The 112,339-nt window shown below is 47.8% G+C and overlaps 3 protein-coding genes and 1 long non-coding RNA gene across 11 annotated transcripts; all 4 read right to left on the reverse strand.

Moving 5' to 3' along the window:
* Positions 1 to 7,489: 7,489 nt before the first annotated feature.
* Positions 7,490 to 10,819, reverse strand: LOC137562415 (protein kinase C theta type-like). Its single transcript, XM_068273757.1, has 4 exons — positions 10,769 to 10,819; positions 10,473 to 10,664; positions 8,449 to 8,577; positions 7,490 to 7,637 (listed from the first exon to the last, which is right to left on the reverse strand). Exons 1-4 carry the CDS (start codon positions 10,817 to 10,819, stop codon positions 7,539 to 7,541), a joined length of 471 nt encoding a protein of 156 aa, XP_068129858.1. The 3' UTR covers positions 7,490 to 7,538.
* On the reverse strand, positions 10,576 to 22,885 carry LOC137564322 (putative protein kinase C delta type homolog). 3 transcript variants are annotated; one of them, XM_068278067.1, is made up of 8 exons: positions 22,456 to 22,883; positions 19,880 to 20,038; positions 17,344 to 17,435; positions 15,220 to 15,282; positions 14,572 to 14,710; positions 14,367 to 14,382; positions 12,374 to 12,444; positions 10,576 to 10,664 (listed from the first exon to the last, which is right to left on the reverse strand). In XM_068278067.1, exons 1-7 carry the CDS (start codon positions 22,651 to 22,653, stop codon positions 12,374 to 12,376), a joined length of 738 nt encoding a protein of 245 aa, XP_068134168.1. In that variant the 5' UTR covers positions 22,654 to 22,883; the 3' UTR covers positions 10,576 to 10,664. The 3 variants fall into 3 exon arrangements, 1 of the variants encoding a protein (XP_068134168.1); XR_011030575.1 differs by having other exon boundaries at positions 10,638 to 10,664; positions 12,374 to 12,612; positions 22,456 to 22,885; XR_011030576.1 differs by lacking the exons at positions 10,576 to 10,664; positions 12,374 to 12,444; positions 14,367 to 14,382 and adding an exon at positions 14,853 to 15,137 and having other exon boundaries at positions 14,622 to 14,710; positions 22,456 to 22,885.
* Positions 22,886 to 33,970: 11,085 nt separating this feature from the next.
* Positions 33,971 to 39,634, reverse strand: LOC137564323 (uncharacterized). Its single transcript, XR_011030577.1, has 2 exons — positions 39,131 to 39,634; positions 33,971 to 38,652 (listed from the first exon to the last, which is right to left on the reverse strand). It is a non-coding gene; the product is annotated as an uncharacterized lncRNA (long non-coding RNA).
* A 1,074-nt stretch (positions 39,635 to 40,708) lies between these two features.
* CD74 (CD74 molecule) lies at positions 40,709 to 101,646 on the reverse strand. 6 transcript variants are annotated; one of them, XM_068278069.1, is made up of 15 exons: positions 101,431 to 101,645; positions 85,882 to 86,063; positions 84,657 to 84,739; positions 83,093 to 83,155; positions 78,321 to 78,416; positions 77,384 to 77,477; positions 75,212 to 75,346; positions 68,324 to 68,512; positions 64,180 to 64,215; positions 62,936 to 62,962; positions 61,252 to 61,278; positions 59,158 to 59,184; positions 58,019 to 58,045; positions 55,279 to 55,314; positions 40,709 to 41,002 (listed from the first exon to the last, which is right to left on the reverse strand). In XM_068278069.1, the coding sequence occupies exons 1-15, from the start codon at positions 101,496 to 101,498 to the stop codon at positions 40,986 to 40,988; spliced, it is 1,107 nt and encodes a 368-aa protein (XP_068134170.1). In that variant the 5' UTR covers positions 101,499 to 101,645; the 3' UTR covers positions 40,709 to 40,985. The 6 variants fall into 6 exon arrangements, with proteins under 6 accessions (XP_068134170.1, XP_068134173.1, XP_068134172.1 ...); XM_068278072.1 differs by lacking the exon at positions 55,279 to 55,314 and having other exon boundaries at positions 101,431 to 101,646; XM_068278071.1 differs by lacking the exon at positions 58,019 to 58,045.
* Positions 101,647 to 112,339: the final 10,693 nt, after the last annotated feature.

The raw sequence follows: 112,339 nt of genomic DNA on the forward strand, positions 1-112,339 counted from the left end.
TTGTCCGGATCATGAACGATTCGGATCTTTGATCCGAATCTATTTTGTGAGTCGAATCATCAAAATGAGTGATTCGGATCACAAAAGGGGCGGGGCCAGGAGCAACACACCCCCTCTCAGCGGGCAGCTGGGTCCTGGAAGCAGAGCTGAGATGGATCGCTCTGTTGGAGGGGAGCAGTGGCGGATCTAGAGGGGTGCAGGCATGGCTGGTGCCCTGGGCGCCCATGCTGCATGGGCGCCATGCCTGCCCCAATGCTACCTCGCCACTGCCGTCTGCCTCCTCTCCCGGTGGCGCCCCTGCACCCGCCGCCTGTCCCCGATTATCTTGTAATAGTAACATACTTCAGATCGCGGCAACTGCTGTGTACAGTCCGCACACGCTACTATCCGCACTGAACTTTGGCCAAATGCGGAAGTGACGTCATTGACCTATGACGTCATTTCCGCATTTTGAATACATTGAGCACCGGGTAGCGTGCGCGGGCTGTAAACTCTGCAGTTTCCGCGATCTGAAGTATGTTACTATTACATGATGATCGGGGACAGCCTGGCGGCGAGGACGGCACCAAGAGGCAGCATTGACGTGGTCGCCCGCTGTGATCTGAGGAGGTCTATTTACATAACATGAGAAGAGGCTCCGGGACAGGCTACGGGGGCGGCACCAGGAGGAGAACAACTAGCACTACCTGGCATGGATCGGTCGCCGCGATCTGAGGTCTGTAAAAGCACCCATCCATCAGCATGCATCCTTTCCCTGCACCCAGCCACCCTCATGCACCCTGTCCCTGCACCCATCCACCCTCATGCACCCTGTCCCTGCACCCATCCACCCTCATGCACCCTGTCCCTGCACCCAGCCACCCTCATGCACCCTGTCCCTGCACCCATCCACCCTCATGCACCCTGTCCCTGCACCCATCCACCCTCATGCACCCTGTCCCTGCACCCAGCCACCCTCATGCACCCTGTCCCTGCACCCAGCCACCCTCATGCACCCTGTCCCTGCACCCAGCCACCCTCATGCACCCTGTCCCTGCACCCAGCCACCCTCATGCACCCTGTCCCTGCACCCAGCCACCCTCATGCACCCTGTCCCTGCACCCAGCCACCCTCATGCACCCTGTCCCTGCACCCAGCCACCCTCATGCACCCTGTCCCTGCACCCAGCCACCCTCATGCACCCTATCCCTGCACCCAGCCACCCTCATGCACCCTGTCCCTGCACCCAGCCACCCTCATGCATCCTGTCCCTGCACCCAGCCACCCTCATGCACCCTGTCCCTGCACCCATCCACCAGCATGCACTCTGTCCCTGCACCCAGCCACCCTCATGTACCCTGTCCCTGCACCCAGCCACCCTCATGCACCCTGTCCCTGCACCCATCCACCAGCATGCACCCTGTCCCTGCACCCATCCACCCTCATGCACCCTGCCCTTGCACCCATCCACCAGCATGCACCCTGTCCCTGCACCCAGCCACCCTCATGCACCCTGTCCCTGCACCCATCCACCCTCATGCACCCTGTCCCTGCACCCATCCACCCTCATGCACCCTGTTCCTTCCCCCCAGCCACCCTCATGCACCCTGTCCCTGCACCCATCCACCCTCATGCACCCTGTCCCTGCACCCATCCACCCTCATGCACCCTGTCCCTGCACCCATCCACCCTCATGCACCCTGTCCCTGCACCCAGCCACTCTCATGCACCCTGTCCCTGCACCCAGCCACTCTCATGCACCCTGTCCCTGCACCCAGCCACCAGCCTGCTCCCTGTCCCTGCACCCAGCCTGCTTCCTGTCCCTGCACCCAGCCACCAGCCTGCTTCCTGTCCCTGCACCCAGCTACCAGCCTGTACACTGCCCTATAACCAGCACCCTTCCCCAGCCACCAGCCTCCACACTACCCTAACCAGCACCCTGACCCAATCTACCTACACCCTGCTCCAAACAGCACCTTGTTGCAATCTGCCACATCCTGCACCCTGCTGCAATCTTCCCCAATTAGCACCCCGCTGCAATATACCCCAACCAGCAATCTGCAGCCTGCCCTAACCTTCACCTACCCTATGTTGCAGCCTGCCCTTACTTGTACCTTGCTTCACCCTGCTGCAATCTGCATCAACCTGCACCCTGCCCCTGGCCTGCACCCAGCAAGCAATTGCGGGACCGCTATGACTACCAAATATCTAGGGGCACATTTTGCTACCTAATACTGATATCTGTGGGCACATAGCTACCTAATTCTTTTATTTGGTGAACATGGCTGTTTATGTATCCAGGATGAACTTGGCTACTAATTGTTGGCTACTAATCGTGAGGCATCTGTCTGCTTAATCTGTTTATTGTGAGGCACCTGGCTACTTATTTTATCTGGTTGACTGTTACAACTTTATTTTTATTGGTCAGCATGTGACTACTTGATGAAGTGTGTGTGTGTGTGTGTGTGTGTGTGTGTGTGTGTGTGTGTGTGTGTGTGTGTGTGTGTGTGTGTGTGTGTGTGTGTGTGTGTGTGTGTGTGTGTGTGTGTGTGTGTGTGTGTGTGTGTGTGTGTGTGTGTGTGTGTGTGTGTGTGTGTGTGTGTGTGTGTGTGTGTGTGTGTGTGTGTGTGTGTGTGTGTGTGTGTGTGTGTCACAATTTCAGTGTGTGTGTGTGTGTTGGGGGGGCGCAATTTCAGTATTTGCCATAGGCGCCATGTTACCCAGATACGCCTCTGGAGGGGAGGCAGCCTTGGAGGGAGACAGGTAGATGAGACAAGGGACATGGTGGGTGCCATTGCCAGATATGTGTAGAGCACACATACTGGCTATAAAGTGCTGCTCATTATAGGCTGTCTGTTCCGTAGTTGTCCACAGTGAACACATGGGAAGCTTTTGGCTCAGCACAGCTCAGTAACTTTGCAGGCACTGTGATTGCTGTGCAATATGATCCTCCTGCACTCGCTCTAAACAGCTGCACTTCACTTCTGGGAATGCTTTCTTTCACTGTGCGATTTTTGCATTAAAAGTGTACAGATGAACATACAGGTGAAATACATGTAAAGTATAGGATTGCAGCATGTGGGTATTGTGTGCAAGCAAACATTTCTGCTCTCTGCTCGTCCCTCCTCCCTTCTCTGTCCACTCCCTGCCCACTGTCCACCATCTCCCCTTCTCTGTGTGTGTCCACCCCCCCTCCCCTTCTCCTGTCCTGCTATTCATTTCACCCCGAATGCTTCGGTAGTAAAATGATCCGAGATTCGGATCAAAGATCCGGATCTTTTCAATGATCCGATTCGAATCATCCGGATCATTGAAAAGATCCGAACTTCCCATCTCTACTGCTCTACTGGGGGGGGGGGTTCCCTTCATACCCTGTGGTGCGGAAGCGGAGATATTTAGCACGTTTTATGTGGCTGCACAATTTAATGGAAGGCAGGCTCCTACTGCGCATGCGGGACTGCCCATTCTGCGGGGCTGCCCAATCTGTCACTACACCGGTACCGCTGTGAATTGCACGGTTTGGCAACCCTGATATAATGTACTGGGCTGGCCTTTTTGACACCCCCCTCGACATGTGTCACCCGGTGCGCCACGGCCCCTAGCGCCCAATTAACGGTACACTGCCGTCCTGGCGTTTTTACAGAGGGGTGGGGGGTCCAGGAGTGGGTGCTAACTGCTTGGCTACCAAGTGTCTGCTGACTGTGAGGTAAGCAGGGCTGTGGAGTCGAGGTGTCGGAGCTGGAGTAATTTTGGGTACCTGGAGTCGGAGTCAGTGGTTTCATAAACTGAGCTCTGAAGGTAAGGGGTCAAAGTTTAGCTCAAGGATGATGTACAGGGGATGAACAGAATCCACCATGTATTCGCCTGAGGGGGCGAATGCGATCTTTGCAGCGAATTATTCACCTGGCGAATACTTCGGCCCATCTCTAGCCATGAATGCATTCATTTTTCTCATCCAATCTGGACTGGCAATAATCCAGGGGCACCAACCGTCCCGGATTCGTCGGGACGGTCACGGGTTGGGGGAGGGGTCCCGCTATCCCGGGATACCCCCCCCCCTTGTGTCCCGGCAGGCAGCAGCGGTGAAAAAAGGATTCCATAACCAGTGGACCCCCTCCCATGTTCCCGCTGGCCACCCATTGAGGCATCACAACTCCCAGCATGCAGGACCGGTTCAAGTAACAATTGGGCCCCAGGGCAAAATTAGCCTGGGGGCCCCCCAACAGACACCCCCGACCAAAAAGCGCCATTAGAGGCCCTTTGTTGCAGCCAAATTTTCCTCCTGGGCCCCTGAGCTGGCTGCTGACCCTCCCCCAATCACCTCCCAACTTAACAGACTCTGCAGAGTCCCTGGGGAGCCACAGTTAAGATGGGGGAAGGACACCTTGGGGGCCCCTACAGGCTCTGGGGCCCTAGGGCAACTGCCTATTTTTTTCTATGGTAGCTCTGGCCCTGTATGCATGCCTTCATAAAAGCATCACAATGCCCAGCATGGCACCACAGCACCAGCAGACCCCTGATTGATGCACCACAGCTCCCAGCATGCCCCCACCACAGCTAACTCTGCCTGGGTCACCCCAGAATAGATTTGGGGCATGTGCCACTGATCTTTGGGGCTAGCAGTGCTCCTGATCGCTCACAATTGTCTTACTTTTGGGGGGACAGTCCCTTTTTATAGTGTACCTGAAGAGGGAAAAGTGCCCAATATGGGTACTTACCTTAGTAGAGGGAAGGCTCTGGTTAATCCGGAAGCTTCTCCCATTCTCCACCTCGGTATTCCAGCTCTGGAACCCCCGAGGCTCACACCTGCGCAGTGGCGTGGAGCTGAATGTTTTCGCTAACCATGAGTGGCAGCTCCATGCTACAGTGCAGGTGTGAGCCATCCTAAACCATGCAGCCAAACTCACAAGCGTCGTGGGGGGGGGGGGGGGTGGGGAGTGCAACCCGCACCAGGAGGGGTGAACCCGGCCGCCCTGAGCGCTGAGGGAGCAAGGCGCTATAATGAAGAGGGGAGTCAGCCACGGGGAGGGCAGCCCAACCTCTCCCTTCCTTCTCCCTGAGTCCCCGGGCCGCCTTCAGTGCTCCCCCTCCGACTGCAGAGTTAGCGCAGGAAAGCGCTGTAAATAGTCAGAACTCACCTCCCTGGTTCCAATCGCCGTTCACTCGCCGCTGGTCTCCTCCTCTGCATAGACACTGCTAAACAGGAAGCAGCGTGTGTATAAGCATCTATGCAAGAGGAGGAGGAGACCGGTGGCAATTGGAACCAGGGAGGTGAGTTACTATTCACAGCGCTTCCTTGTGCTAACTCTGCAGTCGGAGGGGGGAGCACAGAGGGTGGCCCAGGGAGAGGAAGGGAGGGAGAGGTTGGGCTGCCCTCCCCGCAGCGGACTCCCCCCTCCATTATGGGGAGGAGGGCACCTACCTACGCTATACTGGGGGGCAGCTACCTATCTAACCTATACTGGGGGGCAGCTACCTAATCTAACCTATACTGGGGGCAGTTACCTATCTAACCTATAATGGGGGCACCTACCTAATCTAACCTATACTGGGGGGCAGCTACCTATCTAACCTTTACGGGGTGCACCTACCTAATCTAACCTGTACTGGGGGGCAGCTACCTATCTAACCTTTACGGGGTGCACCTACCTAATCTAACCTGTACTGGGGGGCAGCTACCTATCTAACCTATACTGGGGGGCAGCTACCAAACTAACCTATACTGGGGGGGGGGGGCAGATACCTATCTAACCTTTATGGGGGGCACCTACCTAATCTAACCTATACTGGGGGGCACCTACCTAATCTAACCTATACTGGGGGGGCAGCTACCTATCTAACCTATACTCGGGGGCACCTACCTAATCTAACCTATACTGGGGGGCACCTACCTAATCTAACCTATACTGGAGCCACCTACCTAATCTAACCTATACTGGGGGACAGCTACCTATCTAACCTATACTGGGGGGCAGCTACCAAACTAACCTATACTGGGGGGGGCAGATACCTATCTAACCTTTACGGGGGGCACCTACCTAATCTAACCTATACTGGGGGGCACCTACCTAATCTGACCTATACTGGGGGGGCAGCTACCTATGTAGTCTATACTGGGGCACCTACCTATCTAACCTATACTGGGGGCACCTACTTATCTAACCTTTATTGGGGGCACCTACCTGCCTAGCTAGCCTATACTGGTGGCAACTATACTGGCTACCTATATTGGAGGCACCTACCTATCTAAACTATGCTGGTTACCTATATTAGCCCACTGCCTTACTTTTACACAGTTACATTACAGTTAGCCCTGCTCATGTGATGTCATGGCCACTCCCATTTGTTTGCCGCTTCACTTTTTTGGGGGCGGGGAAGGGTGTCGGTAAATTATACGCCACTGGCCGCACTCATACACGTATGGGAGTGTGGTGGTGATCTTCAGGGGGGTCCTAGCGCTGGAATGGTGAGGTAGAGGGAGACATGGGAAGCTTCTGGAGGATCTAGAGGCTTCCCTCTCCTGATTTAAAGGTCAACTGTAACAAGAGGGATATGGAGGCTGCCATATAACAAGTGCTCTGGTTTTTTAAGGGGAAAAACCTTGGATTTGAAGTGGTTAAAAGGAAATAAATATGGCAGCCTCCATAACCATCTCGTTACAGTAAACCTGATATGAAAGGGGGGGGGGGGAATTTATACATACCTGGGGCTTCTTCCAGCCCCCTCCAGGCTCACTGCACCCTCACTGTCCTCCTCCACCTCCTGGTTCATTTGAAATTTCCCACGGAAAGTCCTCCGGTCCGTGGCATACTGTGTATGCGGCCATATAATAATATACGCGTCACAGCGGCGGAGGATATGGCCGGCAGTGATCAAAGCGTCGGGTTTCGTCCAACGCTTTGATCTAAAGAAGCTGACGCTGTGCTGGAATCTGGGAACAGCGCCCCTAGTGGCAGCCATGTTTTCCTGTGTGGAATTATGCCCGCTATTGGGCATGAACAGGAAAATGCCAATGTCTTCACTAGGGCCGCCCCCACTCTCTGGAACTCCCTCCCACCAGCCATCAGACTCGCCCCCACCTTTAATCTCTTTAATCAGACTCTCCAGACTCACCTTTTCATGCTCGCATACCCCCTGCAACAGCACCATAATACATTCTGTTAGACACCCTCTCAACAGATGCACCTATTGTCTCCACCCACACCCTTTAGATTGTAAGCCTCTGGCAGGGCCCTCCTCCCTAGTGTTTCCAGCTTGATTATGCAATCTTACTGTCAATCACCCCTCTTGTGGACTAGAACAGTCTCTATTTTGACCTATGACACTGCACTGTTATCAAATCATTTGCATGATCTTGTTTTGTTGTGAGTTTCCTGTATGTCCTACCTTGTATGTTAACCCATTTATCTATTGTGCAGCGCTGCGTAATATGTTGGCGCTTTATAAATACAATAAATAATAATAATGTCAGACATAGACAAAGGACTGGAATTAAACATATTCCATGTTTTATTAATAAAGTGATAATGAATGGAGAGGCGTAACGGTGACTTGCCCTCCTACTTGGCCCAGCTTGGAGACTTGAAGGAGAAGCCCAGCATGGGATTGGTGGCTGCTCCACCCTCCAGGGCAGGCAGGCTCTCCTGAACAGGAACTTCCTGCAAAAAGGAAACACACTGTTATTCTGGCTGCAAAATGCATCATAGCTTCTTATAAGGCGACACAGAAGAGGATTGTCAGTCTCTCTCTGGAGCAGATAGCAGAGCTCATTAGATCTATGTACTGTCTGACTGATATTTCTGTCTCTGTTTCTACACCTGTTTGGGCTCAAAACACAAATTAACCAAATTACTATAAAGCACTTATACATCAACGAAACATTGAGCGACAGCTTCAGGTAAGGTTTTACTGCGAGAAAGTTCAAAGGGTCATTAGTTCTGCTCTGTTCTATAGTTTAAAATACTGAGTGTTTCAACTAGAGGACAAAATACTTGAAGGTTACAATGTGCTCTGTAAATTGATGATCATTGAGACATGGAGGGGGTTGCATATTGTGATGTTATACCATGCCGAATATGCATTCAACATCAATCAGAGAGACAGACCAGAGGGGTATGTAGGAGCATGACCAAAACGTAACCTCCAGAATGCAGATATGGTCCATTGTATAAGGTCTTGTGCTAAGATATTGCCAAGTATTGGGGTAATGTGATGTATACCGTCTGTAGGATATCTGCCGCCAAAGAGCATTTATTATGTGTATTTAACTATGAGGAGACATCTGCTACCACAAGCGCCTCTAAACCTAAGTTCACAGATGTTGCCCATCTTATCCTAATTGCAGTGTGGGTAGTGCCGGCAATATTTGGCCACCTCTTTAGCAGCATCCGCCTACTGTGCCTAATGGAAGATCCAACCCTGGCAGTAACAGACAACAACACTTCTAGATTATGTATCAATTTACAGTACCGGGAATGTGCGGATTGGCGGTTGCACCCTCCGAGCCTCCAGCTCTGTCCAGTCAATGGTGCTGAAGAAGGGGTGCTGGCGGATGTCCCCTCTCTCTCCAAGGCGACGGGCCGGGTCCTTCCTGAGGAGCTGTAAATACAAATGATAAAAGTTAGTTTACAGCTTGGCTTCTACAAAGCAAATGGAACAGCTGAATTCAAAATAAGATGCAGGAAAATTCCTTTTTTTTGCTAAAAAAAAACAAACAAAAAACCTCATATATTGCATAGATGAATGGCAAACTATATTTCAGCTGAATTACTGTGTTTTCATGTACATGTGTTTTCATAAACACCTTTGACGGATGTCGCCAGTTGGGGATCAGGGCCTGAACGCTTTGGGTGACATTGCTGGGCTGCACACATGTGTTAGCTGGGTAGCTGATGACACGCTGTGGTCAGCTGCTATGCGGGGGAGGGTAATGAGTGGCGCCATGCATGACATCATGCTGGGCTTGAGTAAATCCGCCCGGCAGGCTTCCATAGAGGCAAAGGGGGCAATTGTCCCAGAGCCTGTAGGGGCCCACAAGGTGTCTCCCCCCCAACTTAACTCTGCTCCTCTGGCGACCTGCAATGGAACCAAAGTAATGACAGAGGGGTAACCCCCACAGGGACAGGTGAGATGCTACACTGCCAAAGACATTGCAGGGGCCCCAGGGAGCAGAGTTTAGTTGGCAGGGTGGCAGAGGGATGATAGCTGTCTCAGGGGCCCTGGGGTGAAATTTGGCTGCAACAAAGAACCCCTAACGCCACCTTTTGGTTGGGGGGGGGGGGGTCTGTTGGGTCCCCCAGGTTAATTTTGCCCAGGGGCCCCATTGTTACTAAAACATTGCCGTGCCGCCCGGTGGATCGCTGGTGGGTTGGGGGTCTCCGGCTGCTGTACACCCACCTGATTGTCATCTGAGACGGTGGTTATCTGCTGCCTCAGCCGATTAATGTCAGGCGTGTGCCCGAGGCTTAACAGACACTGCCAGATGGAGGTGTCACACTATGTCTATAGATTGCACAATTGGGGGAAAGAGGTGCCCTGGTTGGATAAAAGCGTCTAAAAAGGGCTTAAAAACGACAAAGGATATTAGGTAACTTACCTAATATACGAAATCTCTGTAATATATACAAAAGATTTTTTATTTAGCACAGGCAACGCGGGTCTATCCCCGCTTCTTCAGGCCAATAGCAGTGCCAAATGAAAAAGTTCATAAGACATAGGAGTTTTTCATTTGGTACTGCTATTGTCCTGAGGAAGCGGGCATAGACCCTCGAAACGTGTTGCCTGTGCTAAATAAAAAAAATCTTTTGTATATATTACAGAGATTTCGTCATTGAGGGCGCCTCTTTCCCCAATTGTCCATTGTATACCCCTGTACTCTTATCGTCCGAGGGGAGGTGACAGACCACCGGTGGCCCACACCCCAGTTGACATCTGTCCCCGTTTTTTCCGTAAGAGACCGCCATCTAGGTCCTGGTTAGGACCACCCCGAGTGGAGTCGGGTTCATTGTCTCCACCTGCTTTCTGTGTTCGGTTGCCCCATGCAACCCTCCTTTGTGGGTAGTTTTCCGATTTACTTTTTTCATCATCTGATGCACTAAACATATCACACTACTGGGCTCCCCTTCTTTTGTCTCCTGTGTTTTTCCTGCAGGGTGCTGAGACACCAGGACCACAGTTTCTTTTCATGTCAATAGATTACTCCAGGTGTTGAAGATGATTAAAAAGCCTCCTGCTCTGTGCAGCTAACTACCCCTGCAGCAAGGTGGGAATTGGCATGTACCCCAAACAGTAGACACAGTAATGTGGTCTAGGCCGGAAAGAGGAGCTGTCAGTTTTGGAAATTCTCTGGAGGCTGCAGATTGAACGGAGCGATCAATTTTAATAACAGTGTGAAGAAAATTTAGATTCTCTCTTTTTCCATTTTTTTCTATTACCGTCCAGTGACTAGGAAAACAGATGTTTGTAGGTGGCTGTAATAAACTTCATTCACTCACCTTCTTGAGGAAGTTCTTAGTCACAACCTCAATCCAGATCGGGAACTTCGGGCGCTCCCGGGTGACGGATCGGATGAACGTCTCCTCATTGCTGCCATCATAAAAGGGAAGTTCTCCAGTCAGCATTTCTGCCACGGTGATGCCGAGGGACCACCAATCCACGGACGTTCCATAAGGCTGGCCCAGGAAAATCTACAAGAGATGACATAAATAGGGTATCAGTGTCACTTGGAGGTAAAGAGAGATACGTTCACACTGGGGCCATTTCAGTGCTTTGCGTCAGACGATATAATCACATTTCTGACGCGATGCAGCTGTGGTGATAGTGTGATGGAATCCGCTGGCATAATGCGATGTATGCATCAGGAGCGTAACTAGACATCACTGGGCCCCCTGCGAAACTTTGGATGCCCCCCCCCCCCCCCACACACACACACACACCTCCCTCGCTTTCTGCACAGGAAATCTGAGGACCAATGTGTTTTCCCCATGCAGATAAAAACACTTAGACTTAAAGGAAATGTCAGGCAATCTATGCTTCCCCCAGATGTACTTACCCGGGGCTTCCTCCAGCCCCTTGCAGCCCACAAGTCCCTCGTTGCAGCTCTGCTCCCAGTATACAGTATACATACACACACAGCTGTATTATTTTACTACATGAGAGCACATGCTATATGGAGGAACAATAAAGACATGCTGAACATAAGATATAGTATTCACTGTAACTTTGGCAAAACATTCAGCATGTCACTGATTGATACTGTTATTATGGGATCTTGGACTCAGTATGAGACAAGCTCTCAATGAGGCAGTGACAGTCAGACATCAATCTAACCCACTCTGCTGTGTTGTAAAAGTAATCAGACACCATAAGGTCATTAGCCCCATGTGTGTGATAAGAATCTAGGAATCTTTTTGGAGTTATTGCTGATAAGGGACAGTCTACAACTTTTCTTCACCCTGTGACTCCTTTGTTTGTAAGGTTGTACATGAAGTCATCAGAACTTAGCAGCAGTGCGAGACAGATGTTTTTTACGAACCCTAGGGAGCAGGGACAGTGTACAAATTCCAAAGTGTTTATGATTCCTTATCTGTGTGGTGTACACATGCAGTCAATATAACAATGGTGCGAGAGCAGAATACGTCCCCCCCCCCCCCCCCCCCCATGCCCTTAGTTGTCAGCCTCTCAAACTTTTCCCCCCACGGGTCCCCTGTGGCTTCTGGGCCCCCCTGCGGAGGCAACCCTTGCAGGGTGTATTGTTACGCCCCTGGTATGCATAACATGCCCGTGCTGCAGTAGGTGCTGAATGCTTCGCTATATGTGTCACACCGCACGCATAATGCGCAATGTTACTTTTCCTCTCCTGCTTTTACGGAGGGATGCAACACCCCAATGTGAACTTAGCGGGAATGTTATAAACAAAATCCTTGGTTATTTTTAATTTATTCGGCCTGCATAGAGATTAAATGCACAGGTATTAGTCCATACAAATAAATAAATGAGTGAGGGCTCATTTCCATTTGTGCCGCCGAGCCTCTCCGAGACGCACGCCGGTACTTATACTGCTGCCAGTACGCATCTAAATCCCTCTAGCCATGGCATCCACATAGAGATGGATTAAGGTGTAATGGGGCCCTATGCAAGGTAATAGATTTGGGGCCCCCTGTGGTTCCTTTGGTAGACTGAAGTGGAAAGAGGTCAGAGAAGGTGGCAGGTGGGCCTCTTGACACCCAGTAGGCCCTAGGCACCTGCCTAAGTTGCCTGGTGGCTGATCCTGCTCTGCATGCACAGCTATGTGGATTTCCCCACATGTAAAAGCCAAAGCACCCTAATAATTACACAAGGGGGAATCGCTCCGAATCACTCCTAGTGGAAATGAGCCCTTACGCTAAAAACTCACCTAACGAAGCATCAGTGACCCCTCACAGCGACGCCTCCCGATGAGCGAGGTTCTCCGAGCAATCATCCTACCTGTGGGAACACCAGACGTCACATGACGGGCATGAGCGAGAAGTCAGACAATCACGGTACTCTGCGCAGGAGTCGTCGGGGATCTTAGAGATCTGATCCATCCTGACGGTTGTTATCGCCGCGCATCCCCAAACGTCGTTCCTGTGATCTCGCGTCTGTACCCCTGTCCTGAGATCGCAGCAACAATCGCTCGTCACTCACAATAGCACCGATTGTCAGAAATATTGCGGTAACAATCACATAGTGGGTACGGCCTTTACAGTGTGTGACTGTGATAGGAGGTTTCCTTGCTTCACCTTCATTCTGCACTTACCTTCCAACAGCAATTTCCCAGCTTCCTCTCTGCCTTCTACGGCATTTCTGCAGTGATCTCTCTCTTCCAGCTCTTTCTCTCCTCCTCCCCCTGTTCTCTTCCCCACACAGTCTGCGGTTCTTCATCTCTCCCTCTATAATGGTGGGGCAGCTATTAAGGAGCTATGTGGCCCCCTGCAAGTTTTACCTTGGGCCTCCTCAAGCACTTTATACATAATAATTCATTTGGAGCACCAAACCCTGCCAAGGCCAGCAGTGCAAACAGCGGAGGGGAACAGTTTGATGTCTATCTTCTCCATCCCCCTCTCACCACCCTCTCTGTATCCCCTTCTATCCTCTCCATCCCCCACTCACCACCCTCTCTGTATCCCCTTCTATCCTCTCCATTCCCCACTCACCACCCTCTCTGTATCCCCTTCTATCCTCTCCATCCCCCACTCACCACCCTCTCTGTATCCCCTTCTATTCTCTCCATCCCCCACTCACCACCCTCTCTGTATCCCCTTCTATCTTCCCCATCCCCCACTCACCACCCTCTCTGTATCCCCTTCTATCTCCTCCGTCCCCCACTCACCACCCTCTCTGTATCCCCTTCTATCTTTTCCATCCCCCACTCACAAGACAAGACAAATAACATTTATATCACGCTTTTCTCCTGCCCGACTCAAAGCGCCAGAGCTGCAGCCACTGGGACGCGTTCTATAGGCAGTAGCAGTGTTAGGGAGACTTGCCAAAGGTCTCCTACTGAATAGGTGCTGGCTTACTGAACAGGCAGAGCCGAGATTCAAACCCAGGTCTCCTGTGTCAGAGGCAGAGCCCTTAACCATTACACCACCCTCTCTGTATCCCCTTCTATCTTCTCCATCTCCCACTCACCACCATCTCTGTATCCCCTTCTATCCTCTCCATCCCCCACTCACCACCCTCTCTGTATCCCCTTCTATCCTCTCCATCCCCCACTCACCACCATCTCTGTATCCCCTTCTATCCTCTCCATCCACCACTCACCACCATCTCTGTATCCCCTTCTATCTTCTCCATCTCCCACTCACCACCCCCTCTGTATCCCCTTCTATCCTCTCCATCCCCCACTCACCACCCACTCTGTATCCCCTTCTATCTCCTCCATCCCCCACTCACCACCCTCTCTGTATCCCCTTCTATCCTCTCCATCCCCCACTCACCACCCTCTCTGTATCCCTTTCTATCTTCTCCATCCCCCACTCACCACCCTCTCTGTATCCCCTTCTATCTTCTCCATCCCCCACTCACCACCCTCTCTGTATCCCCTTCCATCCCCTCCATCCCCCACTCACCACCCTCTCTGTATCCCCTTCTATCTTCTCCATCCCCCACTCACCACCCTCTCTGTATCCCCTTCTATCCTCTCCATCCCCCACTCACCAAACAACAAACCAGTTTAGGGCACTACACACATACGATGTCTACCCACAGATCACTTAAATGGTAAACAATCATATATTACTGATCAAACAGGTAAACACCAGAATCCATCTATACATTACAGTCATGTTGCATAAAGCACCTCAGACTGATAGGTCACCATCTTACCACCCTCCGACACACCCCCAACCACCGATGGTACATACCTACGCCCATCAGAATCTGAAAAGAGAAAGATGGAGAGAGAACATATCATTAAGCACCATTACAGAAAACATTTGTGGCTGAACCTATCATTCAGTCCCTTTGGGATCGCTGTATCAAGCTCTCTCATGCATCTACCCTATCTCTGTAACATCATCCTGTCCCTATCTACACCTTGGCTTAGTGGTGGGACAACAAAGCTCTTACCTCAGGGGCCATGTAGTCTGGTGTTCCACAACGTCCAGATATTGTTCGTCCTCCGGTCAGCTGGTCCTGCGCGAGGCCAAGATCGATAATCTTCACGTGGCCATCCGCATCCAGCATGATGTTGTCCGGCTTCAGATCCCTGAGGGTAAAGATTGAGATTTGTGAGTACATTTGAAGGAAACTGAGAAAAATATGGACAAAACCATTGCTGACTCGTTCTGAAAATGCTTCTTTCCTGGGGGCTACAATAACTTTTGCACAGAACACAGAACGATCCATACCACGTGAGCACGGTCACCAGCGGGGCTCAGGCAGGCACAGTACTCCAGGGTCTGCGCAGAACGCTCCACACCACGTGAGCGCGGTCCACAGCGGCGCTCAGGCAGGCACAGTACTCCAGGGTCTGCGCAGAACGCTCCACACCACGTGAGCGCGGTCACCAGCGGGTCTCAGGCAGGCACAGTAAAGGCTGATCTGGCCAACAGAGGGGATCCCGGGACCCCGGAGCTGCGGTGAAGGGCACAGGACGGCTGCTAGAGGCTGGAGGAAGTCCTGGGGAAGTAGATCTTTTTTTTTAAATCCTCGGACATTTCCTTTAAAACTGGGTCTACAATCAGCTTAGAGAACAGATATAATTTAGTTACTCACCGATGGGCAATGCCTCGTTCATGAAGGAATTGGATGCCACAGACAAGCTCTGCCGTGTAGAACCTGAAAAAAGAGACAATGCTGTGTGTTAATGTCAGTTATTCATTTATTGTATGAATACTATTTACAGAATAAAGATTATTTGCACATCTGTTCATATGGAAACCCAACAGCCAGCAAGTAACAAATGACAACAGGGGCTTGGGGAGCAAACCACACACGGCCCCTCACACAGCCCAGCAGCCCCGCTCATCCCCGGACCTGCTCAGTAACTGGGATGATAAGCACTGCCATGGCTTTAGTGTTGCTTGGCAACACATCTGCTGGGCCATTGCTATGTTACTGTTAGAAGTGGTGACACCATCAGGGGCGCCTCTCCCAGGAATGGATTAAGATGACAGGAGGCCCTAGGCAAGATAGCAGTTTTTGATGGTCATCTGTTTTTTCGGTAAGATTTGTTGGTGGCTAACAACCACCATGCCCCTAGACTCTCTTCAGGCCCTAGGCAACTTCCTATAATTGCCTTGTGGATGATCCGGCTCTGGCCTTGCCTATGCCTTCTATGTGGAGCCAAAAATGGAGGACAGACTATGGAGTGGAGAATGCTAGGTGTGACCAGGGTGGAGAAGGGTTTTAAAGAGACTCCGTAACAAAAATTGCATCCTGTTTTTTATCATCCTACAAGTTCCAAAAGCTATTCTAATGTGTTCTGGCTTACTGCAGCACGTTCTACTATCACCATCTCTGTAATAAATCAACTTATCTCTCTCTTGTCAGACTTGTCAGCCTGTGTCTGGAAGGCTGCCAAGTTCTTCAGTGTTGTGGTTCTGTGATGCATCTCCCCCCTCAAGGCCCCTCTCTGCACACTGCCTGTGTATTATTTAGATAAGGGCAGCTTCTCTCTTATCTTTTACAAGCTGGATAAATCCTCCTCTGAGCTGGCTGGGCTTTCACATACTGAGGAATTACATACAGGCAGAGCTGTCTGCACTCTGCAGGAAGAAACAGCCTGACACTTCAGTGGAAGATAGCTGCAGGGGGAAAGAAACACACAAATGATCTCTTGAGATTCAAAAGGAAGGGTGTATACAGCCTGCTTGTGTATGAATGTATTTTCTATGTGTGGACATACTGTACATCAACCTACTTCCTGTTTTGGTGGCCATTTTGTTTGTTTATAAACAAACTTTTAAAAACTGTTTTTAACCACTTTTAATGCGGCGAGGAGCGTCGAAATTGTGACAGAGGGTAATAGGAGATGTCCCCTAACACACTGGTATGTTTACTTTTGTGCGATTTTAACAATACAGATTCTCTAGTTTTAATGGGTAGCAACTGATAAAGGCAGCAGGATCTGATAAGAGGAAAGACTGTGGAATGCCAACCTGAACAAGTAATAAAGGCTGGTTGGGTCCACTTGGGGGGGAGGGGGGAAGGGCTTTGACGGACACTCAGAGGTCATGGTCTGCCGCCTGAGCAAATGAGCAAGCAATCCGTATGCGATACTTAAAGTGAACCTCCGGACTAAATCTACTCAACAGAACTGAAAAGGCTTGCTGTTTCTTTAACAGTTTCACAGCATCAGAACTTTGTTTTTCTTACCAAAGAATCATTTTTAGCTGCATTTTTAGCTAAGCTCCACCCATCAAAGAAAACTGCCGGAGCTTTTTTTCCCTGAGGCTGTGCAAAGCATGATGAGATTTCCTATGTTGTTATTCACGTTGCCTAGCAACTGGGAGGGGTGATCAGCACACAGGACAGTTGGAACTGTGTCTCATGTTCCCTGTCACCTCCTTTCAACCAAAAAGATGGCTGCCATCATGAAATCAAACATTTGCCTGTTCCTTTAAAACAGGGTGGGTAAGAGATTATATTACCTATCTATTTTAATTAACATAACTAATGTAACTTAATGACAGTATGTTTGTTTAGGCTGAAGTTCCTCTTTAAGGGGATCACTCTGTGACATCTCTGCCTTGGGTGCTGGGGGGAGGGGGGCTTGCCCTGTTTGGAAACACCCATTACCCCCACACTCCACCCCTTGGATCAGCCAATATGGACAGATCCTTGCTTGAGCTTTCTACCCGCCCATCATCAGCAGAATGATTTTCTGTATATACTTACTCAACGAGATGATCCGGCAGACATTCACGCTGCTCTATCAAGGATCCCAGGCTTCCTCCAGGCAGGTGTTCCATGACGAAATAGGCGTGGCTCTGTTTGAAACAAATAAAGACAATAATCACAAAAAATGCACAATACTGTATTTTATTTTCCCCTCAGACTCCCTTTAAACACTAACAAATGTATGTAGTGTAATTCTGAGCAATACAATATGCAGGTATGTTGTGTTATGTAGAAGGTGTGTTCTGTGTACATGATACAATGAATATAATGAATATAATTGTGGCCACATATGGAGGGAGTATTCTGAGTTACACAACAATTAAACATGAGTGCCCAGACTGCCCAGTTCTAATAAACTACAGGAGCCCCGCCCCCAACTCCTCGGCGCTCAGTCCCATGCTGTAATTAATCATGGGAGCTGAGCTTGACGAGGAGGCACGTCTTATTTTCATTTGCCTGCCCCACTGCGCGCTGATTGGTGGAGGTGCACAGTGGGGCTGGAGCGGAGGCAGGAAGCCTCTGTCAGTGCGAGGGGGGCCATGGGCAGCATGCACTGGCATCTAGGCGGGCCCCGGTAATTGTCCCCCTCTCCCTCTGCCGCTACTCAGACCGCATGTCATATCAACCCGCTGCGCCGCTATGACAGGACAGCGGGTCACCAATCAGGGAGTATACAGGAAGACTGGCTGTATGCGCACTGATAGGCGACCCGCTGTCCCGCTGACACAGGGGACAACTATTCTAGCTATACTGGGAAACTATACTAGCCATACTGACTACGGAATCTATACTGGGGCCAGCTATACTATCTATACTGGGGGCAACTATACTCGCTATATTGAATGGAGCAAACTAAACAATCTATACTGTAGGGCAACTATACTAGCTATGCTATAGTGGTTTCAGAAGCAAGGGGGTGAAGAGGGGAGTGGAGTTCACAGGCTGAGGGGTGGAGATACAGAGCAGCTTTGCCTGCGTGTGTGTGTGATGACAAGCAAAACATGGTCGCACTCATTGTATCACAGGAAGAAATAATAATTTACTGTTGAAGCTGTTTGCAGCTGGATTTACTGTTGAAAACATCTAAACTTTAGATAAGATATATAGACAAGTTTCATGCTTTAGTTATTTTTTCATCTCGGATCCGTTTTAAGGGCTCTGCCTCTAACACAGACAACCTGGGTTCAAATCTCAGCTCTTCCTGTTCAGCAAGCCACCACTTATTCAGTAAGGAGTCCTTGGACAAAACTCCCTAACACTGCTACTGCCTATAGAGCGGGTCCTAATGGCTGCAGCTCTGGCGCCTTGAGGAGGAGAAAAGAGCAATATAAATGTTGTTTATCTTGTCTAGTCAGCAAAATATGGTAAAGTTGGCATGTGCATGGCAATTTTACCAGTAATCCTGACAATATAGTAGCATGCATTAAGCAATTTGTGTGACCCGTTACCTAGGTAACACGCACGTTACCGTTACCACATGCAACGTAGCATAGGAATTTGGAAACGGCCATATTTTATTTTTTGTTTAGAAAATGCCAGTTCCCTGGCTGACATACTAATCTTTTAGCTTCAGGAGTGCCCGAGGCACACCTGGAACTAGCATGCAGCCAGTGTGGGCAGGAAGCTGGATCTGAATACTCTCTTGGTGAGGGATTCCCAATGTTAGGATGAGTCAGCAATGATGACTCCTCCCCCACATTCCTCTCATTTCATGCTGTGTGGAAAGATGATGCCTGAGGAGAATGTAAATGAATAGCTTTGGATGGTTCTACATTCATTGGGGTCCCTTAGTAAAAATTAACAAGCCACAACCCCTGAACCAGCTCCCCCATATAGCAGTATTAGGTGTCAAGTGCCCCCCTAAGATAGCAGTATTAGGTGACCCCTCCCCCCCCCAAAGCAGCTGCCCCTACCCCAAGATAGCAGCATTAGGGGGCCCTGTTGTTTCCCACCCCCCGGCAGCAGCACTAGGTGGTATTTGTTCCAATCTTACCCAAATACAGCATTAAATGCCCCCCAGATAGCAGCATTAGGTGGCATTATTCTTACAACCCCCTTCCCCCCAACAGGTGACATTAATGGGTAGTATTTGTTGTCCCCCTAGTGCCCTATCCAGATAGTAGTAGGTTGTCCACCTAGGGCCTTGTTTCTCTGCAGAATAGTCCCAGCGGAGTGACCTATCCTGGCCAGCGGGTGTGTTTTGTCATCAGTGTCCTCCTGTGTCCATCCCCACTCTCCTCATTCCCTGCTGGCATGCGCCAACTCAAGTAACTTACCAATGTACATGAGGAGAGATACAGAGACAGAAAAGGGGGGATGCTAAAAGAAGGAGGAGGAGCATGTCGGCTGAACAGGTGAGTACTCTGAAGTAAAACGGGGCCCAGACACCCACTATTAACTTGGGGGAGACCTGGGAGAGACCATCTCCCTGCTCTGAGGCCCTGTGCAACTGTTCAGTTTGTCCCTACTGTAGAACCAACCCTGTACACAGTCTAGGGCATGTGACTGATTGGGGCAGGCAGGCTATACATACCTCAGACTGCAGTCCAGCATAGGCATGACAGATGAATGGAGACCCTCTGACTTGCTGGAGGATTCTGCTCTCCCGCAGAAGGCTGGTGGTAACCTCCTTTTTGGGGATGCACTTGATAGCCACAGTCTGGTTTTCTCCAGGGAGGGAAGCCAGGACAACCTGTGAGGGACACAGAGAGATTAACATCATTTCATAATCTAATCACATATATGTACAGTGCTGGGAAAGGTTATTACATCAGCAGTGGCTGAATATGTGGCGCGGATGTGATGTCACACATTTGGTGGGCGGGGCGAGTTGTGAGACCAAAGCTATCGGCCGTTGCACGGCTGAGTTGATCCCCCTAGTTAGTCGCTTGCCGGGTAGCGGTTGGGGCTGCTGTACACAGTGGTCGGTATTGGCAGACATTAATCTAGCGTGTGTGTACGAGCATTAGGAGTAAGGGCTGAAATCAGAGGTATAACTATAAACTATCAGGCCCCATAACAAACGTCATCTGTTAATGATTCAGTCCTGATAGTGCAATCTTACTTCATCTATGTAGTACAAAGGTAATGTGAGTCAATGTGCTTTAAACATGAACTTCAGGTAGCCCCTCATATTATGCAGATGTGATAAAATTGTATAATTGAGATTGTCTGGTAATGGGCACCTCTAGGCACAGTAGCAGCCATCTCTCTCACACACATGAAGTGATGTGATTGGATGCAGCAATACAGTCACATACTACATATGCTGCATAAACCACATAACATGATAAGTCCCTCCCACAGATGCAGAGGCTGCAGGGAGGCTGTGCTGGACGTCATGTCTCCCAAATACGCTATTAGGAAATGCAATACATCTGCCGCAAGGCGTTCTGGCCAGCAAGACTGTTTCCAGGCATAGGAATCCCTGTGCTGGTTTGCCCGCCGCTGATGGTCACCTGGCTTTTTTGGGTATATTTGGTGGAGGGTAGCATCCACCGGGCCCCCTAGACTCTCTCCAGGCCCTAGGCAACTGCCTAAGATTGCCTTGTGGATGATCCGGCGCTGCCTTTAAATGCAGAGAAGAATTGCAAAACACCCAAAACACTTGGTGCTCCTACACTGTATAAATGTAGTCAGGGGATCATTTTCAACAAGGTTGCAATCAAGGATGAGCCAGCACAGTTTTGTGAGAAGTAAAGCTGTACCCGCATGTGTGTAAGCGGGCGGTGGGGGCAGAGAGGGTTACCCTACCTGGCTGTCACACTGCCTCTAGCTGCTGCGCCACACGCTGTGAAGGGGGAAGTGTAGGGAGGGTGGAGTGCAGCATGTGGTGCTGCAGCTAGAGGCAGTGAGGTATGTAAGGTAACTCTCTCTGTCCTGGTGTTGTGTCTGATTATGCTGCCTTTGGATTTGCGCTGCCCCGCATGCGCATTAGGAGACTGTGCGGCCACAGTTCCTACTTAATTATGCTGCTGATGGTAAAATACTAAATATCTGTGCTTCCACACATTCTACACTCCCCAAATTTTCAGGGTAGGGAGAGGACCCCCCGGACTACTTCTATGCCAAATTGCAGCCCCCCGAGACCCACTGGTTCCCGAGATAGGTTTCTCTACTCTATCTCCTGAACCAGCGGGGCTTGGGAGCTGCAATTTGGCATAGATGTCGTTCGGGGAATCCTCTCCCTACCCTGAAAATTTGGTTAGCGTATGATGTGTGGAAGCGGAGATATTTATTATTTTACCATCAGCAGTATAATTAACTTCACACTGAGCATGCGTGCTACTCAGTGTGGAGGGGAGCTTCCGGGCAGCGCAATCAGACATTACACCAGCACCGCCCCCCTCCCCCGCCGCTCTCACCTCACTTCTCTCACAACTGTGCCTGCACTTCCCTAGCTGCAATCTGTATGGGGGTTTCCTGTAGTGCTTTTGTAATGGCATAATTATTGCTGGCTCAGGTGACCCTAATGGGTTTAAGTAAAGTCTGTATGCAGGAATATCTCCTGCATATCAAACAACAGAGTGCCCACTTTCTGGGTTCCTCTTTGCAGAGGCACGAGACATACACATGTCAATGCCAGGGCCTGTCACTTGGTTGTACTGCTGTGTGGCATGAGGACAGGGGGAGTGGCTACACTCTCCATAGCCAGGAATCACATGTCCCCATGGCAACTGATGCTTGGCGCTAGTTTAACAGCCTACAGGTTTACTAAAAATCCTACACACCTATAATAATCCTTGATTAACATTCATTGATTCCACCATTCTGGAGGAATCCATGGATACTGGGTTAGGCCCCTTTTGGATAGTGTATTCCAGACAGCATAGCACCTCCACTACCAAGGACCAACATCTAAAGGGCGACCCAGATCTGAAGCCGACTACTGCAGTGCAATGTATGGCCTTGTCTTCCCCTGAAAACCCACAGGAGTCACTGCCTGAATCCCCAGGAGCAAGGTAAAGCGTATCATATCACTGGCTGGGGATGCTGGCCTACATTTCCTTGCCCATCAGTATATACCAATGCCCTTACCACCATATACATCACATGTATATCTCCCTGTTATCATCTCCCCATCATGCTCTGTAGAGAAAGGGTGCTTACCTTCCCAAATGCTCCCTGTCCAAGAATAGAAAGGACTCTGAAGTCACCGATGGAGATAGCAGGTCTCTTGATGGACCGTTCTCCACTCTCCAGGTCCTCACTGCTCTGAGCCTTTTCAGGCTCCCTCTTCCTCTTGTGGGTGATGGTTTTCCCCACATGTGGACCTGACTGGCCACGAGGAAGCTTAGAGAAACTCATTGCTGTTATTTGAGTCTCTTCAAAAGAAATTGCTTTGAAAATAATCCAAAAAACTGCTGAGAGTTAATCGCTGAGATGTGATCAGATCACCGTCTCAAACAAGATGGCCGACGCCGTCATGGCAACCTACTTGTGACAGTTATGACAGTTAAGATGAGTCACAGTCATACAAACTGGAAGCAAATCAATATAATTACACTGGATCTTAAAAATTAATAGTAAATGGCTACCAGTTTGTATGATTGGGCCCTAATTGGCTTTTTTATGTATTTTTATAATTTATATTTTTTAGAATAAAGCTGGATTACAACAAAATATCTCATGTTTGCTTGCATGAGCTCACTGGCTCCAGCCTGCTGATCACCTGACATCTAACTGCTAAACAGCCACCAGCACAACTGCCATCTTCATGTTTGCTATTTACCTGCATCAGTGTTTTACTACAGCTAACATCTGGAAATATGCCTGAAGAAGGGGACTAGATCCCAGAAAGCTTGCATTATTTCACTTTATCAGTTAGCCATACATACAAACTGGTAGCAAATCAATATAACTACACTGGTTCTTAAAAATGGATGTTAATTGGCTACCAGTTTGTATGATTGGGCCCTGATTTGGCTTTTTTATGTATTTTTATAATTTATATGTTTAGAATAAAGCTGGATTACAACAAAATATATGAGATTCAAGCCTGTTTTTTTTTTCTTCAGCTTAACTTTAACCATCAGCTTTTTAGAAGAGTTATTTGGATAAATATAGGGGTTCGTCCATAAAACATACCTAATTAATTACCTATTTTTACTTATTTTTCACCTTTTTTTATAATCTGACAGATCTGACAGTGTTTTGGACTAGTCCATCTCCTCATAGGCGATTCTCAGCATTTCCTTTAATTCTTTAGAAAAGCACTCCATAGAAAGGATCTATACAAAGATGTCGACCGGCCTCCCTACTCACTTGCACACTGTTTTGGCAGTTGAACTGAGCAACTGACGTCCAGAATGTGCTTTTGGATATAAAAATAAAAATCGAGAATCCCCTATAAGAAGATGGACTAGTCCAAGACCTGTGAGATTTTTACAGCCTATTATGAATGACAGAGAGGTAGGAAAGAAAGACATTAAGGGCCCAGTCACACTAAGGGCTTGATTCACGAAACCGTGATAACTGCTATTACGGGCGTGCTAGCGTTTTGCGAGCTTCATAACGCGCATAACGTTTTGCACACGCTAATGCGAATTTTTGTGCGCAAAGCATGAAGAAAATTCACGGTTTGCCTGTAAAAATTCGCATTAGCACGGGCAAAATGTTACGCGCGTTATAACGCACGCAAAACGCTAGCACGGCCGTGATGAATCAAGCCCTAGAATCGCCTTTCTGAGCGTTTTGCGATTGATTAGCGTTTTTAAAATTGCTCCCATTCACTTTCATTAAAATCGCAGTAAAAATCGTTGAAAAATCGCCGCGATTTTCACGTACGTGATCACGAGATCACAAAATCTCTGCGATTTTTCTGCAATTTTAACCACGATTTGAATGAAAGTGAATGGGAGCGATTTTAAAAAACGCGAATCAATCGCAAAACGCTCAGAAAAGCGCTTCTAGTGTGAATGGGTCCTAACAGTACATTTTACTCCGCAACAAATGTACATTTTATACATACGTAAGTACAGGTTTGGGGGGGTTTTGTTTTTTGTTAGCAATTTTCTTGCTTGTTGGGTTTCAAAACCAAATATATACCCATTGGGCACAGTCCAGTCACATTCCAGAGGTACTATGGAAAGAATTTGTATTTTGATAACCCTGCTAACATGTATATAAGAGGAAAGACATCAGTTTTTACAGCAGTTTTCTGTGTGATGCAAATGTGTTTTTTTAATCAAATTTCTACTTGCAATTAATATACAAAGTCAGCGCAGGTTTTTATGCGTTTTGATGCGATTGCGATTTTGCTGAGGCTTTCTTTTCCTGGTTTCCTTATTGCTTACCTAAAAAATGCAAGGAAAATTGCATGCATTGCGTTTTTTTCAGCGCCGTGCTTAAAAAGCGCAGTAGTCAGGCCTCTGGCACAATACATGCAATTCCGATTTTTTATCTGATCCGATTTCTTAATCCGATTAAAAAAAACGTACTGCATGCTGCTACGTTTTTTAATCGGAATCAAAATCGGACGTATAAAAAAATCGGAATTGCTTGTAGTGTGCAAGAGGCCTCACTGTGATTTATGTGTCTTTCTAAAAACGCATTGCACCACTGTGTACACGTCATCACAATTTCATAGTTTTTCAAAAGGCCTTGCGATTAAAAAAACACAGCGCAAGTCAGCCAGTGTGTACAGATCCAAAAGTGAAATGAGCAGAAGTGTAGTGTGCAGTTGCGGGTCCAGAGATTGTGGTAACAGCGGGGGGGGGGGGGGAGGGGGGGGGGGGAGGCGGCTCCTGTGGCCTCATTTGTACGATGGTCACCATCTTCCTCCACTCAAGCCGCAGTTTAATTCTCCTGGCTTCAACGCGTGCACAAAGCATGTTGGGAGATTTAGTCCATGGCATGTAAGTATTTGCATCCATGGACTACATCTCCCAGCATGCCTTAGGAGAATGAAACTGCAGGATGAGCAGAGGAGATGGTGACCATTATGCAGATGACTCTGCCTGGGGGACATCCAGGGCACCCCAGAATAGATCCGGGGAACATGCCACTGATCTTTGGGGCTAGCGACACCCCTGGAGTAGGTTATACAATTCAGTTATATTAGAGCTAGGTCACACTATATCATCACGTTTCCTGACAGTGACATATAATGTGAGATAGACCAAACACATGATATAGAGTGAGCTAAGCGGTTACTGTTGAGGGGGAAGAGGTCCACTTACCCCAGACTTTGCTACATTTTCCAGGACAACCTCTATGTGTATACACTGTAACAGGGAAGCCTTTTTTACTAGGCTTATCAATAAAATGCCTTTTACACCACCGGGAAGCAAGAAAATACTCAGAATGAGGGCTTGTTCACACTATGACCATTTTCAATTTTTTTATAAGCGCTGGCGATTTTAAAGATCGCTCTAAAAGCATTTGCGCAATGATTTCCTATGAGACTGTGAGCGTTTTGGCTAAATGGAGGGTATAGGGAAAGCACTTGAAGAAGCTCTTTGTATAGCGATTTCCTGAGCGCTTTTATGAATAAATACATTTTATTTATTAGTTTCCGGGTCAAAGCATTCACCTCCTGACGTCAGAAAGTGTCTAAATCACTCAGCAAAAGTGCTTAGAAAAGAGCTTACAAAAGCGCTTTTCTAAGCTCACAGCGCAGGGAAAAGCACTTTGAAAAGCGCTCTATAAATCGCTCAGCGCTTGCGATTTATAATGTGAACAAGGCCTAATTCTGACAGTTACTTTTTCACGAGCTTTTGGTAGTTTTTCAATTGCAGGGTGCTGAGAAATTATTTTAGAGTCTGTTTCCACTGCTGCGGAAATCGGGCCGATTTCCGCAGCAGAGTTTCCCCACAAGCAAATCGTGCGTGAAAACTTGCCATAGGGGATAATGCTGCCGCCGTCCGAATCGTTTACCTTAGCGATTCAACCGACATTGCAGCATTTTTCCGTGCGGTCTGCAGCGAATCTCATAGCCGTGCATGGCATGGCTTCTGGGATTCATCTGCGTACTCCCAGACCAGGAAGTGACACCGCGCGTCTTGCAGGCGGCTAGTGGAAATTGGCCCTTAAAGAGAACATGAAATATTATTTCCTAGGAGAAAAATTAAGAGGTAAAGTGAATTGGATCTGGCCAGTGGCATAGCAATAGGGGGTGCAGAGGTAGCAACCATATCGGGGCCAGAGGGGCCCACCCCTCAAACACAGTATTAGTTCTCTATTGGTCCTGTGCTGATAATATTCACTACTATAGTTTATTTGAATAGTAGTGATCATTAACACACAGTTTCCCATCCCCTTCTTGCACCTCTGACACTGTGGTTGTCCTTGATTGCTTTTGGTGTGATGTATAAACTGTTATCTAGAGAGCATGCTTGGGGGGCCCCAATGCTAAACTCGCACTGGGGCCCCCGGCTTCTTAGCTACGCCACTGGATCTCGCCCAAGGAGAGATAAAGAATGAGTTAGGGCTTGTTCACATGAGCGCTTTGACCGATTTTAAAAGGCGCTTTAAAAGCTCTTGTGCAATGAAAGCCAATGTGACTGTTCTGACATGAGCGATGAGCTTTCTTTCCAATCGCAAACGCGGGCCCTGCACCATTTCCTGAGCGTTTGCGCTTCAATGGAAGGTATAGGAAAATCTCTGAGTGCTTTAAAAAGTGCTTCGATAAGCGATTTTGTGAGCACATTTCGCTACAAAGTACATTCAATTAGGTCTGATCCTAATTTCAATAGAAGTTTGCTGTCGTCATCCGAAATTACCAACGATGCAGATTGTTGCACCATACATTACTGGCAGATTCATTCTAAGGGCTGGTGCGCACCAAGAGCGGTTCTGAGGTTTTTTTTTAAATGCTTTCGAGTGGAAAACCGCTTGGCTAATGTTAGACAATAGGCTGATGCACACCAGAGTGGGTCGTTTTTCCCCCCAAACGTAAACTCGGGTCCTGTAGCATTTTTGAGATTTCAGAGGCGTTTCTGCCTCAATGTAAAAGTATAGGAAAGTGGAAAACTGCTCTGAAAAACGCTGGATCAGAGCGGTTTTCCAACTGTTTTTGTTACAGAAGCTGTTCAGCTACAGCTTTACTGTAACAAAATATAAATCTGCTACACAAAAACGCTCCAAAAACCGCTAGGCATGTTTAGAACATCTCTCGAAACATGCCTAGAATCGCTCTGAAAAACAGCTTAAAAAACCGCTAGCGTTTGTGGATCCGCTAGCGTTTTTTGGTGTGCACCAGCCCAGAGTTATTGAATATGCTGGGAAAAAATCAATGTTTTTTAAAGCCTGATTTAACCACTTCAGCCTTCAGCCGTTTTCACTTTACGCATCCGAGCAATTTTCACCTCCCATTCATTAGCCTATAACTTTATCACTACTGATCACAATGAACTGGTCTATATCTTGTTTTTTCCACCACCAATTAGGCTTTCTTTGGGTGGTACATTTTGCTAAGAGCTACTTTACTGTAAATGCATTTTAACAGGAAGAATAAGAAAAAAACAGAAAAAAATCATTATTTCTCAGTTTTCAGCCATTATAGTCTTAAAATAATACATGCCTCCATAATTAAAACTCACGTATTGTATTTGCCCATATGTCCCAGTTATTACACCGTTAAAATTATGTCCCTATCACAATGTATGGCGACAATATTTTATTTGGAAATCAAGGTGCATTTATTCCGTTTTGCATGTATCACTATTTACAAGTTTAAAATAAAAAAAAATATAGAAATATTGCATCTTTACATTGATATTTAAAAAGTTTAGACCCTTAGGTAAATATTTACGTGTTTGTTTGTTTTTTTATTGTAATGTTTTTTTTTTATAATAAACATTTTATTTGGGTATTTTTGGGAGGGTGGGATGTGAACAGCAGTTTTATATTGTAAATGTGTGTTGAGTTTAATTTTTTTTACTTTTAGTTGTAGTTTTACTTTTTGGCCATAAGATGGCGGCCATGAGTTTGTTTACATAACGTCACTCTAAGCGTAACATACGCTTAGAGGGACGCATGGGGGACGCAACAGCCAGAAAAAGCGAAGCTTCTGAGAGAAGCTGTCGCTTTTTCTGCGGGGGAGAGGAATCAGTGATCGGGCACCATAGCCCGATTCACTGATTGCCTAGCTAACGAACCGCGGGCCGGGAGCACGCAGTTGATCGGCTGCGGGGGCGCGCGGACGCGCACATGGCCTCCTGGGCCTAGCTAGTACGTCCAGGAGGCCAAAGTAGTTAAGCTGGCCACTAACAATCCAATCTTTTTCACCCCACCAGACCCCTCTTCCATGTGTAACATCCATGTACTATAGCCCCTCCCATTCCATGTGCTGCCCCCTCTTCCATGTGTAACATCCATGTACAGCAGCCCCCTCTTCCACGCGTATCATCCATGTACAGCAGCCCCTCCCATTCCATGTGCAGCCCCCTCTTCCACGCATATCATCCATGTACAGCAGCCCCCTCCCATTCCATGTGCAGCCCCCTCTTTCATGTGTATCATCTAGGTACAGCAGCCCCTCCCATTTCATGTGCAGCCCCCTCTTCCATGTGTATCATCCATGTACAGCAGCCCCCTCCCATTCCATGTGCAGCCCCCTCTTCCATGTGTATCATCCATGTACTATAGCCCCTCCCATTCCATGTGCTGCCCCCTCTTCCATGCATATCATCCATGTACAGCAGCCCCTCCAATTTCATGTGCAGCCCCCTCTTCCATGTGTAACATCCATGTACTATAGCCCCTCCCATTCCATGTGCTGCCCCCTCTTCCATGTGTAACATCCATGTACTATAGCCCCTCCCATTCCATGTGCTGCCCCCTCTTCCATGCGTATCATCCATGTACAGCAGCCCCTCCAATTTCATGTGCAGCCCCCTCTTCCATGTGTAACATCCATGTACTATAGCCCTTCCCATTCCATGTGCTGCCCCCTCTTCCATGTGTAACATCCATGTACAGCAGCCCCTCCCATTCCATGTGCAGCCCCCTCTTCCATGTGTAACATCCATGTACTATAGCCCCTCCCATTCCATGTGCTGCCCCCTCTTCCATGTGTAACATCCATGTACTATAGCCCCTCCCATTCCATGTGCTGCCCCCTCTTCCATGCGTATCACCCATGTACAGCAGCCCCTCCAATTTCATGTGCAGCCCCCTCTTCCATGTGTAACATCCATGTACTATAGCCTCTCCCATTCCATGTGCAGCCCCCTCTTCCATGTGTATCATCCATGTACAGCAGCCCCTCCCATTCCATGTGCAGCCTCCTCTTCCATGCGGATCATCCATGTACAGCAGCCCCCTCCCATTCCATGTGCAGCCCCCTCTTCCATGTACAGCAGCCCCCCTCATTCATGTACAGCTCCCTTGGGCATCAGTTTCCTCTTCCCATGTGTTGCTCTCCATTTTGAAGCCTCCTCTTTCATATGTAACAACCCCTCTTTCTTGTTCAGGCCCGGGCCTTTGTAGCCTTTCCTAGCGCAATGCAATGATATTCCTATGGGGCTATCACATTGATCGCAGTGTGGTGGGTTTCGTCGGGGGTAATGGCATACCCCCCAACAGTCCCGAATTCTGCGGGACTGTCCCGAATTCTGCGGGACTGTCCCGATTTTGGGGGGCTCTCCCGCAATCCTGATATGGCCCCCTTGTGTCCCGGCCGGCAATGGGCAGAGAGAGGGGGGGGGAAAGATTGAGGCGCCAGCCGGCAATATAAGATGCAGAATGCCGGTAATCACAATGTATATTCATCCGTACCTCTCTTCCGCCCTCCCTCCGAATGTGCCCCTGTATCCCCCTGTTTGCAGAGTATAAAGTGCGCATCTTACCGTCCATCCTCACCGGCATCTGGTTCTTCATTCTGCTTCCTGTGACATCACAGGAAGCAGGAATCAATGAAGAGTCAGATGACGGTATGGACTGTAAGATGGAATGGACGGTAAGGATGGACGGTAAGATGAAAGCCGCTCCGCTGCGCACTTTATACTCTGCAAACCGGAGGACACAGGAGCACATTCGGAGGGAGGGCGGGAGGGAGGTACGGATGAATATACATTGTGATTACCGGCATTCTGCATCTTATATTGCCGGCTGGCGCCTCGATCATTTTTTATTTTTTTTTATTTCTTTAAACAATCTTTATTCTTTATGGAATGCGGGACTAGGGGTGTATTGGGGGTGTGGTTAGGGGTGTGACCTTAATGTCCCGGTTTCCCTTTCCAAAATGTTGGGAGGTATGGGTAATGGGCAGCATGCAGTGCATCTACAGGGCAACGTGCACATTTACAGAGACAGTGAGGCATGCTTTCATTGTACTGGATGCCTCACTCTATGGTCGCACCTCTACCAGGCAATGCAACTTTTGTGCTGTTATTTTATCACAACGTAACTGATACAATGTGAAAGGAGCCTCAGCAAAATGTAATGTTCAGCCTCCACCAAACACTAAACAATATTAACATTTAAAGGAAACCTTAAGTGACATGTGACATTATGAGATAGACATGTATGTAGAGTGCATAGCACACAAATAAATGTGCTGTGATGCTTTTCTTCTTTCTGCCTGAAAGGGTTAATATTCTACTATACAACTGACAGTTTTCTCTAGATGGACCCAGTCAGACTATTAAAGGGACACTTAAGTGTGCTAAATAAAATGAGTTTTACTCACCTGGGGCTTCTACCTGCCCCCTGCAGCTGTCCGGTGCCCACGCAGTCTCGCTCGTATCCCCCTGTCCCCCGCAGGCAGCTACTTTTACATTCGGCGACAGGCCCGACAGGCGTCTGATACTTTGCGTTCCTGGCCACAATAGCACCCTCTGTACTGCTATTGCAGCCAGGAACACGGAGTATCAGACGCATTGCCAGGCCTGTCGGTCCTGTTGCCGAAAGTCAAAGTAGCTGGTGGCAGGGGACAGGAGGATCTGAGCGAGACTGAGAGGGCCAGGGCCGGATTTACCATAAGGCACTGTAGGCACGTGCCTACAGGCGGGTGATGATGTAAAGTCGTCTCACTCCCCTCCTTCCCTATGCAGAGTCCTGATGAGAGTGTAAATGAGAGGTTACTCACCCTGCTCTCGGAATTCCACTGACAAGCTCCCCCTTCAGTCAGGGGCACCTCCAGCTACTTAGTATTGAGGGTACTTCTGGCTACCTATGCTGGGCAGGGGAAGTAAGGGAGAAGGGACAGCTGGGCCAGCCAGCACACCTGTGGTGCAGTTCAGCAGCAGTTTGCAGGATCATCGAGAGAGAAGTCTAAGGTGCCAGGACATCTGTGCCTATAGGCTCCTGTGAGGTAAATCCGGGCCTAGCGAGGGCACAGGATGTCTGCAGGGGGCTGGTAGAAGCCCCAGGTGAGTAAAACGCATTTTATTTAGCACACTTATGTGTCCCTTTAAGGAATTACAGCCATATAATACTTTGCTCTAGGAAGCCCAGTTCTCTGCCAGATGGAAAAAGGTCAATAGTTCATATATTTGAGCAGCGGCGTGGCTAGAGACTATGGAACTCCATAGCAAAATTTCATGGGGCCTTTAATTCTAGGCACTGTTGTCTGCAATGCCACCTGCCTCTACCCTACGGATGTGAGTTAACTGGGCAGTTTACATTCCCATGCAATGAAAACTGTGTCTAGTCCATGGGCACGAAGACAAAGTCAGAGGGTACAGAAAAAAGGAATCGTGAACACATCACGTAACACCTGGGCCCCCTCATCTCCAGGGCCCCATCGCAGTTGCTATGGTTATTGCTACACCCCTGTATTTGAGCACTCTGAGACACAGACAGACTGTTTCATTCAGCTGAGACAAAACAATAAATCTGTTTTGTTTTTTTGTTTTTTATTTTTAATCATAACATAAAACTGTGAGATATCTAAAAGTAATTTTTAGGAGTAGGAGGATAGATACATTCAGGCCCGGATCTACATCACAGGAGCCTATAAGCACAGATGTTATGGTGCCCTAGACTTCACCCCCCCCATGAACCTACAACCCGACGTTCCTGCCGTCGATTTGCATGTTAAGCATGCCAAATCAACGGCAGGAACGCTCAAAACCCAAATCGAGCATGTCGGAAATAATCGAATCGATCCCGATCGACCTGTGGATCGAGCGGGAAATCACAACGTGTGTACCCAGCATAACACTTTTAGCCATAGACCCTGAACAAGCATGCAGCAGACCAGGTGTTTGACGTTTTATTGTCAGATCTGGCCAGATTAGCTGCAAGCTTGTTTCTGCTGTGATTCAGACACTACCGCAGCCAAAAAGACTCGGAGGACTGCCAGGCAACTGGCATTGTTTAAATGGAAATAAATATGCAGCCTCCGTACACTTCTCGCTTCAGGTTCCCTTTAAAGGACTTACGATGCGAGATATGAAAAAAAGGTTAGGTACCTCTTTAACACTGCAGTTGTCCTGGTAGATGGCCCGCACCCTCCGTTCCACTTTACATAGCTTTATTATGCTGTGCCAGCCTCCGGAGCAGACCCCGACCCTGCCCAGGGTCGCCCTATCTGATCGCCGCTTTAAATCTAGCGCTAGGAGAGTGCAGGGAGGCTGTGAGCAATGACCCGGGGAAGACGGGGTTCTAGACCTGCGCAGCCACTTTGAATATAGCACCTGCGCAGTTAGTGCGGCTGTGCAGGTCTAGAGCACCGTCTTCCCCGCGTCATCGCTCCCAGCCTCCCTGCTCTCTCCTAGACATCATGTGAGCGCTGAATTTAAAGTGGCAATCATTATCTATTTCAGATAGGGAGACCCTGGGCAGGGTCGGGGTCTGCTCCGGAGCCTGGCACAGCATAATAAAGTGAAACGGAGGGTCCGGGCCGTCTACCATGACAACTGCAGTGTTAAAGAGGTACCTAACTTTTTTTTTTCCATATCTCGCATCGTAAGTCCTTTAAGTATCACTTTAAGGCCGTTTTTAATTGTATGTGTTGTGTGTCTATACTCTGTCTATGCCATGTGTACCACAAATAATTCCGACTACGGCTCTTGCTGTACTTGGCGAAATAAAACTGATTCTGATTTCACACTAACTGGCGTTAGGGTTGTGTTGCGATGCCAGGGTTGCATCGCACTGCAACACCAAAAACCAGCCTTCGGGGATTACGCAGTAATCACCATCCACCTGCTGGCCAGGCAGGACATTTCTGGGGACAGGCAAGGGGAGAGGAACTGAGAGAGAGGAGAGGAGCTCTTTGATTACATTGACAAGTGACTGAGCGTAAACACTATTTGTATACATACATACTTCCCAACTTTTTGAGCTGAGAAAGAGGGACACTTAAGCCACGCCTCTGCCACGCCCCTGATCATGACCCCATCACACCCCCTAGTCATGCATACCATAAAGATTTCATAAGAAAAATATGTTGTTTTATAATTCAAATCACACTGGTCCTTTCTGTCCCGGTTCATTTTCCTTCATATTAACAATTTAAAATTAGTAATATATCAATTTAAAGGATGGGAATAAAGTTTAGAGTCAATCAAACACATTTTTAGTAGATAAATATACATATTTACCTAAAAAGAGGGATAAAGGCCTGAAAGAGGGACAAATGTGGAGGAAAGGGGGACAGGGCTCCCAAAGAGGGATTCCTAATCCAAGTAACTCTAGAACTATATTTTCATAAACTGCACACTGCACACCACGGTGATTGGCTGTGACCTCTTTAATACACACATTCTTACAATGTCAGTATGCAGATTGATTTGAATCACATTAAACTGTCATTATACATATTTGGATTTTATGTAAAACTTATTTGTAAAAATCTGCTGGAAAGTAAATTAACAAAGCGGCTTTATTAAGCTGAACGCCGGCCGCAGAATGAAACTTACACCAAATTTAAGCGAGAGAGAGAGAATAAAACACTTTAACGTTGCTATGGAAACGTAGTACATTAAACTTAAACAAAACTATAAAAAGTACACACGTTTTCTTCAAAATATGTTACTACAGTATATTCTCAGATTTAAAAAAAAAGGAATTATCTGCATAATACCCAAATAACTCAGTGAACTGGTACATTTTTGTTCTGATGTCATTAGCATTTGTAAAGGAGATTTTATTAAAGCAAAACCTGTCGGATGCCCCCAAAAAGTTAGAAACCTACTTAAGTTGAGGACAAGGGGCTTTGGCTTACTGCGCATGTGTTGTACTCGTGCATGCGCAGTACAGACACACCCATACATGGAGAGGAAAGCAGTCATGAGAACATATCCACCAAGCTTTTGTTAGATATAAACAGGGGTGTATACAATTGAGATAAATAAGACAAAAAGTTCAGATAAAAAGAAGGGGATGAGGTGGCTTACCTCAATAACAGCACTCGTAAGACAATTACATTTATTTAGCACAGGCAATGCGTTTCGTGTGTCTGATCTCACTTCCTCAGGTCAATCAAAGTGCCAATAGGCAGGCCCAGATTTACCTCACAGGAACCTATAAGCACAGATGTCCTGCCACCTTAGACTATGCCCAGAGGCGTAGCTATTGCTTTCAGCGCCCGGGGACAAAGACTATTAATGCGCCCTCTAAGGGGAGAAATATGCGTGCCCCACCAAAAAAGGGGCGTGACCATGCAACAGAATGTGGGTGTGGTAATGGGTGGAGCGAAATATACATGACCTTAGCAGTGGTGTAAAAGGTCTGCCAGGGAAGTTTAAGCTCTGCCATAATGTTTCCACCCAAAATACATGTAATCTGACAGCATTTCACCAAAAATACATGTAATTAGGCAGAGGTTCCTCCAGAATACAGATAATATGACAATGGTTCCCCCAAAATAGACGTAATCTGGCAGCAGTGGTTACCCCAACATACATATAATCTGGCAGCTGTTCCCCAAAATAGATACCCCTAGTATAGGTAACCAGGTCTATAGGTGTCCCCAGTGGCAGTAAACCAGGCCTATAGGTGTCCCCAGAATAGGTAACCAGGTGTATATGTTCCCCCAGTATATGTAGCCAGGTGTATATGTCCCCTGTATATGTAGCCAGTGGTATATGTAGCCAGGGGTATATGTGCCCAGTATATGTAGCCAGTGGTATATGTGCCCAGTATATGTAGCCAGGGGTATTGTAATCCCCAAAATAGGTAGCCAGGGGTATATTAATCACCAGAATAGGTAGCCAGGTGTGTCCCCCAGTGGGAGCCCAGAGAAGAGGGAGAGCAGTGGGGAAGAGCGGACGCCCCCCCCCCCCCTTTACCTCACCTTGGGTTTCCCCCTCTTTCTTGGTCCACCCTCCAAATATGAGCGGCGTGCGACAGAACACTTACTCTATCCCCGGAGGAGTAGACCGATCTGTGTTCTGCTACTCTGATCTAGACTAGACCAGAGTAGTGGAGCACAGAACTTTTTATGCGCCGTGTATAGGGTAAGTGTTCTGTCACCCGCCCCTCATATCTGGAGAGGGGAGCGAGAGAGAGGGGGAGCCCCAAGGTTAGTGAAGGGGGGATGTCTGCCCTTCCCCACCGCTGTGCCCACTGCTCTCCCTCTTCTCTGCACTTCCGCTATAATTAAATAAAGATATATAAAAAAAAACGTCAGGTCACAGCTGGGTGCCCCTAGGGACCCAGTGCCCGGGGGCACATGACCTACCCTGCCCACCCCTAGCTACGCCCCTGACTATGCCCTCCATGAACCTACAAACCCCCTCTGAACCAAAGCACAAGTGTGTTGGCTGGCCCAGCGGTTGCTTCTCCCTAACTTCCCTTGCCCGTCATAGGTAGCTAAAGAAGCCCCGTAGTATTAGGTAGCCAGAAGTACCCTCAATATTAAGTACCTAGAGGTGCCCTGAAGTTTTAGGTAGCTAGAAGAACCTCAGTACTAAATAGCTAGATGTGCCCCTGACTGAAGGGAGATCTTGTCAGTGGAATGCTGAGAGCAGGGTGAGTAACCTCTCATTTACACTCTCATAACTCTGCATAGGGAAGAGGGAGGGAAGCACTCTGGGAGGGAAGTGAGCCGTCATTCCATCATCAGACGCCTGTAGGCATCTGCCTACAGTGCCTTATGGTAAAACCGGCCCTGCCAATAGGAATAGTAGCCAGAAATATGTTCAGAGGGAGCCTGCGCAGCAAAGGTGGGGTCATGGATGGATAAGTAAGCCTCTAGACCATCCAAAGACTTCCCTCTACTTAGCTTAAGTATTTCACTTATAGAGGGGGCATGTTACAGGTTTGCTTTAAGGGACAAGTGAACCGAGAGGGATATGAAGGCTGCCATATTTATTTCCTATTAAATAATACCAGTTGCCTGGCTGTCCTGCTTATCCTCTGCCTCTAATACTTTGAGCCACAGCCCCTGAACAAGCATGAAGCAGATCAGGTGTTTCTGACATTTTTGTCAGATCTTACAAGTTTAGCCACATGCTTGTTTCTGGTGTAATTCAAACACTAATGCAGCCAAGTAGATCGACAAGGCTTCCAGGCAACTGGTATTGTTTAGTACCAGCAATATGGCAGCCTCCATATTCTTCTCACTTCAGTTGTCCAGTCAAAGGTCTGTGTACACTAACTCTTATAGATGTTTTAATTATATACCACTTACAGTATGTGTGCAGAATATGCTTTAGTTTATTTTATAACCAGAAAAATATGGTTACCGTATATACTAACACACTAAGAGATGACCTCTTATTCAGTAGTCCCAGTAAAGCATGCAGACAGCAAGAGATTTAACTTTCTAGAGGAGACATCCAATCAGGGGCAGGGAAGTTTGAAAACATGACTTCTCCACACCTGACTGGATCTTTGTAATGAAAAATCATAGATCACCTCCTGAGCTGAATCTGTGACTGAGATCTGCTACTCCAGCAATTGTAGACCTTTTCAATTCACTAAAAAACCGAATTGCGCTTAAAGTGTACCAGAGCTGAATAAATATAAAAGTCTTATAGATACCTGGGGCCTCCTCCAGCCCCACCTGCAAGAATCGCTCCCACGTTGCCATCCTCAGTCTTCTCCGGTACCAAGTCCTGTAACTTCCTCCAGTCACGGCCAGTCTGCACAAGAGAAGTGTTCCCTCTACATATATCTCCGGCGGAGACTGGCTGCGACTGGCTGAAGTTACGGGACCCGATACCGGAGAGGGAGAAGACTGGCGGCGGCAGTGTGGGAGCGATCTGTGCAGATGGGGCTGGAGGAAGCCCCCGCCCAGGTATGTGGAATTCGCAGGCAGGGACCAGCTTTGCGGGGGTCGCTGTTGCTGACCGGAGGGTCTCAGAACCACGGCGTGGGCACAGGATGATTCCGGGGGCTGCAAGAAGCCCCAGGTAAGTTAAACTGATTTTTTTTTTATTTGGCTTTAGATTTTTTTTTTTATTTAAGTAACTGTATTGATAAAAGATATTGTGGCTGTTTGTGCAGTACCAGTCACCGATATTTAATTAGTGGAGAACGTATCATTATACTCCTATTATACCAACAGTGTAATCTGGAAACACAAAACCTATAAATAAAATGTATTAAAAAGAACTATAGTCAAAGACAAAATTTAAGACAGACAGGTGATTTAAATGTGTCATGTTCTTCCGAGGTGAGCTTTTTTTCTCCTAAAATACCTCTTCTTAAAGCAGAAAAGAGTTGTGCTATATATATATATATATATATATATATATATATATATATATATATATTATGTGTATGTGTGTATTTGTAACATATTTGAATTGAACAAGACCATTTTAGCTTAGTACTCCTGTGCCTTGGTCCACGCAATGCAATTTTTCCATCTGATTCATTGGAGATTTCCCATTGTTTGATATTTTCCAACTTGTCCAATGTGCTACCGATCAAGAAAATGATCGGTTTTGTGTCTTATCTCGAATTCGATCCCTTTCTCAATCGGAAGCAGATTGGACTTGTTGGAAATTGTCGAATGACGGGAAATTTCTCATCGATCTGATGAAAAAATTGTATGGTGTGTACCCAGCCTTTGTATTTCAATAGGACTCACCCTTCAGGTTCCTTTTTGACAGACTTTTCTCATCAAATCGAGCCACTTTTTGCAGTTCTAATTTCTTTGTGCTGCTTCACGATCTTTGAGGGGTTTGGGCAATTCAATATGTACTTCTGTGGGCTCAACATATAGTATTGTACAGCCGAATTCAGATCTAAAGCCGGTCATACACTATACAACTTTGTTTTCAATCAATACTGTGCTCGACATTGCAATCAACATCACCAAGAATAAACATTTCGGTTCTGTATTTCGATGTCGATCATAATGTTGATCACAAACACAAAAATCCACTACAGTTTTTCTACAGTTAGAGGTTTTTGTCTAATCGTCTAATTGGGGGGAAAAAAATTGTACAGTGTATGGCTTCCCTAAGGCTGGTTTCACAGTGGGACGTTACAGGCGCACGTTAGAGCAGCCTGTAACGCAGCCCACCGCACAGTAATGAAAAATCAATGGGGCTGTTCACAGTGCCCACGTTGCGTTACATTGTAACGCTGCGTCACAAGGCAACGTACTGCATGCAGTACTTTAGACTGCTTGCACATGCTCAGTAATGTTGGGGAGGAGCGGAGAGCGGCCAGGCACATGGCTAATTAATATGCACTGCACGTTATGACGTGCAGTGTTTACTTCCTGGAGCAGCCGCTCTGTGCGGCGATTGGCCGGCGGGACCACGTGATGCCGCATGCGCACAAGAGTGCGCATCACGGCATCACTGACGCCAGAGTGAGCTGCACAACGCGGCTCACTCTGACGTCCAGATCCAGCACCACCAGGCGTTGAGTTAGGGGGACGTTATGCGACCTTAACGCCCCCTCTAACGCAACGTCCTGGTGTGAAATTAGCCTAAAGGACCACTATTGCGAAAATCGCTAAACTTTAAATACATATAAAAACATACAAATAAGAAGTACTTTTCTTCCAGAGTAAAATGAGCCATAAATTACTTTTCTCGTATGTTGCTGTCACTTGCAGTAGGTAATAAAAGTCTGACACAACCGACAGGTTTTGGACTAGCCCATCTCCTCATGGGGTATTCTCAGGGGTTTTGTTTATTTTTAAAAGCACTTAGTGAATAGCAGTTGCTCCGTCCAACTGCCAAAAAAACTGTGTAGCGAGCAGGGAGGCTGGCCAGCATCATTGTTTTGTTTTTTGTTTTTTAACAGTTAAAATGTATTGATTTTATCAAAAGCATCATTGTTTAAATCCTTTTTGGGGCATATCTTTATAAAGAATACAAGCCTTGCTGAGAATCCCCAATGAAGAGATGGACTATTCCAAAACTTATAAGAAACACTGTAGGAGGCGCCCTCGTATCTTATAATAATTTATAATCAATAGTTTGGTAAGCGTAGTGTGTCTTACCTGTTACGAAGGCACGTACACACGTAAGTCATAAAATTGGATTTAATTGTGCGTGTACGTGCCTTCGTAACAGGTAAGACACACTACGCTTACCAAACTATTGATTATAAATTATTATAAGATACGAGGGCGCCTCCTACAGTGTTTCTTATACTAAATACCTCACTACGTGGGGGCTTACTTACTGTAATTTATTATAGTAGTATTTTTTGGGAGCAGCGACCAGACAAGGCCGAGTGGAGACGGTACTTCTCCACATGTTCGAATAGTGGTTGCCTTAATAGCAACCCAGAATTGTGAGTATAATTGTTATTATTTGTGACCAATTATCTCACATAACGATAATACACGATATTGGGCTCCCGGTGTCCCTGTGCTTTTTACCTCTTATAGCCCTACTATTCCAAAACTTGTTGGTTCTGTCAGGTTTATTCTATCTACATTAAGTGACAGCAACATAGGAGAAAAGTAATTTATGCCTCATTTTACTCTGGAATACATGTATGTGTTTACATGTGTTTTAAATGTAAAAATGTTTTGAGATAGTGGTCCTTTTAAATAAAATGAAAAACAGATACTTACCTAAGGAGAGAGAAGGCTCAGGGTCCCAATTAGCCTTCCTGTTCTCCTCCCGGTGTCCGCGTTCCCCCGCAGGCTCCCTGGTTAGCAGACCATGACCAAGAGGGTCGTGGCTGCTCTCTTCCGTGTTGGGGAGACTCCGGCAACCTTCAGAAGCACTCAGGCCCTCTCTCACACGTGTGCGCAGTACAGAGCTGACGGTCTTTGGAAGCCCAAATGCTTCCGAAGATTGCCAAAGTCTCCCCCGGTGGGAGATACAAACGGAGGAGCCTGCAGGAGACGAAGGACACTCAGTGGGAGGAGAACAGCAAGACTCATTAGGACCCAGAGCCTTCCCTCTCCTTAGGTAAGTATCTGTTTTTAATTTTATTTTAGGCTTCAGTTCAGAATCACTTTAAGGGTAGCAGACAAACCATCACTTTCATTATTCACCAAGCATTGTATGTAATAGGTGGCTACAACAACCACACAACAGCATCATCAGATTTAAGACTTTATGGCTTTATTTTAAACAATAAGCCAAAAACATGATGGGGTATTATTGTTTTTTTTAGACCTTTAAAGTCAGACCTAGAGAAGAGAGTAGATGCCTTATTTTGTGCTTTGCCTGCAGTTCTCTTTACACTCACGTGGCTGCATATAGAAAGTGTATAAAACAAACAAATCAATCTATAAAAGATGCTGAGATCCGGCATACTGCGGAAGCTTGCTAGCATGGAAAATTGTGACATTTGGCTCTTCTGGCCATTGATCCGCTTCATTGCCATTCTGCTCCTGACAAAAAAAATAAAAGAAAATTATTGTGAGTGAAGCATGGAACAATAACTGCATTTTTTTTAGAGATATAAGCAAAAGTGAGCTGGTCTAGGTACAGGTGTTTGTGGTATAGGAGGCACAAGAAAGGGCGGGGTGGTGGATTAACGGGAACTTAAAGTGAAACTCCGACCAAGAATTGAATTTTATCCCAATCAGTAGCTGATACTTTTACATGATAAATCTATTCCTTTTCACAAACAGACCATCAGGGGGAGCTGTATGACTGATATTGTGGTGAAACCCCTCCCACAAGAAACTCTTGAGTACCTACTCATGGCAGTTTCCTGTATCGGAACCTTGCTGCATTGTGGGAAATAGCTGTTTACAGCTGTTTCCAACTGCCAAAAAAGCATGCAGCAGCTACATCACCTGCCAACAGTAAAAATGTCACCATGTAATAAATGTCAGACTGTAAATCAGGGATTTAAAAGGTTTTACAATGGGCAAACACTGACTAAATCATTTATACATAATTATTGTAAAAATGAAGCACTTTTTTTATTACATTATTTTCACTGGAGTTCCTCCTTAATGCTCGTATACACGTAATAACCATGACTCGATCTCTCAGGTGACAGTTTGGGGCCAAGGCTAAAGCTAGGCTGCTTGCCTAAAAACTTTGTGGGGCCCCATGCAAAAAAACCTGCCCACCATCATGTGGCCTGCCTGTTTCCTCAGGACCTCCCTTAATGTACATTGCCATAGCTCCACTCTCTCCTCACTCTGCTGCAAGGGAATGTGCACCTGCGCTCCTCTGTATAGCCCGGATGTGACGTGACATGCAGGAATGCATGTCTACCGATTTATTTCTTTATCTGACTGTGAAATAAACACAAACGCTAAACTCAGGACATAATCAATTGTATGTACAGTAGCAAAGATGATATGTAGAACTGTCCAGGTGTCTCATATTATTAATTCAATTAGAAGAGTTACGTTACCCCCTTAAAGAAACTCTGTAACATCAAAAACGTCCCCTGGGGGGTACTCACCTCGGGTGGGGGAAGCCTCAGGATCCTAATGAGGCTTCCCACGCCGTCCTCTGTCCCACGGAGGTCTCGCTGCAGCCCTCCGAACAGCCGGCGACAGGCCCGACTGTTCAATTCAATATTTACCTTTGCAGGCTCCAGCGGGGGCGCTGTGGCTGCTTTCGCTCCGAAGGAGGCGGAAATACCCGATCTCAGTCGGGTCCGCTCTACTGCGCAGGCGCCGGAGATTTGCGCCTGCGCAGTAGAGCGGACCCGACGGCGATCAGCTATTTCCGCCTCCTTCGGAGCCGACAGCCGCCAGAGCGCCTGCGCAGGAGCCAGGAAGGTAAATATTACGTCACCGCTGTACGGAGGGCTACAGCGAGACCCCCGAGGGACGGCAGACGGCGTGGGAAGCCTCATTAGGATCCTGAGGCTTCCCCCATCCGAGGTGAGTACCCCCCAGGGGACGTTTTGTCGTTACAGATTCTCTTTAAGTACCAGCGGTCTCTGCCCCCTTAAGGACCAGATACCGCTGGTACAGAAACGACGGATTCCCGACGATCGCCGCACATACCCGCCTGCAACCGCCATCACGTCGGGAACCTGGGCCACCCACTCTGCTGTCTCTAAGACGGCAGAGTTCCTGTGAGCGGGTCAGGAGCCGCTTTCATTGGCTCCTGACCCTGTCTTTCAATGTAAGCCAATGGGAGTTGCTTACATTGAAAGACAAGGCCAGGAACCAATGAAATCATATCCTGACCCACTCACAGGGCTCTGCCGTCATAGAGACAGGCAGAGCAAGTGAGCTGCAGCGGGAGACGGCGGGGAGATCGTTGGGAGCGACAAAAACGGCAGATGCACGCAGAGGCGGTGAATTGAAATCTACGCCCTGGCAGCCAGATAGCCATCAAAACAGGGCGTAGATTTCACCTACTTCGGTCCCTAAGTAGTTAAAAGTTGACACAGAAGTGCGTACATCACATCAGCCATATTTGTGGCTAAAACCTTGTTCATTCAGCTCCTAACAAATAGAAATAACTAGCTTTGGAAATTGAGAGCTCTTTCTTGCTATCAACATTTTTCACTTAGGGAGATAAAAGTGTTTTGTTTCTGTTTACTTTTCAGGAGAGCCTGAGCTGAATTATGCTTGTTTGGACTGCCTCATTTGCTTAGACAACGACAATAAGGCCCCGTTCACACTTACGATCGCAAAACGCTAGCGGGTATCGCTAGCGTTTTGCGCTGGCCTTTTTACGTGATAATCGTGCATTTTTTTACTGGATTTTTTTGCAATTTTTCAGCGATCATGATTTGCGATTACATTGCGATCCCTCTAAAAGCGCCAAAAATGCTGCATGTGGTGCGTTTGCCTTTAGCGCTAATTGCGAATCACTGGTGATCGCAGCAGTGAGATCACTGCCATATAGTTTCATTGCACTAGCGCTTTAAAAAGCGCTAGTGGTTGTTGGGGGTTAACGGTACACGTCCGCTAATCACCCCAGTGTGAATGGGCCCTTACGATGCAAAAAAATTAGAAAGTGACTTTAGATAAGTTTTTAGAATGTGGCCAGGTTGCCCTGATGACGCTGCGTATGCAGCAAAACTAGTTGGAGTTTCCCCTGCCTGCCGCCCGGTCCAATCTTGGTACGCTGCCTCATGGAACCTTTACCTCCCCTGTGTGACCACCCGGGAGTGCTTCAGACTGGCACAGCACACTGCTGGACTATTATAATCGAATTGGATGAAAATTGGTGCTGCTAAGTGCATGCCTGACCAACAAAGCGACCAATTTCGGGACAGAAACGCGGTTGATCACGCATGCTAGAAAATTTTGGGCCGAAGTTGGTTGGTCGGGTGCACGGCGGTGCGGCGGCCGAATTGCGAACGAGCGACGAGACAAGGAAACCCCCGCCGCTGCCGCCGCAATGTATAAATGTACAGTATGTGCATTTATACATTACCTGTCCGGTGTCATCCTCCACGCGGTTTCCGTCCATCTCGCCGGGTTCCGCATACACGCTGGCAGCGCATAGTGTCTGACGTCAGACGCTATGCGCCGCTAGCGTGTATGCGGCTGTTACCCGGCGAGATGGACGGACACCGTCCGGAAGCTGCTACAGGACAGGTAATGTCAGAGCCGGGACAAGGTCCTCCAGCACCCAAGGCTGAGACACCAAAGTGCGCCCCTCCATCCATCCTACCCCAGCCGTCACACACTGATTGCTATTAGATTAAGGGGCACCCCAGAGCCCCCAATCTCCCCCCCCCCCCCCCCACACACACACACACCTTAATCTCTAGTTATCTGGCTTGCAGTCACCTCCATGTATCACCTTTTCTTATTTTTCTCTGCTTCAAACCCAATAGGGGAATGATAGCTGAGTGAATTGTGCGCCCCCTCATACACTGCGCCCTGAGGCTGGAGCCTCTCTTGCCTCTGCCTCGGCCCGGCCCTGGGTAATGTATAAATGCACTACACAACATACATTTATACATTTTGAGGGCAGCGGTGGGGCGGACGTGGTGGCTCAGCCGATTCCCTGATGATTTCATGCTGAAATCGGACGGGAATCGGCCTGTAGTGTATGGGCAGATTCGATTAGAGACAAATTTACCTATAATCAGATTTCAATTAGAGATAAATTTGTCTCTTGGTTGAATCTGCCCATAATAGTTCTAATGTATGGGCACCTTAAGGAGACTCTATGCACAAACACGGAATGTCAGTATTTGGAGACTTGCTTATCATCTGAAGTGTGGCTGTGAGTGACTGGGCCTCTTATTTACAATGTGGACATTATTCTTTATAACAGAACTTTGAGAGGACATACCATTGATTCACGGCTGCGATGGGGCCTTGTGGACTTTTAAACTCTGTGCATAGTCTTGGCAGGAGCTTCATACAAATCGTGTGATAACAAGTTTCACTGTTTCAAAGCAATTTTCATCTAACATCCGTGGCTAATGGACATCTCCCTCATATGGTCATAGGCAAATCTGTTGTGGATTTGTTGCATGGTGGTTTCAACTACTCAGCAATGGAACTCTCATACCCCGTTTTTTTATAACAAATCAGCTACTATATGTGCAGCTAAATAAAGCATGTTGTGCACGTAACGTAACTAGCATTACCTAGGTTAACATGCTAGGGTACAGCAGAGCCGGGACAAGGTCCTCCAGCACCCAAGGCTGAGACACCAAAGTGCTCCCCTCCACCCCTTCCACCCCAGCTGTCACACACTGATTGCTATAATACTAAGAGGCGCCACAGGGCTCACAACACCTTAATATCTAGTTTTCTGACTTGTAGTCACTGCCATGTATCCCCTTTTCTTATTTCTTTCTGCTTCAAACACAATTAGGAATGACAGCTGAATGAATTCTGTGCCCCCTCCTACACTGCGCCCTGAGGCTGGAGCCTCTCCAGCCTATGCCTCGGCCCGGCCCTGGGGTACAGTACTAGTAACGCAACGAGGGGATAACCACAGAATGGAGGAGCCGAGGCCCCGGGGCTCATGGGGCAGGAGAAAGAAGGGCCTGGATAGGCGAGAGCAGGAGCTGAGGAAGGCCTCCCATGATAGGAATAGACCTTCTGTCAGGAAAGGAAGGGGTTAATTTCTGGGTGGGCTTGGCCAGGCGACCTGAGTCAGAGGGAAGGCGGGTCGGACAGCAGTGGCTGAGGACAGGAAGGGTGTCAGCGGAAGGGGAGGAGCCAGAACGAGAGGAGATCACAGGAGAAAGTTCGTTCCCTGTGTGTTCTCCTGCTTTCACCAACGCAATGGAGGAGTTGGACAGCCTGATGGCAATGCTGCGGAGCGAGGCAGCGGCAAGGGGGCCTGAATGGGTGGCCCAGCAGATTGCGGAGAGGACGGAGGGCGCGGCCGGCGAACAAGCCGGGCAGGTCAGCGCGCGCATCTCCAGGCCGCCGGAGCGGCTGAGTCCCAGCTCTTCCCACGCAGGTCAGAGGAGAGGAGGTAGCCCGGGACAAGCTACTACAGCCCCCCCCCCCCCCCAGCAAGGAAGAATAGTGCGGCTGGGAGCAAAGGGGCTGGGAGTAAACGACCACAAGGAGACCAGGAGGTGGCGGGCCCAAGCGGCATGGGGCCTAGTGGCGGCAAACAGCGCAGAGGTAATCCCAAGCAGAGCAGAGCGGCACTTTCAAACAGAGGCGTAGCTAGGGTTTTCAGCGCCCGGGGACAAAGACTATTAATGCGCCCCCTAAGGTGAAGGGTCGTGACCAAATGTGGGCGTGGTTATGGGTACTCCACATTTGGTCACGCCCCTTCAAATGTACATGGAGGTTAGCAGGCTCACGCTCACCCACCCTCCCTCAGTATGTACCTTCCAGCATGTTCCAAGACAAATTCAGCAATCATGAGCCCCCCACCCCCATCAAGACAAATTCCGCAATCATGAGCAAACATGAGGCCTCCAACAAGACAAATTTAGCAATCCTGAGGCCCCCAACAAGACAAATTCAGCAATCATGAGGCCCCTAACAAGACAAATTCAGCAATCATGAGGCCCCTAACAAGACAAATTCAGCAATCTTGAGGCCCCCAACAAATCATGAGGCCCCCAACAAGACAAATTCAGTAACCATGAGGCCCCCAACAAGACAAATTCAGCAGTCATGAGGCACATAAATAGACAGCATTTCACATAAATAGGCAGAATGTCCCCTTAATATGGTAGACACCTCTCACCTGGCAGCAGTTCCCCAAAATACACTCAATCTGACAGCAATGCTTGCCCAAAAATAGGTAGCCCCAGGTCTATAGGTGTCCCCAGAATAGGTGGCCAGCAGTATAGATGTCCCCAGAACAGGTAGCCAGGGGTAGAGATGTCCACAGAACAGGTAGCCAGGGGTATATGTGCCCAGTATATGTAGGCAGGGGTATGTGTCCCCAGTATATGTAGCCAGAGGTATATGTGCCCAGTATATGTAGCCAGGGGTATAAATGCCCAGTATATGTAGCCAGGGGTATATGTACCCAGTATATGTAGTTAGGGGTATATGTGCCCAGTATATGTAGGCAGGGGTATATGTGCCCAGAGTAGGTAGCCAGGGGTATATGTGCCCAGAGTAGGTAGCCAGGGGTATATGTGCCCAGAGTAGGTAGCCAGGGGTATATGTGCCCAGAGTAGGTAGCCAGGGGTATATGTGCCCAGAGTAGGTAGCCAGGGGTATATGCCCAGTATATGTAGGCAGGGGTATATGTGCCAAGAGTAGGTAGCCAGGGGTATATGTGCCCAGAGTAGGTAGCCAGGGGTATATGTGCCCAGAGTAGGTAGCCAGGGGTATATGTGCCCAGAGTAGGTAGCCAGGGGTATGTGCCCAGTATATGTAGGCAGGGGTATATGTGCCCAGAGTAGGTAGCCAGGGGTATATGTGCCCAGAGTAGGTAGCCAGGGGTATATGCCCAGTATATGTAGGCAGGGGTATATGTGCCCAGAGTAGGTAGCCAGGGGTATATGTGCCCAGAGTAGGTAGCCAGGGGTATATGCCCAGTATATGTAGGAAGGGGTATATATGCCCAGAGTAGGTAGCCAGGGGTATATGTGCCCAGAGTAGGTAGCCAGGGGTATATGTGCCCAGAGTAGGTAGCCAGGGGTATATGTGCCCAGAGTAGGTAGCCAGGGGTATATGCCCAGTATATGTAGGCAGGGGTATATGTACCCAGAGTAGGTAGCCAGGGGTATATGTGCCCAGAGTAGGTAGCCAGGGGTATATGCCCAGTATATGTAGGCAGGGGTATATGTGCCCAGAGTAGGTAGCCAGGGGTATATGTGCCCAGAGTAGGTAGCCAGGGATATATGTCCAGTATATGTAGCCAGGGGTATATGTGCCCAGAGTAGGTAGCCAGATCAGGTGTCCCCCTCCCCAGCAGGAGGGGAGCAGCGCAGAGAAGAGCTGCTCTCCCTTCCTCGCTGTCCCCTCCAATGTCCGGGTGGCTGGCAGCGGCGGGCGGAACTTACCTCCGTCTCGTCGCAGCACCGGATGGATCTGCCGCTACTCTGGTCTGGTCCAGACCAGAGCAGCGGCTGTGCACTCGAACTTCCGCCCGGCACTGGAGCGAGACGGAGGTGAGTTCCGCCCGCCGCTGCCAGGCCAGCCACCCGGACATTGGAGGGGACAGCGAGGGAGAGAGAGAGCACCTAAGGTGAGGGAAGGAGGGGGGATATGGCCCCCCTTCCCCACCGTCCGCACAGCTCTCCCTCTTCTCTGCGCTGCTCCCCTCCCCTCCGCCGCAAAAAAAAAAAAAAAACCCGCAGCTCAGCCAGGCTGAGGGCGCCCTCGGGGACCAGGCGCCCCGGGGCACTTGTCCTACCCCGACCCCCCCTAGCTCCGCGCCTGCTTTCAAACAGGCGAAGTGGTCAGAAGGATACTAGGGGAAACAAGGCGGCAGAGGGGAGGCGGCAGCGTGAGGCGGATGCCCCTACACCCAGGCAGTCCAAGCGATCAAAGAAGGACTCCAATCCGGGGTCTGGGAAGAAGGTGACAGCTGCTAAGGGGAAGCAAGCTTGCAGACCAAGGTCCAGTAGCTCTGATAGCAGCATACGGAGTGCGGCTGCCGCGCATGGCAGGTCATCTTCTCCCTCACCACCTCGTCAAGAAACAGCATCGGGTAGCAGAGGACGGTCTGGGCGCAATGGATCACTTCGTGGTCAGTCGGCTCGAGACGGGGACTGCCAATCTGAGGGGTCTGGTGTGAGGCAACTGGAAAGTGAAAGGCGCAGGAGTAACAACAGGACTGCTTCCCCTGCAGTCGCTGCTTCCGGGAGATCGGATGGAAATGGTGGCCGGTTCGAGGCGGCAAGGCCAAGAGGGTCGGCTGATCGGGACCCACGTCCGGTGCAGCCAGGTGAGAGCAACCTTGTTGGAAATGTTGTAAACGATGATAACAGGGGTGACGTGCTAGTGAGGGGGGGGGGGGGGGGGAGAGTGCTAGTGGGGCAAGTAGCAGTGGGGGGGTCACTGTCGGTAGCACAGTCAGCAGGTACTGCGAGTTAAGGGGACAGCTCGTCATCGGCACTATCCCTCATTAATACCTTGCTTGTAGGCATCAGAGATGCTTTACAGGGGCCTAGTCGGACCCAGGTGGCTCCTGAGCAGTCACCTGTGGCAGCATGGATTCCCTCGGCTGTGGGAGGGTCCACAGCATTAGTGCCAGCTGGTGGGTTTACGCAGCCTGGGGGGAGTGTGGTTACCAGCGCGTTGGTCACTGCCCCGGTGCAGAATGCCCCAAAGGATAAGGAAATGGATACGGTGTGGCTGGCAGACACAGCAAAAGGAGAGCTTTATCTTTGCTTTTCTGGACCATTGGGTTTGCATTTGAAACAGGAAGTTCGGGAAAAAATTTGGAAGGGTGAGTATATCGAGATCTTCTCGTTACTGCAACTGGGTAAGTTTAACTTGGATCGGGGTCAAGCCCGACGAGAGTAAAAAAGAGGAGGAGGAACGTAGGAGGTACCGACTCATTCCCCGGACGTTCCAAAACTGGTCACAGGCTTTTTCCATATATGCCAGTGTACTGGGGGAGAAGCAACCCGAGTGTTGCTCGTCCCTATTTTGCTACCAGGAATGTATAGCGGAGGCCCACAGGTTATACGGAGGTTCAGCATGGCTGCGCTATGATGAACATTTTAGGCAGTGTAAAGCGATTCGCCCAACGATCAGGTGGGATCAGAAAGACATAGGCATGTGGATGCAGTTCATGATCCCCGGGATCAAGAGCAATCAGCCCTTTCAGGGAGCTGCCGGCGGCTCAGGGTCAGCTGGGCAGCCGGCTAATAAGACGCCAGGAGTGTGCTGGAAGTTTAATGAGGGGGCATGCAGATTCGGAAGTTCGTGCAGGTTCAAGCATGAATGCTCATCCTGTGGTGGGAGCCATGTCCTTACCAGGTGCTATAAGCAAAACAAAGGTCGTTCTGCAGATGCTGCAAACAAAAGGGAGGACTCCAGTGATGGTGGAAAGGATAGAGCGATATCTAAGTAGGTATCCGGATGCGGCAGATGCGGATTTTCTGCGTAAGGGTTTTGCTCAGGGTTTTCATATTCCTAGTTCCGGTGTTCCAGGATCTCATCCGCCATATCGCAATTTAAAGTCTGTTATGTTACGCCCAGAGGTTGTTTCTGCCAAATTACAGAAGGAAGTGGATTTGGGCCGCATGGCAGGCCCTTTTTCAGAATCCCCGATCACAGACTTGGTGGTATCTCCACTAGGTTTAGTCCCGAAAAAGGACCCAGGATCGTACAGGCTGATTCATCATCTTTCTCATCCGAGAGGTTTTTCGGTCAATGACGGTATAGATCCCGAGGCTTCATCGGTTGTTTATACGTCATTTGACTCAGCAGTTCGGCTGGTCAAAAGTACAGGTAAAGGGGCTTTGCTGGCTAAAACTGATGTGGAAGCAGCCTTTCGGTTGCTTCCGGTGCATCCAGATAGTTTTCGCTTGCTGGGCTGCTTTTGGGAGTCACACCTGTATGTAGATTGCTGCCTCCTGATGGGGTGCTCCATATCCTGTTCTTACTTCGAGCGCTTTAGTTCGTTCGTAGAATGGGTGGTCAAAGAGGTGTCAGGGTTAAAGTCAGTCATTCATTATTTGGATGACTTTCTTTTTATCGGGGGGCAGGATCTAGCTGAATGCGCTTACCTGCTGGCCTCCATGCGCCAGGTGTGTGCGCAGTTTGGCATACCCTTAGCAGAAGAAAAGACCGAAGGCCCACAGACGACAATCAAGTTTTTGGGGATTGTCATCGACTCGGTCGCCATGGAGTGCAGGCTGCCTAGTGATAAGGTGGATGACTTGCGTCTCACTATTACCAGGACGCTCGGTTCAAAAAAGATCACCTTGCGAGAGCTTCAGTCGCTTCTCGGTAAGCTGAACTTTGCGTGCAGAATTATGCCCATGGGGGCGTATTTTCTGCCGACGTTTAGCAAGGGCTACAGCAGGCGTTGCGTCCCCGCACCATAGGATCCGGTTGGTGGCAGAGCACAAGGAGGACTTGCGTATGTGGTTGGTATTCCTGGCTGACTTTAATGGCCGTTCTATGTGGATGGAGGAAGCTCTCGCAAACCATGACTTGGAGTTATTTACGGACGCCGCAGGATCTCTGGGCTTCGGTGCGTTCTTCTCGAGTAAGTGGTGCGCCGAGGCCTGGCCTGAAACATGGGAACAGTTAGGCTTGACGAAAAATTTGGTACTGTTAGAATTATTCCCTATCTTGGTGGCGGTTGAGCTGTGGGGACCTTTGTTGAGGAATAGGAGAATACGATTTAATTGCGACAATATGGGTGTGGTGCAGGCAATCAATAGTTTGACGGCATCATCACCTCCGGTGGTGAGAGTACTACGTCAGTTGGTGTTAAGATGTTTGAGATTCAACATGTTGATGTTTGCAGTCCATTTGCCTGGAGTAGAGAATGAAGTAGCTGACGCTCTTTCTCGATTCCAATGGCAGAGATTTTGGACCCTCGTCCCGGGAGCAGAACGGCAGGGGGCTTCCTGCCCTCCGGCCTTATGGAAGATACCCGTGGGACAATAGGAGTTTGGATTTCTCAATCATTGTCAGCATCAACCTGGGCAGCGTATTCAGCGGTTTGGACGCAATGGGAGGAGTCGAGGCGACAAGTTGGAGGTTGCCAAGCAGATGAAGAAAGGTTGTTTTTGTTGCTGAAATTCATGGCGGAAAAAGGGGTTGCGGGGATTACCCCTGGGGTAATAGCAAAAAATTTGGCTGCATTATCGTTTTATTTCAAAGTTCAGAGTTTAACGGATGTTACTAAAGATTTCAGAGTTCACATGGCATTGAGAGGTTTGAGGAGACAAGTAGTAGCCCCCAAGGATGCTAGGCGCCCAGTTACATTTGGCCTGTTGATTTCAATTTTGGGGAAGCTGGGAGAGATATGTAGTTCCCCATACGAGGTTTTGTTATTTAGTGCTGCTTTCGTATTGGCATTTTTCGGGGCTTTCAGGGTGAGTGAATTAGTGAGCCCCAATAAAAAAGGGGTGGGTGGCTTCATGGAAGGGAATGTGGCATGGTCAGAGACAGGAGTGGAGGTGCAGTTGCGTAGATCAAAGACAGATCAGTTAGGCGGGGGCCGGAAGATCACGTTGTTTCCCGTGGAAGGATCAGTGGGTTGTCCAGTGGCGGTGGTGGGTCAGTTTTTGAGGGTGCGCCCCCGGACGGGTGGTTCATGGCTGTGTCACGCAGATGGGGTGCTATTGACAAAATACCAGTTTGTGGCGGTGTTTAGGAAAACATTGAGCAGCTTGGGCCTTGTTGCGGCTGAGTTTGCACCACACTCATTTAGGATAGGAGCGGCCACAGAGGCGGCCAGATGGGGACTTCGAGATGATCAGATTAAGAGCATAGGCAGATGGGAATCAGCTAGATTCCAGTTGTACGTCAGGCCACAGTTGGTATGAAGGGTCAGCGTAGGGGAGGTAAACTAGTGTTAGGTATTTTGTTAGTTGTTCAGTTTTTGTTTATTTCAGATAACCCAGCTCCTCCAATCTTGGTTTGGATATTCGGCCACTAATATGTCGCATGGGGTGCAACTTAGAGCCGCTGTGCAGCCGGACGGCCGGCAGTTGGGTATCCCGAGAGCGACTGCAACTGTCCGGTGGATCGGAATTCCGGGCATGCAATGGGCCAAGGTATTGCCAGAACTGCAGAGATTCGTGGCCCTGGACAGGGCCCCTGAGGTACTGGTTCTCCATGTCGGTGGGAATGATCTGGCCTCAAGGACCACGAGGCAAATTATACAAGATATAAAATGTGATTTCATGAGGATGCGGTCGACTTTCCCACGAACAATTATAGTGTGGTCCGAGATTATTGGCAGAAGCCACTGGAGGTTGGCTCAGTCCGTTGACAAAATGAATCGAGCTCGCAAGAAGCTGAACAGGTAGGTGTCCCGGTTTGTGGTTAGGAATGGGGGGGTGGCAGTGAGACACGAAGATTTAGAGGAGGATTTAGATTTGTTTCTGAGGCGTGATGGAGTACACCTCAACGCCATAGGTACAGATCTGTGGTCCCTGGCTTTAGAGGGTAGTATTCAGCGGGGGCTCCGTTTGTGGGCTGCACAAGGGTGAGGTTTCTCCCTTGTTTGTGGTGGCGGGGCAGGGAGCCCGGAGGACGGTGGTTAATTATTGGAGGAATTCACGCGGGTGAATTTCTCAGGGTATCCGTCATCTGAAAGAGGTTATTAAGGGCATGCAGCTGTCCCTGAGCCGGAGTTTGCGGCTGGGGGCCGGTTATATATATAGTTGCATTACCTACGTTTGTTAGCTTCCGGGGTTCCTTGTCCTGCAAGGTTTATACTTCTTAGGTTTATTAAGAATTGTTTTATATTAAAATATTGCTCAATAAATTGGGCTGCATTGGCCTATTTTCTCCACGTCAATGGTAGTCCTTTGTATTTTTGTGAGAAAGTTTGGTGAGTGGGTAAAGGTTTGGGGACAGGTAATGGCAGGGGCGTAGCAATAGGGGGTGCAGAGGTAGCGACCGCATCGGGGCCCTTGGGCCAGAGGGGCCCTGAAGGGTCCACCCTCTATCACAGTATTACCTCTCTATTGGTCCTGTGCTGGTAATAATCACTTCTATAGATGCTTTGAATAGTAGTAATCCTTAACACACTGTTCCCCAACCCCTTCTTGCACCTCTGACACTGGGGCTGTCCTTGGCAGGTTTTGGTGCGCCGTATCAATTGTTATGTATAGAGTGCTTGGGGGGGCCCCCATGTAAAACTTGCACCGGGGCCCACAGCTCTTTAGCTACGCCACTGGGTAATGGGATATTCCCAGATCAAGCCCAAGGTAAGTATAAATAAGGGGTAATACACGTGTTACTAGTACTATATCGTGTGTTACCCTACCATGTTAACCTAGGTAACACTAGTTGCGTTATATGCACAACACGATCTATGTAGCTGCCATTAGTACAAGGTAAGTACAGGAAAGGTATTTGCAATAATACACAATTAGTGCAGTATTGCTTCTTTATCAATAAATAGCCCCAGAAATTTTAAATGAAAGCTGCTATTCAAATACAGTATATGGGGAGTGTCAGTTACTGCACAAGCGCTTGCCACACCCACTTAACCCAGGCCACAATTTGCACCCATTTTTTTTTCAAGACAGTTACGGTAGTGGGTAGAAATATCCTCCTAGTCTTTTATTGGGCAGCTAGATCATGTGATGTTTAAAGGAAACCTGGGACGTCGGATTAAAAAGATTTGTTACTTACCCAGGGCTTCCTCCAGCCCCATGAGCACGGATGCGTCCCACGCCGTCCTCCTGAGTGCCTCCGTTCAGCTGCAATCACTCCCGGTAATCGGGCTCAGTTGTGCCAGTAGTCGGCTCTTTTGCGCATGCACAGAGGGGCCACGCATGCACAGAAGAGCCGACTGGCGCGACTGAGCCAGATTACCGGGAGTGATTGCGGCTGAACGGGCGCACTCGGGAGGACAGCGTGGGACGCATTCCTGCTCATGGGGCTGGAGGAAGCCCTGGGTAAGTAACAAATCTTTTTAATCCGACGTCTCTGGTATACTTTAAAACAGCATGTGGACAGTGGAACTCTCTGGGCCTGATTCACAAAGCGGTGCTAACAGTTAGCACGCTGGTGAAAAGCCCTTTATCATGCCTAAACTCAGTTTAGGCATGATAAGTTTAGGTGTGGTAAGTTTAGGAGTGATAAGTTTAGGCATGATACGTTTAAGCACCAACTGGGTTAGCACCGCAGTGCACAGCTGATCAAAAGTTTTGCGCTAGCAAAGTCTGGTGCACTTCGCATAGAGTTTAATGGCGCTGATTTGCGTGCGGGACTTTGCGTGCGATCTAAACTTATCTAAACTTATCATGCCTAAACTTATCATGCCTAAACTTATCACGCCTAAACTTATCACGCCTAAACTGGCTTTTCACCAGCGTGGTGCAATGGTTATCACGCCTAAAGTCTCTAACTGGGTTAGCACCGCTTTGTGAATCAAGCCCTCTGTCTGCCTGGAGGCCAGCAGGTAGCAAGTTGAAGCACTAAGAAGGGAAATATAAACTGTGGTGTTTTATGTAACATCTCATCTCTCATCATATAAGGGGGCACTTAAAGTGTCAGTTCTCTGCCACCCAGTAAATATGCCTCTGCGTGTACAAAAAAAAGAGACACTGATACTTTATGCAGAATTGCACCCATCAAGAAAACATTAGAAAGCTGTCTTCAGTATTAAATATATTTTATATTGCTGTGAAGCTTACCCATCATATCTTGATCGTTCTCCGAATCTGGATATCCTGAGAAACAAAAATATCAGTCTTTAATATGTGTGGCATTTCCAGCAATGCAGGGAATACAACACTGGTAATGATCCAGCCACACACTCACTGTCTGTTCACTACTGCTCTCTCCCACCATCACTCTCTGGCTACCAACTGCCTGTTCACTACTGCTCTTTCCCACCACCTCTCTCTGGCTGCCCACTGTCTATTCACTACTGCTCTCTCCCACCACCCCTCTCTGGCTGCCCACTGTTCACTTCTGCTCTCTCCCACCACCTCTCTCTGGCTGCCCACTGTCTGTTCACTACAGCTCTCTCCCACCACCTCTCTCTGGCTGCACACTGTCTATTCACTACTGCTCTCTCCCACCACCCCTCTCCGGCTGCCCACTGTCTGTTCACTACTGCTCTCCCCCACCATCACTCTCTGGCTGCCCACTGTCTATTCACTACTGCTCTCTCCCACCACCTCTCTCTGGCTGCCCACTGTCTATTCACTACTGCTCTTTCCCACCACCTCTCTCTGGCTGCCCACTGTCTATTCACTACTGCTCTCTCCCACCACCCCTCTCTGGCTGCCCACTGTTCACTTCTGCTCTCTCCCACCACCTCTCTCTGGCTGCCCACTGTCTGTTCACTACAGCTCTCTCCCACCACCTCTCTCTGGCTGCACACTGTCTATTCACTACTGCTCTCTCCCACCACCCCTCTCCGGCTGCCCACTGTCTGTTCACTACTGCTCTCCCCCACCATCACTCTCTGGCTGCCCACTGTCTATTCACTACAGCTCTCTCCCACCACCTCTCTCTGGCTGCCCACTGTCTATTCACTACTGCTCTCTCCCACCACCTCTCTCCGGCTGCCCACTGTCTGTTCACTACTGCTCTCTCCCACCATCACTCTCTGGCTGCCCACTGTCTGTTCACTACTGCTCTCTCCCACCACCTCTCTCTGGCTGCCCACTGTCTGTTTACCACTGCTCTTTCCCACCACCTCTCTCTGGCTGCCCACTGTCTATTCACTACTGCTCTCTCCCACCATCACTCTCTGGCTACCAACTGCCTGTTCACTACTGCTCTCTCCCACCACCTCTCTCTGGCTGCCCACTGTCTGTTCACTACTGCTCTCTCCCACCACCTCTCTCTAGCTGCCCACTGTCTGTTCACTACTGCTCTCTCCCACCACCTCTCTCTGGCTGCCCACTGTCTGTTTACCACTGCTCTTTCCCACCACCTCTCTCTGGCTGCCCACTGTCTATTCACTACTGCTCTCTCCCACCATCACTCTCTGGCTGCCCACTGTCTGTTCACTACTGCTCTCTCCCACCACCTCTCTCTGGCTGCCCACTGTCTGTTTACCACTGCTCTTTCCCACCACCTCTCTCTGGCTGCCCACTGTCTGTTTACTGCAGCTCTCTCCCACCACCTCTCTCTGGCTGCCCACTGTCTATTCACTACTCCTCTCTCCCACCACCTCTCTCTAGCTGCCCACTGTCTGTTCACTACAGCTCTCTCCCACCACCTCTCTCTGGCTGCCCACTGTCTATTCACTACTGCTCTCTCCCACCACCTCTCTCTGGCTGCCCACTGTCTGTTCACTACTGCTCTCTCCCACCACCTCTCTCTGGCTGCTCACTGTCTATTCACTACTGCTCTCTCCCACCACCTCTCTCTAGCTGCCCACTGTCTGTTCACTACAGCTCTCTCCCACCACCTCTCTCTGGCTGCCCACTGTCTATTCACTACTGCTCTCTCCCACCACCTCTCTCTGGCTGCCCACTGTCTGTTCACTACAGCTCTCTCCCACCACCTCTCTCTGGCTGCCCACTGTCTGTTCACTACTGCTCTCTCCCACCCCCTCTCTGGATGTTCATGTTCCACTGTCTGTTTACTACTGCTCTCTCCCACCACCCCTCTCTGAATGTTTCACTGTCTGTTCACTACTGCTCTCTCCCACCACTACCCTCTGGATGTTCCACTGTCTGCTCACTACTGCTCTCTTCCACCGCCCCTCTCTGGACGTTCCACTGTCTATTCACTACTACTCTCTCCCACCACCTCTCTCTGGATGTTCCACTGTCTGCTCACTACTGCTCTTTCCCACCACCCCTCTCTGGACGTTCCACTGTCTATTCACTACTACTCTCTCCCACCATCTCTCTCGGGATGTTCCACTGTCTGTTCACTACTGTTCGCTCCTTTGTCTCAGCCATGACTGTCAACCACAAACCAACTGCAGAGAGCTGCAGTTTTTTACCTGTTGAGTTGATTACAATGGCTGTTCCCAATTAATCAGGGTATTTAGGATGCTTTAGAACAGCTTGGACTATTTGGAATGGTATAGAACTTTGGATTTTCCCACAGACTGTGACAGTTTTTGAAGGTTATGAATAATTTTGGACTGGACACTTTTTTCTCCAATGTAAATAAAAGCTGAGATTTTTTTCCCACAATAATGCCTCTTGTACATTGTCTTATTATCTTTTCGGAGACACCTATGTCATTTCCTGTCAAAAAATTACTTGCTGGTTGAATAAAAGTAACTTTAAGTCAAAATGTGCCAGGGATATGAGTAATTATTGGCAGCACTGTATATATAGATACCTCTGCATGTACAAAAAAAAAGGAAACTGATACTTTATGCAAAAATTGCACCCATCCAGAAAACGTTGGAACGCTGTCTACAGTACTAAATATTCTTTATATTGCTGTGAAGCTTACCAATCATATCTTGGGGGTTCTTTGAAACTGTAAATTATGAGGAAAAAATATATCAGTCTGGCATTTCCAACAATGCAAATAATACAACACTGGTAATGATCCAGCCACACACTCACTGGCTGTTCACTACTGCGCTCTCCCACCACCTCTCTCTGGATGTTCTACTGTCTGTTCACTACTGCTCTCTCTAACCACCCCTATCTGGCTGCCCACTGTCTGTTCACTACTGCTCTCTCTCACCACCCCTATCTGGCTGCCCACTGTCTGCTCACTACTGCTCTCTCTCACCACCCCTATCTGAATGTTCCAATGTCTGTTCACTACTCCTCTCTCCCACCACCTCTCTCTGGCTGTCAACTGTCTGTTCACTACTGCTCTCTCCCACCACCCCTCTCTGGCTGCCCACTGTCTGTTCACTACTGCTCTCTCCCACCACCCCTCTCTGGCTGCCCACTGTCTGTTCACTACTGCTCTCTCCCACCACCTCTCTCTGGCTGCCCACTTTCTGTTCACTACTACTCTCTCCCACCACCCCTCTCTGAATGTTTCAATGTTTGTTCACTACTGCTCTCCCCCACCACTACCCTCGGGATGTGCCACTGTCTGTTCACTACTGTTCGCTTCATTATCTTAGCCATGACTGTCCACAAACCAACTGCAGAGAGCTGCAGTTTTTTACCTGTTGAGTTGATTAAAACAGCTGTTCCCAATTAATCAAGGTATTTAGGATGCTTTAGAACAGCTTGGACTATTTGGAATGGTATAGAACTTTGGATTTTCCCACAGACTGTGACAGTTTTTGAAGGTTATGAATAATTTTGGACTGGACACTTTTTTCTCCAATGTAAATAAAAGCTGAGATTTTGTTCCCACAATAATGCCTCTTGTACATCGTCTTATCTTTTGGGAGACACCTAAGTCATTTCCTGTCAAAAAATTACTTGCTGGTTGAATAAAAGTAACTAAGTCAAAATGTGCCAGGGATATGAGTAATTATGGGCAGCACTGTATATATAGATACCTCTGCATGTACAAAAATAAAAGGAAACGGATACTTTATGCAAAAATTGCACCCATCCAGAAAACTTTGGAACGCTGTCTACAGTACTAAATATTCTTTATATTGCTGTGAAGCTTACCAATCATATCTTGCGGGTTCTCCCAAACTGTAAATTATGAGGAAAAAAATATATCAGTCTGGCATTTCCAACAATGCAAATAATACAACACTGGTAATGATCCAGCCACACACTCACTGGCTGTTCACTACTGCGCTCTCCCAACACCTCTCTCTGGATGTTCTACTGTCTGGTCACTACTGCTCTCTCCCACCACCTCTCTCTGGCTGCCCACTGTCTGTTCACTACTGGACAAACTACAGCCTATATAAGGCTGATGTGAGCATGGGAATGCTGAAACGGAATGGGAAGGGTTAATTGAGTTGTGGTACTGGCAGTCTTTTTTGTGTGTTACAGATGCTGAGTGGAGATCAGCTTACCTCATCAAGGTTGCTGTCGTGGAGCAGAAGAGAGCTGTGAGCCAATCAGCTGCAGCTTGAAGAGGATTGGGTGTAGCTTTTCCCTCCAGCGTGTAGGAACCAATCAGGGTGATTGACAGCTGTCTACAAAACTGTTCCTGTCACAGGGGCTGTCACACTTGAGAATCGAACTGAGCAGCTGCCCGCCCGCCCACCCCCTTTTATTTCTTTATGTTGCTGTCGCGGGCCTTGGTGAAACAAGGGGGGGAGGTTCTGGACTTTTGAAAGGACAATGGTGGTAGGGATTGTGTCGGGTCCCCAGACCAGCAATCCCCCTTTGTTTGTCTCGGTTGGTTATGTTAAGGTTGTAACAAACAAAAGAAAAATAAAGTTGGTTGGTTTGAATAAGTTATAAGTGGAAATAATAAATAAAATAAAAAGGTAAACAATGGTTATCCCTCCCCCTTAATCAATAAAGAGGCCGCGGCCTGTTAACCGCCTGTTGGTGTCTGAGTTATTTCTTTTAAGGTTTAAATAATATTGGTGATCCTGTAATGTAATGAGTGTTGAATGCAGTCCCATGCTCTCTCCCACCACCCCTCTCTGGCTGCCCACTGTCTGTTCACTACTGCTCTCTCCCACCACCCCTCTCTGGCTGCCCACTGTCTGTTCACTACTGCTCTCTCCCACCACCCCTCTCTGGCTGCCCACTGTCTGTTCACTACTGCTCTCTCCCACCACCCCTCTCTGGCTGCCCACTGTCTGTTCACTACTGCTCTCTCCCACCACCCCTCTCTGGCTGCCCACTGTCTGTTCACTACTGCTCTCTCCCACCACCCCTCTCTGGCTGCCCACTGTCTGTTCACTACTGCTCTCTCCCACCACCCCTCTCTGGCTGCCCACTGTCTGTTCACTACTGCTCTCTCCCACCACCCCTCTCTGGCTGCCCACTGTCTGTTCACTACTGCTCTTTCCCACCACCCCTCTCTGGCTGCCCACTGTCTGTTCACTACTGCTCTCTCCCACCACCCCTATCTGGCTGCCCACTGTCTGTTCACTACTGCTCTCTCCCACCACCCCTCTCTGGCTGTCCACTGTCTGTTCACTACTGCTCTCTCCCACCACCCCTATCTGGCTGCCCACTGTCTGTTCACTACTGCTCTCTCCCACCACCCCTATCTGGCTGCCCACTGTCTGTTCACTACTGCTCTCTCCCACCACCCCTATCTGGCTGCCCACTGTCTGTTCACTACTGCTCTCTCCCACCACCCCTATCTGGCTGCCCACTGTCTGTTCACTACTGCTCTCTCCCACCACCCCTATCTGGCTGCCCACTGTCTGTTCACTACCGCTCTCTCCCACCACCCCTCTCTGGCTGCCCACTGTCTGTTCACTACTGCTCTCTCCCACCACCCCTATCTGAATGTTCCACTGTCTGTTCACTACCGCTCTCTCCCACCACCCCTCAACTGTCCCTCTTTGAGAGCCATGTTCCGCTGTCCCTCTTTCCTCCTCATGTGTCCCTCTTTCAGGACTCATATACAGAACTATGTAATATATGTATTTTTCTACTGAAAATGTGTTTAATTGACTCTAAACTATATTCTTATCATTTAATATACCTATATACTGTATATGCCTCTGCATGTACAAAAAAAAAAGGAAACTGATACTTTATGCAAAATTGTACCCATGAAGAGAACATTGGAACGCTGTCTACTGTACTAAATATTCTTTATATTGCTGTGAAGCTTACCCATCGCATCTGGATCCTTCGCAGCACCTGGAATTTATGAGGAAAAAATATATCAGTCTTTAATAGGTGTGGCATTTTCAGTAATGCAAAAAATACAACACTGCTAATGATCCAGCCACTACTGCTCTCTTCCACCACCCCTGTCTGGATGTTCCACAGTCTGTTCACTACTGCTCTCTCCCACCACCTCTCTTTGGATGTTCCACTGTCTGTTCACTACTGCTTTCTCCCACCACCCCTCTCTAGCTGCCCACTGTCTGTTCACTACTGCTCTCTCCCACCACCCCTCTCTGAATGTTCCACTGTCTGTTCACTACTGCTTTCTCCCACCACCCCTCTCTAGCTGCCCACTGTCTGTTCACTACTGCTCTCTCCCACCACCCCTCTCTGAATGTTCCACTCAGTGACAGGGCCGGGCCGAGGCATAGGCTGGAGAGGCTCCAGCCTCAGGGCGCAGTGTAGGAGGGGGCGCACAATTCATTCAGCTGTCATTCCTAATTGTGTTTGAAGCAGAAAGAAATAAGAAAAGGGGATACATGGCAGTGACTGCAAGCCATATAACTAGATATTAAGGTGTTGGGGAGGTTGTGGGCCCTGTGGCACCTCTTAGTCTAATAGCAATCAGTGAGTGACAGCTGGGGTGGCAGGGATGAAGGGGCGCACTTTGGTGTCTCAGCCTTGGGTGCTGGAGGACCTTGTCCCGCCTCAGCTCAGTGATGCTCAAATCCGAACTTTGAGTGAATCCAGATAGTTGTTATCCAGATATCACCCAGTAAACCTGTGCAGTGTGGGTGGGGGGGTCAATCTTACCTGTCTGACGTCTTCTTCGTCCGTCCCTCGGCGTCTCCCACGATGCGCTCTACACGCGTCACGGGAGTACATACACTTCCTCCTTCAACCCGGAAGGAGGAAGTGTTTGTAATCACGTGACCGCCGCTTGGACCGCATCGTGAGAGGCGCCGAGGGACGGACCGAAGAAGACATCAGACAGGTAAGCTTGGCCCCCTCCTCCCCCCCGTCCACACCGCACAGGTATCTGGGTGAAATCCGGATAGAACTTTCCGGATTCACCCAAAGTTCGGATTTGAGCATCACTGGTTCCACTGTCTGTTCACTACTGCTCTCTTCCACCACCCCTCTCTGGATGTCCCACGGTCTGTTCACTACTGCTCTCTCCCACCACCCCTCTCTGCTACCAACTGTCTGTTCACTACTGCTCTCTCCCACCACCCCTCTCTGGATGCCCACTGTCTGTTCACTAGTATCACTACTGCTCTCTTCTACCACCCTTCTCTGGCTGCCCACTGTCTGTTCACTACCGTTCTCTCCCACCACCCTTCTCTGGCTGCCCACTGTCTGTTCACTATCGTTCTCTCCCACCAATACCCTCTGGATGTTCCACTGTCTCTCCATAGCTCCCAACTGTCCATCTTTTGGAGTGACAGCCCCTCTTTGAAAGCCATGTTCCACTGTGCCTCTTTCCTCCTCATTTGTCCCTCTTTATACACATATACACATCTATGTAATATATTTATTTTTCTACTGAAAAAATGTATCTAATTGACTCTAAAGTATATTTACAAAAAAAAGGAAGCTGATACTTTATGCAAAATTGCACCCATCAAGAAAACGTTGCAACGCTATCTACAGTACTAAATATTCTTTATATTGCTGTAAAGCTCACCCCTCTTATCATACGGGTTCTCCAAATCTGTAAATTATGAGGAAAAATTATATCAGTCTGTCATTTCCAGCAATGCAAAAAATACAACACTGGTAATGATCCAGCCACACATTTACTGTCTGTTCACTACTACTCTCTCCCACCACCACTCTCTGAATGTTCCACTGTCTGCTGACTACTGCTCTCTCTCACCACCTCTCTGGATGTTCCACTCAGGGTCGGATTTACCATAAGGCACATGCCTACAGGCGCCTCATGATAGAAAGGTGTCTCATTCACCTTCCCGAGCGCCTCCATTACTCCTACCCTACGCAGAGTCCTGATGAGAGTGTAAATGAGAGGTTACTCCTCCTGCTCTCAGCATTCCACTGACGAGATCTCCCTTCAGTCAGGGGCACCTCTAGCTACTGTATTCTGAGGTTCTTCTAGCAAACTAATACTTGGGGCCACCTCTAGCTACTTAGTATTACGTAGCCAGAAGTACCCTCGATATTAAGGGGCACTTGTAGCTCACTACGGTATGATGGGCAAGGGAGAGGGGACAGCTGGGACAGCCAGCACACGTGCGATGCAGTTTGGTGGTGGTTTGTAGGTTCATGGAGGGCAAAGTCTAAGATGCTAGGAGATATGTGCCTACAGGCTCCTTTGATGTAAATCTGGGCCTTATTCCACTGTCTGTTCACTACTGCTCTCTCCCACCACCTCTCTCTGAATATTCCATTGTTTGATCACTACTGCTCTTTTCCACCACCCCTCTCTGCATGTTCCACTGTCTGTTCACTACTGCTCTCTCCCACCACCTCTCTCTGAATATTCCATTGTTTAAACACTACTGCTCTTTTCCACCACCCCTCTCTGCATGTTCCAGTGTCTGTTCACTACTGCTCTCTCCCACCACCTCTCTTTGGCTGCCAACTGTCTGTTCACTACTGCTTTCTCCTACCACCCCTCTCTGCATGTTCCACTGTGTGTTCACTACTGCTCTCTCCCACCACTACCTTCAGGATGTTCCACTGTCTGTTCACTACTGCTCTCTCCAACCCCCTCTCTGGCTGCCATCTACTTTTATTTGTAAAATAAAACGTTTATATTGTTCACCGTATAGGGTGGCAATTCTTCACCACCCTATCAATATGCCTCTAAGTGTAAAGAAAAACGAAGCGGTAGCAATAGTGCACCCAACAAGAAAACTTTGATACGCTATCTACAGCATTAAATGTTCAGTATATTGCTGTGGAGCTTACCCAACGTATCTAGTGGAGTGAATGGAACCTGGAAGTCTGAAAAAAAGATATCCTATTAGTCTCTTTAAAAGTTTTAGTTTTAAAAAAGTTTTTAAAAAAACACAGCACTGTCTCTGTGGATGAATCAGCCTATCCGCATAAGAAACACAAATGGGGCTTTTCCACTAGAAAATGTGATTGCATGCAAAATCACCCTGCGATCGCACTTCTTTCTATGTCCACTACCCACGATTGCACCGATATCCATCGGGTATGAGCGCAAAGGCAAGAGTGGAAAAAAACTGCGATTTACATCTTAATTGCGGTAGTGGTGCAATTGGCAAAACTGGTGCAATCCGATTTTTGGATCAGATGATGCCTAGTGGAAAAGGGCCCATACTATGACTGAGAAGGGATACAGTGTATGTATCTCTCCTTATCTGACTTCTCATCTGTTTATCTCCTGAATTAGTGCACATTATCTCACGACTTAGCTCTCTTAATAGCTGTGGTGACATAAGCCCCATACACACACTCAACTGTGGTCTTTTAGGCTCTCACAACATTTCTTGTGAAACACCTAGTTCACCTATGTTGAATTGACTTCTTATCAGTCTCATCAGCTGCTTGAACAATAGCAAGAGATTTTTTGTAGGTGTTTCACAAGAAATGTTGTGAGAGCCTAAAAGACCGCTGTTGAGTGTGTGTATGGGGCTATAGCTAATGATAAAAACTTTTTAAATCATTCCCATTACTTAAAAAGCCCCATACATAATTGGGTGGTGGTGGTGGTGGTGGTGGTGGTGGTGTGTGGGGGTGTCTGTTGCCCAGCCGGGATCGGTATGCGATCCGTGTGCAGAGTTGGTTCTAGACTTTTTGCCCCCTGAAGCAATACATTGTGAGGACGCCGATGTGCGTATGCAAAAAACAAATAAGTTGTCAGGATCCGTTGATCAGTTGTCTAAAATCTTTTTTTATTAATAACTTAATAAACGTAATAGCGTTCCTGACGCTATCTGAGGAAAGAGCTATGTTCTGAAACGCCGTGCATCATGGCGACCCGGCACACACTTTTCATGCCTGTTGGATTTTAAAAGTTATTAATGAAAGAAGATTTTAGACGATGCAGATCCTGACAACTTATTTGGACATTATCCCTGTGCACTCCAGGTGGCGATCCCAGCACTTCAACATCCATTGGTACTGTCACGATTCCAAATTGACATGTATGCAAAAAACAGACCGATAAGGAGAGACACATCAGGCTGTGCATTGCAGGCACTGGCACTGGCAAGACATCATCTCCTCCCTGCTGACCTGCAGAATCCTGGTTCTGATCTGATCCCCTTCAAAAATGTTCAGCAAATGACCGGTGCACAAGTCCCTAAAAAAGGCTTAGTTCACCCCAGGTAAACTGGAGGAAGGCTGGTTGACACAAATTCAAATTGGCCTATATTCAAATACAACCGCCACTCAAAGAATTATATACCAAAAATACTTTATTTGTAGAAAAATACACAGCAACCATCCAATAAAACCCCCAATCCCCTAAAACCAAAGACATGGGCATGAACTATAGGAGTACTCCCGGCGCTCACACTCATACTCACTCAACATACACACCAAATCTGGATTGGGCGATCCCTAAATTGTGCGTGTGTGTGATGCCCATAGGCAGCTGCTTTGTTTGTGCAACTCCTGTTGTTCAAAACAGTCTGGGAAACATGCAAATGAATGCTTTTATAAAGTTCCTCAGTTCTGATGGTTACAGCTGACTGCTGCCTCACAGTATCCAGCTATGGCAATTCCATGTTAAAGGAATACTGTAGGGGGGTTCGGGCGAAAATGAGTTGAACTTACCCGGGGCTTCTAATGGTCCCCGCAGACATCCTGTGCCCGCGCAGCCACTCCCCAATGCTCCGGTTCACTTCTGGAATTTCAGACTTTAAAGTCTGAAAACGACTGTGCCTGCTTTGCCGTGTCCTCGCTCCCACTGATGTCACCAGGAGTGTACTATGCAGGCCCAGTATGGTCTCTGCCTGTGCAGTACGCTCCTGGTGACATCAGTGGTAGCAAGGACACGGCAACTCAGGCGCAGTGGTGTCAGACTTTAAAGTCTGAAATTCTAAAAGTGAACTGGAGGCGGGGCCGGAGCATCGGTGAGTGGCTGTGCAGGCACAAGACGTCTGCGGGGGACCATTAGAAGCCCCGGGTAACTTCAACTCATTTTCCCCTGACCCCCCTACAGTATTCCTTTAAGGCTTAACAGTGATGCTTAATCCAACACCTTTACTGGAGCCAGTTTCAACAAAGGGGTTACCTTCTTTCAGTAGTGCCGACTGATTCGATTAACAGCCAGGGAGTGACTTTTCTTGCTGGCTGCACCGATCGTTCCACCTCTGACCAGAAACCCAGTGGCGTCCTGCTGGTTACAGGTACCTGTATCAAACGGTCTCACCCTATGCTTGGTACAAGCTGAGCAGGAGCGTGTGCCATGCGCATTACACTGGGCTAGACCTCCAGCCACAAGTCTTTCGGATCCGCCCACATACACATTACGCCTACAATGACGTAGGCATCATCAGTGTGTCACGCGGCATCATCGGGACGGGCCTCTCCGACTTTCAAGCCGGCCTCCAAGCCTCACTTCGGGTTCTCCCAGGCAGATTGCGTTCCAATACTTCCAGATTAACCCTTCATTGGGCTCTATTCACAATCATTTTTTGCATGCGGAAATGCACTTGCGGTAAATTCTCAACTGAAACGAGACCATCTTGACATTCACAAAATTGCACGCATGAACATTTACCGCATACGTAAAATTTTAATTAGCCGCAAATGCGGTAAAAGTCAGCAAAAGTCGGTAGTTCCCGCAAAAAAATCAAAATTCACTGGCTGGAGGTCTAGCCCGGTGTAATGCGCACGGCACACGCTCCTGCTCGGATTGTACCAAGCATATGGTGAGACCGTTTGATACAGGTACCTGTAACCCGCGGGATGCCGCGGGGTTCCTGATCAGAGGTGGAACGATCGGTGCAGCAAGAAAAGTCACTCCCTGGCTGTTAATCGAATCGATCGGCACTACTGGAAGAAGGTAACCTCTTTCTTGAAACTGGCTCCAGTAAAGGTGTTGGATTAAGCATCACTGTTAAGCCTTAACATGGAATTGCCATAGCTGGATACTGTGAGGCAGCAGTCAGCTGTAACCATCGGAACGGAGGAACTTTATAAAAGCATTCATTTGCATGTTTCCCAGACTGTTTTGAATCGCAACAGGAGTTGTACAAACAAAGCAGCTGCCTATGGGCATCACACACACGCACAATTTAGGGATCGGCCGATCCAGATTTGGTGTGTATGTGGAGTGAGTGTGAGCGCCGGGAGTACTTCTATGGTTCATGCCCACGTCTTTGGTTTTAGGGGATTGGGGGTTTTCTGGGATGGTTGCTGTGTATTTTTCTACAAATAAAGTATTTTTGGTATATACTTCTTTAAGTGGCGGTTGTATTTGAATATAGTCTGATCAGATCCCCAGGGGTACCGGCTGCAACAGCGCCACATCACTCACCCGCTCTCAGCAGATTAGCGATGGAATCACGAGTCACACATGAAGTCCTGCTACCTGACTACAGCAGGTCACATGAGGCACTGCTGTAGCCATGGATACAGGACCCTGCACGGGCAGATGGAGATCCTATCGCTGGAACGCTGAGAGCAGGTGAGTGAAGCGAAACTGCGGATCTAGGGAAGGTGAGACGGGGAACGCGAGGAGGAGGACATTTGAGGAAGGGAGCCGCTTGTTGTCGCCTTGAAGCACGTGATTACTGCTGCTTTATGGAAGAACCCCTCCCCGCCCGAGCAACAGAGTAGTGCACATGCTGTACAGACGTGTCATCAGCCTCCAGGCTAGGGAAAATGGGTGACTCACAACAGAGAGGAAAGAGCAATCCAGTGGTGCTCAGGCATCAGGGATGCCACATGCTGGATTTTTTGCAGACGTCAGGTGCCCGCTGTAACTATGCTGGTTTTGACTCACGATTCGAGGCCAAGGATGTCTTTATCGACTGCCACAGCGAAGGCCAAATCATTGCGTTTCAGTTTGCCCAAATAAACATTTTGAATTTCTGTACATACCACTATGTGGGGGAATATTTGGGACACTTACCGCTGCAGTCGATCTTTGCTTTGGACCTGGTGTCTGGAACCTCGGTGCCGTTGTTGTAGACACACCAACAAAATCCGGTGCTTCTCCAGCATTGCTTGGGCTGGTACTGGCCTCTCTCATCACACTGTGGCACGAATTTACCAGGCATCGCTCTGCCGGCCTTCAACTGGCAGTCTGAAACGGGGGCACCTGTCACGTATAACCGTATGCATGTGAGTCTACTTTACACCAGACAGGAAACAATCAGGGCTGAAAGCATATGCTGAAGTTAGAATCTACCCCTAAAGGTAGCCATACATCAGGCGATGATGGGCAGATTCGACCAAGAAACAAATCTCTCTCTGAACGAATCTGATTCAAAAGAGATCTGTCAGCTGCCCATACACTGCTGGCCGATTCCAGATCAATTGCAGCGTGAAATCTCTCGGGAATTGGCCGAGCCTGCCGCATCGCCGCTTTTCCCCTAATGTATAACTGCGTGTGCATTTACACATTACCTGTCCTGTGTAGTGGTGCCCGTCTGTCTTCTGCCGCTCTTCCATAGCTGCATACACGCTGCCGGCGTGTGTGTGACCACCTCACACGTGCTATGCGGCAGCAGCATGTATGGGGTGAACTGAAGAGCAGCGGATTCAGAAGACGGACCGCGACAGGACAGGTAATGAGTAAATTCACACACATTTATACATTAGGGGAACAGCGACAGGTGGTTTCGTTACGTTCCTTGCTTGACCTGATATCGCTCATCGATACCGCTGCCCACCCGATCGACCAGAATGACCTGACATCCTGCAGCATGTCCAACCGATATACGCAACCAATTGCGGCCCAAAATTGGTCACATTGTCGGTCGTGCAGGCGGTTTTCATTCACTTCCGATTATATTAATCGAATCAGATGGTCCATCGGCTGCCAAGTCTCCTGATGTCACACACTGCAATAGAAAGATATAGAGATTTATCACCATGTAGGATTGATCAATGAGATGCAAATATTTCCAAGTTTATGCAAATGTATGTAGATTTTTATGTAAATATACGCAGCTCGAAAATGGACCAAACAAATTAAACCTGGGTGGGATTTGATTGGTCCATTTTCAAGCTGCATATATTTGCATAAACATTTACATAAATCTGCAACAACTTGGAAATATTGCATCTCATTGGTCATCCCTGGTCGCTGGACTGTGGCGCAGGCCAGAAACTGATAAGACCACTGCCCTGTCTTCTTGAAAAAGAACACCCTTGGAGAACACAAGTCATCCAGCAAACCTGGACTGGATTTGTTGTAAAAAATGCCTGCTATTAGGTGGCAGGAGTGTACAGCTCTTGGCTGGGTCATATCAGACCATAGCAAGATTGCTATAAAGGTAGTGAATTAGTGGTTGTGTTACTTTAGGGCCCATTTCCACTAGCTGAGATCCACTCCTAAAAGCATACTGCAGCCGGTTTGCCAATTGCAAGAGCACAGCAATACAGCGTTACAGTGCTGTGTGTGAAACTCCGCCCCCTCCATTGGCAAGACCGCAGAGAGAGAGAGCGAGTGTGGGTGTGGTCAATAAAAATAAAAAAGTTCCTGTTCAGGATTGTGGACCACTTACATTCTCCAGCCCTACCAAATCAGGCATACATATGAAATCGCCACCGGAAGACTTGGGCACAGGATACAACCGATATACGGTTTACCCTGCTGCTGCACAAGTCCTGGCGGTGTTAATTACTATTCCCCCCCCCCCCCCCAGGTCCATGTGGATGGTGGGGAATTATGTAATTCGGCTTCCAGCTATTGCTGGCGGCGGAATTACAGTGTTTTAAAAGTAACTTCAGCTCTGTCTTCTGACGTCGCTGAAGTTACGAAGAGTGCGCCGCTATAGGCGTAATTCCTATTACGGTCTATGGTGGCGCCGGCTGCACCCAAATCACCTGCACTACTATTACAGCTCTCACCAAATCAGCCCCAGGCCTACCTCCTGGTAGATCAGAGAGTTACATTACATACAGTGCCGTAGCAAAGGAGCAGTGGGCCCCGATGCAAGTTTTACATTGGGGCCCCCCATGTACTCTAAACATAACAAATTATATGATGCACCAAAACCTGCCAATGGCAACTACAGTGTCAGAGGTGCAAGAAGGGGATGGGGAGCAGTTTGTTAATGATTACCACTATTCAAAGTATCTGTAGAAGTGATTTTTTTCCAGCACAGGACCAACAGAAAGCTAACACTGCAGTTGAGGGACCCGATGCGGTCGCAACCTCTGCACCCCCTATTGCTACGCCCCTGATTACATAGCTTTGTAGCAAAGTGGTGCTAAATGTTATCTCGCATGCAGGTTATGAGGCCAGTAAAAAGAGGGTCTGTTAAAGTGAGTCTGAAGCAAATAATAATAAAAAAAAAAAACATACTCACTTAAGGAGAGTGAAAGCTATGCGACCTGTAGAGCCTTCCTGTTCCTCTCACGGTTCGCTCCTACCAACGCTGGCTGCCCCATTCCAATTCCCCACCGCAGGAAGACTTTGTGAGCTCGAGTGCTCCCGAAGACAGGAGGCTCCATACTGCACATGTGCGAGTGCATGCGTAGTATGGAATGGCACTCACGTTCCCAAAGACTCCTGAAGACTCCCGCAGTAGCAATGAGCAGTCATCGACCCATCAGTCAGAGACTGTTAATGGAAGAGCCAGCGCTGGAACAGGAAGGCTCTATAGGACCCAGAGGTGAGTATCTGTTTGTTTTTTTATTTAGCTTCAAACTCCCTTTAAGAGGAATGCTGCTTGGCTCCGCCTCATCACACTGTTCAGATTGTAGAGGGGAGGGGCACAGACCATGCATTCTGGGAAGGTTGCTGACTGCAGCTATGAAAGTCTGTGCTACAGGAAGTGACTGGTTGAAATATTTTTGATGAGGAACTTTAAAATAGATTAATTTTAGATAAATGGCATTGGTCCAACGCCTTGTACACAAGTAAAAGGCAGGCCCAATCCCCTGGGGCAACATTGTAAGGCCAATGCTGCACAGATGCATCGCTAGGCTGTAGGCTAGCGGAATGTTCTGTTGCTTTGCGGGGGAAGTGGGAGGGGGGGGGGGTTGACAGAGCTATACAAGGCATTTGATGCTCTGGAGGAGTTTTCAATTTTCATTACAGAGCAGTGAAAACTAAACACCATGGGGACCCAGCTAAAATATTCATATGCACCTCCCATGGTGACCCCTCCAGAGAGGAAGCTCATCAACTAGGGGTCATATATCAAGTGCAGCCACCTTAACTTACACCACTCCCATCACAAATATAGCTACACCTCCATAACAAGTGCAGCCACCATGGCTTTGTTCCTCTTGTCATTAACAAGTGCTGCCGCCAACCCCTACCACTCCCCATAATAAATGCATCCACCATAGGATATCCCCCCATCACCCATCGCCATGCAGAGAAGCACAGTGTTGGTGCCAGAGGACTTTTTAACTTACTCCAGCGCACAGCATGGTGAGTCCTCTTCAGAGCAGCAACCCGCTGTCACTCTCCAGAGGTGAGTGGCAGTGATAGCTGGATGGAATAGGAGGAATGACCAGACTCTGTACTCGCTACTCTGCATGGAGAAAGGGAAGAGGTAGTGGTTACTTGGAGAGTGCTGGAGGAGCAGTGGCGTTCCTACCACAGAGCGCAGGGGGGCGTGGTGCACAGCTAGGGGGGTTTCGCCACGACCGCCCACAGCAGCAGAGCAGGAGGGGGAAGCAGCGCTAGAAGGAGGGGCAGTGGGGCAGCGGCAGGGAGGGGGGCCAGAACCCCCCTCCCTCACCTGGGACCCCTCCTTCTGCCTCTCTCCCCCTCCATAGATTACCAGCAAGTTCAGGCTCGGCGGGAGGCATGCAGAGAATCACTCAAGCGCTGGAGCACAGCGTCATGTCGTCACAGGTTTCCGTCTTCAATGCCGCCCACTGTGCTTCCTGATTAGCGGAAGCACAGTGGGCGTCATTGAAGGGGGCAACTGTACTAGCTATACTGGGAGCAACTAAACTAAGTTTACTGGGTGCAACTATACTAGCTATACTGGGGGCAACTATACTAGCTACACTGGGGGCAACTATACTAGCTATACTGGGGCAGTGGCGGCGCCAGGGGGGTGCTTTTGGGTGCTGAAGCACCCCCTAAAATTCTCAAAGCACCCCCCAGCGTGAACTGACTTTCGGCATCTAATAGACACCGTGTCAGTTCACTGACAGCAGCAGTCCGCAGCTCCGACAGCGGCAGAGCAGGGCTACAGTAAAAAGGTGTCTAAAGCCCTGCTCTAGAAACTTTGAGTCTGCAGTGCAGGGCTTCAGGCGCCATTTTCCCGTAGCCCTGCTCTCAGCGCGGGAGTTTCAGTTGCTGGCTGGCTGCAGAGGATCATGGGAGCTGCGCGCCGGATAGAGGCCGAGACAGGAGGTCTGCTGCTGCTTCAGGTGAGTATTTTTTTATTTATTTATATTAGCAGGTGTATCGACTGTTCTGGCCAGGTCTGCTACATGATTGAAGTGTTTTCTGGCCAGGTTGGAACACATGATTGCATGTATTTTCTGGTCAAATCTTCCACATGATTGAATGTATTTTCTGGTCAGGTGTGCCACATGATTGCATGTATTTTCTGGTCAAATCTTCCACATGATTGCATGTATTTTCTGGTCAAATCTTCCACATGATTGCATGTATTTTCTGGTCAAATCTTCCACATGATTGCATGTATTTTCTGGTCAAATCTTCCACATGATCGCATGTATTTTCTGGGCAAATCTTCCACATGATCGCATGTATTTTCTGGGCAAATCTGCCGATATGATCGCATGTATTTTCTGAGCAAATCTGCCGACATGATTGCATTTATTTTCTGGGCAAATCTGCCGACATGATTGCATGTATTTTCTGGGCAAATCTGCCGACATGATTGCATGTATTTTCTGGGCAAATCTGCCGATATGATTGCATGTATTTTCTGGGCAAATCTGCCGACATGATTGCATGTATTTTCTGGGCAAATCTGCCGACATAATTGCATGTATTTTCTGGGCAAATCTGCTGACATGATTGCATGTATTTTCTGGGCAAATCTGCCGACATGATTGCATGTATTTTCTGGGCAAATCTGCCGACATGATTGCATGTATTTTCTGGGCAAATCTGCTGACATGATTGAACTATTTTCTGGTCAAGTCTGCCACGTGATTGCACGTATTTTCTAGTCAAATCTGCCGACATGATTGAATGTGTTTTTTGGTCAAATCTGCCGACATGATTGAACATGTTTTCTAGTCAAATCTGCCGACATGATTGAACGTAATTTCTGGGCAAATCTGCTCACATTATGTGTATTTTCTTGAGAAAACCTGTACAATTATGTGAATTTTCTGGGGAAAGGGTCACCAAAACTTGGGCCCACTGTCTTCTCACCCAAGGTGAGAATAATATTGAGGCTGCCATATTTATCTCCTTTTAAGCAATACCAGTTACATGGCTGGCGCGTTGGTCCTCTGCCTCTAATTCTTTCAACCATAGACCCTGAACAAACATGCAGCAGGTCAGGGGTTTCTGACAATATTGTCAGAACTGAAGATTAGCTGCATGCTTGTTTCTGGTGTAATTCAGTTCACTACTGCAGCCAAATAGATCAGCAGGGCTGCCTATTGTTTAAATGGAAATAAATATGGCAGCCTCCATATCACTCTCATCCTGGGTTCACTTTAAATTACAGTTAGCTCTGCTGTCATCCGGTGATGGCCACGCCCATGACCGCGCCGCCGGTTATAGCCGCACCCATTTTTGTTAGCTACCTATACTGAGGCCAACTTTAGGGGGGGGGGGGGAGCCTACACCTGGCCTACACAGTCGCTTTTTTTTATGGCGGGGGGGTGTCTTATAATGCGTACATCAAAAAAGGGTGTAGGGAAAAAAGGGCGCGTGGTGTAAACGATAAACAGTATTATCGTTTATTGAAATATTGTGTAGAATTTCGTTTAGAAATAGTGTTTTAAGAATTTATAAATCACTAAATAATGTGTATGAGATCGGCAATTCTTAAAACGTTAATCTTCCGTATTTGTAAACTGAAACTTATATTTAAGTTTGTTAAAACCCTCCCTGTACCTATCCCTAACCCCTAGACCCCCTGTTGGTGCCTAAACCTAAGACCCCCCTGTTGGTGCCTAAACCTAAGACCCCCCCTGGTGGTGCCTAACCCTAAGACCCCCCTGTTGGTGCCTAAACCTAAGACCCCCCTGTTGGTGCCTAAACCTAAGACCCCCCTGTTGGTGCCTAAACCTAAGACCCCCTATGGATAATAATGTTTTACAGACATTAATAAATAAAAAATGTAAATAAAAAAATGTAATTAATTTTTTTGGGTGAATAATAATGTTTTAGAAATGTTTTAGAAATAGTGATTTAGTATCTTTATAAACGTTATTCGTCACGGGCTCATTTTGTAAAGTTAAATCATCACAAACATAGTTATAAATCCTTAAAAATCTCCGGGCGCCGTTTGTTAAAACGTTAATAATCTCCGGCGCCTTTTTTTCCCTGTTCGGCGCCCGGTAAACAATATTTATAATGGGAGTGAATGGGGCGCCCTTTTTGTCCACTTGTCTCATGCGCCCAAATCTCCTGCTTCCCTTATAATACCCAGCACCGGGTGTCAAATGCCCTAGGTACGCCACTGTAGAGGAGGTCCCTGTACTGAACCGGAGGGAGGAGCTAAGAAGATTCAGAGGTTGCTCCCCAGCAGCCACTGTTACAGAGGGAAACTGCAGCAATATAGACAAGAATGACAGGTGTGGTACAATACTTAAATCTGATCCCTTCTGCGGCAGCCAGAGGGCGCCTTTCCCATCGGTACCCTGTGTATAGGATGAAGAATATATTCACCACTTGGGCTTTCATCAATGAAACTGGGCTCTGAGTCTGAGAAGGGACTGGGAGAAGCATAAACCAAGTGTCCACTAGGGCCGCGCTCTGCTGGAAGGAGTTCCAATTTCCTCCATGGCAGTAATTTTCTAATGCCTGAGGAAGAGATTGTAGAGAACATGAAATGTGCTGGACAGAAGCGGCATGCACAGGCTATGCGTTCAGGCTCAGCAGCGGAACAGACAAACGCTTCAGCGCCAAAGCAGCAGCTACGTGGTTTATGCCATTTCATTTCATATAACTAGTGTGCAGCAAATGCCACGACATATATGTTCTCCTGGCAGATCTTCTCTGGGATCCATCATTTTATATAGCAATGATACTGTATCTTCCACAGTACTTTACAGAGTACATAGTCATGTCACTGACTGTCCTCAGAGGAGCTCAGAGTCTAATCCTATAATCCTACCACAATCATAGTCTAATGTCCTACCATATTATTATTATGTATTTATACAGAAATGACATCTTTACAGAGTGCATAGTCATGTCACTGACTGTCCTCAGAGGAGCTCACAATCTAATCCCACCATAGTCACAGTCTAATGTCCTACCATATTATTATTATGTATTCATATAGCACTGACATCATCCACAGTGCTTGACAGAGTACATAGTCACATAGTCATGTCATTGACTGTCCTCAGAGGCGCTCACAATTTAATCACCTAATCCATACCATAGTCATAGTATAATGTCCTACCATATTATTATTATTATGTATTATATAGCACTGACATCTTCTGCAGCACTTTACAGAATACAAAGTCATGTCACTCACTGACTGTCCTCAGAGGAATCTCTACCATAGTCATATATCCACCGTAGTCTAGACTAGTATTAGGGGGAACCCAATTAACATATCTATATGTTTTTGTTTTGTTTTTTCTATTAGCCACACTTGTATGGAAGTTGGTAGAGATACTATACTGGCCACATTAGTTTGGAGGTGGTGGCTATACTGGCCTAACTTGCTATGGGTGGTGGAGGGGGGGAAGAGTGATGTTTATACAGTCCACACTAGTAATGGTTAAAGGGGTGCTATGTTGGGGGGAGTTATGTTAGTCAAACTTAGTATTGGGGGGAAGGGAATGGTGCCAGCGCTGTTCAAGAGGAGAAGAGAACGGAAGCTGTGGGGATTTGCCGTGCAAACGGGATAGCAGCATGCATCTTGTTGCCATAGGCAACAACTCCATAATCCTTTCCTATAGCTCACTACTCATCTAATAAAGGTTTTTATCCACTTATAGATTACCACTTGCAATAATGAATATTGATTGTGCTTGTTTTTCTGTTGTTTACATTCACTCTTCAGCCGGATAGGTCTGCTTAATTCCAGAAAATACATTTTCACATTCGCCATGGTGACAGTTAGGCCCCGTTTACACTTAATCAGTTGCTCTCAGTTATCACTGAAAGGTCAACTGATTTTCAAAGTAAGTCCCATGTTTTCCTATGGCACCTTTCACACTTAAAGGGAACCTTAACTGAACGGGGGTAAAGAGTTTCACTTACCTGGGGCTATTACCAGCCCCCTGCAGCAGTCCTGTGCCCTCCGCGCCGCTCTGGAATCCTCTGGTCCCACGCTGTCACTTAGTTTCGTTTTTGACGACTCACCAGTCGCCGGCCGCCATGCGTATTATTGGACGCATTCACCAATGCAATTAGCGCTATTGCGGACCGCAACGTGTACAAAAATACGCGTTGCCGCATATCTACGTGTGCGGAATGCGGCAACGCGTATTTTTGTACGCGTTGCGGTCCGCAATAGCGCTAATTGCATTGGTGAATGCGTCCAATAATACGCATGGCGGCCGGCGACTGGTGAGTCGTCAAAAACGAAACTAAGTGACAGCGGGGGACCAGAGGATTCCAGAGCGGCGCCGAGGGCACAGGACTGCTGCAGGGGGCTGGTAATAGCCCCAGGTAAGTGAAACTCTTAACCCCCCGTTCAGTTAAGGTTCCCTTTAACACGTTTTAACTGAAATCTTTTTCACAATGCATTGCTATGGAGAAGGAAAAAAAACGCGTACCAACTGATTAAGGGTAAACGGGGCCTAACTATAAAACGAACAAGCAGCACACAGCAAGCGGTGGCATCAGCTCTGGTTTGTCTGGATGCCTGCACTGTACCTGTTGGTTTCGGGGTCGCTGGGGTTGAGTCGCTGGTTTCGGTGGTCTGCACCAAATGGAACAGGTACCACTGCTGCAGCCATGCATCAAAAGCCTGGGAAATAAAAAAACAAGGAGCACAAGTTACTCTAAAATGACATAAAATAACTTAACGAATGCTCTAATGACTTTTCTCTCTAGTAATAATACTAATATAATAGGACCCTAGACTATGATTATGATAGGATTATTAGGATTAGGATTGTGAGCCGCTCTGAGGACAGTCAGTGACATGACTATTCGCTCTGTAAAGTGCAGCAGAAGATGTCAGTGCTTTATAAATACATAATAATATGACAGGGTATGACATAAGACTACGACTGCGGTAGGGATTAGATTGTGAGCTCCTCTGAGTACAGTCCGAGACATGACTATGTACTCTGTGAAGTGCTGCAGAAGATATCAGTGTTATATTAATACTAAATATATAAAAATATGACCAGGGAAGCATATTGAATGCTCCTGATACAGGTGAGATTTTGGTATAGTTGCACCGGTTTTCATATGTATGGGCAGCACGGTGGCGTAGTGGTTAGCGCTCTCGCCTTGCAACGCCGGGTCCCCGGTTCGAATCCCAGCCAGGTAAACAACTGCAAGGAGTTTTGTATGTCCCCCCCCCCCCCCCCGTGTGGGTTTCTTCTGGATAATCCAGTTTCCTCCCACATCCCAAAAGCATACAGATAAGTTAATAGGCTTCCCCCTAAATTGGCCCTAGACTACGGTACATACAAAGACATATGACAATGGTAGGGATTAGATTGTGAGCCCCTCTGAGGGACAGTTAGGTGACAATATACTCTGTAATGCGCTGCGTAAGATGTCGGCGCTATATTAATACTAAATAATAATAATGCGCTGTTAGAAGTTACATATGAATCAATCAACCATGGATACTGACCATCCATTCCTGATCGTTCAGGGTCTTCTTCAGCTTCCGCAGGTTCTCCAAGGCTGTGGCATTGAATGATGGGTATTTCCTCAGAGGATTGGTTCTCTACAGTTAAGAAGATACAAACAGAAGCTAAAAAAAAAAACCATAATACAACAAATACAATCGTGTGGTTGGAGGGAAGTTTGAAAATAAAACATGAACACTTGTAATAGGAACATATTTTCTTATTTGAATGTTTAAAGTACACCAGTACTATCTGAAAAACTGTTTCCGAGGGGTTTTCCAAAGACCATAGGAAGTGACAAGGACCTGATTAATTGTATCCCATACGTGGAAGTGGTGATTGCACCAGATAATAGCCTGTATTATATGGATGGTGGGAGGCCGGTCTACACTTCAATGCCATAAATTCCTAAAGTCTTCTGGGAAGAGCAGGGCCGGCGCTACCATAGAGGCAAAGGGGACAATTGCCCCAGGGCCCCAAAGCCTATTGAGGCTCCCAAGGTGTCCACAAACTTAACTCTGTTCCCCTGCCACATCTTTGAAAGAGAATCTCACCTGTCTCAGTGGGCACCACAGAGGAGCATCGGAACAGGTGAGTTGCTACTGTCAAAGACATTGCAGGGGCCCTGGGGAGAACAATTAAGTTGGGGGGTGAGTGGGGAGGGGGCGCAGCTGGCTCAGGGACCCGTGGGGAAATATGGCTGCAACAAAGGGTCTCTAATGCTGCTCTATAGTCGAGGTAAGGGGGTGTCTGTCAGGGGTTCATTTTGCCTTGGGGCCCCATTGTTACTAGAACTGGCCCTGGGGAAGAGAATGAAGAACAAAAATCCACTAGCGTCAGGCTAGTTGCAGGTTAGCCATGTTAGCCCACAGAGTAACCAAGCAGCTCGGGGTGACCCAAAACCACTAGGAGAGTATAGGGGACTAAAAGAGACCAAAAAGCAGCCCTCCTACTGAAAAGCAAACCTTAGGTTGATTTGCCTTCTTAAAACAGAAGGAATTTACAATAATTCAGCTTTAAGTGAACATCTGTGGCTACCCACAATGCACCGCTGCAAAGTATCAGTACGAAATAGTATAAGATAGGTAAATGGTATAAGATAAAAAATAGAGAGAAAACAATGACAACCTTGCACTTTTGATTTTCTCTTGCAAGCCTGAACTGAACATTAAAAGTCAGCATAAACATACACAGGTCATACTTACCTCCTGTGTACTTCTCAACCTCTTTCTCCTCTCCTGCATCCTGTTTGTCCACTGTGATCAATGGAATTCTCCATCCTCCATTATTAAAAATAGCGATTACCTTGTAACAGCTTCCGGGTCACCACACTGTTAAACTGTAATATTGCCCACTTGTTCCATAGGGAAACATGGACATTACCTTGCACATCAGTTGTCCTTCCAGTTCTACCTGACAGCAACTGATATGTAACTGACAGCAACTGATATATTTCAGTTCTGACAAACTGGAAGGAATAGTTAGTTGAAAATGGTGACCTTCTGAGAGGAGCCGAGGGCGAGCTAAGGATATAATATTCATTTGCAGGCACATCATGTGTTTATTTTAAATAACTTTACTTGGTTCAGGTTCACTTTAAGGACCTCCCCTATCATGATTAACCACCCTGGCGTTCTATTAAGATCGCCAGGGCGGCTGCGGGAGGGTTTTTTTTAAATTAAAAAAAAACTATTTCATGCAGCCAACTGAAAGTTGGCTGCATGAAAGCCCACTAGAGGGCGCTCCGGAGGCGTTCTTCCGATCGCCTCCGGCGCCCAGAATAAACAAGGAAGGCCGCAATGAGCGGCCTTCCTTGTTTTGTTTAGATCGTCGCCATAGCGACGAGCGGAGTGACGTCATGGACGTCAGCCGACGTCCTGACGTCAGCCGCCTCCGATCCAGCCCTTAGCGCTGGCCGGAACTTTTTGTTCCGGCTACGCTGGGCTCAGGCGGCTGGGGGGACCCTCTTTCGCCGCTGCTCGCGGCGAATCGCCGCAGAGCGGCGGCGATCGGGCAGCACACGCGGCTGGCAAAGTGCCGGCTGCGTGTGCTGCTCTTTATTTGAACAAAATCGGCCCAGCAGGGCCTGAGCGCAGGGCCGGCCTTAGGTTTCACAGCGCCCTGAGCGAACCAGATTTTGGTGCCCCCCCCCCCCCCATTCATCCTCTTCGCGTGTGAGCGCACCACACACATACACTAATGGGGGGGGGGGGGGGCTTAGTAGTGTGTAGGTAGATAGGTAGGTGCCCCCAGTACAGGTTAGATAGGTAGGTACCTGCAACATAGGTTAGATAGGTAGCTGCCCCAGTATAGATTAGATAGGTAGATGCCCCCAGTATAGATTAGATAGGTAGCTGCCCCCAGTATAGGTTAGATAGGTAGGTGCCCCCAGTATAGGTTAGATAAGTAGCTGCCCCCCAGTATAGATTAGATAGGTAGGTGCCCCCCGTATAGATTAGATAGGTAACTGCCCCCCAGTGTAGATTAGATAGGTAGCTGCCCCCCAGTATAGGTTAGATAGGTAGCTGCCCCCCAGTATAGGTAGGTGCCCCCAGTATTGGCTATATAGGTAGCCGCCCCCAGTATAGGTTAGATAGGTAGCTGCCCCCCAGTATAGGTTAGATAGGTAGCTGCCCCCCAGTATAGGTAAGTGCCCGTAGTATTGGCTATATAGGTAGCCACCCCCAGTATAGGTTAGATAGGTAGCTGCCCCCCAGTATAGGTTAGATAGGTAGGTGCCCTCCAGTATAGGTTAGATAGGTAGCTGCCCCCAGTATATATTAGATAGCTGCCCCCAGTATAGGTTAGATAGGTAGCTGCCCCCAGTATAGGTTAGATAGGTAGGTGCCCCCCAGTATAGGTTAGATAGGTAGCTGCCCCCAGTATAGGTTAGATAGGTAGCTGCCCCCCAGGTTAGGTTAGGTAGGTAGGTGCCCCCCAGTATAGGTAGGTGCCCCCAGTATTGGCTATATAGGTAGCCGCCCCCAGTATAGGTTAGATAGGTAGCTGCCCCCCAGCGTAGGTTAGATTAGGTAGGTGCCCCCCAGTATAGGTTAGATAGGTAGCTGCCCCCAGTATAGGTTAGATAGGTAGCTGCCCCCAGTATAAGGTAGGTAGGTGCCCCCCCGCATAGTGGAGGGGGGAGCCGCGGGGAGGGCAGCCCGACCTCTCCCTCCCTTCCTCTCCGGGCCACCCTCTGTGCTCAGTGCTCCCCCCTCCGATGCAGACTGCAGCAGAAAGAACTCACCTCCCTGGTTCCGATCGCCGGCGCCTCTCACTTGCCGCTGGTCTACTCTCTTCTACATAGTTTACCGATACACACTAAACTTCCTGTTAAGCAGGAAGTTTAGTGTGCATCAGTAACTAATGTAGAAGATACCAGCGGCAAGTGAGAGGCGCCGGCGATCGGAACCAGGGAGGTGAGTTCTTTCTGCTGCAGTCTGCATCGGAGGGGGGAGCACTGAGCACAGAGGGTGGCCCGGAGAGGAAGGGAGGGAGAGGTCGGGCTGCCCTCCCCGCGGCTCCCCCCTCCATCACGGCGCACGCACATCACCCCCAGCAGCGGCACCAGGGGGCGGAGAGGGAGTACCCAGCCGGGGCCGCAAAAACACGCAGCCAGGGGAGAGGAGCGCCCCCTGGAAGCCGGCGCCCTGAGCGATCGCACCGGTCGCTCAGGTCAAAGGCCGGCCCTGCCTGAGCGGCAGCCATCGGCGGTGATGGACGAGCTGAGCTCGTCCATACCGCTAAGATGGTTAAGATGTACTCAGTTTTGACACGCTAAGAAGATGTACCAAATGTAAAATTCAGATTCCACGCATGGTCTTAGTAGCTACGCAAAAGAGAGTGTAGGCTTATGTTTTCTAACTGACATGTATTAGGATTAGATAGAGACACTATTTACCATATTTTTCAGACCACAAGACGCACCTAGGTTTAGAGGACAAAAAAACAGGGAAAAAATATATGCTAAACCTGGTGCATCCATGGTGAAGGGGCATCTTGTGGATTATGCCCCCTTTGTAGCTCATGCCCCCTTGTACCTCTTGTGTCTTCCTGTGTCCTCCTCTGTCCCCCATGTGTCCTCCTTTATGCCCCTTTGTGTCCCTGTGTCCTCCATTTGACCCCCCGTGTCCTCCTCTGCCCCCCTTGTGTCCTCCTGTGTTTGCCTCTGTCCCCCTTGTGTCCCCCTCTGCCTCCTTGTGTCCTCCGCTATGCCCCTTTGTGTCCCTGTGTCCTCCATTTGACCCCCCGTGTCCTTCTCTGCATGGGCACAGTACAGGGAGTCCCTGACATTGCAGCGGGTTGGAGGCTCATATTGGGAGGCAATCACAAGTCAGGAACTCGCTGCATTTGGACTATAAGATGCAGTGACTTTTTCCCCCCACTTTTGGAGGAGAAAAAGTGTGTCTTATAGTCCAAAAAATACGGTAGGTTACTTTATCAAAATAAGCCTGTCACGCTGCAGTTACCATCGGGATGTAGTGCTGTGTCTTTGAAGAGATGCCCCTCCTAGTGATACACAGAGACTTTCAGAAAGTGTGTAGCTGCATTATGTTATTTGGGGGGCTCAGTGACCCAAGCTTAATACAGCTTTTATGGCAGACAGGGACCTTTTCACACGGGTCTTTATCTGTGCATATTCCAGGGATAAAGTAGTGGAATTAGTAACTGCAGGGATTTCAATAGCTGCTGCTCAGTGTAATGGTAAAGGGAATCTGCAAGCAGTTCAGACAAGAGGTCTGGTGTTATGTCAGCGCTGAACACAGCTACTCACCAGCAAAAAGTACTTGGCTGCGTCTTCAATCTTGTTGCTCTCCTGTGCAATCTTCTCCAGATTCTGTTAATAAAGAAGCCAGTAAGTGCCCTTAATGCATACATCAAAAAACGTGCCACTATCTCCACCCCAAAGTAACAGACATGCTTATTACAGTATGCTTCCACTATAACTTATTTCCCATAGCTGATTTCTGCAGTCTGATTTTTGTTATTCTGGGTGCTGCTATTTTGCTGGTGATGTTATCCATACCAGTTTAGCAAAACCATGTGTTTTCTCTGGTTCTCTGCACAGTGATTAGGTGATCTAAACTCGTTATCTAAAATAATTGAGGGGGTTGATTCACTATCACTACAGCTCCCCTTACTGCACACTAAGCGTGCCTTATCAGCGTTAACGTGCTTTATCAGAGTACATTATCCCCGCACTTTGATTGGGCCAATAGTCTGCCTGTCAAGTGATCTATTCAGGAAAAGGTAAAGATTTCTTGTAGGTAAAGGGGTGTCAGCTACTGATTGAGATAAAGTTCAATCCTTAGTTACAGTTCATCTTTAACCTCTTGAGCGTTACAGCGATCAGGTTTTGTAGCCGCATAGTCCCCAAGGTGAAACCCAGAGGCGGGACAAGGTCCTCCAGCACCCAAGGCTGAGACACCAAAGTGCGCCCCTCCGTCCCTCCCACCCCAGCCATCACACACTGATTGCTATTAGACTGAGAGGTGCCCCAGTGCCCCCAACATCATAATCTCTAGTTATCTGGCTTACAGTCACTGCCATGTATCCCTCTTTCTTATTTCTCTCTGCTTCAGACACAATAGGGGAAGGATAGCTGAGTGAGCTGTGCGCCCCCTCCTACACTGCGCCCTGAGGCTGGAGCCTCTCTCGCCTCGGCCCGGCCCTGGTGAAACCTATTACGGTAGATTAAATTCGATCAGAACATATTAGCTAGCACTAGGCTAGCTAGAATAGGTGGCTGGCACCCCCCCATTGCCCCCAACCCCCCGATCCGTCCGCTTATACATTACCCAGCCTGGTTCCAGCGATCGCCGCAGCCTCCCGCACAGCTCTGCTCTTCTCTATGGGGGCGATCGTACATGATGTCGTCATGATGTCATCGATGTCATGCGCAGTCCCGATCCTCCCCATAGAGAATAGTGGAGCTGTGCGGGAGGCTGCGGCGATCGATGGAGCCTGGCTGGGTAATATATAAGCGGGTGGACCACCTATTCTAGCTAGCCTAGTGCTAGCTAATATGTTCTGATTGAATTTAATCTGGGGAACTCCTGAGGCTACCAAAACCTCTAGTGCAGCATGCCCGACACAGTGTCATGCATACCGCTCAGGAGGTTAGGTAGTAAAGTGAGCTGCCCCTCCTCCGGATTGAATGCTGCTCTGCAGGGAATTACAGGGAGACAGATTGAGGGATTTATATTAGCTGTGTGAGAAAGATATTTTCAATTCTTTTTGTAATGAAATAAATGTGGTGTGTTTTCTCTGCGTAGAACTCTGCTGAAAAGGGCAATTGCAGGAACTATCTGAACTTCTTATTATTAATTTGCAGTTACCTGTGGGCTGCCGTCGGTATCGCTGTAGGCCAGAGGAATGCTGAATGAGGCAATCCTGAGTTTGGGTCGGTGCTGGGAAGGAGCTGCGGAAATAAAACAATTTACTAATAACGCAGCAAGGATAAAATAGAATAAAAATAGATTGTATAGGAAAAAAAATCAAAAACATTTTTAATCAAGAAAAATGATACATTTTTTCTGAATTTTTTTGCTGAACATCTGATCGGATGTGTTGGAAAAAAAATTAAATAGTAAAAATAAAGATTTCAGGAAAATTAAACATAAATGTACAGTATATGGTATATTGGCAGGAGCGTAACAATAGACCCCGCAAGGGATGCAGCCACAAGGGGGCCCAGAAGCCACAGGGATCCTCATCCTGAGAGACTGACAACTAAGGGCAAGGAGAGAAAAAACGTACTGCTCTCTGCACAATTGTTCTAATGACTGCATCTTCTCAGCCACTGACAATGAATCATACAAAGTTTTGTAGACAAAGATTTGTAGACAATCCCTATTCAGTGTGCAGGGGAAAGGGGACCCCATCCAAAGTTTTGCAGGAGGTCCAGTGATTTTTAGTTACGCCCCTGTTGGTTCAATTTTCAAATTTATTTGATCAAGCAGAAAACTTGCTCAGATTTCTCTGGTGGACTCCTAAAACTTTAATTGTATATGGCCACCTTAAAGCACACATAAAGTGAGAGGGATATGGAGGCTGACATTATATTTATTTCCTCTTAAGCAATTGCCTGGCTGTCCTGCTGCGCCTCTGCCCCAGGCAGGACTCCTTGCTTCCTCAGTTGTTCGGCATCACAGCAAACAGCTGTATCACCTGGCACCAGGCTCATGTTGTAGCAGCATCGCGACATGGGCCAGTGTCCCGTGGTGCAGACACTCGCAGAGATGACAGACGCTGGAGGAGGCCAGGAGTCATGTTGGTGGAGAGGTAAGACTTTACACTGCACACGGGGGACACTTTTACACTTGGTGGAGCACCGTCTGGGGGTCCATCAGATGGGACGGTCGTCACAATATCGAATGCAGTTACCATTGCGCACCGAATCAAGCACCAATTTCAGCACCGATTCTCTTCTCATTTAAAAAAATTATCGATTCAGAATGTCAATTGGGCAGCAATATCAAGTGTTGCCTTAAATAAAGTTATTGAGATTAAAAAAAAAAAAAAATAGCATGGTGCATTGTGATATAAACATTAGCTACTGACGGGATCCTGGGAGATTCTTGATCATGTCCTTCAGCTTCAGCGCAGTTGTGGTGGCGGTGAGGTCCTGGATGGTGGAATGCTGCTGGGTCATGAAGTAGACGGACACAGCCTGGCCCACCAGCAGGAGACCCACAAACACGGACAGTACTGTCATCCCAGCATTCTTGTTACAGGTCAGCGTGCTGCAGAGAAGACACAACAAGAACCATTCATTAGCTACATCACAACTCACCATCAAGGTCACAGTTGTCCAATGAGATGATAATAATCCTGGCTTGGGTGCAAATTTAATGGCGCTTGGAAGTCAGCCAATTAAAGGCTCTTCCTGATGATTTTGATTGGCCCAATTCCAGGCTGCATAGAGTTTTGCGTGCAATTTGCATGGAAGATAGAATTATTCGCATCCCATTGACCCAAAGCCCTCTACAAAAATTGCTTGGAAGTCCCATCAATACATAAACACTGTAAATACTCTACATGTTTCACCCCCTAAATGGAGGCATCGTCAGGGGTGAAAAATTAAGTGCTATAGAGCAGACTGAAAGTGCATCACAAACAAGGTATCATAATTATATACAAAAGTCACAGCATAATAGCAACATAATGGCTAAAGATGCAGAAAACCAGCATCTGGGTTGATGAAGCCTTCAGTTGGTACAAATGTGATACAAATCCTCCCACAGGGTTCCCTTTCCATACTATAGTTAGGTAGTACATTTTGCATCACTATAATTGATGTCTGTCCAGGTCTACTTTTTAGAGATTTTTAATTAAAAGTTACATTTTAGCTCTATCCTCCTCAAAAGTTTGATTAAGTGTATAGTAGTATCCTAAGAAATAAATAACACAACTAGGAGGCCTCTGAAGTACTCGGTGGTAAACCAATGCTCTCCATCCACTTGGAAACTGTTCTTAAATAGGAATGGTCAAATAATTCTGAAATTGAAGCAGGATTTTGTAATTTTATGCAGCTTGAGAATGGACCTATCAATTCATGCGAGATGGAACTGGATTGGTCTATTTTCAAGCTGGGACAGGCATTCACTACATATGCTTAAAATGGTTGTTATGGGATGAACTGGGATTTGTGAGCACCCCTCTTCACTAACATTCTATGCTCTTTTTCCACTTTTTCACAGTACTTACTAAGATCCACTCTATGGGCCACTCTATATGCAAGTTCTTACTGAGCTCCCTAGGTAACCAGAGTTTTATTGATCTCTATGGTGATCCAGGCCTGCCCCAGTGAATACAGATTCTCATGGTGCTCTGTCAGTGTCCAGAGGGGCTCATACATAGACCAACTCTTACTGAAGGTGGTACAATCTACACTTGGTACATTTTTGGGGGAGGTCACTTTGAATGAGGGGCGTAACTACAGGGAAGCAGCCCTTGCGACTGCAGGGGGGAGGGGGCCGGGAGCTGTAATGGGGTCTTGTGCGTATCGTGCTTTTTTCCCCCGCAAATTTTTTAGAGTACAGTGCGTTTTGTAAGGGGGTCTTGTGCTTTTTGTGCGTTTTTTTTTCCAATTTTTTTACAATGAAAAGTTGCATTATAAAGCATACCAGAGCTGCATTTCCTTTGCATATAATGGTTCTCAATGGCACCGCTCAAGAATGCGATCAATAGACAAGACAAAGTATATTTATATTGCGCTTTTCTCCAGGCTGACTCAAAGCGCAAGTGCTACAGCCACTAGGGTGCGCTCTATAGACAGTAGCAGTGTTAGGGAGTCTTGCCCAAGGTCTCCTGACTTAATAGGTGCTGGCTTACTGATTAAGAAGACCCAAGATTTTAACCCAGGTCTCCAGTGTCAGAGACAAGAGGAGGAGATCCATACACTCTGTAACCCATTTTCTAAACTATGACTAAGGCCACATACTGAGCCCGATACGCATCAGATTGGTCCTGTGAATGTCTATGTCTTTTTGTGGATTTTTGTAGTAAAGTTATCCGGGTTTTTATAAACTCACCTGAAGTCTGCGTATCCTTCTCTCCTGTGTCAGAGTCCTTAACCAGTACACTATCCAACCACTGCTGGATGGAGGCCCTTTGTGAAAAATCACATGCAAAAATTTGCATGAAAGCGCATAAAAAACACCATGCATGGTTTTTCACCTCATACAATTTGGATGTGATTTTTGTATATGCCAAACACTATAGTGGAAACATATTAAAACATACTGAAGTACAGAGCGTCCCCTATTTGTAAACAAATGTTTAATTATTACATATTGTTGTCATGTGCAAAATACACTGTACTGTTTTTGTTACTACATATCTTTGCTATTGCATGTTTCAGTATTGTGTAAACCGTTGGGACTGAATGGGAGGAGAGAAGGAAAAAATCAAGAAAAAAAACCCCAGAAATTAAGTAAAGAACATTTATTGTGCTACTCTGTTATTCTCTGAAAAGTGCAGATTGAGAATTGCTTCTCCCCAGCAACTAGTGACATCACGCAGTTACAGGAATCTGATTTGATGATGGGATTGGTACAGCAACCTTTCCAAAATCTTTTGTTTTTATTTTTTACTTTACTAAGTACTGCTGCACCCCCTGCTGCTTAAACTTACACACTGCAGCTGTACGTATAGAGAGCAATAGCCTGATACATGAGATGAGTATTATTATTATTATTATTATTTATTGGATTTATATAACTCCAACAAATTACACAGAGCTATACAATAAATAAGATTATAGACAATGGTAAGCAGGGTGACAGACAACTCAATACAGGTAATAACCAACATGATACGCAATGCCGGATCATACACTGAAGTAGTAGTCCCAGTAATACAAGTTCACATTATTCAGTGGGTAGGGTGTGCAATCAAGTATGATACACATGGAGGTAGGATCCTGCTAAAGGCTTACAATCTAGAGGGAGGGGGTGGTGACACGAAAGGAGGGGCTGCAACGAGAGGGTCTTGGCAGAGAAAGTTAGGGCAGCAGTGAGGTGGGGAAGGCCTTATTGGAGAGGTGAGTTTTGAGGGCTTGTTTGAAGGAGGGAGCAAGCCTGATGAGCTGTGGGAGAGAGTTCCATAGGATAGGGGCAGCTCTAGTGAAGTCATGTAGTTGTGCATGGGAGTGCGAGATGAGTGGAGTGGTTAGAAGGAGGCTGTTGGAGGAGCGGAGTGGGCGCCAGGTCTGCTGACCAGGTCAGAGATGTAGGCCGGACAGGACTTGTGTAGAGATTTGTAGGCCAAACATAGGATCCTAAAAACTTGGCATGCACAAGTAAAGTCCAGTTGAACATTGTGCTCGTGCATGGAAGAAAAAAGGCTGTGCCCCAGTGGCTTTGTTCTACTATGCATGCGCGAACCTTACGTGCATATGCCCAGTACACATCCTTTTGTCCATGGCCAGGAGCGCAACAGTGGACCTTTGGAAAATCTTGGAAGCCTCTGGCATACTTGATTTTGGAAAGCAAGGCTTGGGTGTTCCAAAGACTGTCAGCTATCCCTCATTTGGGTCACATCAAGACGCAGTGTTGCTGAAAGGGTTTTCCAAAGACTGTTGGATGTGGCAATTCACTGACTCTATATGACAAGTTCACAGTACTTCAGTAGCCTCCAAGATAGATGGAGTCCTTTGGGATGTGATGGAACTGGAGATTCACACTGAGGCAGGGCCGAGCCTGGGCGGGTGCTGCGGGTGCAAGGCACCCAGGCGCCTGCCTCTGAGAGGCGCCGCCCGGCCGCTGCTCTCCCCCTGTGGCCGCCGGCGCTCGCTCCCTCCCTCCGTCTCTCTCTCCCTCCGTCTCTCTAGCCGCCGGCGCCGCCGCGTCAGACCTCGATCAGGCGGGCGGCGCTAGGACCTATCACGCCGCACTGATATGCGGAAGTGACATCACTTCCGCATATAGAGCGGGTGCGTCCGGACTCCGGCGCCTTCTCACTGGTCGGGTCGCCCGCTGATTGAGGTCTGAAGCTACTTCAAGGTGAGGGGGGGAGCGGCGGGAGGGGAGGGTTGGGTGCGCTCCTCTCACTCACTACCTAAACGAGGACCCTATACACCCTGGCTACATATACTGGTCACATATACCCCCTGGCTATATATATCCTGGGCACATATTACCCCCTGGCTACATATTCTGGGCACATATCACCCCCTGGCTACATATCCCGGGCACATATCACCCCCTGGCTACATATCCCGGGCACATATCACCCCCTGGCTACATATCCCGGGCACATATACCCCCTGGCTACATATCCCGGGCACATATACCTCCTGGCTACATATCCCGGGCACATATACCCCCTGGCTACATATCCTGGGCACATATCACCCCCTGGCTACATATCCCGGGCACATATACCCCCTGGCTACATATCCTGGGCACATATACCCCCTGGCTACATATCCTGGGCACAAATACCCCCTGGCTACATATCCTGGGCACATATACCCCCTGGCTACATATCCTGGGCACATATACCCCCTGGCTACATATCCTGGGCACATATACCCCCTGGCTACATATCCTGGGCACATAAACCCCCTGGCAGGGGCGTAGCAATAGGGGGTGCAAAGGTAGCGACCGCATCGGGGCCCTTGGGCCAGAGGGGCCCCGAAGGGCCCTCCCTCAACCACAGTATTAGCTCTCTATTGGTCCTGTGCTCATAATAATCACTTCTATAGATACTTTGAATAGTGAGAATCATTAACAAGCTATTTCCCATCCCTTTCTTGCACCTCTGACACTGTAGTTGCCATTGGCAGGTTTTGGTGCGCCGTATCAATTGTCATGTATAGAGTGCTTGGGGGGCCCCATTGTAAAACCTGCATCGGGGCCCACAGCTCCTTAGCTACGCCACTGCCCCCTGGCTACATATCCTGGGCACATAGACCCCCTGGCTACATATCCTGGGCACATAGACCCCCTGGCTACATATCCTGGGCACATAGACCCCCTGGCTACATATCCTTGGCACATAGACCCCCTGGCTACATATCCTTGGCACATAGACCCCCTGGCTACATATCCTGGGCACATAGACCCCCTGGCTACATATCCTGGGCACATAGACCCCCTGGCTACATATCCTGGGCACATAGACCCCCTGGCTACATATCCTGGGCACATAGACCCCCTGGCTACATATCCTGGGCACATAGACCCCCTGGCTACATATCCTGGGCACATAGACCCCCTGGCTACATATCCTGGGGACACTGGCTGTTTGTCATTATGTGCATTTGCTGGTGAAAAGCTGTCTTATTATGTGCATTTGCTGGTGAAAAGCTGTCTTATTATGTGCATTTGCTGGTGAAAAGCTGTCTTATTATGTGCATTTGCTGGTGAAAAGCTGCCTTATTATGTGCATTTGCTGGTGAAAAGCTGTCTTATTATGTGCATTTGCTGGTGAAAAGCTGTCTTATTATGTGCATTTGCTGGTGAAAAGCTGTCTTATTATGTGCATTTGCTGGTGAAAAGCTGTCTTATTATGTGCATTTGCTGGTGAAAACCTGTCTCATTATGTGCATTTGCTGGTGAAAAGCATTCTCTTTATGTGCATTTGCTGGTGAAAAGCAGTCTCTTATGTGCATTCAGTGGGGAAATTTTGTCAGTAAAAATAATCTTTTGTCAGTAAATTTTTAGGTATTTGTCAGTAAAAAATAACGTGAAAGGTTGGCAACACTGGCAGGCTGCGCGGCGCAACGGGAAAGATACAGGCAGCCCACCTCACGCTTGGGCTTGGCGGGGGGGAGGAGCCGACGACAGCGAGCGAGAGTAGGGTGGCCGCAGGCAGCCATAAATACGCATGTGTGACTGCATCGCACTCGCAGAGCCTCTCAGCCTGAGTCAGTCCAGAGACTAGCAGACTTGCAGGCAGCCAAAGCCAGCCAGGAGCAAGCCCATGGAAGAGGGGTAGGAATGGGGTATCACATGCATGCGTAAAGAGGTGGAAGGTGTGGGTGTGATTAGGCAGGACATGGGTGTGGTTATGTGGTTGGGCGCGGTTAATTTAACCACTCCCATAGGCGCCAGAGAAAATCTTGCACCCAGGTGCCAGGCACCCCAGGCTCACCCCTGCACTGAGGGGTTCAATATTGCCATTCAAACTAGCATTGGACATCTTTGTGTTACAATCAGTGTCATGAGGTCTTCACCCCGCAGCATTTTTTGGCCATCTCACGGTCGTCTCATGATTTTAATGGGACCGTACCAAGCAGAACGGCTGCTGTGCTGCTGCTACACAAAACACCAGGGCAATGACGGCACGGTGTCTGTTTCTGGTGTTCCCAAACAACAGTGTGAATCAAACCTTTTTTCCACCTGAGATCATGATGTATGGCTGGTCATACAGATTATAATCTGACTGTGCAATTAACTAACTTTAGGTTATATGTCAACAGGGCCGGGGCTTATCTAGAGGCAAAAGGGGGCATTTGCCCCAGGGCCCCAGAGCCTGTGGGGGCCCCCCCCCCAAGGTGACCTTTCTCCCCTCCATCTATGGTGACCCATGAGAGCGGGGATGCTGTGTGTAAAAGGAGGTGAATAATGGGAACCCCAAATATGCTTTTTAGGGGACATATGAAGGACACCTTATGATATTGTGTGATGGGGGGGGGGGGGATAATTGGATCAGGCCTGGCAGCCAGCTCAGGGGCCCTGGGCGTGATTTGGTTGGAAGGGCGGTGTAAGGGCCCCCTCCTCTCAAGTTACTTTTGCCCCAGAGCCCCACTGTAGCTAGAACCAGCCCTGTATGCTAAAAGCATTCAAAATTACTATACAGTCAGAATGTGAGGATATAGACACTTTACAATCTGCCTATAAACTTTTCCAATCACGTCTCTCACGAAAGGTCACATTTACTGCTTCTTGTGTGCAGCCTCAGGCTTAGAGTTCCATACCATCTTTCCGCTGAATTCTGTGGTCAGGAAACCAGTCTTGCAAGTTTTACAAACAAAACTATAAACATCTTTGTGCGTTGTGTAGGCTGGGAGGGGCACAAATCTTGTCTGTAAGGTGTACACACTATCAGTGGCATAGCTAAGGAGTTGTGGGCCCCGATGCAAGTTTTACAATGGGGCCCCCCAAGCACTCTATACATAGCAATTAATTTGGCGCACCAAAACCTGCCAATGGCAACTACAGTGTCAGAGATGCAAGAAGGGGATGGGGAGCAGTTTGTTAATGATTACTACTATTCAAAGTATCTGTAGAAGTGAATATTATGAGCACAGGACCAATAGAGAGTAAATACTGTAGTTGAGGGAGGGCCCTTTAGGGCCCCTGTGACTGAAGGGCCCTGATGCGGTGGCTACCTCTGCAACCCCTATTGCTACGCCCTGCTGTGCCTGTTGGAATGACAAGTTGCTAGTAAAACAGGGAAAATGAAACTGATCCTGAACTGAAGCTGAAATAATTACCTAAAGAGAGGGACGCCTAAGGATCTTATTGAGGCTTCCCTGTCTGCTCTGATGTCCCCCGTCGCTGAGCGCAGCCCCTGGAAGATAAGTAACAATGCATTTTTGCTAATCGTATCAGGGCCGCACCTCCTCTCCCTGCAGCGTGGCCATGCAGTAGCCGTGCATGCGCAGTAAGCCGGAGCCACAGGCTTCCTGTTACTACACATGCGTGCAACGCTGTAAGAAGAGGAGCTGCGCAGCACCGTTGGGAGAGGGTCAGCAACGGGGGCCATCGGACCACCGAGGGAAGCCTCAATAGGATCCTGAGGCTTCCCTCTCTTCAAGTGAGTATCTGATTTTGATCCCGAAGCTCGGGATCTCTTTAAATGGAAATGGTTTGAATCCCCTTTAAATATTTGATGTGTAGCCTGACTCTGTATCATATTCCAGCGTTGCTGCGTGTGTCTACCTTCCACGCTTGTGATATTACACTCCTCGATGTTTGTTCCTGAAATATTATCTACCGCTATGCTGGATACTGAAACGAGCATCACAACATGGGCGTAACAATAGACCCTGCAAGGAATGCATCTGCAGGGGGGCCCAAAAGCCACAGGGGGGCCCCGTGGGTGGAGAAGTTTCGTTTCCCTCTCCTGAGAGACTGTCAACTAAGGATATGGAGTGAAAAAACTTTCTGCACAATTGTTCTAATGACTGCAACTGCTCAGCCACTGATAAGGAATCATACAAAGTTTTGCAGACAAAGATTTGTAGACAGTCCTTATTCAGGGTTCAGCAGGCTCTTGTTTACAGCACCCAACCCCCAACCTCTCTACCCCTCCCTAAGTGCTCTGTACGGTAGTGATGCTGTAGAAATCTGCATTGGGAAAAAAGTGTGCACTAGCCAATTGAATAACATTGGTTTTCAGATTACCTGTGCAGAAAGCAGGGGGAAGGGGCCCCATCCAAAGTTTTGCAGTGGGGCCCAGTGATTTCTAGTTACGCCTCTGCATCACAACATAAAATCTCAATTTACTGGATGGGAAGGATAATTTTTCTTTCTGTCAGTATGCACATGACACTGCAACACTATGAACACCAACTCAGTATCCTTACAGCAACACTGTGTCCTGATGTGACCCAAATGAGGGATAGCTGACAGTCTTTGGAACACCTAAGCCTTGATTTTCAAGGTCATGTATGCCAGAGGCTTCCAAGATCTTCCACCAGCCCACTGTTCCAACGCAGCAACACTCCTCTATTCTGGCTGCGCTCCTGGCCATGGACAAAAGCATCTGTACTGGGCATATGCACATAAGGTCCTCGCATGCACAGTACAACAAAGCCACTCGTGCACAACCTTTCTTCTTCCGTGCACAGCCTTTCTTCTTCCGTGCACAAGCACAAAGTTCAACTGGACCTCACTTGTGCATGCCCAGTCCAGAGGTGCTTGTCCATGGTCAGCATGGCCACAAGAAACCTATTTGACAAGGTGTAGAGCGGGCATGTCCAAACTCTGGCCAGCCAAATGTGGCCCGCACCGCATCTCCGGTCTTCATCCATCTCTGCTGGCAGCCTCTGAAGATCGCTGACCTTCGGATGGGTTGGCATTTTCTTTGCATGCACAGGCGTGCAATCACCAGGGGTGTAATGCGCCTACGCAGTACTACTGCACAGGCGCAGTATGCTCCCAATGAAGTGCCCCCCCTCTGGGGCCGGTGATTTTCAGAAGCTGCCAGCGGAGATGGTAGAACACCAGAGATGCGGTGAGGGACCCAAATGACATCTAGGTGCTGGAAGGAGTCCCAGGTAAGTAAAACTACATTTTTAATGGTCACCTCATGAGTCCTTTAAGCACTCTTCACCCCTCCTCTCCTTTGATTGACTGGCTCGGTTGCACCTGACACACCTGGGCTGCTCTAAGAGCTACCTCTTGCCCTCCTATGGCAAAATCTCTTAGAAACCTTTGCAAGGGCAGAAAACTGCCTTGGCAGTTTATCAGGAGAGCATGTGGCTAAACAACAAAACCTGTATTTTCTGGCACAAAAGGTCACTTTATTAATTCTACACTATTATAACTTCAGTGGACTGTGCTGATAGTGTGGAGTACTAGTCAGGATAGTCAGGAGTACTAGCAGTGTTAAAAACAATCCAAAAACATTCTGTACTAGACCATTTCACCAGGGGCGTAACTAGAAATCACTGGGCCCCCCTGCAAAATTTTGGATGGGGCCCCTTCCCACCAGGACAGAGCACTTGGTGAGGGGGCAGAGAGGCTGGGGGCTGGACGTTGTACAGAAGAGCCTGCTGCACATTAAATAGGGACTGTATACAAATCTCTGTCTACAAAACTTTGTATTATTCCTTATCAGTAGCTGAGCAGATGCAGTCATTAGAACAATAGTGCAGAGAGTAGAATGTTTTTTCTCTCCTTGCCCTTGTCAGTCTCTCAGAACAGGGCCCCCTGTGGCTTCTGGGCTCCCCTGCGGCTGCATCCCTTGCAGGGTCTATTGTTGCGCCCCTGCAGCCATTGTTGCCGCTCTGCAGGCTGTAGCTCTCTTGTCCCCTATGCCGGTATAGTCTATTAAAATAATAGTGTGAGTAGTGCAGTTTTTCGCTGGAAATCTTAAACAGACACTGAAGCGAGAATAAATCTCGCTTCAGTGCTTATATTCAGCAGGGGCATGTGTGCCCCTGCTAAAACGCCGCCATCCCACGGCTAAACGGGGGTCCCTTACCTCCCAAATCCCTCCCTGCAAAATCCGCAACCAACTTGGTCGTAGATTTTGCTGCTGTTGAGGCAGGGCTAACGGCTGCAGCCCTGCCTCTCAGCGCCGTCTATCAGCGATGCATCGCCGCCTCTCCCCCGCCCCTCTCAGTGAAGGAAGACTGAGAGGGGCGGGGGAGAGGCGGAGATACGCTCTAATAGACGCGCATGGAGGCAGGGCTGCGGCCATTAGCCCTGCCTCACCAGGAAGAGATCCCCGGGACTCCACGAGGGGATTTGGGAGGTAAGGGACCCCCGTTCAGCCGCGGAATAGCGGCGTTTTAGCAGGGGCACACATGCCCCTGCTGAATATAAGCTCTGAAGCGAGATTTATTCTCTTCAGAGTCTCTTTCAGGCCCAAACCCACTATGCAAATTTTGCAGCGATTTTTCAGATAAGCTGTGATTTTTTTTTTTTTTAACAACGATCGATCGTTTCCGTGATCTCGCAACATAAATATGGGTGTGCAATTACATGAACGACGTTTGGCAATGTGCAACGATAACGACCATCACAACAGAAAGCAAATCTCAACAGTCTTTAATATCCCCAACGACTACTGTGCAAAGTACCGCGATTGTTTGACCTGCCATTCGTGACCATCGCGTGAATTGCGTGTTCCCAGAGGGTAGGAAGATGGATTGGGGAAGCTCGTTCATCGGGAAGCATTGCAGTGAGGATCCCCAATCCATCTTCGGCTGAGTACTGAACTTCAGACTGATTTATGTGTACTGTATGTGTTCCCAAGATGGTAGAACCTGATAGTGTCTCAACATGAATCCCTTGTTTAAGAACATGAAATGTTTTCTTGCTTGCTGACTGATATAGGTAGGGACCCTTTCTATGGAAAAGACCACAACACTGCCAGTGAAAGAGTCTAGTACACAAAGCTGTTGCATGCAATCTATTTTGGAAGCTAATGTCCTCTTTCTGCAATGGAATACAATTTTTAAGCTAGTTGCTAATGTTCCAACTTGCTGTAAGTGTCTCCAGTAATTCCACAGTGCTTTTTGCAGATTGTCATAAATAATGTAATAATAAAACTTGTGCAGCCCCCACTTAAAGGGAACCAGAGACGAAGCACCCTCATGTATTTTGCCATATACAGTATATCAGTGGGAACATTAGAGAAAACACCTACCTTGCTCTCTGTTTCATTCTTCACTGCTCAGCCTGCTTCTTATCAACCCTGATAAAATCCCCGACTAAGTCATTATAGCAGAGCCAGAAGGGGGCAGGCTTGGGCTTGAAAAGACATCAGAGAAGACAGACTCAGCTATAATGATTCCTGAGCAAAGCCAGACTGAATGCTCAGTCTGGGATTTTATCGGGGCTGATAACAAGCAGACTGAGCAGTGAAGAATGAAACAGAGAGCAGGGTAGGGGTTTTCTCTAATGTTCCCACTGATATATATGGTAAAATACATGAGGGTGCTTCATCTCTGGTTCACTTTAAGTTTATTGTAACTTTATAACTAAAGTTAAATTTGCTATTAATGCTGATTGTTGGTTAATTTGCAAAAGATACATTTAATCATGGAATAAGGGAATATAACCCCTTTCTGAGGTAAATTGTAGTTAAACCGATAGTGAGCAGGAAGTTGAAATCCTTGCAAACAGTCAATTAGAATCCCCAGTGTTTCTCTCAGATTCTCCTGTTCAGCTGGCCAATGATATTTCAGGAAGGGTGTGACGTCACCAGTCACCAGGCAGAGACATTTCTGCTCAATGCATTTCGAAAGGCAGAAGGAGAATGTCTCAGCTCATTTTTTCCTATCTGTTTCTTTACCTTCAAAGAAAACATATATACAGTATATATCAGTGCTTCAAGATGAACCTCAGGCAAAACTGAGACTTCACCGCTGGTATATAATGAGATATATAATGATGATTGGATGGTGAGTGTTTAATGGACAGAGGTGGAAGAGTGTCTCCTGTTCTTGCTGATATAATATATTTAAAGTAAATGTGGGACTTTTTTAAGGCAAAACTTTAAATACTTACCTAAGAGAGGGAAGCCTCCGTATCCTACAGAGCCTCTCGATTTTACAGCTTTCCCCATCCCTCATTTCTAGTGCTGGGATCCCTGAAGTTCCATGGGGCTAGCCCACACTGTGCCCGCGCAGATGGCTTGTGCATGTGCGGTAGCACGATGCCGCTGCTCTGTCTCAGCAAATAAAAACCCAAGCAGGCTCGGCTCCATGCTAGTGCGCATGTGTAGCCGAGCACCAATGACAACCCTTTGTTGACAGGCTTGGGGTGGCCCCCGGGACTGGAACGGTGTGGAGAAGGGGGCGACAAGGGAAGCCCCATGAGGACCCAGTGGCTTCCTTCTCCTGAGGCAAGTATCTACATTAGGACCTTTTTGGTGCTAGTCTACTTCAGGGGAACCCAGCAGGAAACCTCATAGTGGAATTCAGCTAGCATGATTGGGTAGATGAAACCTTCTCGAACTGCTAGGTTTCCAATAGGTTGTAGTAAACTACGCCCACACTATTTGGCCAATCACAATGCCTTGTGCTGTAGAGGGTGCTGTGATTGGAGATCTGTTCCCTATGAGGATTCCTGCTGGGTCTCCGAAATGTACACTAGAGCCACCTTTGTTTCACTTCAGCATCCCTTTTACTGTGTTTCCCCTAAAGTAAGACATCCCCTGAGAATAAGACCTAGCAGGAATTCCTAGCATGCTAATGTAAGCCCTAGGAGCAGCCCACATGACCACAGCAAGTCACGCTCAATACAAAGCCTGGATACAGGAGAGCAGCAGTATAATGTGAGTTCTACAGTCCTGTATATGTGCCAGGCAAGTTGTGTTTTTGTTGGAGCCAGCCCTTCTGATCTGTCGTGATAAGCATCAGCCGCACTACACCTCTTCCCAGGACAAACAGCTTATCCTATCATAGCTCTGGGGAGCCTGACAGAGTTCTCTGCCTGCAAGAAATAGACTCTTACCCACATGATCAGCAGAATCAATTTTTTGTAAGTGAGAGCCAATTTCTGCAAACCACAGACTCTTTGCATGCTGCTTGTGTTTCAGCATGGCATGCAGTATATACATTTTGTATAGGAAAACTACCAGTGTTTCCTACAAAAAATAAGACATCCTCTGAAAATAAGCCCAAGCACATCTTTTGGAACAAAAATTAATATGACAGTGTCTTTTTTACGGGTAAACACGGTAGCTGTTTCACATTATATAAATAAATTGTTGATTCATCTGTTAAATTAAAGAAAGTTCTCATCCATTTTTTCCAACTAGATCTTGGATTTATGCCACAGGGAGCAGCTGCAGGAACTTCAACGGCAAATGTTGAAAGATTAGACAATTTAGAGGACCATTAAAGAAGAAAAGACTATTGAGGAACATTTGTACACACACTAGACCGGCACCCAGTCCACTCTGTTAACATAGTAAGAAGTTTTGAATCAGGATGATACCATTTATTGGCTTACTGAAAATAATAGGATTAACTTTCGCCACCACAGTATTTCTGTCAGTCTTTCATGATGGTCACTGGATTGTGTTTCACTTGTCCATAACCCATCTCCTCCCAGGTGCATAAATATAAGCAGAGCAGCCCCTGCAACCACTGGGGGCCCAGAGCTGTGGGTGCCCCCAATTAATGACCTTCTTTCCCTGCAATATAGGGGTCCCTCCTCCAGATCAGGTGTTGTGGTCACACTTATTATAAGTGGGGGATTGTGATGGCTGCACTTGTTTAATGACAACTGAAAGATGGGTTCCAAGGTTGTGAGGGCCACCAAAAGGGGGTGTGACCAGAGATAAGAACATCGGGGGTCCATAAAAGTTTTGCTGTGGGATCCCATGTTTTGTAGTTATAATAATAATTCTTTTTTTTTTTATATAGGGCGTTTCTCCTGTCGGACTCAAAACGATTGCGGGGCAGCCACTAAAGCACACTCAGTAGGCAGTATGACTTGCCCAAAGATCTCCTTGCTGAATAGGTGCTGTTTACTGAACAGGAAGAGCTGAGAGTTGAAACCAGGTTCCCTGTGCCAGAGGCAGAGCCCTAAACCATTACACTATTCATTCAGTGTCCTACTTTTAACTTGTCCCCAGACTATGGTAGATACAGAAGACTGAAACTATGACTATGGCAGAGATTAGACTGTGAGCTCATCTGTCTCAGTGACATAACTATCTACACTGTAAAGTGCTGCAGAAGATGTCAGTACTATATAAAGTGGAACCTTGGTTGGCGAGCATAATTTGTTCCGGAAACACGCTTGTGTTGCAAATCGGTCTTATATCAAAGCAAATTTCTCCATAAGAATTTATGGAAACCCAGGTGATTCTTTCCACAATCCAAAAACAGCTATAGTAAAATAGTATAAAATAAAAATGTAAACAAGACTTTCACAATAACTAATAGAATCATTGCCATCTGTTGGCTCACACAACCTTTTTTCTTTGTGTGTCTTTGACAAGAAACTTATCCAATGACAGTTACTTTTGATGATTTCATGGAAAAGTGACTTTTCACAGTCTCTACACTCAGAATAAGTACAATCCTACAGCACCAAAGGGAGAAGAACTATCGGCTCAGTTGTGATGACGTGACACAAGTACACTTTTTATCAGTGGTGTAGCAGCAGGGGGTGCAGAGGTAGCGACCGCATCGGGGCCTTTGGGCTAGAGGGGCCCCAAGGGGTCCACCTTTCGAACACAGTATTAGCTCTTTATTGGTCCTGTGCTGATAATATTCACTTCTATACTTGATTTGAATAGTAGTGATCATTAACACACAGTTTCCTATCCCCTTCTTGCACCTCTGACACTGTGGTTGTCCTTGATTGGCTTTCGTGTGTTGTATCAATTGTTATCTATAGCATGCTTGGGGGGAGGGTCGCAGTGCTACACTTGCACTTGGGCCCACGGCTTCTTAGCTACGCCACTGCTTTTTATTGCTTGTATAGCAAGACGTTGCTTGCACATCAAGTCAAAGTTTCATAAATTTGTTTGCTTGTATTGCAAAGTGCTCTTAAACCAAGTTACTCTCAATCTAAGGTTTTACTGTAAATACATAATGATACTATGGTTAGACATTAGACTATGGCACTGATTAGAGTGTGATCTCCTCTGAGCCAGGACAGCCAGTGACATGACTATATACTGTGTAAAGTACTGCAGAAGATGTCAGTGCTAAATACATAATAGCAATGATGATCATCCTATCGGGACATGTTTTGGGTGATATGTTTCAGCCCTAGGAGTTGTCTGGTCATCTGGAGAAATTCTGCAGCTTGCATTACGGACCGCTGTTGCCTTTCCCAGATTATCAATACATACAGCAATATCACAAATGATGCTATGATGACCAATAAGATGATATCACTAGACAGCCAGAAATAAAGATTGAAAAAGTAGCAGGTTGATAAAGCATTGAAAGTTTTATACCGTGGTTGTCTGACCACCTCTTCCCTCGGATCTTCTGCAGGCACCAGATTCTGAGCCTCCTCTGCCATTTCAGTAGTTCTTCTCACCACACCTGGAACAACTTCTTGGACCTCTTCTCCTGGTCAAGCTCAAAGCAAACTACTGCCCCAAAAGCACCTTGCAGCAGCTACAAAGGCAAGAAACCAATGAGAAGTGAAAGCTTTATTTTTATCCCAGCATTGGAAATACCCTAAGCTGGGCAGAGCTTCTCTTGTATGAGAGATGAACATGATTTTCTGATTTGCTGCTGCGCTTGCATCACTTGTAGCCAAGCAGACGAGTTTTCGTACTGTAAGGTTTACGAAAGCTTTCAGTGTATCTCCTGCAGACAGACTAAAAGCTATTGCTTAGCGCTACCGGTAGTGCCTTATAAGAACAAATACAGTCAGGCTTAATGCAATACATATTTTAAACATGTTACTTGTTCTGGTTATTTTTGCTTGTCCTCTAAGATGTTCCTAGTGCAAAGAAATGACTAGTCTGTTTAGGGGAATCTTAGGGGAGAGGTAAATGAATGCTGACATATTTATTTCCTTTTATTAAACAATGCAGATTGCCTGGCTGTCCTCCTGAGCTTCTGCCTCTAATACTTTTAGGCTACTTGCACACCAAGACGTTGCGTTAGGTGCCACGTTAAGGTCACATAACGTGCACCTAACGCAAGGCCTGGTGCTCTTCGATGTGGACGTCAGAGTGAGACGCATTGTGCAGCTCACTCTGGCGTCCGTGACGCCGTGATGCGCACTCTTGGACGCATGCGGCATCACGTAGTCCCGCCCAGCCAATCACCGCACAGAGCGGCCGCTCCAGGAAGTAAACACTGCACGTCACTGAGTGCAGTGAATATTAATTAGCCATGTGCCTTGCCGCTCTCCGCTCCTCCCCAACATGACTGCGCATGTGCAAACAGTCTAACGCGGCTTAAGCCGCTGTAACGCCGTAGCATGCTGCACTTTCGGTGGAATGTGCAGCGTTACATGTAACGCAACGTGGGCAGTGTGAACAGCCCACTTGTGTTACATTGCTGTGCGTTGGGGGAGCGTTACAGGCTGCACTAACGTGCACCTGTAACGTCCCTGTGTGTAAGCAGCCTTAGCCATAAACCCTGAACAAGCACGCAGATCAGATGTTTTTGACAAAAATCTGACAATGACAAGATTAGCTGCATGCTTGTTTCAGGTAGGTGATTGAGACACTACTGCCTGCAACCAAAGATAAGCAGGACTGCCAGGGAACTAGTATTTTTAAAAGGAAATAAATATGACAACCTTTATATTCTTCTCACTTATGCTTTGTTCACACCTAAAATAAATAGAAATCGCTGATGCCAGCGATTTTTTTTATTTTTGCGTGATTATTTTCCCCCTCCCGACGCCTACTTGCATGTTGCGATTTTGTTTAAAGCGCTTTTCAAAGCGCTTTTGCAGAGCGATTTGTTTTTTTGTTTTTGACGCAAGTCAGGGAGTGAACTCTTTGACCCGGAAAAGAATAAATACAGTTATTGTATTTATTCTTAAAAGCGCTGGGGAAATCGCTATACCAAGCGCTTTTTCAAGTGCTTTGTAATTTCCCTATACCTTCCATTATAGGCAAATCGGCCCAAAAATGGTACAGGCAGCGCTTTGGTGAGCGGTTCGGAACTGCTCAGATATGAACACTCTCATAGGGAATCATTGCACAAGCGCTTTTAGGGTGATTTTGAAAATCGCCGGTGCTTAAAAAAGGTGTGAACAAGCCCTTCAGGTTCCTTTTAAAGTGGACCTGAACTCTGCACAGGACACAAGGAAAACACAACAGAAATGCACCCTGTATGTATTTAAAGAGTTTAGCCTGTGTAATTCGCCCTCATTTGTGTCTAATCACTAGTTGTAATCTGATCTCTCCCTTGCATCACATGACTGCCTATGGCAGAGATGGCAGATAAACCCATTTGAAAGCACAGGCTGTAAGCAATATATCTGCTTCCATGAATCAGGAAGTAGAAACAGTGCAGATGTATTTTAGGATCTGTATCAGCTGTAACAAAGAGATGTTCTTTGTGTAAAGGTTATTATGCTGTTGTGTATCTTTCAGAGTGGAGATGAGTTCTGAGTTCAGGTCCACTTACAGGGGCGTAACTAGAGGGGAGCAGCACCTGTGATCGCAGGGGGGCCCAGAGCTTTTTGGGTCCCCAACTACTAACCTTCCCTCCCTCTGATACAGGGGACTAGCCTTTAGATCTTTTTTTCCCTGAACTATTTTATTTTATAGTCATTTTATGAGGAAAAATTGGGTGTAAATGTGGAAAAAAATACACATTTTTCCAATTTTCAACCTTTCTAATTTTCACATGACACGTCACACAGTTATAAAACCCCTAAAAATGAATTCTCTGGCCCTTTCCTGATAAAATGATACCCCATACTCCATATTGTATTACTAGCTGAGCATGTGGCGGACCGTTATCCACAACCTGCGCGTTTGTGGCGATCGGATGCCTTTGCTAGGGTGACAATTCAGTGCCCCAGTGCTGTACAGAGGCATCGCTAGGCAAAGGCAGAGTGTTACATCTGTAGAGCATTGGGGCCCCAAACTTTCTCCCTAGCAATCGCATCCGATGGCTACAGGCGGCAGTCATTAAAAGTTTATAAACAGGTATAGGTATTGCAGCGGGTTAACAATGAGTTAATAGGCTAGGCTGAGGTTAAACGTAACTGGGGATTTTAAAAAAAAAAGTATTTTATTGGGACCATGTCACTTTAATTTTTTTTTACTTTTAAAACTTTTTTTTTTTTTTACCTAACTTTATGAATGATTGTTGCTATTGCTAGCAGCAATCATTCACTTTTTACAAAGGATTGTGCACAAGCGTGCCCGATCATGTGCACATGCGGGAGCGCGCATGCACACACACATGCACGCGCTGTGAGTGGTCGTTTTTAATGCAGGACATAGATTCTATGCCCTGAAACCAGAGCTGGATCACCCACCAGGCAACCTAGGCAGATGCTTGGGGCCTAGTGGATGTCAAGGGGCTCAAATGCCACCATCTCTGACCTCTCTCCACTTCAGCTTAACAAAAATACCACAAGAGGCCCCAAATCTCCAACCTTGCCTAGGGCCACATTACATCTTAAGCCATCTCCGCCTGAAACTCACAGCAGCACTAATTAGGACATAGAAGGTGGCTGGATAGTGTAATGGTTAAGGGCTCTGCCTCTGACACAGGAGACCTGGGTTCGAATCTCAGCTCTGCCTGTTCAGTAAGCAAGCACCTATTAAGTAGGAGACCTTGGGCAAGGCTCCCTAACACTGCTAATGCCTGTAGAGCGCGTCCTAGTGGCTGCAGCTCCGTTGCTTTGAGTCCGCCAGGAGAAAAGCGTGATATAAATGTTCTGTGTTTGTTGTTTTGTTAGAATCTACATCCTGCAATGTAAAGTAAATACCAGTTTCCTGGCTGTCCTGTTGATGTTTCCGGCATCAGTAGTTTCAGGCGTGTGATTCAGACACTACTGTAGCCAAAGAGATCAGCAGAACAGCCAGGCGACTGGTATTGTATAAAAGGAAATAAATATAGCAGCTTCCATAGTCTTCTCACTTCAGTTGTCCTTTAAAGGGGAACTGAACTAAGAGGTATACAGAGACTGCCATATTTATTTCCTTTTAATCAATACCAGTTGCCTGGCAGCCCTGCTGGTCTATTTCTCTGCAGTAGTATCTGAATAACACCAGAAACAAGCATGCAGCTAGTCTTGTCAGATCAGACTTATAAGTCTGAAACACCTGATCTACTGCATGCTTGTTCAGGGTCTATGGCTAATAGTATTAGAGGCAGAGGATCAGCAGGGCTGCCAGGCAACTGGTATTGCTTAAAAGGAAATAAACATGGCAGCCTCCATATACCTCTCTCTTCAGTTCCCCTTTAAGGCAAGGGTCAAACAGCAGGTTCGCATGCATTTAATGCAATGTGTATTCACATTGAAACTGACATATATGCTTTCCAATTCTGTTCCTGCCAGGGCCACCCAAGGCCAACTATCACCCCATCACACCTTAGGGCCGGTTCACATGGACGCTTGGCGGGCGTTTACCACCAGCGTCCGGAACTCGTCAGTAAACGCTTCCAGTCTGTATCGGGTGGCATGTATCGTTTGCGCAAACGCAGCTTTCCAATCCCGATTTCCCCATCATTCTCGTCATACATTCAATGAAAAGTATGTGCCACTGTTAATGCCACGAGTTGTGCAGCCATGCACTATATGCATTTCTCCGCTATGTTTGGACTTAGGTATGGCGCCTCCCACCGATATATTGGATTCCCATAGGGAGTTACTGGAGGCAGCAGCGAACAGTTGCCCACCATTCTCATCTGCATACTGAGAGAATAGTTCCCCATCATGTCCTATCAGGGAATAGCTCTAGCAGCTGCTCAGTGATTTGTTCAGTTTACTTCTGCTGCTGTCATAAACACTTGTATCGCTCAGTGTGTCATTTGTAATCAGTCTGAACAGAGCACAACTTCATAAAGGGGCACACCCCCTGAAACGTCAATGTGGTTGCTGTATATGATGTATTTCAAATAAAGAGCATGACTACTCCTACCCAATGGTGTCGACCTCTCTTCTACAATTGATTGGTATGTCTAGAGTGCCGCCAGACGGGCTTGGCGCATCATTCTTGCTACCTACTGGGGTGTGCACTCTCCCCCCTGCTCATCATAGCCTAGGCAAAGCATCACTGGGAGGGCAGGGCTACATACCAATATACAGCAAGAAATAAGATATAAAAAGTGTTTCAAATGCTAAAACCAGGGTAAACACTGAGACAAGAGATCAGCAGCACAGCCAGGTAATTTGCATTGGTTAAAAGGAAATACATTTGGCAGCCTTCACATCCCTCTCAATTCAGGTTCCCATTAGTTTATAGCAATATGGCTTGGACTTAAAGTGGACCCGAACTCAGAACTCCTCTCTGCTCTAAAAGATACACAACAGCATAATAACCTTTACAGAAAAACATGTATTTTACAGCTGATACAAATCCTAAAATAAATCTACACAGTTTCTACTTCCTGATTCATGGAAGCTGACATATTGTTCCTCCAATCAAGTCAGCACCATCGATAGTAAAAATAGCTCTTTATTATTAAAATAGCAAGATCATCATCCCCTCAGCGACAGCTCCGCTGTTTCGGTCCTTAGACGTTCCTCAAGCTGGATAGGATATATCAGACATATTGTTTAAAGCCTGTGCTTTCAAATGAGCTTATCTGCCATAGGCAGTCATGTGACACAGGGGAGAGATCAAATTACAACTAGTGATTCGACATAAATGAGGGGAAATTAAACAGGCTAAACTCTCTAAATACATACAGGGTGCATTTCTTGCATGCATGAAATAGAGGCACTGTGAAAAGAGGGTGCAAGATGCAGCTGAAATCATGGTATTGCAATGATAAGGAAAATCTCGGGTTGCAAGTAAATATAGGTTAAAATGAACAATTGTTTCTAAAGTCATTTTTAATTATTTTAAGTATTGCAAAGCCAAATATTTAGGTTATTTTTATCATTTCTTCATCTTTATCTGAAATAGAATAATAAATATATTAAAATGACGGTAATAAAAAGTGTGCTGGTACACACAGGGGAGAGATCAAATTACAACTTGTGATTAGACACAAATGAGGGGAAATTAGGCTAAACTCTCTAAATACATACATGGTGCATTTTTCTATATTTTCCTTCTGTCCTGTGCAAGAGTTCAGGTCCACTTTAAATGCCTCCAGGGATGGAGCCGTCTTGATTGTAAGGAGTAAGGAGTTCCAAAGCGAAGGAGCAGCATGACTGAAGGCACTGGCTCCAAAGGTTTTGAGGTGGACTCTGGGGGTTGACGAATGTAATCCTCAGTTACCCCAATGGTACAATGTTAATTTAAGTCCAGAATATTAAAAGGGAAGGTCCAGGCTCCCCCCAAAAAAACAAAATCCACTTACCTGGGGCTTCCTCCAGCCCCTGGCAGCCGTCCTGTGCCCTCGCCGCAGCTCTGGTGGCTCCCAGTCTTCTCCACTGCAGAAGCCGACTTCGCCAGCTCAGGTTCCGGGTTGGCTTCTTCTGTGCTCCATCGCGCGGGTCACGTGGTCCGGCCGACGTCATCAGGATTGTACTGCGCATGCGTAGTAGTTCTGTGCCTGCGCAGTACAATCCTAATGATGTCGGCCGGACCACATGACCCGTGCCATGGACCGCAGAAGAAGCCGTCCAGGAAGCCGACTTCTGCATCGCAGGACTACGGGAGCCACCGGTGTTGCGCCGAGGACACAGGGCGGATGCTAGGGGCTGGAGGAAGCCCGAGGTAAGTGGATTTTGTTTTTTTTTTAGCCTGGACGTTACCTTTAAAGTGAGATAATTCTGAAGAACTTGCAAATACTCAGAATCTGAGAAAGTGAAACCTTCTTAAAACAAACAGTAAATACAACAGTGTTTTATTTTCAGAATGTCAGTAGCTGAAGAAAATGCAGAAAATCGGTTAATATTAGCGTGATTAATGAAAACTGGAACTGAAAAGAGGAAGTGATGATAATGATCACGGAGTTTTTACTTTTTTACACCCAGGGTCAGTTTGTACTTTTTACCGCCCAATGCCCACTATCACGAGCTGCCCCCTTATCACCCAACCACCCCAACACCATGGTTCCTATACTGGGGGCACCTATGCCTGGCTACCTACTGTATACTGGGGGGGAGCTTATACTAACAGGACACCTAGCTATCTATACAGGGTGCTACATCTGGCTACGTAATACTGGGGGCCACCATTGGCTAACGCATACTAGGGGCTTCAAATGCAAAAAGCAATTTCGTGCCTATTCGGGGTGAAATTTTGACACCCTCGCCCTGTGAACAATTTAGCCTAGAAACTGCCCTGTTGCCAACAAGTACTAAGTTATCTTTTGAAGAGGGACTGAATACTTATTTCACTCATTACAATGCACACCAAGCATTGACTTTGAAGCACTGGGTTTTTGAGGGTTCTTTTTATGTTATTCTGTCTCTCTTTTCATGTTATTCTGTCTCTCTTTTCATGTTATTCTGTCTCTCTTTTTATGTTATTCTGTCACTCTTTTTATGTTATTCTGCCTCTTAGGGTAGCTCCCATTAGTTCGCATTCACAGTGCCATGTTGCGGAGCTGTGTTATAAAGTCTTATAACGCAGCTTACAGCACTGCAATGATAATCCTATGGGCCGTTCACAGTGCGACGTTAGCGTTGTGCGTTGTTGTAACTCACTGCTTACAGTGCGTTACCTCTAAACACAGATGCACTGTGGCTTTAACGTCACATTAAACCGCAACCTCCCATTGTGAATATGCCCTCATAGTTATAGACTGGTCAATTGTGTGAAAATGCTTTTCTTAAAGCCCAACAAGACCAGCCAAAACATTTTAAAGTGGGGAGGGCTTACTTAGCACCTGCCAGCTTGTTACTCCTATTGGTGACCCTGTTGGGAAGATTTAGGGTGCGTACAGACATGCGACTATAGTCGTTTAACCACTTGCCGACCGCCCCCAGCCGATGGGCGGCGGCAAAGACTGGGCCCAAACGACCGCAATACGCCCATCGGCGGGGGCGGCTGCGGGAGTGGCTATGCGGCGATCGCGTCATTCTTGACGCGATCAGCCGCCGGGGACTGGCTCCGCCCACCGCTCGTAGTAACCCGCCGGCCGTTCGGAAGTGCCGGCGGGTTACTAGCACCCGGATCGCCGCTACACGCATGTATAATAGGCTTTGTAATGTATACAAAGCCTATTATACTGGCTGCCTCCTGCCCTGGTGGTCCCAGTGTCCGAGGGACCACCAGGGCAGGCTGCAGCCACCCTAGTCTGCACCAAAGCACACTGATTTCCCCCCCCCCTGCCCCCTGATCGCCCACAGCACCCCTCAGACCCCCCCCCTGCCCACCCCCCAGACCACTGTTTGCACCCAGTCATCCCCCTTATCACCCATCAATCACTCCCTATCACTATCTGTCAACGCTATTTTTTTTTTTATTCCCCCCCCCCCTGCCCACTGCCCCCTCCTGATCACCCCCCACCCCTCAGATTCTGCCCAGACCCCCCCCAGACCAACCCGTGTACTGTATGCATCTATCCCCTTTGATCACCTGTCAATCACCTGTCAATCACCCGTCAATCACCCGTCAATCACCCCCTGTCACTGCTACCCATCAATCAGCCCCTAACCTGCCCCTTGCGGGCAATCTGATCACCCACCCACACCAATAGATCGCCCGCAGATCCGACATCAGATCACCTCCCAAGTGCAGTGTTTACATCTCTTCTCTCCTCTAAACACCCACTAATTACCCATCAATCACCCATCAATCACCCCCTATCACCACCTGTCACTGTTACCCATCAGATTAGACCCTAATCTACCCCTTGCGGGCACCCAATCACCCGCCCACACGCTCAGATTGCCCTCAGACCCCCCTTTATCAATTCGCCAGTGCAATATTTACATCTGTTATTCCCTGTAATAACCCACTGATCACCTGTCAATCACCTATCAATCACCCCCTGTCACTGCCACCCATCAATCACCCCCTGTCACTGCCACCCATCAATCAGCCCCTAACCTGCCCCTTGCGGGCAATCTGATCACCCACCCACACCAATAGATCGCCCGCAGATCCGACATCAGATCACCTCCCAAGTGCAGTGTTTACATGTCTTCTCTTCTCTAAACACCCACTAATTACCCATCAATCACCCATCAATCATCCCCTATCACCACCTGTCACTGTTACCCATCAGATTAGACCCTAATCTGCCCCTTGCGGGCACCCAATCACCCGCCCACACGCTCAGATTGCCCTCAGACCCCCCTTTATCAATTCGCCAGTGCAATATTTACATCTGTTATTCCCTGTAATAACCCACTGATCACCTGTCAATCACCTATCAATCACCCCCTGTCACTGCCACCCATCAATCACCCCCTGTCACTGCCACCCATCAATCAGCCCCTAACCTGCCCCTTGCGGGCAATCTGATCACCCACCCACACCAATAGATCGCCCGCAGATCCGACATCAGATCACCTCCCAAGTGCAGTGTTTACATCTCTTCTCTCCTCTAAACACCCACTAATTACCCATCAATCACCCCCTATCACCACCTGTCACAGTTACCCATCAGATTAGACCCTAATCTGCCCCTTGCGGGCACCCAATCACCCGCCCACACCTCAGAACGTCCTCAGACCCCAGCCCTGATCACCTCGCTAGTGCATTGCTTGCATCTATTTCCCCCCTCTAATCACACCTTGAGACACCCATCAATCACCTCCTGTCACCCCCTAGCACACCTACCCATCAGATCAGGCCCTAATTTGCCCCGTGTGGGCTCCTGATCACTCGGCCAAACCCTCAGATCCCCCTCAGACCCCCTTCCGATCACCTCCCCAGTGCATTGATTGCATCTATTTTCCCCTCTAACCGCCCCCTGAGACACCCATCAATCACCTCCTGTCACCCCCTAGCACTCCTATCCATCAGATCAGGCCCAAAACATCCTGTCATCTAAGAGGCCACCCTGCTTATGACCGGTTCCACAAAATTTGCCCCCTCATAGACCACCTGTCATCAAAATTTGCAGATGCTTATACCCCTGATCAGTCATTTTGAGAAATTTGGTTTCCAGACTACTCACAGTTTTGGGCCCGTAAAATGCCAGGGCAGTATAGGAACCCCACAAGTGACCCCATTTTAGAAAGAAGACACCCCAAGGTATTCTGTTAGGTATATGATGAGTTCATAGAAGATTTTATTTTTTGTCAAAAGTTAGCGGAAATTGGATTTTTATTGTTTTTTTCACAAAGTGTCAATTTTCACTAACTTGTGATAAAAAATAAAATCTTCTATGAACTCACCATACCCCTAACGGAATACCTTGGGGTGTCTTCTTTCTAAAATGGGGTCACTTGTGGGGTTCCTATACTGCCCTGGCATTTTAGGGGCCCTAAACCGTGAGGAGTAGTCTAGAAAACAAATGCCTCAAAATGACCTGTGAATAGGACGTTGGGCCCCTTAGCGCACCTAGGCTGCAAAAAAGTGTCACACATGTGGTATCGCCATACTCAGGAGAAGTAGTATAATGTGTTTTGTGGTGTATTTTTACACATACCCATGCTGGGTGGGAGAAATCTCTCTGTAAATGGACAATTGTGTGTAAAAAAAATCAAAAATGTGTCATTTACAGAGATATTTCTCCCACCCAGCATGGTTATATGTAAAAATACACCACAAAACACATTATACTACTTCTTCTGAGTACGGCGATACCACATGTGTGACACTTTTTTGCAGCCTAACTGTGCTAAGGGGCCCAAAGTCCAATGAGTACCTTTAGGATTTCACAGGTCATTTTGAGACATTTGGGTTCAAGACTACTCCTCACGGTTTAGGGCCCCTAAAATGCCAGGGCAGTATAGGAACCCCACAAGTGACCCCATTTTAGAAAGAAGACACCCCAAGGTATTCTGTTAGGTGTATGATGAGTTCATAGAAGATTTTATTTTTTGTCACAAGTTAGCGGAAATTGATATGTATTGTTTTTCTTTCACAAAGTGTCATTTTCCGCTAACTTGTGACAAAAAAAAAAATCTCCTATGAACTCACCATACTCCTAACAGAATACCTTGGGGTGTCTTCTTTCTAAAATGGGGTCACTTGTGGGGTTCCTATACTGCCCTGGCATTTTAGGGGCCCTAAACCGTGAGCAGTAGTCTAGAATCCAAATGCCTCAAAATGACCTGTGAATAGGACGTTAGGCCCCTTAGCGCACCTAGGTTGCAAAAAAGTGTCACACATGTGGTATCGCCGTACTCAGAAG

This window comes from Hyperolius riggenbachi, chromosome 3 (genome assembly GCF_040937935.1).
Source record: "Hyperolius riggenbachi isolate aHypRig1 chromosome 3, aHypRig1.pri, whole genome shotgun sequence".
Taxonomy (NCBI): domain Eukaryota; kingdom Metazoa; phylum Chordata; class Amphibia; order Anura; family Hyperoliidae; genus Hyperolius; species Hyperolius riggenbachi.

Excerpts from the sequence above, each read along its gene's own strand:
- LOC137562415 (XM_068273757.1), bottom strand. The coding sequence starts at position 10,819 with ATGCCAGCGGATTCCATCACACTATCACCACAGCTGCATCGCGTCAGA. Across the intron at positions 10,665-10,768 it reads AGCTGCATCGCGTCAGAAAT|ATTTTCCTGGGCCAGCCTTA; the intron begins GTGATTATATCG and ends CATCTCTTGTAG. Across the intron at positions 7,638-8,448 it reads CGCCAATCCGCACATTCCCG|GAAGTTCCTGTTCAGGAGAG; the intron begins GTACTGTAAATT and ends TCCTTTTTGCAG.
- LOC137564322 (XM_068278067.1), bottom strand. The coding sequence starts at position 22,653 with ATGAGTTTCTCTAAGCTTCCTCGTGGCCAGTCAGGTCCACATGTGGGG. Across the intron at positions 20,039-22,455 it reads GACAGGGAGCATTTGGGAAG|GTTGTCCTGGCTTCCCTCCC; the intron begins GTAAGCACCCTT and ends TGTCCCTCACAG. Across the intron at positions 15,283-17,343 it reads CTGCCGGATCATCTCGTTGA|GTTCTACACGGCAGAGCTTG; the intron begins GTAAGTATATAC and ends CTCTTTTTTCAG.
- CD74 (XM_068278069.1), bottom strand. The coding sequence starts at position 101,498 with ATGGCAGAGGAGGCTCAGAATCTGGTGCCTGCAGAAGATCCGAGGGAA. Across the intron at positions 83,156-84,656 it reads ATACCGACGGCAGCCCACAG|AATCTGGAGAAGATTGCACA; the intron begins GTAACTGCAAAT and ends CTTTATTAACAG. Across the intron at positions 68,513-75,211 it reads CATTGATGAAAGCCCAAGTG|GTGCCCCCGTTTCAGACTGC; the intron begins GTGAATATATTC and ends TATACGTGACAG.